At 39.8% G+C, this 123,810-nt stretch overlaps 4 protein-coding genes across 4 annotated transcripts; all 4 read right to left on the minus strand.

Annotated features, from left to right (window-relative positions):
* Positions 1 to 14,749: 14,749 nt before the first annotated feature.
* Znf431l9 (zinc finger protein 431 like 9) lies at positions 14,750 to 18,093 on the minus strand. Its single transcript, XM_006235662.5, has 3 exons — positions 17,926 to 18,093; positions 17,662 to 17,722; positions 14,750 to 16,721 (listed from the first exon to the last, which is right to left on the minus strand). The coding sequence occupies exons 1-3, from the start codon at positions 17,957 to 17,959 to the stop codon at positions 15,539 to 15,541; spliced, it is 1,278 nt and encodes a 425-aa protein (XP_006235724.3). The 5' UTR covers positions 17,960 to 18,093; the 3' UTR covers positions 14,750 to 15,538.
* Positions 18,094 to 44,481: 26,388 nt separating this feature from the next.
* Positions 44,482 to 68,372, minus strand: Zfp931l1 (zinc finger protein 931 like 1). The gene is made up of 5 exons (XM_039106596.2): positions 68,337 to 68,372; positions 46,993 to 47,119; positions 46,621 to 46,681; positions 45,611 to 45,655; positions 44,482 to 45,373 (listed from the first exon to the last, which is right to left on the minus strand). The coding sequence occupies exons 1-5, from the start codon at positions 68,370 to 68,372 to the stop codon at positions 44,578 to 44,580; spliced, it is 1,065 nt and encodes a 354-aa protein (XP_038962524.2). The 3' UTR covers positions 44,482 to 44,577.
* A 4,072-nt stretch (positions 68,373 to 72,444) lies between these two features.
* On the minus strand, positions 72,445 to 78,473 carry Zfp970l (zinc finger protein 970 like). The gene is made up of 5 exons (XM_063285221.1): positions 78,375 to 78,473; positions 77,150 to 77,284; positions 76,567 to 76,693; positions 76,187 to 76,247; positions 72,445 to 75,221 (listed from the first exon to the last, which is right to left on the minus strand). Exons 1-5 carry the CDS (start codon positions 78,471 to 78,473, stop codon positions 73,892 to 73,894), a joined length of 1,752 nt encoding a protein of 583 aa, XP_063141291.1. The 3' UTR covers positions 72,445 to 73,891.
* A 16,452-nt stretch (positions 78,474 to 94,925) lies between these two features.
* On the minus strand, positions 94,926 to 106,614 carry Zfp950l10 (zinc finger protein 950 like 10; the record flags this gene model as incomplete). Its single annotated transcript, XM_039106597.2, has 4 exons — positions 106,606 to 106,614; positions 97,608 to 97,734; positions 97,344 to 97,404; positions 94,926 to 96,378 (listed from the first exon to the last, which is right to left on the minus strand). Coding segments are annotated over exons 1-4 (1,650 nt in total), but the record flags the coding sequence as incomplete, so codon positions are not given.
* Between the last annotated feature and the right edge of the window lie 17,196 nt (positions 106,615 to 123,810).

Here is a 123,810-nt window from a genome sequence, read left to right on the forward strand (position 1 = left end):
TGACCTTGTACCTGGAAGAGCCACCTCCTCCCCTGACTGCTAACTCCCTCTTGAGGTGCTGCTTGGCTAGTGAATTTTGAGTGACATCAGCCTTATCCTTAGGGTTCCAGGGTTTTAAAGAGACACAGCATAGTGGTTCCAGCCTAGGCCAATGTTTTGCAATACCTGCAGATCAGAATTTCAGCAGCACAACTGCTTTTCTTCCAATAGCTTACCTGTCTTTCCTCCAGTCAATCTCCCTTGTTCCCTGTTCCTGGTTTTGTTCCCAGCAGTTAATCCATGCAAGCAGGAAGGAATGATTTGACCTCTCTCTACACTTAGAAGAGTGAGACCCCAGACAGATACCTCAGACTGCAAGTTGATTTAGGTCAACATGTACACAGATAAACTACTGTTTGAGTAATAGAAGCTGTTGTAGTTAGACGCTATGAGAAATTTTTATTCTGCTTGTCTATAAATGCAACTGGAGAATTAAAAAATGTATGCAGTGTTGCAAAGTTTATCTGCCTGCCCACGGTCCTGATTGCTGTGACCCTACCAAGGGACCCCAACACATTAGATGACGACAAAAGTGAGAAGGCAAGGGACATCTCCAGAAGGAATGAGAGGCTGCGGAAGGCCTTCTCTAGGATGTGCCAGGGACCTGGAATGGGGGATGCTCCTTGGAATGAGTGAGTGTGATGGTAGCTGAGACACTTCAAGGAGTGTGTGATATGGAGCCTGAAGTGACCACCTTCTGTAACCTGACAGGACTCCCAATGAAGGACTGATCATACTAACCCATCTACAAAACCTTCCTGCCTACAGGAGGTGCAGGGACAAAGAAGGAGTGGGGTCTGACGGAGTGGCCAACCAATGACTGGTCCAACTTCAGATGAATCTCATGAACAAGAACCAATCCCTGACAGCATTAATGATACTCTGCATCCTGACAGACAGGGGCCTAGCATATCTGTCCTTTTAGAGGCCCCAGGCTGCAGCTGTACAAAACGGTTAAATACTGGAGGGAGCTCCAGAAGTTTGTGATATATTTTTAGGTGATATTGAGGAATCTGGGGGTAATAAGAACTTCATACATAGATCAACAGAGTTAATTGTCCTCTATACTTAAGGGCTGTCAGAGAATTATCCACAAACCAAAAACCGTTCATGGGCTGTACTAGTGCTAACCCCTGAAAACATGCCTAGCTTATGTGCAGCTTGGAGCATTTTATTCAGGTAGGTTCCCCAACACCTGGAGCAGAGAGAGTCCCTGATTCTGTTGTCTCCCTGTGGAGTCTGTTCTAACGTCACTGCTTAGTCTCATGGACATGGTATTAACGAAAAATCATTTGCTATTTTACAAAATGTAAAGAAGACAATATTTTACCACTGTAATGTTTTAGCTAAATTTATTGGCACATCTGTGGAATAGAAATGTCTAAAATATACAGGGTAGTTAATCTGACTTGGAACACTATATAAAGAGGGCCAAGAAGGGTCGGTCTACAACTGTGTCACTCAGTCATCACATTTGATCCATGCCTTAAAATCCCATATAACATTAAAAACACACACATGCATGTGCACACACAAACACACAGACTCACCAACCTGGAACACACATACAATAAAATATTTATTAAAATAAAGCTCACCTGTTTTACATTATCTAGCATCTCCTTTTATGACATACTTGAAGATGAAATACCAAGTCCTGTGTAATGGGAAACTGAAGTAGCATAGAACCTCAAAAATATGTACCTATACATAACAATCAAGATATGCTGTGAGATACATATTTAGTTCCTGATAACCATATTTATTGACTTCTAAGGTATATATGAAAATGCCGTTTGGATACATATGAATTTTTAATCATTGTTGCATTCTTTTTAAACGTTTTAACTTTAACATTGTTAAAGTGTCTTGACAAAACAGGATAGATTGAAGTGTTTCTTCTATGTTATAACTTTTATTCAGTAGGCTGACACACAAAAATGAAGAGGCCAAAGGGTGCCTTGACTAATGACTGACATCCAAGCAAGCATATATAACAAATCACACTATCTGAAGGGAATTTTTAATACTTCTGTTGTCACATCACATGAGAACCTACACCCCTCTACAGCCATGGGTAAATTAAATTGTTATTTAAGTTGTTTTAATCATTGTTTTTTATCATATCAACAGAAAAGGCGCTAATACACATCCAATATATTTTATAATTGGTTAAGAAGTTTTATGTAATTGAAGAGAAATATTGTTATAATTTTAAGAAAGTAGGAGGACGATCATATCTTACAGCTTCAAAAGATTATGAATACATTTTTTCTCATGAAAACTAATCTTCTGTAACAGAATTTCATAGATTCCCTGCAGTGTCCTTTTAGACTACTGAGATTAATTATACACTGAACATTTTATTCTCGTATAAAGAATTCTTAAAGTGCAAAACTCTACCACACTGACTATAACTATGGATTTATCTCCAGGATGACTTTTCTGATGGATTTTGAGAATAATGCTGCATGCAGTGATTTACCAATTGCTTATTGATGGGTATCCAAGCCAGTAAGTGTCATGTATTTGTGGATAACTGTGTTGTAAAAAGCCTTTTACTCATTAATTACATTGGTAGTGTTGCTTTCCAATGTGGTTATTTTCCTATTTATTGAAAAATTCCTGATAAAAATATTGGGTGTAATGGAATTTGTTTAGTACCCGCTTCACCCTGGAATCAGCTGCACAATTTTACCAATCAGAACCAGCTGACGATAGGCATTCTCAGTGTCTCAAATGCAGGAGTCTTGTGCAATTTGGGGAATGATTTAACACAAGCAGCGTTAGAACCAATGTACATTTCGCACATTTTGTCCATTAAATAGGCCTTTTATCTCAGACACACATTGAACATTGTTGTAATAGTTATATCTATAAGGTATGATATACACTAACCACATCCAGTTCATCAGTTTTGTCAATAGAGTTGGGACACTATTCTGGCATCTATCCTCACCTAAAGAGTTTACAATTTTATGCCTGAATTTTGTTTTTATATTAATTTACATTACCTTGTGAAAACCATCCTTGCAAATCTACATCATCTTTCTTCAGTGTCTGCTCTACACTTTTCCACCTTATCCACTCCTATGGCTATTTTTGTTCCCCTTTTAAAGAATTAGTGTAGCATCCCAACTTGGGTCATCCTTCTTCTAGAGATTCATGTGTTTCATGGATTGCATCTTGTGGTATTTGAGCTTAGGGACGAATATCCACTTATCATTGAGTGCATACGATATGTTTCTCTTTCTGTGATTGGGCTACCTCTTTCAGGATGCTATTTTCTAGTTCAATACATTTGCCTATGAATTTCATGAAATCATTGTTTTTAATAGCTGAGTAGTACTCCACTGTGTAGATGTACTTTATTTTCTGTTTCCATTCCTCTGTTCAAGTGTATCTGGGTTTTTTCCAGCTTCTGCCTATTATAATTAAGGCTGCTATGAACATAGTGCAGCATATGTTTTTGTTGTACATTAGAGCACTTTTCGGTATATGCCCAGGAGAGGTATAGCTGGGTCCTCAGGTAGTACAATGTCCAATTTTCTGAGGAATTTACAGACTGATTTCCCGACAGGTTGTACCAGTTTGCAATCCTACCAAAAATGGAGGAGTTTTTCTCTTTCTCCATATCCTTGCCAGTATCTGCTGTCATCTGAATTTTTATTTTATCTTAGATATTCTGACTGTTGTGTGGTGGAATCTCAGGGTTGTTTTGATTTGCATTTCCATCATGACTAAGGTTGATGACCATTTCTTTAGGTTCTTCTCTGACATTCAATATTCCTCAGCTGTGAATTCATGTTGAGCTCTGTACCCCTGTTTTATTAGGGTTATTTGGCTCTCTAGAGTCTAACTTCTTGACTTCCTTGTATATTTTGGATAGTGGCCCTCAATACTCTACGTAGGATTGTAAAAGACCTTTTCCCAATCTGTTGCTTGTTGATTTTGCTAATGATGGTGACCTTTAACGTACAGAATCATAGCAGTTTTATGATGTGCCATTTGTCACTTCTTGATCTTCGAGCAAAAGCCATTGGTTTTCTGTACAGGAAATCTCCCCAGGGCCAATGTGTACAAAAATCTTCACCACTTTTCTTCTATTAGTTTGAGTGTATCTGGTTTGATGTGAAGATCCTTGATCCGCTTAGATTTAAGCTTTGTAGAGGGTGGTAAGTATAGATGGATTTGTATTCTTCTACATGGTGACCTCCAGATGAACCACCATCATTGAGAAAATGCTGTCATTTTTGAATTGGATGGTTTTACCTCCTTTGGCGGAGTTCAAGAGACCATAAGTGTGTGGCTTCATTTCTGGGTCTTCAATTCTATTCCACCAATTTATCTGCCTGTCTCTGTACCAATACCATACAGGTTCTATCACTATTGTTCTGTAATAATTCCTGGGGTCAGGAATGGTGATTTCCCAAGAAGTTCTTTTATTGTTGAGAATAATTTTAGCTATTCTGGGTTTTTTTTTGCTATTCCAATTGTATTTGCAAATACTCCATCTATCTATATCAAGAATTGAGTGGGAATTTTGTTTGGGGGTGGCATTTAAACTCCAGACTGCTGTTTGCAAAATATCTCTTCATATTATGTTAATCCTGCCAATCGTCGGCATGAGAGGTCTTTCCATCTTCTGAGATCTTCTTCAGAGACTGAAGTGCTTGTCATAGAGATCTTTCACTTGCTTGTTTAAAGTCACGACGAGGTGTTTTATATTATTTGGGACTATTATGGAGAGTGTAATTTCAGTAATTTTTTTCTCAGTCTGTTTATCCTTTGAGTAGAGGAAAGCTACTGATTTGTTAGAATTAATTTTATACCCAGCCACTTTGCTGAAGTTTTACACTTGATCTTAGCCAAAAGGCCGAGAAGCGATGCTGAAGTTTTTTTATCAGGCTTAGTAGTTCTCTGGTGGAACTTTTGGGTCACTTAAGTATACTATCATATTATCTGCAAATAGTGATATTTTAACATCTTCCTTTCCGATTTGTATTCATTTGAAGTCCTTTTGTTTTCTGACTGCACTGGCTATGACTTTGAGAACTATATTGAATAAGTAGGGAGAAATTCGACAGTTTTGTATAGTCCCTGGGTTTAGTGTGATCATGTGTTTTTTATCTTTGAGTTTTTTTTCTATAGTGGATTATGTTCATGGATTTCCATATTTTGAACCACTGCTGCATCCCTGAGATGAAGCCTACTTGATCACGGTGGATGATGGTTTTGATGTGTTCTTGGATTCGGTTTGCAAGAATTATATTGAGTACTTTTGCGTCAATATTCATTAGGGAAATTGGTCTGAAATTCTCTTTCTTTGTTGGGTCTTTGTGTGGTTTAAGTACAAGAGTAATTGTGGCTTCATAGAAGTAATTTGGTTGTGCTCATCTGTTTCCGTTTTGTGAAATAGTTTGGGCAGTATTGTCCATTTCCTCCAGATTTTCAAGTTTTTTTAATGTAGGCTTTTGTAGTAGGATCTGAAGACTTTTTGAATTTTCACAGATTCTGTTCGTATGACTCCTTTTCATTTTGATTTTCATAATTTGTACATGCTCCCTGTACCATCTGGTTATTCTGGCTAAGGATTTATCTATCCTGTTGAGGGGATTGACAGACCCACAGAAATGAGGACACTTCTGAGAAATTGGTGGAGACTACTCTCTGTCCACATTGCCAAACCAAGAGGAAAATGCCTAGTGCCACCAGTGCCCCTTTAACACAGGGACCTAGGAGCAATCAGGGGTAGGACCATTCAGGTTATTGCCCTTGCTGAGACCTGAAAGCCAGATGCCCGGACTGTCTACATGCCTCAGTGAAGAGGTAAGACCAAGTTTTCTACAACAAGTGACTTGCCTGGTTGACTAAGTACACAGAAAGGCAGAAGTGCTCTGGAACAAGACACTTCTGATTTCTGGCTGTATCTGGAAATGATCTGATCCTATTCAACTGCTCCCTGCTCTCAATTCCTTTGGGGGATAGAGATGCACACCCAGAATTTTAGATAATCTTGAGACTGCAGGACACTTCTGCCCACCTCTAAAATATTTCTGGCCCACGAGGAAACTGCATAATGCCTCTGGACACCGGAATATAGGAGCAGTCAGGTGTGTGAACCCACACTCCAGGTCTGCATCTGGAACTGAACTGAACTGGTCAAACAGCTCCATACACACACAAAAATCGTGAGGGTTGGGGACGGAGCTGAACCCTCAGAACTGTGGACTCTCCTAAGAAATCAGAGGAGACTACTCTCTGCCGAAATTTCCGACATTAGAGGAAAATGCCTAGTGCCATCTGTGCCCCTGCACCCAGGGAATTAGGAGAATCAGGGTCAGGACATATTGGGTTCCTGTTCTCTCAGGTGGTTGATAGCCAACCGCTGAAGATGCATCTAACGATGTGTAAACTACCTATCACTATCTATAAAGAATCAGCAAACTACCTGTCACTATTGTTCATGTGTGAAAGGCATAGCCAGAGTTACTAATAAGCTTGTACAACTCATTTGGGTCCCAGGACAGTAGTAGCTCCTCTACTGGGGGAATCACAGAGCGAATGACTCAAACATCTGAGTCCTCCAAGCTCTGCAGTTCCATCATGAGTACAGACAGAGCCCCAGTCCATGACGTTGGCATTTAATAGAATGTTCCAGTCTCCCAGAGCACTTATGACCCTTTTCCATGGCACAGTGTGCATTCTTTGCACATTCAATTATACATGCACTGTATAAAATAAAAGACATCACTGCTCCTAGGCATGTTGCATTAGAGAGTTTATTATACACAAAAGAGAGAACACAGATAGATCTTTGGGTTTTTGGGAGAACCAAGAAAATACATGACCTTGAAACTTGTGGAGAGTGGAAGGAGGGGAGAAGCAAGTGCCAGCCAAAGAGGTTAGAATAATAATTATAAATGAAAAAGACCACTTATCAAATGGTTGGAAATGTAAGGGAGAGAATGGCACCCCTACTCTTGGGTTAGAGGATGAGGTATGCCAGGAATATGTTGTGACACTTAGGGACTGAGTTCTGATGAGAAAATCAGAAGGCCAGATTTGCTTTGTTTTGATCAATAGCTCCCTCCTCCCTAGCCACTATTCCCAGGCTTTCAGACTTAACACCAGAAAGAAAGGAAAAGAAAGAAATGATTTAATTTTACTCTCAAACTTTGTTTTTAAAACTTAAAACACACTGTATGGTCCAATATTTTTCAGGGACTAAAGTATGTACTAGAACACAACAAGTATTGTAACTTTTCTCGTATATTTTGTATTTTCAAGAGGAATAATAATTTTTCTGTTAGGCACAGCCACAACAGTTTGTCTTGATCTATTTTTGAACTAGAGAAAACACAGAAATTTGGTTTGTATATATCAGTTCAGTTCCTCATTCAGGTTCATCGTTGGCCTGCTCTGTAGAATGGCCCCAAGCTGGCCGGTATGGAAATTTACTGATTTTCTAAAATGGATTTCTTGCCTTCTCATGGTTAATGCCAACAACTACCAAAACAGAAAGGCTTCACCTTCCTTCTTCCTCCTCTTTTTCTGGGCTGTGATTATACCTGCTTGAAAGTTGGTCAGTAAATTCAATTCTTACACAGCTTCCTCTTAATTTATACTCCCGTCAATCCTAATATAGGGACGTAGGACTACACATATTCACATGGTCTTTTTCTCCTTACTGTCCAGACAGAGCCCAGCTTGAAAGGAATTGCATGACAGTCCTCTGACCACTGGTCAGCAGACACAGGTTAGGTGTTCACATAAATCTTGATTATGATATTAGGAAAGCCTGAGCTGATATCTTAAATCCTATTTTAATTGGGAAGATACATTGTAATGATTATACCAAGAATCTCCTCTTTCAAGTTTGTAAGTTGTGTACACAATTCTTATCACATATTCTCTGTCTAGTAATGTTGATCAAGGAATCCTGAATAAGTGAATGGGCAGAATAAGAGACCAGGATGGGCATTCCAGTAGGAAGAGGAAGGAAAGATGGGGAGCAGATGTGCTGTGTGGAAAAATGAAATTGATATATGAAAAATGGTCAGAAGAGTCAAGTCAATAATTTTAAATAAGTACCACAGGATAGGGTTTGGAGTTAGCCAGGTCAGCATAGAAGGTCAGCATAGGTCCTTTGATTGCTTAGCAGTCCAGGAGCACTTATAAGTAAATCTAAGTTTTGTTATGCAGGGACTGGGAACAAACAAAAGGTAAAAAAATAATTCTGCCAGATTAATACACTGTTTACATTTATGTTACAATTAATTCATGATCACATATATGTATTTATGTCTCTAGAGAAAACCTGTGTTTGTGAACATGATTGAGTGTGTTTTCATGTGTTTGCACATGTCTGCTCCCACAGAGGACATACAATCACAGGAGAAGCATGGGACTGGAATTACAGCAAAACCAATTTGTAGGGATGGAACATTAATCTTTGGCAACAACATTAATTACTCTTAGCTCTAACTTAGCCCACTAGCCATCTTTTAATTCAAAATTATTTTTATCCTTCTTAATGAATGTGTGCTACATCAGTTGTCCCATTTATTCCTAGGACCATCATGTCCCAAAACTTTTCCCATCAATTTCTGATTACTTTTAACTATGTGTGAAAAAGTATGTTCACATGCATGAATAAAGCATGATGAGTCCATTTCAGTTGATGTGTGCATATGGTTTCAGGACTGACCAAACTGCATTGATTGCATTGAATGGCTACAGAGGGAAGTCAAGCTTTTCTGAGTCGAATTGTCCCACCTACACGAGAGTTGTACTCTTTATTGAGCAGCAATTTATTTATTGAGTGGTTCAAAAAATTCTCTGTGTAGCTCATGCCATGCAGATCACAAACCCAGCCTTTCATTTTACATATCAAGCCAGTCATTTACTCAAAGTGTGCTTGTGATTATCTTAAGAATGAGCATCCCATGACCACAGGCCCTTAATTTTTTAGTAGACAACAAGGATATATTTTCTGTTAATATTGCAAAAGTACTTAACAGAGATCTGTCTCTGTTAAGCAGAGGTGTTAAGAAAGCTTGGTGAGAATGTCCTGAAATTACCATTTCAAAAATTCCTGGGTCCTGGCCTTAAAATGCTATGTCCTACAAGCGAACCTAAAAATATTCCTTGTTAATTACTGTCTTCTCACACTAACTTCAATCTTTTGAATTAATAATGCAAGGTATATTCTCTCTCTCTCTCTCTCTATATATATATATATATATATATGTATATATATATAAAATATCTCTACATCTATCTATTTATCTTTCTTTCTGTAATTAAGGTCTAACTTTATTCAGTCAGTAGGATGATTGCAAACTTAGATTGTAGCCAGGTAAAGGGGGTCTTTCACTGGGAATTTAAAAGAGATATTTCAAACAACCAGGAAGGTAAATTACTTTGTAAACTTATATTTCATCATTTTTTACAGTCCAGTCCTTCCCTCCCTCCTTTCTGCCCTCCAACAATTTCTCATCTCATTCCTCCTACCCCGTCTCCAAGAGGATGTCCCCAAACAGATACAAACACAATATCCCACCAGCTTTTCCCACTCCCATGGATATCAAGGCTCTCAAGGGTTAGGTTTGTCTTTTTTTCACAGAGTCCAGACCATACAGTCTTTGTTGTACTTATGTTGGGAGTCCCAGGCCAGCCAGTAGTCACAACTAAGGAATGCCAAATGGCTGAGAAACACCTAAACAAATGTTCAACATCTTTAGCCATAAGGGAAATGCACATCAAAAGAACCCTGAGATTCAACCCCACACCAGTCAGAATGGCTAAGATATAAAACTCAGGTGACAGCAGATGCTGGTGAGGATGTGGAGAAAGAGAAACTTTCCTCCATTGTTGGTGGGATTACAGACTGGTACACCCATTCAGGAAATGAGTCTGGAGGTGCCTCAGAAAAGTGGACATTGTACTACCTGAGGATCCAGCTATACCTCTCTTGGGCATATACCCAAAAGATGCTCCAACATATAACAAGACACATGCTCCACTATGTTCCTAGAAGCCTTATTTATAATAGCCAGAAGCTGGAAAGAACCCAGATGTCCTTCAACAAAGGAATGGATAAAGGAAATGTGGTACATCTACACAATGGAATACTACTCTGCTATCAAAAACAATGACTCTATGAAATTCATAAGCAAATGGATGGCACTGAAAAATATCATCCTGAGTGAGGTAATCCAATCACAGAAAAACACAAATGTATGCATTCATTGATAAGTGTATATTAGCTCAAATGCTCTAATTACCCTAGATGCACAGAACACATGAAACTCAAGAAGTATGACCAAAATGTGAATGCTTCTGTCCGTTTTTAAAAGGGGAACAAGAATACCCTTGGGAGGGCATAGGAAGGCATAGTTTAGAACAGAGGCTGAAGGAACGCCCATTCAGATCCTGACCAACATGTATCCCATATGTATACAGCCACCAAACTTGATAAGACGGATGAAGCACAGAAGTGCAGGCTGACAGGTACCGGATGTAGATCACTCCTGAGAGATATAGCCAGAAAATGGCAAATACATAGGCAAATGCCAGCTTCAAACTACTGAACTGAAAATGGGATCCCTGTTGAAGGAATCAGAGTAAGGACTGAAAGAGTGGAATTTCAAAGATGAGGGATACCAGGGCTGCCAGGACAGAGAAGTTGGGTTGATGGACATTAGGAGGCATCTCTAACTTTGCTCCATCTGGTGAAATACTAGCCTCTAAATCACCAGAAGGACCATGGTGAGTGAGGGGCCGAAAACTTGCTCCACACAGAGAAGGCACAGATGCCCAGAGGGTACAACAGCTTGTGATGAATCCCTGGTCCTTTCTGTCTGAGAAAGTGTGCAAAGCTTCATAAATTGTACCTCTTGTGCAGAATGCTCTTTTGTCAATAGTTATTCCACTGAGTCCGGCTTTAAATAGCTCAGATAATAAAGAATTTACCTTGTGTTGTTGTGTACATGCTTGTCCAAGGGGGTGGAATTGTTAGGTGTGTACCATTGGAGCAGGTATATCACTGTGGTTGGGGTCATTATGATCCCTTTCCTAGCTGCCTGGAAGCCAGTATTCTGCTAGCAGCCTTCAGATAATGATGTAGAACTCTGAGATCCTCCTGTACTATGCCTACCAAGATGCTGCCATGTTCCTCTCTTAATGATGGTGGGCTGAAACTCTGAACCTGTAAGCCAATCCCATCTATATGATGTCCTTTGTTAGATTTGATTTTTTCACCGTGTGTATTATGAGATTTGCCTTGTTCACAGTGTCTATTATAAGCAGTTAAACTTTGGAAGGTAACATGCAAGCATGAAGGTTTGAGCTGACCCCTAGCCACACTCAGAACACTATGACTCCAGACAGACATCTCAAACTGCAAATTGATTTAGGTTAGCTTGTACCCAGATGAACAACCATTTGTGTAGTAAAGGCTGTTTCGATTTAGAAGCTGTGAGAAATTTTTATATTGCTGGCCTATAAATGATACTGAGAAAGAGCAAATTGTATGTAGTGTTGCACAGTTTCTCTGCCTTCCCACTGTCCTGATTTCTGTGACCCTACCAAGGGACCCCAACACACTAGATGATGACAGACGTGAGGAGGTAGGGGACAATTCCAGAAGGAATAATATGATTGGGACATGATTGTCTAGGGTGTGCCACAGATCTGTTTAGGGGATGCTCCATGGAATGTATTAGTGTGATGGTAGCTGAGACTCACTCCAAGGAGCTTGTGAGGTAGAACCTGAAGTGACCACCTTATGTAACCTCCCTGGAGTCCCAGTGAAGGAATCATCATACTAACCCATCTACAAAGCCTTCCTGCCTACAGGAGGTGCAGGGACAAAGAAGGAGTGGGGTCTGAGGGAATGGGCTACCAATGACTGGTCCAACTTCAGACCCATCTCATGGCTAAGAACCAATCCCTGACAGCATTAATGATACTCTGCATCCTCACAGACAGGAGCCTAGCATATCTGTCCTCTTGGAGGCTCCAGGTAGTAGCTTTCCAAAATGGCCAAACACTGGAGGGAGCTCCCAGAACTGGTGGAATATTTTCCAGGAGGAATTTAGGAATCTGGAAGTAATAAGAACTTCACAAGTAGAACAACAGAGTTCATTGACCTCAGTACTTAAGGGGTCCCAGAGAATTATCCAAAAACCAAAGAGCATTCATGGCCTCACCTGTGCCCACACCCGAAAACATGTATACCCTATGTGCAGCTTGAAGGTTGTTATTTATATGTGTTCCCAAACAATTGAAAGAGAGATGGTCCCTCAGCATGTTGGCTGCTTGTCCTGTCTGTTTTCTTAACTTCACTGACTATTCTCATGGACATGGCAATAATGAAAAAACACTTGTTATTTTACAATATGTACAAAAGACAATTTTTTACTACTATGTTTTAGCTAATCTTATTTGCATGTCTTTGCAATAGGAAATGTCTACAGTATCTAATACTCACAACGTCAGTTTGAACACTGTATAAATAGGATCTAAAATTTTGTCTCCCAATCTGCACATCTTACATGCCTTAATAACCCATATCACAGTAAACACACACACAAACACACACACACACACACACTAAATATTTTCTTAAAAATACATCTCATTTCTTTTACGTTATCTAGCATCTTTAGATAATCTCCTTCGATGACATCCTTGAAGTGGAAGTACCAAATGGGACCTATTTGGTACCTGAAGAACCTCAGAACTTTAAAAAATATGTACACATCCACAACAATCAATGGTATGGATGTTCAAATGAAGGATACACACACACACACACACACACACACACACACACACACACACAAACCACCCCCCACAAGCACACATGCACACAGAGAGCTGTATTTAATATGCATAAATAATCTCATTGCCTGGGCCACTCCCAAACTTCCACATTGCTAACGCCCACCCCCCAATCCCTGTGACAGTTCTGAATGATTGCTTAATAAAATCTTTATCACATCTTTGCTACTCAAAACCGACTTGGGGCGACACCGCTGAGGCTCCTCTTCCCTGGCACTTACATGGAGGGTACTCTGTCTTTCTCAGCTCTCAAGCCTGTATCCAATTCGTTTCCTGGTTTGGTGATCCTCCTTGCTCTTGAATTCAAAAGTGATTCCTCTGTCTCTGCCTAGACACTGGCCTCTTGTAATTTTACCAATAAGAACGTGCTGGGGATAGGGACTCTCAGGTCTCAAATGCAGGATTCTCATGTAATTTGGGAACCAATTTAGCATTAGACGACTTTACAACCAATCCACACCAATTGGGAAGAAGCAACAAAGAAACAGTCCCCAGCCCGAAAAATACCCCCTGCCTTTTTCATCACCCTCCAATTCATCATCTGGTAAAACTAAGTTCACGTTCCCAGGCAGACAGGAGTTCTGGACTTCCCATTGGTGGCCACCTTCCTTTAATCATCTTTTTGTTTTTGAAAACATAATGATGGTCTCTAATAATGCCCCAGCTATTTATCTCATGCTCCTCAAAACACAACACTTGCACTCTAACACCAAAGAACAAACGAATATCATTGAATAAACTGTAACACCCAATCTTAAAACAGTTGACATTTTAATCTACATAAGCATCTACCCCTAAATTCTGGACAGTGAGAAAATGTATCTGAAATTGGCCCAGATGTGTTTCCTCTTTATTTCTTAATTGATTGTTCAATTTTTTTTCCATTCCAGTTTTATCCCCCTCCCGGTCTACCCTGACTGTTCCACATCCCACACCTCCTCCCTATAACAACCAAGAAGTTGTCCCTACCCCACCATCCCACATTGTGGTGCCCTAAGTCTCCTGAAGATATGTGTATCTTCTCCGAATGGGTCCAGACCTAAATGTCCTCTATTGTATGTGTTGGGGGTTCCTATGATCATGTATATGCTGCCTGGCTGGTTGCTCAGTGTCTGAGACATCCCAGGGGCCCAGGTTAATTGACACTGCTGGTATTCATATAGGATCACTCTTCAGGTTCTTCCAGGCTTTTCCTAATTGAACCACAGGGGTCCCCAGTTTCTGCCCATTGGTTGGGTGTAAATATCTCCATCTGACTTTCAGCTGCTTCTAGGGTCTTTCGGAAGGCAGTCATGATAGGTCCCTGTGTGTAAGCATACCATAGCCTGAATCATAGTGTCAGATCTTGGTGCCTCCCACTGAGCTGGAACTCAATTTGGACCTCCTTTTGCTCAGGCTCTTCTCCATTTTTGTTCGTCCAGTTCTTTTACACAGGGACCATTCTGGTCAGAGATTTTGATTGTGGGATGGCAGCTCTATGACATTCTGCGTCACAGTGATTACTCTTACTTGTCACAGTTTAGGCTTTGAGTTCATCTTCTGTTCATGATCCAGGAGCACCTTTATTACAATAAATCCCTGCCATTTTCATCACCTGTGTTTGAGTTGTGTTGTATTTGGGAGAACCCTATTGCACAAAGGCTTTTCCACATTGTTTACACTCATATCTTTACAGCATGATGATATATGAGAATTGAAAAGACCTCCCCATATTAAACCTATTCACATAGTTACTATCTGGTACGGATCGTTTCATGTTGGTGAAGTCTATTGAAATACATGAAGGTTTCACCAGGCTAAATGCACTCACAGGGTTTTATTAAATACACTCAAAGGATTTTTCTAAATTATGGTTTATTTTGTGCATTTGAATATGACTGATATGCGAAGGTGTTACCACTTTGCTTACACTTTTAGGGTGTCCCTCCTGTTTGTCTTCTTTTATGTATTTGGAAGATGATTGCTAGTTCAAATACAGAGGCATAATCACACGGATTATATTCATAAGGTGTCTATTGAATGTGTCTTCTTTTATTTACTTGCAAAGTACTACCATTTGCAAAAGGTTTGCCACATTTCTTACATTCATAGGAATCCTATGCAGTGTGTATTATTTTATGGGCTAGGAGATGACTATTTTGTGAAAGGTTTTACCACAGTAGTTACAGTCCAAGCATTTTTCTCTAGTAACTATTCAGTTATGCAGTTGCAGAAGCTTGTGATATATAAGGCTTAAGAACATTTAAGACATTTATTGGGTTTCTCTGCTATGATTGTTTATGTTATAAAACCACACTGGTTGCGTTCAAAAAAGTTTCTCTCCTGCATGTGTACTTTTAAGATTTTAGAGACCACTGCTTTGTGAAAAAGTTCTGGCACATTGGTTACAGTTAAAGGTTTTCTCTCCTGCATGGTTTCTATTGTCTTTGTAGATGACTCTTTTGTGCAAAGGCTGTAGCATATTTGTTACATTCACAGGTTTTCTCTCCAGTACGTCTTCATTTTTGTTCTTAGAGATTACTACTTTTTTTTAGGCTTTCCCACATTGGTTACATTCATAGGGTTTTCTCCTGTATGCATTCTTTTATCTTTTTGGTGATCACCACTTTTTACAAAGGGTTTACAACATTGGTTAATTCATAAGGTTTTTTCAATTATATGTTTCATTATGTCTTTTGAGATGACTCCTTTGTGCAAAGGCTTTGCCACATTGGTTACACTCATAGGGCTTCTCTTCTGTGTGTGTTCTTATATGACTTTGGAGAGTACTGCTGTCTGCAAAGGCTTTGCTACATTGGTTACATTCATAGGGTTTCTCGCCTGTATGTGTTCTTATATGACGTTGGAGATGACTATTTCGTGTAAAGGCTTTACAACATTGGTGACAGTCATAGGTCTTCTCGCCTGTATATGTTCTTACATGACGATGGAGATGACTGTTTTGTGTAAAGGCTTTACAACATTGATTACATTCGTAGGGTTTCTCTCCTGTGTGTGTTCTTTTATGTTGTTGGAGAGTACCACTGTCTGCAAAGGCTTTGCCACATTGGTTACATTCATAGGGTTTCTCTCCTGTATGAGTTCTTATATGTCTTTGGAGATGACTGCTCTGTGCAAAGGCTTTCCCACATTGGTGACATTCATAGGGCTTCTCGCCTGTATGTGTTCTTATATGCCTATGGAGATGACTTTTTTGTGTAAAGGCTTTACAACATTGATTACATTCATAGGGTTTCTCTCCTGTGTGTGTTCTTTTATGTGTTTGGAGATTACTGCTTTCTGCAAAGGCTTTGCCACATTGGTTACATTCATAGGGTTTCTCTCCTGTGTGTGTTCTTTTATGTGTTTGGAGAGTACTGCTGCATGCAAAGGCTTTCCCACATTGGTTACATTCATAGGGTTTCTGTACTTTATGGGTCCTTTTATATTTTTGGAGATTATGGTTTTGTACAAAGGCTTTACAACATTGGTTACAGTTATAACATTTTTTTCCATTACATGATCTTTTATGTCTTTTGAGACTACTCCTTGGTGCAAAGGCTTTACCACATTGATTACATTCACAGAGTTTCTCTCCTGTGTGTGTTCCTTTATGATTTTGGAGAGCACTGCTTCTTACAATGTCTTTACAACATTGGATACATTCAGGTTTTTCTCCATTATGTGTTCTTTTATGTGCTTTGAGACTACTCCTTCGTGCAAAAGCTTTATCACAATGGTTACATTCATAGGGCTTCTCTCCATTATACCTTTGGGTATGACTCTGAACTGCAAAGCCATTACAGTACTGAATAAAATCAAAGGTTTGCTTTCCAGTAAAACTTCTTTCATACCTGCAAATACAATTGGCACATGTAAATTTTTTCTAACATTGATTATATTCATGAATCTTTTTCTATCTATGAATTCATTTCAAATTTGGTTTAAGTGTAAAGAGCAAAATGATCTTAATATAATATCAATTCGTTTACATTCAAAGGTGTTGCCTTTTATTTTGGGTTGTCTTGAATGTTTGAAGACACATGGAATAGGAAGAGAATTGATTACATGACTCATATTTATTCCATAATTTATCTATTAAGTGTATTAACATATTTAAAGAGAACTCAATGAACTCAGAGTGTTTGTAGACTGACTGCAAACATAAATTTTGTTATCTTTTGAGGACTACTACATTTGCAACATGAGCCAATGCAAAGAGGATAATTTCTATAACCCTGATCTCCTGAAGTGATTCAGCACTTTGAATGTGTAAATGTCCCAAATCATAGTCAAAAACTAAATATTTATCAACGTTCCCCATATTAAGAAACTCTCCTCAAAGTGGTATATACTGTGCATCTTCTAATTGTTCTGGAAAAGAGAGAGGTATGTTGCTTCTTTCAGTATCACTAAGCTCTCCTGGCTTGCATTCATAGGGACATATGACATCCACAGCAAAAGAAGAATAACACATTACATTCAACACATTACAAAAGAAAACTTCTACATTACATTTACACAATTTCAATTTGTTTTCCTCACAGAGATGTGGTACAATGTTTACGGTTTCTCCACAAACTGTCCATATCATTAAATTTTGCCATGCAGTTAAAGAATACAGGTCACCACAATTTACTATGGAATATGTGCTTATTAAAAGGGTGTAGACATATAATGATGACCTGATCAATATGGGGTGCAGTGTGTATTTTACCCTGTTGCATTCTTTAAAACTTGCTGCAAACATGAAACTTTCTTGGGAGGTATTATCATCTTTCACATGAAAATTACCTTCCATGTCTTCCTGAACTTTTACAATATTTTTCAGTAGTATGGTCTTCCCAAATGTAGCCTAAAAATGGTATCAGAGAAAGTATGTTAAATTATTGGAATTAGGGAACATCTAAGTTACTATCTTTAGTGAACATTAGAACCATGACTCATTTATTCACTACATTCTTCCTTATTTTTAAGTAAAATTAAAAAAAAACAAATATTAAACAAAACCAGATGTGCCTAAATTTTACAAAGTGAATGATAAGTTCATTGAATTACCTATAGCACTGAGATTCCTACAGGTCTCCAGCATTACACCTTGGTAGAGACTCTTCTGAGAAGGATTCAGCAATGCCCACTCTTCCTCAGTGAAGTTCACATGCACATCATCATAGGTCAGGAAAGCCTAAAAGATACAATACATGTGTACCCAACACAGCATGATACTGCCTTCCAGGCTCCATTTGCAACCAAAGGTGGGGCTGTCCCAAGGTCCTCCATACTCAAAACCGGTCTTCAGAGGTGGTCTATCAGGAGCACTCTCACTCCTAAGTCCTCAGGTGAAACCCCACTTTCTCTCCACTGACTGTCCAAGGGAGATTCACCAGGAGCTCACAAGGCACAGGAATGTCTGAGCAACCTGAGATGGGACCCTTCTGGTCTCCATCTGCTCCCAGAGCTGGAGCTGTTTTATTGCTCTCTAGACCAAAAACCTCCGCACAGAGAGATGGTCTCTTAGGAGTGCTCTCATTGCGAATCACACAGGTTGGAACACACATTTGCTGCACAGTTGTTAAAGGAGATACAAACTGGGAACATTCCTGGCAATGGAATGGTGGGGAGGCATGGGAGAGGAAACACCTGGTCTCTATCAGAGCCCAGAGCTAAGGGTGTGTCATAGCCCTCCAGACCCTAAACTAGGCCAGAGAGAACTGGTCTCCCAGGAGCATTCCATTCCTAAGATCAGACGTATATGAGATTCCAGGAGGAACAAGCTAAAGTCAGAAAAAACAAGACCAATTAACATTAGCAATAACTGGATGGCAATAGGCAAGCCCAAGAAGCAAATCATCAGAAACCAACACTAATTGTCATCATCACGACACAGTACCATGGGGTGGTGAGAAGAAGGTATATCCTTTTGTTTTAGGATAGAATGTAATATAAATATCTGTTAAGTCCATTTGGATCACGATTTCTCTTAGTCTGTCTATGTCTCTGTTTAATTGTTTCAATGATCTGTCCATTGATGAGAGTGTGGTGTTGAAATCTCCTATTATTATTGCGTGAGGAGCAATGTGTGCTTTGAGCTTTAGTAAGGTTTCTTTTATGTATGGAGTTACCCTTGTATTTGGAGCATAGATATTTAGGACTGAGATTTCATCTTGGTGAATTTTGCCTCAGATGAATGAATATGAAGTGTCCTTCTTTATCTTTTTCGATGACTTTTAGTTGAAAATCGATTTTATTTGATATTAGAATGGCTACTCCAGCTTGCTTCTTCAGACCATTTGCTTGGAACGTTGTTTTGCAGCCTTTCACTCTGAGGTAGTGTCTGTCTCTGAGGTGTGTTACCTGTAGGCAGCAGAATGCAGGGTCTTCATCGCGTACCCAGTTTCTTAATCTATTTCTTTTATTAGGGAGTTGAGACCATTGATGTTGAGAGATATTAAGGAATAGTGATTATTGCTTCCTGTTGTATTCATATTTGGCTGTGAGATTATGTTTGTGTGCTTTTCTTCTCTTTTATTTTGCTGCCAAGACGATTAGTTTCTTGCTTTTTCTAGGGTGTAGCTTGCCTCCTTTATGATGGGCTTTACCATTTATTATCTTTTGTAGTGCTGTATTTGTGTCCTTTCTTTAATGCTTCTATTTCCACTTTTAACTCCTTCACCTGTTTGATTATGTTTTCCTGGAATTCTTTCAGGGATTTTTGTGACTCCTCTCTATAGGCTTCTACATGTTTATTTATGTTTTCCTGCATTTCTCTAAGAGAGATCTTCCTGTCTTGCTTGAAGTCCCCCAGCATCATGATCAAATGTGATTTTATATCTAGACCATGGTTTTCTTGTGTGTTTGGATATTCATTGTTTGCTTTGGTGGGAGAATTGGGCTCCGAGGATGCCATGTAGTCTTGGTTTCCGTTGCTTGGGTTCCTGTGCTTGCTTGCCTCTCGCCATCAGGTTTTCTCTGGTGTTACCTTGTCCTGCTATTTCTGACAGTGGCTAGACGGTCCTATAGCCCTGTGTGTCAGGAGTGCTGTAGACCTGTTTTCCTGTTTTCTTTCAGCCAGTTATGGGAACAGAGTGTTCTGGTTTTGGGCGAGTAGTCTTTCCTGTCTACTGGTCTTCAGCTGTTTCTGTGCACCTGTGTCCTGAGTCCACCAGGCAGGTCGCTTGGAAAAGAAATGTTGGTCTTTCCTGTGCTCCCGGGGCTCAAGTTGCTCATGGGGGGGCTGCTTTTGAGCTCTGGGTGAGGGAGGCAACCAGGAGGCTCTGCGCCGCCTTTTCCTGGAACCCCAGGACACCGGGGTCCCAGATGGCATTAGGTGTTTTCCTCTGGAGTCAGAAATGTGGGAAGAGTGTAGTCTCTTCTGGCTTCCCAGGCGTGTCTGCGCCTCTGAAGGTTTAGCTCGCCCTCCCACGGGATTTGGGTACAGAGAACTGTTGACCTATTCCCTTCAGGTCCGGGTGGTGTCTCGACTGCGGGGGGGTCTGGACTGCGAGCGGGTCTCAAAAAGCATCAGACACAAACACTAATTGTCATCATCACAACACAGTTCTCTCACCACAAATAATGGGCATAACAACATACCAGCAAATCAAGATTTGGACTGAAAATAACATCTCATGGTCATGATAGAGGATTTTAAGCAGGACATAAATAACTCCTTTAAAGCAATGCAGAACACGTGTAAATAAGTAGTTGCCTTAAAGAGGAAACAAAAAAATCCCCTAAGACTTAAAGAATAGCACTAAGAAAGTGGGGAAGAAATTGAACAAAAACCATCTAGGATCTAAAAATGTAAATAGGAGCAATAAGGAGACCACAAAGAGAGACAAACCTGAAGATAGTAAACATAGGAAAGAGATCAGGAGTAATAGACATAAGCATCACCAACAAAATATAAGGGATTGAAGTGAGATCTCAGGGGCAGAAGATTCCATAGAAAACATTGATACAATAGTCAAAGAAAACGAAAAAAAAAAAAGTACAAATCTTCTAAGCCAAAACATCCAGGAAATCCAGAGCACAACAATGTTGTGAGAAGAGCAAACATGAGAGACCGGATAAACAGTTCTCTGCACCCAAATCCCGTGGGAGGGAGAGCTAAACCTTCAGAGAGGCAGACAAGCCTGGGAAACCAGAAGAGACTGCTCTCTGTACATACATCTCGGACGCCAGAGGAAAACACCAAAGGCCATCTGGAACCCTGGTGCACTGAAGCTCCCGGAAGGGGCGGCACAGGTCTTCCTGGTCGCTGCCGCTACAGAGAGCCCGTGGGCAGCACCCCACGAGCGAACTTGAGCCTCGGGACCACAGGTAAGACCAACTTTTCTGCTGCAAGAAAGCTGCCTGGTGAACTCAAGACACAGGCCCACAGGAACAGCTGAAGACCTGTAGAGAGGAAAAACTACACGCCCGAAAGCACAACACTCTGTCCCCATAACTGACTGAAAGAGAGGAAAACAGGTCTACAGCACTCCTGACACACAGGCTTATAGGACAGTCTAGCCACTGTCAGAAATAGAAGAACAAAGTAACACTAGAGATAATCTGATGGCAAGAGGCAAGCGCAGGAACCCAAGCAACAGAAACCAAGACTACATGCCATCATCGGAGCCCAATTCTCCCACCAAAACAAACATGGAATATCCAAACACACCAGAAAAGCAAGATCTAGTTTCAAAATCATATTTGAACATGATGCTGGAGGACTTCAAGAAAGACGTGAAGAACTCCCTTAGGGAAACACAGGAAAACATTAATAAATAAGTAGAAGCCTACAGAGAGGAATCGCAAAAATCCCTGAAAGAATTCCAGGAAAACAGAATCAAACAGTTGAAGGAATTAAAAATGGAAATAGAAGCAATCAAGAAAGAACACATGGAAACAACCCTGGATATAGAAAACCAAAAGAAGAGACAAGGAGCTGTAGATACAAGCTTCACCAACAGAATACAAGAGATGGAAGAGAGAATCTCAGGAGCAGAAGATTCCATAGAAATCATTGACTCAACTGTCAAAGATAATGTAAAGCGGAAAAAGAATTTCTGGGGGAATCACTATCCCTGAACTCAAACAGTATTACAGCGCAAAAGTTATAAAAACTGTATGGTATTTGTAAAGAGACAGGCAGATAGACAAGTGGAATAGAATTGAAGACCCAGAAATGAATCCACACACCTATTGTCACTTGATTTTTGACAATGGAGCCAAAACTATCCATTGGAAAAAAAAAAAAGATAGCCTTTTCAGCATACAGTGCTGGTTCAACTGGAGGTCAACTTGTAGAAGAATACAGATCGACCCATACTTATCACCCTGTACAAAGCTTAAGTCCAAGTCTATCAAGGACCACCACATCAAACCAGATACACTCAAACTGATAGAAGAAAAAGTGGGGAACAATCTCGAACACATGTGCACAGGATAAAATTTCTTGAAGGAAACACCAATGGCTTATGCTCTAATATCAAGAATCGACAAATGGGATCGCATAAAACTGCAAAACTTTTGTAAGGCAAAGGTCACTGTTTTTAGGACAAATTGGCAACCAACAGAGTGGGAAAAGATCTTTACTAATCCTACAACTGATAGAGGGCTTATATCCAAAATATACAAAGAACACCTGAAGTTAGACTGCAGGGAGACAAATAACCCTATTAAAAATGGGGTTCAGAGCTAAAAAAAGTATTCACAGTTGAAGAATGCCCAATGGCTGACAAGCACCTAAAGAAATGTTCAACATCTTTAGTCATAAGGGAAATGCAAATCAAAACAACCCTAAGTTTCCACCTCACTCCTGTCAGAATGGCTAAGATCAAAAACTCAGGCGACAGCAGATGCTGGTGAGGATGTGGAGAAAGAGGAACACTCCTCCATTGTTGGTGGGTTTGCAGACTGGTAGACCACTCTGGAAATCAAATTAATCTGGAAGGATCAAAATCAAGAGACTCTGCTCTAATTACCGCATGGACAACAGAACCAGAGTCTGACCCACAGTGCATCTTAGTACCTGCAGATCACAGTTGGGTATGTCACCAGACTTGCTACTCTTGCCCTGGCAATGGAGATTCCCCACAGTCATCAAGGAATGTCTTGTGGTCTTCCTCACAGTTTGCTACAGACACATCTGAGGAGAATACTATAAAGAACTCTAAAGACACCTTTCTCTACTATCTCTGAATGATAGGCTTGCCAGAGTCACTCATTAGAATGGAAAGCTCATTTGTGCCTCATATGAGTAGTAGCTCCTCTACTGGGGGATGACAGAGCAAATGACTCAGACCGCTGAGGCCTTCAAGCTCTGCAGTTCCATATTAGGTACAGACAAAGCCCTAGGCTTGGAAGTTTGCATTTAATAGAATGTTCCAGTCTCCAAGATTCATTCCCCTTTGCGAAGGCAGTGTCCCTTCTTTGCATATTCAATTATACATACAATGTACAAAGTAAAGGACATCCCTGCTCCTATGCATGGTGGAGTAGAAAGTTTATTATACGCAGAAGAGAGAACACAGAGAGATGTAGGCTTATCTGTGACAGCCAACAGTAGACATGACCTTGAAACTTGTTGAGACAGGAAGCAGGGAAGAAGCAAGAGCCACACCAAGGAAGGGGTTGATAATGAGAAACGAGAAAGATCAGAAACTGAATGGTTGGATTCCATAAGGAATTGCAGCTGGGAGAATGGCATCCTTATTCTTGGGCTAGAGGAGGAGGTATGCCAGCAATATGCTGTCATAGGTTAGGACTGAGTTCTGGTGAGAGAATCAGAAGGCCAGGTTCGCTTTGATGTGATAAACAGGGCCCCCCAGTCATTTGTCCCATGGATTCATACTTATCACTATGGAAAAGGAGAAGAAATTAATTAATTATATTCTCAAATACTATTTGTAAAATTCGAAACACACTGGATGGTCCGATATTTTTCAAGGACTGAAGTGTGTACTAGAGCGCACCAAATATTATATCTTTTCTCTTACATTGTGTATTTTCAAACAGGAATAATAACTTTCCTGGTTAGGAAAAGCCACACTTTGTCTAGATCTTCTTTTTTTCAAACTAGTGGAAATACAGAAATTTGGTTTATACATATAAGTTCAGCTCCTTTTTGCTCTGATCTGGAAAACGCCCCAAGATGGCCAGTGTGGAAATTTACTGATTGTCTAAAATTACTTGCCTACTCACGGTTAACGGGAACCACTTCCAAAGCAGAAATGCCTCACATTCTTTATTCCTCCTCCTTCTTTTGGGCTGTGATTACACCAGCTCCAAAGTTGGAAAGAGAACTCAATTCTTAACCACACAGGTTCCTCGTAATTTGTAGTTCTTGCATCCCTAACACAGGGTGGTTAGACAACACTCATTCATGTGTTCTTTTTCTCCTTACTGACAAGAGAGACGAGATCTTGAAAAGAGTTGCAGGACAGTCTTCTGACCACTGGTCAGTAGAGGCAGGATTAGGTGTTCAAATCAATCTTAACTGTATGACATTAAGAAAGCCTGAGCTACAGACATGTTGTTCGAAAAAGGAAGATATAAATTCTCTTTAGAAGAAAGAATGAAATTCTTTTTTTTTATCTTTATTAACTTGAGTATTTCTCATTTACATTTCGATTGTTATTCCCTTTCCCGGGTTCCAGGCCAACATCCCCTAACCCCTCCCCATCCCCTTATATATTGATGTTCCCCTCCCCATCCTCTCCCCATTACGGCCCTCCCCACAACAATCATGTTCACTGGGGGGTTCAGTCTTGGCAGGACCAAAGTCTTCCCCTTCCACTGGTGCTCTTACTAGGCTAAAGAAGGAAATTCTTAATTTCTGGGAAACATTGGAGAATAGAAACAAGTACAGGAATATAGCATCTGTGCATAAATAATGAAATTTATAAAGCAATAATCAAAATTCACTTTATGCAAAGAAAACTACAAGTGACTTTGAAAAACAGCAGGTCCTTCTTCATAGAAGGAATGGCATTAATGAGATAGTTTTTATCCTTGTCCCTATGTGAAATGTTAACTGCTGAGATCTATATCATGACACACCAAGCTACAGACAGTGGCATGTGCTATACAATTTGGGGATGATTTAAGTTTGTAAACAAAGATTGCACATATCTCTATATTACGGGTCCCAAAATAGGAATTTATCATCCACTGTCTCAAGCTCATCTTCTAAAATTAAATATCCACCCATATACTTTTTTGTGGGGGCCGCACTGGATTTGGGCCTGGTCTCCTTGTGACTGAGATTGTAGATCAAAAGCCTCTCCCTGTAATTTACAGCACAAGAAGTTTGAATTCCCAGAATGTTTCCAGCCAGAACAAGAGCCTTCTGGGTCTCCAGCAAGGTTTGACCCCTGCTGAGCCCTGCCCTTGCACTTGGAAGCTTTTTGTTCCCAACTCTGAACAGTCTGGCCAGGTACTTCTCACCTGAGTCAAAGAATTAGGCTGGCCTTCCTGGTTATTTCCCTAATTTACTCAGGTCAGATAGTAGGTCCTTTGTTACCACAGTCTCAGCCAGGGTTCCCCACTGTGCTTGGCAGATACCTGCTAAGTGGTGTACTTTGGATATATAGTTTGGTCAATAAAGAAACCAGGGCTCTCTTCCTCTTCTGGCTTGACACGAAAAACCTGTGTGTGTTTCTTTCATCCCACAGGATTTCGCCCGATTCTCGGTACTGTGTCGGTGCAGGCGCCGACACTTTTTAATTACATGTATTACTTAGTATGTGATGTGAAATTACAAATTTTTCACCCTGCCTGAATCAGGTACTTCTCCAGAACGGCGACTGCTATAGCAGACTCCCTTCAACTTTGGTCTTTGACCTAGCTATTTCCCGCCCTCTTTCATCTGACAGTGAACAGAATAGACAATTCCCCTGGTTCTCATGCGAACAGAAGAAATGGACTGTTCATTATACGACTCAAATGAGCAAGTATAAAACACCGTTTTGCTTCATTCCTTTAACTCAAGAATTTAGGCATTTCCAGCAAAAGAATGCAAGGTCATTGCTCTGGGGAGCAACTGACCAAGATCAAGGCTACCTGAGTCTTAGGCTAGTCTAAGACTACATTGTCTGAGAATCATTTCTATAAAGAGCAGAAGATATAGCTCTCTCAGAGTTAATATGTCCCAGAGAGAAATCACTTCCCATATAATTAAAATATCAACTAGCAAAAGTCTTTTTAATGATACCATGGACTCCGTTCTGTGTAATGCTAAAAGAGGAGCCAGCCAAAAAACAGTGTTTTGGATTCCACATATGCTGGGATGGATAATTTTTTATCCAGAAAAGGCCTCATGTTGCTGAAATACAGTGTAAATAAGGACTGCAAGTCCTACCTAGGCAGCTAGCAGATTTACACAGCAAAGATCCCCAGAATCATTTCTTAAGTGCATGAGAGTCCTGAAATAGTAGTTCCTTTTCCAGTGATGGGGTCCTGATTTGGAGGTGCAGAGGATGGCAATGCTAGGAAAGGTAGAAGGTAGAATCTGCAGCAGCTGTGGTGGGTAGATCATGCACAAGCTGTGTCTTATACCAACTAAGCTTCTGAAGAGTAGCGTCTTTTACACTATTTACAGGGGATAAGGAGAACCTAGTGGAAATTTCTATGAAGCAATCAGTAACTCTCATACAGTGGTACAAACTCAGGAGAAGTCTAATAAAACAGTGCTGCACAAAGGGAACCCTACCTATCCAAAAAACGTTCCTACCTAAGTCCATAGTTTACTAGGAACTGATAATCATATCCATATGGCAGACCAGGCCTCAATGTTCTTTGTGACCCTATAATCCCACCTTGAGCATTTTGTTAGGGTCCTGTTCTTTGATACCATCATTTGCCTTATCGCTGAGTGTAAACAAGATTTGTCCCCTTTTTTATGGTTTGGAGACAAATATCTGGACAATCCTGCTAAACAAACATATATACTACTATCCTAATCTTAAACAGGACTGCTTAGCATACTCCATACCTTTGAGGTGTGTATAATTAGTCCTACCTCAGCTACATTTCACTTAGTGTCACGTATTATAGTCTAAACGTTCGTAATTTATTACATCATCAATTCTACTCATGTACTACACAGCTTATAATTAGAGTACTACACATCACACGAGATATTTCACAGCCTACAAAAATCAACTCAACTGGACCTTATAACTAACTGTTAACTACAAAGATCAGACCTTTTAGAAGATAGTTTAAATCCCGGGGTTTGGGCTGGAGAGATGGCTCAGCGGTTAAGAGCACCCGACTGCTCTTCCAGAAGTCCTGAGTTCAATTCCCAGCAACCACATGGTGGCTCACAACCATCTGTAAAGAGATCCTATGCCCTCTTCTGGTGTATCTGAAGACAGCTACAGTATACTTATATATAATAAATGAATTGTAAAAAAAAAACCGTTAAATCCCGGGGTTTAAGGGTTGATATCCTGCCAAGTATATTTCTCAACACAAGCGGCCGCCATAACGATTTCGGAAAAATGCAGGTTCCATAATAAAGTAATTCAGTATCCACCCTCTGGTACAAGGAAGGACTGCCACAGACCTCATAAGTGGCTGCATTAGTTCTGGCTGCCGCTTTCCCTGCAGCCACTGGGAGGACGCATTACACATGTATCCTTTGCTAAGCAGCTTGCTCCTCCTGTTTGAGGACTTGATCTTGCACTTACCATGTCAGGCGTTCTGAGCTCCTCTCACAGCACCATGAAGAGTGACTCAGAAAGTACTACACGGAAGCACTCAGAGGGGCTGAGTTCCCAAAGGAAGTTGCTGACCTTGTACCTGGAAGAGCCACCTCCTCCCCTGACTGCTAACTCCCTCTCGAGGTGCTGATTGGCTAGTGAATTTTGAGTGACATCAGCCTTATCCTTAGGGTTCAAGGGTTTTAAAGAGACACAGCATAGCGGTTCCAGCCTAGGCCAATGTTTTGCAATACCTGCAGGTCAGAATTTCAGCAGCACCAACGCTTTTCTTCCAATAGCTTACCTGTCTGTCCTCCAGTCAATCTCCCTTGTTCCCTTGTTCCTGGTTTTGTTCCCAGCAGTTAATCCACGCAAGCAGGAAGGAATGATTTGACCTCTCTCTACACTTAGAAGAGTGAGACCCCAGACAGATATCTCAGACTGCAAGTTGATTTAGGTCAACATGTACCCAGATAAACTACTGTTTGAGTAATAGAAGCTGTTGTGAGTTAGAAGCTATGAGAAATTTTTATTCTGCTTGTGTATAAATGCCACAGGAGAATTCAAAAATGTATGCAGTGTTGCAAAGTTTCTCTGCCTCCCCACTGTCCTGATTGCTGTGACCCTACCAAGGGACGCCAACACATTAGATTATGACAGAAGTGAGAAGGCGGGGCATCTCCAGAAGGAATGAGAGGCTGCGGAAGGACTTCTCTAGAGACCTGGAATGGGGGATGATCCATGGAATGAGTGAGTGTGATGGTAGCTGAGGCTCACTCCAAGGAGTGTGTGATATGGAGCCTGAAGTGACCACCTTCTGTTACCTGACCGGACTACCAATGAAGGACTGATCATACTAACCCATCTACAAAACCTTCCTGACTACAGGAGGTGCAGGGACAAAGAAGGAGTGGGGTCTCAGGGAGTGGCCAACCAATGACTGGTCCAACTTCAGATGAATCCCATGGACAAGAACCAATCCCTGACAGTATTAATGATACTCTGCATCCTGACAGACAGGGGCCTAGCATATCTGTCCTTTTAGAGGCTTCAGGCTGCAGCTGTACAAAATGGCTAAACACTGGAGAGAGCTCCAGAAGTTTGTGATATATTTTTAGGAGAAATTGAGGAATCTGGGGGTAATAAGAACTTCATACATAGACCAACAGAGTTAATTGACCTCTATACTTAAGGGTTGTCAGAGAATTTTCCACAAACCAAAAAGCATTCATGGACTGGACCCGTGCTACCCTCTGAAAACATGCATAGCATATGTGCAGCTTGGAGCTTCGTATTCAGGTAGGTTCCCCAACACCTGGAGCAGTGAGAGTCCCTGATTCTGTTGTCTCCCTGTGTGGTCTGTTCTAACTTCAGTGCTTAGTCTCATGGACGTAGTATTAATGAAAAATCATTTGCTATTTTACAAAATATAAAGAAGACAATATTTTACTAGTGTAATGTTTTAGCTAAATTTATTGGCACATCTGTGCAATACGAAAGGTCTAGAGTATACAAGGTAGTCAACCTGACTTTGAACACTATATAAAGAGGGCCCAGAAGGGTCTACAATTGTGTCACTCAGTCACCACATATGATCCATGCCTTAAAAACCCATATAACACATTTAAAACACACACATACATGGGCACACACAAACACACAGAAACACCAAACTAGAACACACATATAATAAAGTATTTATTAAAATAAATCACATTTCTTTTACATTATGTAGCATCTCTAGATAAACTCCTTTGATGACATACTTGAAGATGAAGGACAAAGTCCTGTGCAATGGGAATCTAAAGAAGCGTAGAACATCAAAAATATGTACCTATACATAACAATCAAGGTATGCTGTGAGATACAGAGTTAGTTACTGATTATCATATTTATTTACTTCTAAGATATATGTGAAAACGCTGTTTGGATACATATGAATTATTTAATCATTGTTGCATTCTTTTAAACATTTAACTTTAACATTGTTAAAATGTGTTGACAAAACAGGATAGATTGAAGTGTATCTTCTATGTTAAAACATGTATGCAGCAGGCTGACACATAAAAATCAAGAGGCAAAAGGTTCCCTTGACTAATGACTGACATCCAAGCAAACATATATAACAAATCACAATATCTGAAAGGAATTTTTAATACTTCTGTTGTCACCTCACATGGGAACCTACACCCCTCTAAAGCCATGGGTAAATTAAATTGTTATTTAAGTTTTTTTAGACATTGTTTTTATCATATACATAAAAGGCAGTAATACACGTCCAAAATGTTTTATACCTGGTTGAGAAATTTTTGTAATCGAAGAAAAATATTATTATAATTTTAAGAAAGTAGGAGGTCGATCATATCTTACAGCTTCAAAAGATTATGAACACATTGTTTCTCCTGAAATCTAATCTTCTGTAACAGAATGTCATAGATTCCCTTCAGTCCTTTTAGACTAGTGAGATTAATTATACACTGAACATTTTATTCTTGTATAAAGAAATCGTACAGTGTAAAATGCTACCGAACCCAGGGCCTTGTGCTTGCTAGGCAAGCGCACTACCACTGAGCTAAATCCCCAACCCTTTGTACCCGTTTTTTTAATAGGGTTATTTGGCTCTCTGGAGTCTAACTTCTTGACTTCCTTGTATATTTTGGATATTAGCCCTCAATCCTTTGTGTAGGATTGTAAAAGACCTTTTCCCAATCTGTTGGTTGATGATTTTGCTAAGGACATTGACCTTTAACTTACAGAATCATCACACTTTTATGAGGTCTCACTTCTCAGTTCTTGATCTTTGAGCATAAGCCATTGGTTTTCTGTACAGGAAACCTCCCCAGTGCCAATGTGTACAAAAATCTTCTCCACTTTTCTATTGGTTTGAGTGCATCTGCTTTTATTTGAAGGTCTTTGATCCTGTTGGATTTAAGCTTTGTACAGGGTATAAGAATAGATTGATTTGTATTCTTCTACATGGTGACCTCCAGATGAACCACCATCATTGTTTGAAAATGCTATCTATTCTCCATTGGATGGTTTTAGCTCATTGGCAGAGATCAAGAGACCACAGGTGTGTTGCTTAATTTCTGATACTTCAATTCTACTCCACCAATTTATATGCGTGTCTCTGTACCAATACCATACAGGTTCTATCACTATTGCTCTGTAATACTTCCTGAGGTCAGGAATGGTGATTTCCAAGAATTTCTTTTATTGTTGAGAATTATTTTAGCTCTCCTGTTTTTTTTGTTGTTATTCCAAATTAATTTGCAAATTGCTCCTTCTATCTCTATCTAGAATTGAGTGGGAATTTTGTTCGGGATTGCATTTAATCTGTAGATTGCTTTTTGCAAAATGTGTATTTTTATTATGTTAATCCTGCCAATCATTGGCATGAGAGGTCTTTCCATCTTCTGAGATCTTCTTCCATTTCTTTCTTCAGAGACTGAAATACTTATTATACAGATCTTTCACTTGCTTGATTAAAGTAACAACGAGGTGTTTTATGTCCTTTGGGACTATTATGTAGGGTGTAATTTCCGTAATTTCTTTCTAAGTCTGTTTATCCTTTGAGTAGAGGAAGGCGACTGATTTGTTTGAGTTAATTATATACCCAGCCATTTTGTTGAAGTGTTTTATCAGGCTTAGTAGTTCTCTGGTGGATCTTTTGGGGTCACTTAAGTATACTATCATATTATCTGCAAATAGTGATATTTTAACATCTTCCTTTCCAATTTGTATTCATTTGACCTCCTTTTGTTTTCTGACTGCACTGGCTATGACTTTGAGAATTATACTGAATAAGTAGGGAGAGATTGGACAGCTTTGTATAGTCCCTGGGTTTAGTGTGATCATGTGGTTTTTATCTTTGAGTTTGTTTCTATAGTGGATTATGTTCATGGATTTCCATATTTTGAACCATTGCTGCATACCTGGGATGAAGCCTACTTGATCATGGTGGATGATAGTTTTGATGTGTTCTTGGATTCGGTTTGCAAGAATTGTATTGAGTACTTTTGCGTCAATATTCATAAGGGAAATTGGTCTGAAGTTCTCTTTCTTTGTTGGGTCTTTGTGTGGTTTAAGTACAAGAGTAATTGTGGCTTCATAGCAGTAATTTGGATGTGCTCATCTGTTTTCATTCTGTGAAATAGTTTGGACAGTATTGTCCATTTCCTCCAGATTTTCAAGTTTTTTTTGAATGTATGCTTTTGTAGTAGTATCTGATGACTTTTTTGAATTTTCACCGATTCTGTTTTTATGATTCCCTTTTCATTTCTGATTTTCATAATTTGCACAGGCTCTCTGTAACATCTGGTTATTCTGGCTAAGGGTTTATCTATCTTGTTGGGGGGGATTGCCAGACCCACAGAACTGAGGACACTCCTGAGAAATTGGTGGAGACTACTCTATGCCCACATTGCCAAACCAAGAGGAAAATGCCTAGTGCCATCAGTGCCCCCTTCACCCAGGGACCTAGGAGGAATCAGGGGTAGGACCCTTCAGGTTATTGCCCTTGCTGAGACCTGAATGCCAGACAACAGGTCTGCCTACATGCCTCAATGTAGAGGTAAGACCAACTTTTCTACAACAAGTGACCTGCCTGGTTGACTCAGGACACAGAAAGGCAGAAGTGCTCTGGAACAGGGCACTTCTGGTTTCTGGCTGTGTCTGGAAATAATCTGATCCAATTCAATTGCTCCCTGCTCCCAAATGTTTTGGGGGATAGAACTGAAAACCCAGAAGTGCAGATAATCTTGAGACTGCAGGACAGATTGCCCCTTCTGCCCACCTCTACAATATTTCTGGCCCACAAGGAAACTGCATAATGCCTCTGGACATAGGAATATAGGAGCAGCCAGGTGTGTGAACCCACAGTGAAGGTCTGCATCTGGAACTGAACTGAACTGGTCAAACAGCTCCACAAACACAAAACTCATGAAGTGTGGATACGGAGCTCAACCCTCAGAATTGTGGACGCTCCTAAGAAATTAGAGGAGACTACTCTCTGCTTAAATTTCCGACATAAGAGGAAAATGCCTAGTGCCATCTGTGCCCCTGCACCCAGCGACTAGGAAAATCACGGTCCGGACATATTGAGTTCCTGTCCTCTTAGGGCTTTGATACCCAATCGCTACAGATGCATTTAAGGAGACCCCTATAATGAACCTTCAAACTATATGTCGTTGTTCATGTTTGAAAGGCATAGCCAGAGTTACTAATAAGCTTGTACAACTCATTTGGGTCCCAGGACAGTAGTAGCTCCTCTACTGGGGGAATCACAGAGCGAATGACTCAAACATCTGAGTCCTCCAAGCTCTGCAGTTCCATCATGAGTACAGACAGAGCCCCAGTCCATGACGTTGGCATTTAATAGAATGTTCCAGTCTCCCAGAGCACTTGTTACCCTTTTCACTGGCACAGTGTCCAATCTTTGCATATTCAATTATACATGCACTGTATAAAATAAAAGACATCACTGCTCCTAGGCATGTTGCATTAGAGAGTTTATTATACACAAAAGAAAGAACACAGATAGATCTTTGGGTTTCTGGGACAGCCAAGAATAGACATGACCTTGAAACTTGTGGAGAGTGGAAGGAGGGGAGAAGCAAGAGCCAGACAAAGAGGTCAGAATAATAATTATGAATAAAAATGACCAGTTATCAAATGGTTGGAAATGTAAGTGAGAGAATGGCATCCCTACTCTTGGGCTAGAGGATGAGGTATGCCAGGAATATGCTGTGACAGTTAGGGACTGAGTTCTGATGAGAAAATAAGAAGGCCAGGCTTGCTTTGTTTTGATTATTAGCTCCCTCCCGGCTAGCCACTTTTCCCAGGCTTTCAGACTTAACAACAAGAAGAAAGGAAAAGAAAGAAATGATTTAATTTTACTCTCAAATGTTATTTTTAAAAGTTAAAACACACTGTATGGTCCAATATTTTTCAGGGACTAAAGTATGTACTAGAGCACACCAAGTATTGTATCTTTTCTCTTATATTCTTTATTTTCAAAGAGGAATAATAATTTTTCTGTTAGGTACAGCCACACCAGTTTGTCTTGATCTATTTTTGGACTAGGGAAAACACAGAAATTTGGTTTCTATATATCAGTTCAGTTCCTCATTCAGGTTTGTCATTGGCATGCTCTGTAGAATGCCCCAAGCTGGCCGGTATGGAAATTTACTGATTTTCTAAAATGAATTTCTTGCCTACTCATGGTTAATGCCAACAACTACCAAAGCAGAAAGGCTTCACCTTCCTTCTTCCGCCTCTTTTTCTGGTCTTGAAAGTTGGTCAGTGAATTCAATTCTTACACAGGTTCCTCTTAATTCATACTCCCATCAATCCTATTATAGGGACATAAAACAACACTCATTCACCTGGTCTTTTTCTCTTACTATCCAGACAGAGCCCAGCTTGAAAGGAATTGCATGACAGTCCTCTGACCACTGGTCAGCAGAGGCAGGATTAGGTGTTCAAATAAATCGTGATTATGATCTTAGGAAACCCTGAGCTGATATTTTAAATCCTATTTAAATTGGAAAGACACATTGTAATGATTATACAAAGAATCGCCTCTTTCAAGTTTGTAAGTTGTGTACACAATTCTTATCACATATTCTCTGTCTTGTAATGCTGATCAAGGAATCCTGAATAAGAGATTGGGCAGAATCAGAGATCAGGGTGGGAATTCCACTAGGAAGGGTGAGGATAGGTGGGGAGCAGGTGTGCTGTGTGGAAAAATGAAATTGACGCATGAAAAGATGGTCAGAAGAGTCAAGTCAATAAATATAAATAAGTACCACAGGATAGGGTTTGGAGGTAGCCAGGTCAGCATCGAAGGTCAGCATAGGTCTTTGATTGCTTAGCAGTCGAGGAGCACTTTTAAGTAAATCTAAGTTTTGTTGTGCAGGGACTGGGAACAAACTAAAGGTAAAGAAATACCTCTGCCAGATTACATTTATGTTACATTACATTTACATTTATGTTACAATTAATTCATGATCACATATATGTATGTATGTCTCTAGAGAAAACCTGTGCTTGTGAACATGATTGAGTGGGTTTTCATGTGTTTGCACGTGTCTGCTCCCACTGAGGACATATAATCACAGGAGAAGCATGGGACTGGAATTACAGCAAAACCAATTTATAGGGATGGAACAATAATCTTTGGCAACAACATAAATTATTCTTAGCTCTAACTTTGCCCACTAGCCATTTTGTAATTCAAAATTATTTTTATCCTTCTTAATGAATGTGTGCTACATCAGTTATCCCATTTATTCCTAGGACCATCATGTCCCAAAACTTTTCCCATCAATTTCTGATTACTTTTAACTATGTGTGAAAAAGTATGTTCACATACATGAATAACGCATGATGAGTCCATTTCAGTTGATGTGTGCATATCATATTTCAGGACTGACCAAACTGCATTGATTGCCCTGAATGGCTACAGAGGGAAGTCAGGTTTTTCTGAGTCTAATTGTCCCAACTGCAGGAGAGTTCTACTCTTTATTGAGCAGCAATTCATTTATTTATTGAGCGGTTCAAAAAAAAATTCTCTGTGTAGCTCATGGCATGCAGATAACAAACCCAGCCTTTCATTTTACATATCAACCCAATCATTTACTCAAAGTTTCCTTGTGATTATCTTAAGAATGAGTGGCCCATGACTACAGGCCCTTATTTTTTAGTAGACAACAAGGACATATTTTCTGTCAACATTGCAAAAGTACTTAACAGAGATCTGTCTCTGTTAAGCAGAGATGTTAAGAGAGCTTGGTGGGAATGTCCTGAAATTACCATTTCAAAAACTCCTGGGTCCTGGCCTTAAATTGCTGTGTCCTACACGGGAACCTGAAAATATTCTTTGTTAATTACTGTCTTGTGAGAGTAACGTCTATCTTTTGAATTAATAATGCAAGGTATATTCTTTCTCCCTCTCTCTCTCTCTCTCTCTCTCTCTCTCTCTCTCTCTCTCTCTCTTTCTCTCTCTTTCTCTCTCTCTTTCTCTTTCTCTCTTTATATATATATATATCAATATATATAAAACATTATATATATATTATATCTCTACATCTAGCTATCTATTTATCTATCTTTCTGTAATTAAGGTATAACTTTATTCAGTTGGTAGGATGATTGCAAACTTAGGTTGTGGCCAGGCGAAGGGGGGTTTTTGCTGGGAATTTAAAAGAGATACTTCAAACAACCAGGAAGGTAAATCACTTTGTAAACTTATCTTTCACAATTTTTTATTGTCCAGTCCTTATCTCCCTCCTTTCTGCCCTCCAACAGATCGTCACCTCATTCCTCCTCCCCCCTCTCCAAGAGGATGTCTCCAAACAGACACATACACAATATCCCACCAGCTTGTCCCACTCCCATGGATATCAAGGCTCTCAAGGGTTTGGTGTGTCTTCTTTCACTGAGTCCAGACCATAGAGTCTTATGTTGGGAGTCCCAGGCCAGCCAGTAGTCACAACTAAGGAATGCCAAATGGCTGAGAAACACCTAAAGAAATGTTCAACATCTTTTGTCATAAGGGAAATGCACATCAAAAGAACCCTGAGATTCCACCACACAACAGTCAGAATGACTAAGATATAAAACTCAGGTGACAGCAGATGCTGGTGAGGATGTGGAGAAAGAGAAACATCCCTCCCTTGTTGGTAGGATTACAGACTGGAACAACCATTCAGGAAATGAGTCTGGAAGTGACTCAGAAAATTGGACATTGTACTACCTGACGATTCAGCTATACCTCTCTTGCGCATATACCAAAAAGATGCTCCAACATATAACAAAGACACATGCTCCACTATGTTCATAGCAGCCTTATTTATAATAGCCAGAAGCTGGAAAGAACCCAGATGCCCTTCAACAGAGGAATGGATACAGGAAATGTGGTACATCTACACAATGGAAAACTATGCTGCTATCAAAACAATGACTCTATGAAATTCATAGGCAAATGGATGGCACTGAAAAATATCATCCTGAGTGAGGTAATCCATCACAGAAAAACACAAATGTATGCATTCATTGATAAGTGTATATTAGCTCAAATGCTCTAATTACCCTAGATGCACAGAACACATGAAACTCAAGAAGTATGACCAAAATACGAATGCTTCAGTCCTTTTTAAAAGGGGAACAAGAATACGCTTGGGAGGGAATAGGAAGGCAAAGTTTAGAACAGAGGCTGAAGGATCGCCCATTCAGATCCTGACCCACATGTATCCCATATGTCTACAGCCACCAAACTTGATAAGATGGATGAAGCAAAGAAGTGCAGGCTGACAGGTACCGGATGTAGATGTCCTGAGAGACACAGCCAGAATATGGCAAATACATAGGTGAATGCCAGCTTCAAACCACTGAACTGAAAACGGGACCCTAGTTGAAGGTTGAAGGAATCAGAGAAAGGACTGAAAGAGCTTGAAGGGGCTTGAGACCCCACATGAACAACAATGCCCACCAACCAGAGCTTCCAGGGTCTAAGCAACTACCCATAGACTATACATGGACTGACCCTGGGCTCCAACTGCATAGGTAGCAATGAATAGCCTATTAAGAGCACCAGAGGAACGGGAAGCCCTTGGTCCTGCCAAAACTGAATCCCCAGTGAATGGGATTGTTGAAAGGAGGGCGGTTATGTGAGGAGGATGGTGAGGAGAACACCCATATAGAAGGGGAGTAGAAGGGGTTAGATGGATGTTTGCCTGGAAACAAGGAAAAGTACTAACAATTGAAATGTAAATAAGAAATACCCAATTGTAAGTAAGAAAGACCCAAATGCTGGATCTAGAGGGAGTAAAAGAACCCATTTTATATTTTATAATATTACAACAACATAATTAGTTAAGGAAGAAAGAAAAAAATTAAAGACTTTTTAAGAGTTTAATGCAAATGAAGGCACAACATACCTAAACTTATGGGACACAATGAAAGCAGACTTAAGAGGAGGACTCAAAGTTCTTAGATCCTCCAAAATCAAACTGGAGAGAGTACAGCAGCAGCTTGACAGCACGCTTGCAATCTCTAGAACAAAAAGGAAAAAATACACCCAAGAGGATTAGACAGCACGGCATACTGAACTCAGTGTTCTAATCAACCAAGTAGAAACAAACAACCAAAAAAAAAAAAAAAGAAAAACAAAATGAAAAATCAAACAAAACAAATACAAAGCAACAACAACAACAACAAAAAACAAACTCTATGTAGAATGAACAAAACCAGAAGCTAGTTCTTTGAGAAAATGTCCTAGGTAGAAAAACCTAGGTCAGAGTCAGCGGAGGGCACAGTGACAGTTTCGAAATTAATGAAATCAGAAATGAAAAGGGAGACAAAACAACAGAAACAGAAAATATTAAATAATTTTGAGATCCCATTCCATACACCTACATTCAACAAAACTTGAACATCAGGAGAAAGTGGACAATTTTCTATATAGATACTGTTGGACCCAAAGGAATACCACCAAAGATCCATTCGTACCCAAAGAGCACCAGAGCCGAGATTCGATGCAATCAGCAAGAGGTTTATTAATTCTGGGACATTGGGGTTCCTCAGCCTTCAAGCAGGAGAAGAAGGCTAAGAACTCTGTTCTACAGATACATGCTACGTTTAAGCACAAGAACCAAAAAAAAAAAAAAAAAAAAGGCACAGGAATGGCGATGGGTACATCAAGGCACACAAGGATTTCTTTTGCAGCCATAGTCAGATTATCCATGTTTCCTGGACCAATGCTCTGGATTTGGGTGGTGGAAAGTCTCTGCCAGTCCTGCTGGTCATGTGACTACTAAGAGGAGAGGATGTTACTAGGTAATAAAACCACAAATGGGGGGGGGGAGGTATAACTGTTTGAATTTCCCTGCAGGGTTGCACAAAAACACCTATCAAAGAGAACTCCAGATCAATTTTCCATAAGAATACCTATTACAAAATACTCAATAAATTTCTAGCAATCTAAATCCCATAACACATCAAAATAATCACCCATCCCAATCAAGTAGGTTTCATCCAAGGAATGCAGGGATGGTAAAGTATATGTAACTCCATAAATGTAATTCATTGTATAAACAAACTCAAAGAAAAAAACCCATGTTCATCTCGTTATATATAGTGATGGTTTGCATATGCTTGGTGCAGGGATTTGCACTATTAGCGGGGATGGCCTTGTTTAAGGTTGTGTGTAACTGTGTGATGACCTTTGAGACCCTCCTCCTACCTACTCCTCAGATGATTAGTCTGTTCCTGGCTTTCTTAGGGTGAAGATGTAGAACTCAGATCATTCTGCACCATGCCCCCCTGGATGCTGCCATGCTCCCTTCTTGATGATAATGGATTAAACCTCTATACTTGTAAGCCCGCCCCAACTAAATGTTGTGCTGCAAAACTTGCATTTACCATTGTGTGTGTTCACGGAAATAAAATCCTAAGTGAGTCAGAAACTGGTACCAGGGCCTGGGGTATTATTGTGATAGGTCTGTTCATCCTTTACTTTGAAAGAATGTGTACTTTGAGACTTTTGATTTGGATAGCAGAAGAATGCTTTAAATGGGACTTAATGTGTTATCTTATTAGGAATGGGGAAATCTTTGTTACTTAGAGTGATTTGAATTGTGCAGGCTTGGCCCAAGAAGGTTCAAAGGGGAAGGATTTCAGTATGTGCTGTATAGACTGCTTATGTGGTATTTTGTTGTAGAATGTCCCTACTTTATGCCTTGTCTGAAGAGTCTGCCTGAGGCTAAGGGGAAAACACTCAGATTAATTGTCTTGACAAAGGAAGTCTCAGAAATATCCATCATAGACTTTGTTTTTGGGTTAAGTCTCATGTAGAGCACTTTAATGAAAAACAGGAAGTTGAGAGATGAAAAGTACTACATACATGATTAGAGTATTAAAGTTATCCAGTGAAATGGAGCTGAATCCTGGGTTCAAGGTTATTAAATTGAATTAAGGAAGTAATGATCTTGTGCCAAGATTCCACCAAACTAAATTAGCTCCAGTCATTTAGAAAATACTTTTAATGCTAGGAGACAGGAATACATGTCTCTAAAAACATAAACTTGGAATTGTGTGGACTACCCCATCCAAGCCACATTCTCTTTAAGTTTCATTTTTAAAAAAATCCTTGAGGGGCTGGGGATTTAGCTCAGTGGTAGAGCGCTTACCTAGGAAGCGCAAGGCCCTGGGTTCGGTTCCCAGCTCCGAAAAAAGAACAAAAAAAAAAATCCTTGAAGTAGAAACGAATTGTTTAAATTTGTTTCTAAGGCTCATTGCTATTGTTAAAATAAAATATAGTAACAATAGCAACTTGGAAAAGAAAATATAATTTAAGATCACAGTTCCTGGCTATATCTCATTATTGGATGATGTCACAGGTTCAGGAGCTTGATACAAGAGTACACAGCTATCCAAAGACAAGAGCAGAGATTGCTTAAATTATGTGGGCTAATGAACTGTTCTCTTTCTGAATTCTTTCAAAACCAGGGTCCGTCCCTAGGAAATGGAAGCACTCACCTTAGTGAGTGTATTCACCTCAAGGAACATAATTATGACAATATCCCACAGATATAGTCACATGCTAACCTGATTCAAATGATCCCTGCTTGAGACTTTCCTTCCTGTGATTTCAGATTGTGCCAAGTTGACAATTATAAGGATCCATCACACCCTCTTCATTTCTATGGTCGGTGAGACAAACTGAAAAGTAAGTCTTCTGGGCTTTGAACAAACCAGAGCACTTGTGGTTGGTTGGGGGATTTTGAGAAGATCACACCCTATACAAAATGGGATGGTAGGGGTTGGGGATTTAGCTCAGTGTTAGAGTACTTGCCTAGCAAGCGCAAGGCCCTGGGTTCAGTCCCCAGCTCTGAAAAACAGAAAAAAGAAAAAACAAACAAAAAAATGGTATGGTGACAGCCTTAGGGTAACCAACCAAAGAATTAACAGGGAAGCCCATAATTCCACTTTCAGAAGAACTGAACACCAGGTGTCTTATAGGTTTCTACACACAGGTTCACCACACCCATATTTTCAAGACATGCGAGTTGAAACAGCCCGATTTCATTAGAGAGATGAAGAAGTAAGGAATGCAAGATTTATACAGAGAACATAGTATCAGTAAACACATCTGCCATAATATGGATGAACATTCAAATCCCTCAGTGGTTTTTCTATTATTTCAATAGGAAATGTCTACAGTATGTAATATTCACAACGTAAGTTCGAACACTGTATAAAGAGGATCTAAAATTTTGTCTCTCAGTCTCAACATCTTACATGCCTTAATAACCCATATCACAGTAAACACACACACACACAAACACACACAAAATATTTTATTAAAAATACATCTCATTTCTTTTACATTATCTAGCATCTTTAGATAATCTCCTTGGATGACATTCTTGAAGTATTCGGTACCTGAAGAACCACAGAACTTTAAAAAATATGTACAAATCCACAACAATCAATGGTATGGATTTTCAAATGAAGGATACACACACACACACACACACACACACACACACACACACACACTCACACACACACACTCACACACACATACACACACACACACATACAAACCAACCCCCACAAGCACACATGCACACACAGATCTGTATTTAATATGCATAAATCATCTCATTGCCTGGGCCACTCCCAAACTTGCACATTGCTAACGTACCCACCTGTGACAGTTCTGATTGATTGCTTAGTAAAATCTTTATCACATATTTGCTACTCAAAACCGACTTTGGGCAAAACCGCTGAGGCTCCTCTTCTGTGGCACTTACATGGAGGGTACTCTGTCTTTCTCAGCTCTCGAGCCTGCATCCAATTCGTTTCCTGGTTTGGTGATCCTCCTTGCTCTTGAATCCAAAAGTGATTCCTCTGTCTTTGCCTAGACATTGGCCTCTTGTAATTTCACCAATAAGAACGTGCTGGAGATAGGGAGTCTCAGGTCTCAAATGCAGGATTCTCATGTAATTTGGGAACCAATTTAGCACTAGAGGACATTACAACCAATCCACACCAATTGGGAAGAAGCAACAAAGAAACAAGCCCCAGCCCCAAGAATACACCCCTTTTTTAGTCAACCTCCTTTAATCATCTGGTGAAACTAAGTTCACGTTCCGAAGGAGACAGGAGTTGTGGACTTCCCTTTGGTGGCCACCTTCCTTTACTCATCTTTTTGATTTTGAAAACATAATGATGGTCTCTAATAATGCCCCGGGTATTTATCTTGTGCTACTCAAAACACAACATGTGTACTCCAATACCAAATAACAAACGAATATCATTGACTAAACTGTAGGCCTGTTCATCCTTTTCTTTGAAAGAATGTGGACTTTGGGGCTTTGGATTTGGATATCAATGGAATGCTTTAAATGGGACTTAATGTGTTTTCTTATTAGGAATGGGGCAATGATTGTTACTGAGAGTGATTTGTATTGTGCAGGCATGGCCCAAGAGGGTTCAAAGGAGAAGGATTTCAGTATGTGCTGTATAGACTGCTTATGTGGTATTTTGTTGCATAATGTCACTACTTTATGCCTTGTCTGAAGAGTCTGCCTGAGGCTAAGGTGAAAAGATTCAGATTAATTGTCTTGACAAAGGAAGTCTCAGAAATACCCATCATAGACTTTGTTTTTGGGTTAAGTCTCATGTAGAGCACTTTAATGAAAAACGGGAAGTTGAGAGAGGAAAAGTACAAAATATATGATTTGAGTATTAATGTTATCCAGTGAAATGGAGCTGAATCCTCCCTTGAAGGTTAGTAAATTGAATTAAGGAAGTAATGATCTTTTGCCAAGGTTCGACCAAACTAAATTAGCTCCAGCCATTTAGAAAAATCTTTTAATCCCAGGAGACAGGAATACATGTCTCTAAACCATAAACTCAGGTCTCAAATGCAGGATTCTCATGTAATTTGGGAACCAATTTAGCACTAGAGGACATTACAACCAATCAACACCAATTGGGAAGAAGCAACAAAGAAACAAGCTCCAGCCCCAAGAGTTCCTCCCTTTTTTAGTCACCCTCCTTTAATCATCTGGTGAAACTAAGTTCACGTTCCCAGGCGGACAGGAGTTGTGGACTTCCCATTGGTGGCCACCTTCCTTTACTCATCTTTACACGGGCTTTCCTAGCAAGCGCAAGGCCTTGGGTTCAGTCCCCAGCTCCGGAAAAAAAAAAGAAAGAAAAAAAAAACACAACACAGGCACTCTAACATCAAAGAACGAATGAATATCATTGGCTAAACTGTAACACCCATATCCTAAAACAGTTGACACTTTAATCTACATAAGGATCTACCCCTAAATTCTGGACAGTGGGAAAATGTATCTCAAATTGGCCCAGATGTGTTTCGTTATTTTTTAATAGATTGTTCAATTCTTTTTCATTCCAGTGTTATCCCCCTTCCGGTCTACCCTGACTGTTCCACATCCCACACCTCCTCCCTACCACACCCAAGAGGATGTCCCCATCCCACCATCCCACATTGTTTCGCCAAGTCTCCTGAAGATATGTGTATCTTCTCTGAATGGGTCCAGACCTAAATGTCCTCTATTGTATGTGTTGGGGGCTCCTATGCTCATGTATATGCTGCCTGGCTGGTTGCTCAGTGTTTGAGACATCCCAGGGGCCCAGGTTAATTGACATTGCTGGTATTCATATAGGATCACTCTTCAGGTTCTCCAGGCTTTTCCTAATTCAACCACAGGGGTCCCGAGTTTCTGCCCGTTGGTTGGGTGTAAATGTCTCCATCTGACTCTTTCAGCTGCTACTAGGGTCTTTCAGAAGGTTGTCATGATAGGCCCCTGTGTGTAAGCATACCATAACCTGAATCACAGTGTCAGATCTTGGTGCCTCCCACTGAGCTGGAACTCAATTTGGACCTCCTTTTGCTCAGGCTCTTCTCCATTTTTGTTCTTCCAGTTCTTTTACACAGGGACCATTCTGCTCAGAGATTTTGATTGTGGGATAGGAGCTCTATGACATTCTGCGTCACAGTGATTGGGGGATGTCTTACTTGTCACAGTTTAGGCTTTGAGTTCATTTTCTGTCCATGATCCAGGAGCAGCATTATTACAATAAATTCCTACCATTTTCATCACCTGGGTTTGCGTTGTGCTGTATTTGAGAGAACCCTATTGCACAAAGGCTTTTCCACATTTTTTATACTCATATCTTTACAGCATGATTATTTTCATGATGATAAAGACTTTAGAAATGTGCAAAGACTTTACCATATTCAATGCTTTCATAGCTTTATTTTTTTGCCCTGATGATGATATGTGAGAATTGAAAAGACCTCCCCATATCATATCTATTCACATAGTTACTATCTGGTACAGATTGTTTCATGTTGATGAAGTCTATAGAAATACATGAAGGTTTGACCAGATTAAATGCACTCATAAGGTTTTATTAAATACACTCAAAGGATTTTTCTAAATTATGGTTTATTTTGTGCCTTTGAATATGACTGATATGCGAAGGCTTTAACACTTTGCTTACATTCATAGGGTGTCCCTCCTGTTTGTCTTCTTTTATGTATTTGAAAGGTGATTGCTCATTCAAATACACAGACATAATAACACTGATTATATTCATAGGGTTTCTATTGAGTATGTCTTCTTTTATTTACTTGGAACGTACTGTGATTTGCAAAAGGTTTGCCACATTATTTACATTCATAGGGTTCCTATTCAGTGTGTATTATTTTATGGGCTAGGAGATGACTGGTTTGGGAAAGGTTTTACCACATCAGTTAAAGTCCAAGCATTTTTCTCTAGGACCTATTCAGTCATGTAGTTGAAGATGCTTGTGATGTCTAAGGGTTTAAGAACATGTAACACATTCATTGGGTTTCTCTGCTGTATGTGATTGTTTATGTATTTGGAGGTCACTGCTTTGTATAAATGTTATAAAACCACAATGGATACATTCAAAAAAGTTTGGCTCCTGTACGTGTACTTTTAAGATTTTAGAGACCATTGCTTTGTGAGAAAGCTTTGGAACATTGCTTAAAGTTAAAGGGTTTCTCTCCTGTATGTGTTCTCATATGTCTTTGGAGATAACTGCTTTCTGCAAAGGCTTTGCCACATTGGTTACATTCATAGGGTTTCTCTCCTGTATGTGTTCTTATATGGCTTTGGAGATGACTGCTGCCTGCAAAGGCTTTACTACATTGATTACATTCATAGGGTTTCTCACCTGTTTGAGTTCTTTTATGTTGTTGGAGAGTACTGCTGTCTGCAAAGGCTTTGCCACCTTGGTTACATTCATGGCGTTTCTCTCCTGTATGAATTCTCATATGGCTTTGGAGATGACTGCTTTCTGCAAAGGCTTTGCCACATTGGTTACATTCATAGGGTTTCTCTCCTGTATGAGTTCTTATATGTCTTTGGAGATGACTCCTTTGTGCAAAGGCTTTCCCACATTGGTTACATTCATAGGGTTTATCTCCTGTGTGTGTTCTTTTATGTGTTTGGAGATTCCCGCTGTCTGCAAAGGCTTTGCCACATTGGTTACATTCATAGGGTTTCTCTCCTGTATGAGTTCTTATATGTATTTGGAGATGACTGCTCTGTGCAAAGGCTTTGCCACATTGGTGACATTCATAGGGTTTCTGTCCTGTATGGGTCCTTTTATGTTTTTGGAGAGCATGGTTTTGGACAAAGGCTTTACAACATTGATTACATTTATAACGTTTTTCTCCATTACATGTCCTTTCATGTCTTTTGAGACTACTCCTTTGTGCAAAGGCTTTACCACATTGACTACATTCACAGAGTTTCTTTCCTGTGTGTGTTCCTTCATGATTTTGGAGAGCACTGCTTCTCACAAAGTCTTTACAACATTGGTTACATTCAGAATGTTCTTCTCCATTATGTGTTCTCTTATGTGTTTTGAGATTATTCCTCTGTACAAAAGCTTTACCACATAGGTTACATTCATAGGGCTCCTCTGCATTATGCCTTTGGGTATGACTCTGAACTGCAAAGCCATTATCATACAGAATAAAATCAAAGGTTTGCTTTCCAGTAAAACTTCTTTCATACCTGCAAATACAATTGGCACATGTAAATGTTTTCTCACATTGATTATATTCATGAACCTTTTTATATCGATGAATTCATTTCAAATTTGGTTTAAGTGTAAAGAGCAAAATGATCTTAACATAATATCAGTTTGTTTACATTCAAAGGTGTTGCTTTTTATTATGGGTTGTCTTGAATGTTTGAAGACACATGGAATAGGAAGAAAATTGATTACATGACTCATATTTATTCCATAATTTTTCTATTAAGAGTGTTAACATATTTGAACAGAACTCAATGAACTCAGAGCGTTTGTAGACTGACTACGAAGATAAATTTTGCTATCTTTGAGGAATATTACAATTGCAACATGAGCCAATGCAAAGAGGATAATTTCTATAACCCTAGTCTCATAAAGTGATTCAGCACTTTGAATATGTAAATGTCACCAATCATAGTCAAAAACTAAATATTTATCAACTTTTCCTACATTAAGAAACTCTCCTCACAATGGTATATACTGTACATCTTCTAATTGTTCTGGAAAAGAGAGAGGTATGTTGCTTCTTTCAGTATCACTATGCTCTCCTGGCTTGCATTCATAGGGACATATGACATCCATATCAAAATAAGAATAACACATAACAGTCAACACATTATAAAAGAAAACTTCTACATTACATTTACACAATTTCACTTCGTTTTCCTCACAGAGTTGTGGTACAGGGTTTAATGTTTCTCCACAAAACCATTCTTGAATCTCATAAACTGTTCATATCATTAAATATAGTCATGCTCTTACAGAATACGGTTCACCACAATTTACTATGGACTATTTGCTTATTAAAAGGGTGTAGACATATAATGATGACCTAATCAATATTTGATGCAGTGTGTATTTTACCTTGTTGCTTTTCTTTAAAACTTGCTGCACACATGAAATTTTTGTGGGAGGCATTATCTTATCATCTTTACGTGAAAATTACCTTCCATGTCTTCCAGAACTTTTACAATATTCTTCAGTAGTATTGTCTTCCCAAATGTATCCTAAAAATGGTATCGGAGAAATTATGTTAGATGATTGGAATTAGGCCACATTTAAGTTACTATCTTTAGTGAACTTTAGAACCATGTCTGATTTACTCACTTCATTCTTCCTCATTTTTAAGTGAAATAAAAAAAAATTGAATCAGGGTTGGGGATTTAGCTCAGTGGTAGAGCGCTTGCCTAGCAAGCACAAGTGTCCCTGGGTTCGGTTCCCAGCTCCGAAAAAAAACAAAAAAAGATACAAATTAAATATTAAACAAAACCAGATGTGCCTATATTTTACAAAGTGAATGATACATTCATTGAATTACCTATAGCACTGAGATTCCTACAGGTCTCCAGCATTACACCTTGGTAGAGACTCTTCTGAGAAGGATTCAGCAATGCCCACTCTTCCTCAGTGAAGTTCACATGCACATCATCATAGGTCAGGACATCCTAAAAGATACAATACATGTGTACATGATACATCATGATACCGCCTTCCAGTCTCCATTTGCGCCAAAAGCTGGAGCTTTCCCAAGGACCTGCACACCCAAAACCGGTCTTCAGGGGTGGTCTATCAGGAGCACTCTCACTCCTATGCCCACAGGTGAAACTGCACTTTCTCTCCACTGACTATCCAAAGGGAGATACACCAGGAGCTTTCAAGGCACAGGAATGTCTGAGTAACCTGGGATGCGACCCTTATGGTCTGCATCTGCTCTCAGAGCTGAGGCGGTCCTATTGCTCTCTAGATCAAAAACTTTGCCACATTGAGATGGTCTCTTAGGAGTGCTCTCATTGCAAATCATACAGGTTGGAACACACATTTGCTCCACAGTTGTTAAAGGAGAGGTGAGCTTGGAACAATCTTGGCAATGGAGTGGTGGGTAGGCCTGGCAGAGGACAGACCTGATCTCTATCTGTACCCAGTGCTAAGGGTGTGTCATAGCCCTCCAGACCAAAAACAAGGCCAGAGAGTACTGGTCTCCCAGGAGCATTCTCATTCCTAGGATCAGAGGCATATGAGTCTGCAGGAGGAACAAGCTATTGTCAGAAGCAGCAAGATCAACTAACATTAGCAATAACTGGATGGCAGTAGGCAAGCATATGAAGTGAAGCATCAGAAATCAACACTAATTGTCATCATCACAACGCAGTTCTCTCACCACAACAAGTAATGGGTATATCAACATACCAGCAAAGCAAGATTTGGATTGAAAATCACATCTCATGGTCATGATAGAGGATTTTAAGCAGGACATATACCTCCTTTAAAGCAATACAGAACACATGTAAATAAGTAGTTGCCTTAGGGAGGAAACAATAAAATCCACTAAAGATTTACATAAAAAAACTAATAAAGAGGGGAAGAAACTGAACAGAGTCATCTAGGATCTAAAATTGTAAATAGGAACAATAAGGAAACCACAAGGAGAGACAAACCTGAAGATAGGAAACATCGGAAACGGATCAGGAGTAGTACGTAAGCATCACCAAAAAATTATAAGGGTTTGAGAGAGAATCTCAGGGGCAGAAGATCCCATAGAAAACATTGACACAACAGTTAAAGAGAATGCAAAAAACCCCACAAAACTTCTAAGTCAAAACATCCAGGAAATCCAGACAGTAAAATGTTGTGAGAAAAGCAAACTTACGGTTAGTAGTTATAGAAGATAATAAAGATGCCGAAGATAAAAAGCAAATATCTTCAAATTTTTTGTGAAGTAAACTTCCCTAACTTAACGAAAGAGATGCCCAAGAACATAAAAGAAGCCCACAGATTCAAAATAGACTGGACCATAATAAAATCTCCTCCCATCACACACATCTTTTAATGTCTGCTTCCTGCTATATGGATTATGTTACAAGATGTGGAATTTGTACTATTTACAGACCCAGCAGTATGAGCACATGAGAAACTTTTGCATCTCAGAGCCTCCTTTTGTAAGTAAGAATTGAATTTCAGTGAATCATTCCATTGGCTGGAGGTAATAGAAAGGTAAAAGGATTGTAATGAACTACTTCTGAAGGAACCCTATTACCTCTTTTCTACTAATTTCTAAACAATTGACAAAATTAGTCAAACAAAACTGAATGTAGAACATTCAGAAATTCAAGATCTCACAAAATGACATGAGAAAGAGAGTTCATCACAGAGGCTTGTGGGCTCTCCTGAGACTGCAGGGCAGTAGAGACCGACAACTCTCCCTACCATTGCCCACATCCCTGGTCTAAGAGGAAACTGTATAGGGCCTCTGGGAACAGGAAGATAGGCACAATCAAGCTGCAGTAAACTGCAGTCCAGACTGTGTCCTGAACTGAAAACACCTGGTTAAGCAGCTCCCTGTACCCAAATCCTGTGGGAGGGAGAGCTATACCATCAGAGGGGCAGACACACCTGGGAAACCAGAGGAGACTACTCTCTGCCCACATTTCTTACTCTAGAGGAATTTGCTTAGTCCCATCTGGGTGCCCTGTGCACAGAGATCCTGGAGGAGGTGGAGGCCCTGCTGGCTGATGCCCTCACTGAGAGCTTAAACACAGCCCCGAGGAACACTTCAGAACCGAGACTAGAGGTAAGAATAACTTTTCTGTTCCAAGAAACTTGCCTGGTGGACTCATGACACATGCCCACAGGAACAGCTGAAAGCCAGTGGACAGGAAAGACTACACTCCTCAAAGCAGAACACTCTGTTACCATAACTGGCTGAAAGAAAACAGGAAAACAGGACTCTTGACACGCAGGCCTATAGGACGGGTCAAGTCACTCTCAGAAATAGCAGAACAACTGAACACCAGAGACAACTGGATGTTGACAGGTAACTGAAGGAACCCAAACAAGAGGAATCAAGAATACATGGCATCATGGGAGACCAATCCTCCCACCAAAGAAAACACTGGATATCCAAACACACCAGAAAAGGATGATCTAGATTTAAAATCACATTTGATCACGATGATGGAGGACTTCAAGAAAGACATAAAGAACTGCCTTAGAGAAATGCAGGAAAACACAAATAAACAAGTAGAAGCCCTTAGAGAGGAAAAACAAAAATCCATGAAAGAATTACAGGAAAACAAAATCAAACAGGTGAAGGAACTGAAAATGGAAATAGAAAAAAAATGAAGAAAGCACAAAGGGATACAACCCTGGATATAAAAAAACAAACAAAAAAAAAAAAAACAAAGAAAGAGACAAGGAGCTGTAGATACAAGCATAAAACAGAAAACTAGAAAAAGAAGAGAGCATTTCAGGAGCAGAAGATTTCATAGAAATCATTGACACAACAGTGAAAGATAATGTAAAAGGGAAAAAGCTACTCCCCAAAATATACTGGAAATCCAGGACACAATGAGAAGATCAAACCTAAGAATAAAAGGTATAGAAGAGAGTAAAGAATCCCAGCTCAAAGAACCAGTAAATATCTTGAACAAAATCATAGAAGAAAACTTCACTAACCTAAAGAAAGAGATGCCCATAAATATAAAAGAAGCCTACAGAACTCTAAACAGTTTGGGCTAGAAAAGAATCTCCTCCCGTTACATAATATTCAAAACACCAAATGCACAAAACAAAGAAAGAATATTAAAAGCAGTAAGGGAAACATGTCAAGTAACCTATAAATGCAGACCTATCAGAATTACACCAGTCTTCTACCAGAGACTATGAAACCCAGAAGATCCTGGAAAGATGTCATACAGACAATAACAGAACACAAGTGACAGTCCAGGTTACTGTACCCAGCAAAACTCTCAATTAACATGGATGGAGAAACCAAGATATTCCATGAGAAAATCAAATTCACACAATATCTTTTTACAAATTGAGCCATACAAAGGATAATAAATGGTAAAGCCCAACATAAAGGAGGCAGGCTACACCCTAGAAAAAGCAAGAAAGTAATTGTCTTGCAACAGAAAAAAGAGAAGACAAGTACACGGATATAATCTCACATCCAAATATGAATATATCAGGAAGCAACAATCACTATTCCTTAATATCTCTCAACATCAATGGACTCAATTCCCCAATAAAAAAACACACTAAGAAACTGGATATGTAATGAGGATCCAGCACTTTGCTGCCTACAGGAAACACACCTGAGAAACAAAGACAGATACTACCTCAGTGTGAAAGACTGGAAAACAACTTTCCAAGGAAATGGTCTGAAGAAGCAAGCAGAAGTAGCCTTTCTAATATCGAATGAAATCAATTTTCAAGAAAAAGTCATCAAAAAAGATAAGGAAGCGCAAGGCCCCGGGTTTGGTACCTAGCTCCGAAAAAAAAAATATCAAGTATTAAACAAAACCAGCTGTGCCTATGTTTTACAAAGTGAATAATAAATTCATTGAATTAACTATAGCGCTGAGATTCCTACAGGTCTCCAGCATAACACATTGGTAGAGACTCTTCTGAGAACGATCCAGCAATGCCCAATCTTCCTGAGTGAAGTTCACATGCACATCATCATAGGTCAGTACATCCTAAAAGATACAATACATGTGTACATGATACAGCATGATATCGCCTTCCAGTTTCCATTTGGTCTGCATCTGCTTCCAGAGCTGAGGTTGTCCTATTGCTCTCTAGACCAAAAACCTTACCACATTGAGATTTTCAATTTTCAAGCAAAAATCATCAAAAAAGATAAGGAAGGACACTTCATATTCACCAAAGAAAAAATCCACCATGATGAACTCTCAATCCTAAATATCTATGCTCCAAATACAAGGGGATCTATATACATAAAAGAAACCTTACCAAAGCTCAAAGCATAACTTGCACTTCACACAAGAATATTAGGAGATTTCAACATCCCACTCTCACCAATGGATAGATCATGGAAAAAGAAATTAAACAGAGACATAGTAGACTAAAAGAAGTCATGAACCAAATTGACTTAAACAGACATTTATACAACATTCTATCCTAAACAAAAAGATATACCTCCTTCTCACCACCTCATGCTACTTTCTCCAAAACTGACTGTATAATCGGGCACAAAACAGGCCTCAACAAATACAGAAAGGTAGAAATAATCCCAAATGTTCTATTAGAACACCATGTCTAAAGCTGGTCTTCAATAATAACAGGGAAAGAACTCCCACATATGCAGGGAAGTTGAACAAGGCTCTACTGAAAGATAACCTGGTCAAGGAAGAAATAAAGAAAGAAATTATAGATTTCTTAGAATTTAATGAAAATGAAGGTACAACATACCCAAACTCATACACAGGACACAATGAAAGCTGTGCTAAGAGAAAAACTCATAGCTCTGAGTGCCTGCAGAAAGAGAGAGGAGAGAGCATATGTCAGCAGCTTGACAGCACATCGAAAAGCTCTAGAAGAAAAAGAAGCAAATACACCCAGGAGGAGTAGAAGGCAGGAAATAATCAAACTCAGAGCTGAAATCAACCAAGTAGAAACAAAAAGGATTATACAAAGAAGCAACAGAACCAAAACCTGGTTCTTTGAGAAAATCAACAAGATAGATAAACCCATAGCAAGACTAACCAGAGAACACAGAGAGTGTGTCCAAATTCACAAAATCAGAAACGAAAAGGGAGACATAACAACAGAATCAGAGGAAATTCAAAAAATCATCAGATCCTACTACAAAAGCCTATATTCAACAAAACTGGAAAATCTGGACAATTTCCTAGACAGATATGAGGAAACGAAGTTAAATCAGGAACTGATAAACCATTTAAACAACCCCATAACCTGTCAAGTATTAGAAGCAGTCATTAGGGCTGGGGATTTAGCTCAGTGGTAGAGCGCTTACCTAGGAAGCGCAAGGCCCTGGGTTCGGTCCCCAGCTCCGAAAAAAAGAACCAAAAAAAAAAAAAAAAAAAGAGGATTCTAGAAGCAGTCATTAAAGTCTCCCAATGAAAAAAAGCCCAGGTCCAGATGTGTTCAGTGGAGAATTCTATCAGACCTTCCTAGAAGACATCATACCAATAATATCCAAACTACTCCACAACATTGAAATAGACGAAGTGCTACCCAATTCCTTCTATGAAAGCACAATTACTCTTATACCTAAACCACACAAAGACCAAAAGGAAAGAGAAATTCAGACCGATTTCTTTTATGAATATTGACGCAAAAATACTCAATGAAATTCTGGCAAACCGAACCCAAGAGCACATGAAAACACTCATCCATCATAATAAAGAAGGCTTAATGCCAGATATGCAGGTATGGTGTAATATACGGAAACCTATCAAAGTAGTCCACTATATAAACAAACTGTAAGATAAAAACTATATGATCGTTTTATCAGACGCTGAGAAAGCAGTTGACAAAATTCCACACCCCTTCATGATAAAAGTCCAGGAAAGAACAGGAATTTTGGGCCCATATAGAAACATAGTAAAACTATATAAAGCAAACCGGTAGCTACCATTAAACTAAAAGGAGAGAAACTTGAAGCAATACCACTAAAATTAGGGACTAGACAAGGCTGCCCACTCTGTTCCTACTTATTCAGTATGGTTCTCGAAATCCTAGACAGAGTATTCAGACAGTGAAAGGAGATCAATGTGATACAGATTGGAAAGGAAGAAGTCAAAATATCACTATTTGCAGATGATATGATAGTATATTTAAGTGATCCCAAAAGTTCCACCAGCGAACTACTAAAACTGATAAACACCTTCAGCAAAATGGCTGGGTACAAAATTTACTCAAATACATCCGAAGCCTTCCTCTACAGAAAAGAGAAACAAGTCGAGAAAGAAATTAGGGAAAAGACACCTTTCATAATAGTCCCAAATAATATAAAATGCTGCGGTGTGACTTTAACCAAGCAGGTGAAAGATCTGTATGATAAGAACTTCAAGCCTCTAAAGAAATTGAAGAAGATTTCAGAAGATGGAAAGATCTCCCATGCTCATGGATTGGCAGGATTAATATAGTAAAAATGGCTGATTTACCAAAAGCGATCTACAGATTCAGTGCAATTCCCATCAAAATTCCAATCCAATTCTTCAGAGGGTTAGAAAGAACAATTTGTAAATTCATCTAGAATAAGAAAAAACCCAGGACACCTAAAACTATCCTCAACAATAAAAGGAATTCTGGGGGAATCACTATCCCTGAACTCAAGCAGTATTACAGATCAGTAGTGATAAAAACTGTATGGGATTGATAAAGAGACAGGCAGATAGACCAGAAGAATATAATTGAAGTTACAGAAATGACCCCACACACCTATGGTTACTTGATGTTTGATAAGGGAGGCAAAACAATCCAATAGAAAAAAAGATAGCGCCACACCCGCGGATCCCGGCCCGCAGCAGCTCTCTGCTCCCAAACCCGTGGGAGAGAGACCTCACAGCCTGGTCAGGTGGGCACTCCTGAGGCTGCAGAGCGGAGGAGACCACCAACACTGCCCACCCCTGCCCACATCCCTGGCCCAAGAGGAAACTGTATAGGGCCTCTGGGTTCCCGTAGGGGAGGGCCAAGGAGCTGCAGGACCCCTGCGCCTGAGACACCGCCAGAACCTGAAGGAAACAGACCGGATGGGCAGTTCTCTGCACCCAAATCCCGGGGGAGGGAGAGCTAGACCTTCAGAGAGGCAGACATGCCTGGGAGGCCAGAGGAGACTGCACTCTGCGCACGTCCAGACACTGGAGGAAAACACCAGACGCCATCTGGAGCCCTGGTGCGCAGAGGCTCCCGGAGAGAGCGGCGCAGATCTACCTGGTTGCTGCCGCCGCGGAGAGGACTTGGGCAGTGCACCGCGGGCGGACTTGAGCCTTGGAACCACAGGTGGGACCAGCTTTTCCCCTGCAGGAGGCCTGCCTGGTGAACTCGGGACACACAGAGGCAAAATTCCTCTAGGACCGGGCACTTCCTGTGTTTACCGGAAGTCCCACACCCGCGGATCCCGGCCCGCAGCAGCTCTCTGCTCCCAAACCCGTGGGAGAGAGGCCTCACCGCCTGGTTGGGTGGGCACTCCTGAGGCTGCAGAGCGGAGGAGACCACCAACACTGCCCACCCCTGCCCACATCCCTGGCCCAAGAGGAAACTGTATAAGGCCTCTGGGTTTCCGTAGGGGAGGGCCCAGGAGCGGCAGGACCCCTGTGCCTGAGACACCGCCGGAACCTGAAGGAAACAGACCGGATAAACAGTTCTCTGCACCCAAATCCCGTGGGAGGGAGAGCTAAACCTTCAGAGAGGCAGACACGCCTGGGATACCAGAGGAGACTGCACTCTGCGCACATCCAGACGCCAGAGGAAAACACCAAACGCCATCTGGAACCCTGGTGCACAGAGGCTCCCGGAAAGAGCGGCGCACATCTTCCCGGTTGATGCCGCCGCGGAGAGGACTTAGGCTGTACCCCATGAGCAAACTTGAGCCTCCGGACCACAGTTAGGACCAACTTTTCTGCTGCAAGTGACCTGCCTGGTGAACTCCAGACACAGGCCCAGAGGAACAGCTGAAGACCTGTAGATAGGAAAAACTACATGCCCGAAAGCAGAACACTCTGTCCCCATAACTGGCTGAAAGAAAACAGGAAAACAGGTCTACAGCATCTCTGACACACAGGCTTATAGGACAGTCTAACCACTGTCAGAAATAGCAGAACAAGTAACACTAGAGATAATCTGATGGTGAGAGGCAAGCCCAGGAACCCAAGAAACAGAAACCAAGACTACATGGCATCATCTGAGCCCAATTCTCCCACCAAAATAAACATGGAATATCCAAACACACCAGAAAAGCAAGATCTAGTTTCAAAATCATATTTGATCATGATGCAGGAGGACTTCAAGAAAGACGTGAAGAACTCCCTTAGAGAACAAGTAGAAGCCTACAGAGAGGAATCGCAAAAATGCCTGAAAGAATTCCAGGAAAACATAAATAAACAAGTAGAAACCCATAGAGAGGAGACACAAAAATCCCTGAAAGAATTCCAGGAAAACACAATCAAACAGTTGAAGGAATTAAAAATGGAAATAGAAGCAATCAAGGAAGAACACATGGAAACAACCCTGGATATAGAAAATCAAAAGAAGAGACAAGGAGCTGTAGATACAAGCTTCACCAACAGAATACAAGAGATGGAAGAGAGAATCTCGGGAGCAGAAGATACCATAGAAATCATTGACTCAACTGTCAAAGATAATGTAAAGCAGAAAAAGCTACTGGTCCAAAACATAAAAGAAATCCAGGACTCAATGAGAAGATCAAACCTAAGGATAATAGGTATAGAAGAGAGTGAAGACTCCCAGCTCAAAGGACCAGTAAATATCTTCAACAAAATCATAGAAGAAAACTTCCCTAACCTAAAAAAGAGATACCCATAGGCATACAAGAAGCCTACAGAACTCCAAATAGATTGGACCAGAAAAGAAACACCTCCCATCACATAATAGTCAAAACACCAAACGCACAAAATAAAGAAAGAATATTAAAAGCAGTAAGGGAAAAAGGTCAAGTAACATATAAAGGCAGACCTACCAGAATCACACCAGACATTTCACCAGAAACTATGAAGGCCAGAAGATCCTGGACAGATGTCATACAGACCCTAAGAGAACACATATGCCAGCCCAGGTTACTGTATCCTGCAAAACTCTCAATTAACATAGATGGAGAAACCAAGATATTCCATGACAAAACCAAATTTACACAATATCTTTCTACAAATCCAGCACTACAAAGGATAATAAATGGTAAAGCCCAACATAAGGAGGCAAGCTATACCCTAGAAGAAGAAAGAAACTAATCGTCTTGGCAACAAAACAAAGAGAAGAAAAGCACACAAACATAACCTCACATCCAAATATGAATATAACAGGAAGCAATAATCACTATTCCTTAATATCTCTCAACATCAATGGCCTCAACTCCCCAATAAAAAGACATAGATTAACAAACTGGATATGCAACGAGGACCCTGCATTCTGCTGCCTACAGGAAACACACCTCAGAGACCAAGACAGACACTACCTCAGAGTGAAAGGCTGGAAAACAACTTTCCAAGCAAATGGTCAGAAGAAGCAAGCTGGAGTAGCCATTCTAATATCAAATAAAATCAATTTTCAATTAAAAGTCATCAAAAAAGATAAGGAAGGACACTTCATATTCATCACAGGAAAAATTCACCAAGATGAACTCTCAATCCTAAATATCTATGCCCCAAATACAAGGGCACCTACATACGGAAAAGAAACCTTACTAAAGCTCAAAACACACATTGCACCTCACACAATAATAGTGGGAGATTTCAACACCCCACTCTCATCAATGGACAGATCATGGAAACAGACATTAAACAGAGACGTAGACAGACTAAGAGAAGTCATGAGCCAAATGGACTTAACGGATATTTATAGAACATTCTATCCTAAAGCAAAAGGATATACCTTCTTCTCAGCTCCTCATGGTACTTTCTACAAAATTGACCATATAGTTGGTCAAAAAATGGGCCTCAACAGGTACAGAAAGATAGAAATAATCCCATGCGTGCTATCAGACCACCACGGCCTAAAACTGGTCGTCAATAACAATAAGGGAAGAATGCCCACATTTACATGGAAATTGAACAATGCTCTACTCAATGATAACCAAGTCAAAGAAGAAATAAAGAAAGAAATTAAAAACTTTTTAGAATTGAATGAAAATGAAGGTACAACATACCCAAACTTATGGGACACAATGAAAGCTGTGCTAAGAGGAAAAATCATAGCGCTGTGTGCCTGCAGAAAGAAACAGGAAAGAGCATATGTCAGCAGCTTGACAGCACACCTAAAAGCTCTAGAGCAAAAAGAAGCAAATACACCCAGGAGGAGTAGAAGGCAGGAAATACTCAAACGCAGAGCTGAAATCAACCAACTAGAAACAAAAAGGACCATAGAAAGAATCAACAGAACCAAAAGTTGGTTCTTTGAGAAAATCTACAAGATAGATAATCCCTTAGCCAGACTAACGAGAGGACCCAGAGAGTGTGTCCAAATTAACAAAATCAGAAATGAAAAGGGAGACATAACTACAGATTGAGAGGAAATTCAAAAAATTATCAGATCTTACTATAAAAGCCTATATTCAACAAATCTTGAAAATCTACAAGAAATGGAAAATTTCCTAGACACATACCAGGTACCGAAGTTAAATCAGGAACAGATAAACCAGTTAAACAACCCCATAACTCCTAAGGAAATAGAAGCAGTCATTAAACGTCTCCCAACCAAAAAGAGCCCAGGTCCAGACGGGTTTAGTGCAGAATTCTATCAAACCTTCATAGAAGACCTGGTACCAATATTATCCAAACTATTCCACAAAATTGAAACAGATGGATCACTGCCGAATTCCTTCTATGAAGCCACAATTACTCTTATACCTAAACCACACAAAGACCCAACAAAGAAAGAGAACTTCAGACCAATTTCCCTTATGAATATCGACGCAAAAATACTCAATAAAATTCTGGCAAACCGAATCCAAGAGCACATCAAAACAATCATCCACCATGATCAAGTAGGCTTCATCCCAGGCATGCAGGGATGGTTTAATATACGGAAAACCATCAACGTGATCCATTATATAAACAAACGGAAAGAACTAAACCACATGATCATTTCATTAGATGCCGAGAAAGCATTTGACAAAATTCAACACTCCTTCATGATAAAAGTCCTGGAAAGAATAGGAATTCAAGGCCCATACCTAAACATAGTAAAAGCCATATACAGCAAACCAGTTGCTAACATTAAACTAAATGGAGAGAAACTTGAAGCAATCCCACTAAAATCAGGGACTAGACAAGGCTGCCCACTCTCTCCCTACTTATTCAACATAGTTCTTGAAGTTCTAGCCAGAGCAATCAGACAACAAAAGGAGGTCAAGGGGATACAGATCGGAAAAGAAGAAGTCAAAATATCACTATTTGCAGATGATATGATAGTTTATTTAAGTGATCCCAAAAGTTCCACTACTAAAGCTGATAAACAACTTTAGCAAAGTGGCTGGGTATAAAATTCACGCAAATAAATCAGTAGCCTTCCTCTACACAAAAGAGAAACAAGCCGAGAAAGAAATTAGGGAAACGACACCCTTCATAATAGACACAAATAATATAAAGTACCTCGGAGTGACTTTAACCAAGCAAGTAAAAGATCTGTACAATAAGAAGTTCAAGACACTGAAGAAGGAAATTGAAGAAGACCTCAGAAGATGGAAAGATCTCCCATGCTCATGGATTGGCAGGATTAATATAGTAAAAATGGCCATCTTACCAAAAGCAATCTACAGATTCAATGCAATCCCCATCAAAATACCAATCCAATTCTTCAAAGAGTTAGACAGAACAATTTGCAAATTCATCTGGAATAACAAAAAACCCAGGATAGCTAAAGCTATCCTCAACAATAAAAGGACTTCAGGGGGGAATCACTATCCCTGAACTCAAGCAGTATTACAGAGCAATAGTGATAAAAACTGCATGGTATTGGTACAGAGACAGACAGATAGACCAATGGAATAGAATTGAAGACCCAGAAATGAACCCACATACCTATGGTCACTTGATTTTTGACAAAGGAGCCAAAACCATCCAATGGAAAAAGATAGCATTTTCAGCAAATGGTGCTGGTTCAACTGGAGGTCAACATGTAGAAGAATGCAGATCAATCCATGCTTATCACCCTGTACAAAGCTTAAGTCCAAGTGGATCAAGGACCTCCACATCAAACCAGATACACTCAAACTAATAGAAGAAAAACTAGGGAAGCATCTGGAACACATGGGCACTGGAAAAAATTTCCTGAACAAAACACCAATGGCTTATGCTCTAAGATCAAGAATCGTCAAATGGGATCTCATAAAACTGCAAAGCTTCTGTAATGCAAAGGACACTGTGGTTAGGACAAATTGGCAACCAACAGATTGGGAAATGATCTTTACCAATCCTACAACAGATAGAGGCCTTATATCCAAAATATACAAAGAACTCAAGAAGTTAGACCCCAGGGAGACAAATAACCCTATTAAAAACTGGGGTTCAGAGGTAAACAAAGAATTCACAGCTGAGGAATGCCGAATGGCTGAGAAACACCTAAAGAAATGTTCAACATCTTTAGTCATAAGGGAAATGCAAATCAAAACAACCCTGAGATTTCACCTCACACCAGTGAGAATGGCTAAGACCAAAAACTCAGGTGACAGCAGATGCTGGCAAGGATGCGGATAAAGAGGAACACTCCTCCATTGTTGGTGGGATTGCAGACTGGTACAACCATTCTGGAAATCAGTCTGGAGGTTCCTCAGAAAATTGGACATTGAACTGCCTGAGGATCCAGCTATACCTCTCTTGGGCATATACCCAAAAGATGCCCCAACATATAAAAAAGACACGTGCTCCACTATGTTCATCGCAGCCTTACTCATAATAGCCAGAAGCTGGAAAGAACCCAGATGCCCTTCAACAGAGGAATGGATACAGAAAATGTGGTACATCTACACAATGGAATATTACTCAGCTATCAAAAACAACGGCTTTATGTAATTCGTAGGCAAATGGTTGGAACTGGAAAATATCATCCCGAGTGAGCTAACCCAATCACAGAAAGACATACATGGTATGCACTCACTGATAAGTGGCTATTATCCCAAATGCTTGAATTACCCTAGATGCCTAGAACAAATGAAACTCAAGACGGAGGATCAAAATATGAATGCTTCACTCCTTCTCTAAAAGGGGAACAAGAATACACTTGGCAGGGAAGTGAGAGGCAAAGATTAAAACAGAGACTGAAGGAACTCCCATTCAGAGCCTGCCCCACATGTGGCCCATGCATATACAGCCATCCAATTAGACAAGATGGATGAAGCAAAGAAGTGCAGACCGACAGGAGCCGGATGTAGATCGCTCCTGAGAGACACAGCCAGAATACAGCAAATACAGAGGCGAATGCCACCAGCAAACCACTGAACTCAGAATAGGACCCCCGTTGAAGGAATCAGAGAAAGAACTGGAAGAGCTTGAAGGGGCTCGAGACCCCATATGTACAACAATGCCAAGCAACCAGAGCTTCCAGGGACTAAGCCACTACCTAAAGACTATACATGGACTGACCCGGGACTCTGACCTCATAGGTAGCAATGAATATCCTAGTAAGAGCACCAGTGGAAGGTGAAGCCCTGGGTCCTGCTAAGACTGAACACCCAGTGAACTAGACTGGTGGGGGGAGGGCGGCAATGGGGGGAGGGTTGGGAGGGGAACACCCATAAGGAAGGGGAGGGGGGAGGGGGATGTTTGCCCGGAAACCAAAGAATTATTATTAAGTATTAAATAAATTAAAAAAAAAAACCGCAAACCTTTCAGTGGGACATACACAGCTTTCATGTAAGAAACAGAGGCAGACTCCTGCAGCAACCGACTCTAGTCATTCATACATGAATTAAATCACGGGCAAATGTATTTGTAAGTCAATGTCTATGTGAATAAAATTTTACCTTTAACAAAAAAAAAGAAAAGAAAAAAAGATAGCCTTTTCAGCACACGGTGCTTGTTTAACTGGAGGTCAGCCTGTAGAAGAATGCAGATTGATCCATTCTTCTCACCCTCTTGAAAACATAAGTCCAAGTGGATCAAGGACCTCCACATCAAACCAGATACACTCAAACTAACAGAGATAAAAGTGGGGAAGAGCCTCTAACACGTGGGCACCGGAGAAAATTTCCTGAACAAAACACCAATGGCTTATGCTCTAAGATCAAGAATCGACAAATGGGATCGCATAAAACTGTAAAACTTCTCTAAGGCAAAAAACACTGCTGTTAGGACAAAACAGCAATCAACAGATTGGGAAAAGATCTTTACCAATCCTACAACAGATAGAGGCCTTATATCCAAAACATACAAAGAACTCAAGAAGTTAAACTGCAGGGAGACAAATAACCCTATTAAAAATGGGGTTCAGAGCTAAACAAAGAATTCACAGTTGAGGAATGCTGAATGGCTGAGAAGCACCTAAAGAAATGTTGAACATCTCTAGTCATAAGAGAAATGCCAATCAAAACAACCTTAAGATTCCACCTTGAACCTGTCAAAATGGCTAAGATGAAAAACTCCAGAGACAGCAAATGTTGGCGAGTATGTGGAGAAAGAGGAACACTCCTCCATTGATGGTGGGATTGAAGACTGGTACAACCACTCTGGAAATCAGTCTGGAGGTTCCTCAGAAAATTGGACACTGCACTACCTGAGGAACCAGCTATACCTTTCTTGGGCATATACACAAAAATGCCCCAACATATAACAAAGAAACATGCTCCACTATGTTCATAGCAACCTTATTTATAATAGTCAAAATCTGGAAAGGACCCAGATGCCCTTGAAGAGAGGAATGGATACAGAAAATGTGGTACATCTACACAATAGAATATTACTCAGCTCTCAAAAACAATGACTTTATGAGATTCATAGGCAAATGGATGGCACTGGAAAATATCACCGTGAGTGAGGTAACCCAATCACAGAAAAACACACATGGTATGCACTCATTGATAAGTGGTTACTAGCCCATAGTCTCGAACTACCATAGATCCATAGAACACATGAAAATCAGAAGGATGATCAAAATGCATTTGCTTCAGGATTATCTGTGAAAGCCTAGAATAAACATGAACTTGAAACTTGTTGAGACAGGAAGCAGGAAAGAAACAAGAGCCACACCAAGGAAGGGGTCAGAATGATAATGATAAAAGAGAAAGATCAGTTACCAAATGCTTGGATTACATAAGGAATTGAAGCTGGGAGATTGGCATCCTAACCCTTGGGGTAGAGGAGGAGGTATGTCAGCAATATTCTGTGACTGTTAGGGAGTGAGTTATGATTAGAGAATCAGAAGGTCAGTTTAGCATTGATTTGATAAATAGGGCTCCCATGCCATTGGTCCCAGGGATTCAGACTTAACACTACTGAAAAGGAGAAGAACGAAATGAATTAATTATATTCTCAAATACTATTTGTCAAATTCAAAACACTGGATGGTCCGATATTTTCCAAAGACTGATGTGTGTACTAGAGCACACCAAGTATTATATCTTTTCTCTAACATTTTGTATTTTCAAAGAGGAATAATAACTTTCCTGGTTAGGCACAGCCACACTTTGTCTAGATCTTCTTTTTTTTGAACTAGTGGAAATACAGAAATTTGGTTCATACATATAAGTTCAGTTTCTCTTTTAAGTTCACCTTTGCTCCGATCTGGAAAACACTCCAAGATGACCAGTCTGGAAATTTACTGATTGTCTAAAATTACTTGCCTACTCATGGTTAATGAGAACAAGTTCCAAAGCAGAAATGCCTCGCCTTATGTATTCCTCCGGCTTTTTTTGGGCTGTGATTATTCCAGCTCCAAAGTTGTCAGAGAAGTAAATTCTTAACTACACAGGTTCCTTGTAATTTGTAGTTCTCGCATCCCTAACACAGAGAGGTTAGACAACACTCATTCATGTCTTCTTTTTCTCCTTAATGACAAGATAAACTTGAGTGAGAAAAGAGTTGAGGACATTGTTCTGACCACTGGTCAGTAGAGGCAGGATTAGGTGGTCAAATCAATCTTAACTGGATGACTTCAAGAAAGCCTGAGCTACAGAGATGTTGCTCGAAAAAGGAAGATATAAATTCTCTTTATAAGAAGAAATGAAATTCTTAATTCCTGGGAAACATTAGAGAATAGAACCAGTACTGGAATATAGCATGTGTGCATAAATAATGAAATTTATAAAGTAATAACCAAAATTGACATTAAGCAAAGATAAATACAAGTGACTTTGAAAAACAGCAGGTACTTCTTCATAGAAGGAATGGCATTAATAAGATAGTTTTTATCCTTGTCCCTATGTGAAATGTTAACTTCTGAGTTCCATATCATGACACACCAAGCTACAGAAGATGGCATCTTCTATAAAATTTGGGGATGATTTAATTTGGTAAACAAAGATTGCACATATCTCTATATTACGGGTCCTATAATAGGAATTTATCATCCACTGTCTCACGCTCATCTTCAAAAATTAAGGATCCACTAATTTACTTTTTTATTACATGTATTATTTAATATGTGATGTGAAATTAGAAATTTTTCACCCTGCCTGAATCAGGTACTTCTCCAGATTGGTGACTGCTACAGCAGACTCCCTTCAACTTTGGTTGTTGATCTAGCTATTGCCCGCCCTTTTTCATCTGACAGTTAAGAGAGTACACAATTCCCCTGGTTCTCATGTGAAGGTAGAAAAAATGGACAGTTCATTATATGAGTCAAAAAAGCAAGTATAAAACATCATTTTGCTTCATTCCTTTATCTCAAAAATTTAGGGATTTCCAGTAAAAGAATGCAAGGTCATCGCCCTGGGGAGCAACTGACCAAGATCAAGGCTACCTGAGTCTTAGGCTAGTCTAAGACTACATTGTCTGAGAATCATTTCAATACAGACCAGAAGATACAGCTCTCTCAGAGTTAATATATACCAGAAAGAAATCACTTCCCATACAATTAAAATATCAACAAGCAAAAGTCTTTTTAATGATACCATGGGCTCCGTTTTGTGTAATGCTAAAAGAGGAGCTAGCCAAAAAACAGTGTTTTGGATTCCACATATGCTGGGATGGATGATTTTCTATCCAGAAAAGGCCTCAGGTTGTTGAAATACAGTTTAAATAAGGATTACAAGTGCTACGTAGGCAGCTAGCAGATTTACACAGCAAAGATCCCCAGAATCATTTCTTAAGTGCATGAGAGTCCTGAAATAGTAGTTTCTTTTCCAGTGATGGGGTCCTGATTTGGAGGTCCAGAGGATGACAATGCTAGGAAAGGTAGAAGGTAGAATCTACAGCAGCTGTGGTGGGTAGATCATGCACAAGCTGTGTCTTTTATGAAGTGAGGTTCTGAAGAGTAGCGTGTTTTATACTATTTACAGGGGATAGGTAGAACCAAGTGGAAATTTCTATGAAGCCGTCAGTAACTCTCATAAAATGGTACAAACTCAGGAGAAGTCTAATAAAACAGTGCTGTACAAAGGGAACCCTAAGTATCCAAAAAACATTCCTATCCAAGTCCACATTTGACTTGGAACTGATAATGTATCCATATGGAAGACCAGGCCTCAATGTTGTTTGTGACACTCTAATCTCATCTTGAGCATTTTGTTAGGGTCCTGTTTTTGATACCATCATGGGCCTTATCGCTGAGTTTAAACAAGATTTGTCCCCTTTTTTTATGGTTTGGAGACAAATATCTGGACAATCCTGCTAAACAAACATATATACTACTATCCTAATCTTAAACACGACTGCTTAGCATACTCCATGCCCATACAGAAGGAGAGGGGAAGGGGTTAGGTGGATGTTTCCCTGGAAACCAGTAAATGTAATAATAATTGAAATGTAAATAAGAAATACCCAACTGTAAGTAATAAAGACCCAAATGCTGGATCTAGAGGGAGTAAAAGACAACCATTATATATTTAATAATTATACAACAACATAATTAGTTAAGGAAGAAAGAAAAAAAATTAAAGACTTTTAAGAGTTTAATGCAAATGAAGGGACAACATACCCAAACTCATGGGACACAATGAAAGCACACTTAACAGGAGAACTCAAAGTTCTGAGTTTCTCCAAAATCAAACTGGAGAGAGTACAGCAGCAGCTTGACAACACACTTGCAAGCTCTAGAATAAAATGGAACAACTATACACAAAGACAGCATGGCATACTGAAACTCAGTGCTGACAACAACCAAGTGGAAACAAAGAAAGAAACAAAAAAGAAAAACAAAAAGAAAAATCAAACAAAACAAATACGAAGCAACAACAACAACAACAACAGCAACAACAACAACAACAACAAAACAAACTCTATGTAGAATGAAAAAAACCAGAAGCTAGTTCTTTGAGAAAATGGCCAAGGTAGAAAAACCTTTGCCAAACTCAGGGGAGGGTACCTTGATTGTTTCGAAATTAACGAAATCAGAAATGAAAAGGGAGAAAAAACAACAGAAACAGAAAATACTAAATAATTATGAGATCCCATTCCAAACACCTATACTCAACAAAACTTGAACATCAGGAGAAAGTGGAAAATTTTCTACACAGATACTCTTGGACCCGAAGGAATACCACCGAAGATCCACAGGTAACCAAAGACCACCAGAGCCTAGATTCGATGCAATCAGCAAGAGGTTTATTAATTCTGGGGCATCGGGGTTCCTCAGCCTTCAAGCAGGAGAAGATGGCTAAGAACCCCATTCTACAGATATATGCTATATTTAAGGACAACAACCAAAAAAAAAAAAAAGCCACAGGAATGGGGAAGGGGCTATCAAGGCCCACAAGGATTTTTTTGGAGCTACAGTCAGGTTGTCCTTGGTTCCTGGAACAATGCTGTGGTTTTGGGTGGTGGAAAGTCTGTGCCATTCCTACCGGTCATGTGACTACCAAGAGGAGAGGATGTAACTAGGTAATAAAACCACAAATGAGTGGGGGAGGTATAACTGGTGGAATTTCCCGGCAGGGGAGCACACAAACACCCATCAAAGAGAACTCCAGATCAATTTCCCATAAGAATACCAATTACAAAATACTCAATAAATTTCTAGCAATCTAAATCCCAGAACACATCAAAATAATCACCCATCCCGATCAAGAAGGTTTCATCCAAGGAATGCAGGGATGGTAAAGTATATGTAACTCCATAAATGTAATTCATTGTATAAACAAACTCAAAGAAAAAAAACATGTTCATCTCATTATAAATTGTGATGGTTTGCATATGCTTGGCCCAGGGATTTGCACTATTAGCAGGGATGGCCTTGTTTGAGGTTGTGTGTCACTGTGTGATGGCCTTTGAGATCCTCCTCCTACCTACTCCTCAGATGATTAGTCTGTTCCTGGCTTTCTTTGGGTGAAGATGTAGAACTCAGATCATTCTGCACCATGCCCCCCTGGATGCTGCCATGCTCTCTTCTTGATAATGGATTAAACCTCTATACTTGTATGCCTGCCCCAATTAAATATTGTGCTGCAAAAACTTGCATTGACCATTGTGTGTGTTCATGGAAATAAAACCCTAAGTGAGAAAGAAACTGGTACCAGGGCCTGGGGTATTGCTGTGATAGGCCTGTTCATCCTTTTCTTTGAAAGAATGTGGACTTTGGGACTTTGGGTTTGGATAGCAATGGAATGCTTTAAATGGGACTTAATGTGTTATCTTATTAGGAATGGGGCAATCTTTGTTACTGAGAGTGATTTGTATTGTGCAGGCTTGGCCCAAGAGGGTTCAAAGGAGAACGATTTCAGTATGTGCTGTATAGACTGCTTATGTGGTATTTTGTTGCATAATGTCACTACTTTATGCCTTGTCTGAAGAGTCTGCTCAAGGCTAAGGTGAAAAGATTCAGATTAATTGTCTTGACAAAGAAGTCTCAGAAATACCCATCATAGACTTTGTTTTCAGGTTAAGTCTCATGTAGAGCACTTTAATGAAAAAACGGGAAGTTGAGAGAGGAAAAGTACAAAATATATGATTTGAGTATTAATGTTATCCAGTGAAATGGAGCTGAATCCTCCCTTGAAGGTTAGTAAATTGAATTAAGGAAGAAATGATCTTTTGTCAAGGTTCCACCAAACTAAATTAGCTCCAGCCATTTAGAAAAATCTTTTAATCCCAGGAGACAGGAATACATGTCTCTAAAACCATAAACTTAGTATTCTGTAGACTACCCCATCCAAGCCACATTCTCTTTAAGTTTCATTTTTAAAAAATCCTACAAGTAGAAATGAAATGTTTAAATTTATTTCTAAGGCTCATTGCTATTGTTAAAATAAAATATAGTAACAATACCAACTTGGGAAACAAAATATAATTTGAGATCAGAATTCCTGGCTATATCTCATTATTGGATGATGTCACAGGGTCAGGAGCTTGATACGAGAGTACGCAGCTGTCCACTGACAAGAGCAGAGATTGCTTAGATTATGTGGGCTAATGAACAGTTCACTTTCTGAATTCTTCCACAACCAGGGTCCGTCCCTAGGAAATGGAAGCACTCACCTTAGTGAGTATATTCACCTCAAAAAACATAATTATGACAGTATCCCACACATATAGTCACATGCTAACCTCATTCAAATGATCCCTGCTTGAGACTTTCCTTCCTGTGATTCCAGATTGTGCCAAGTTAACAATTATAAGGATCCATCACATCCTCTTCATTTCTATGGTCGTTGAGACAAACTGAAAAGTAAGTCTTCTGGGCTTTGAACAAGCCAGAGCACTTGTGCATGGTTGGGTGATTATGACAAGATCCCATTCTATACAAAATGGTATGGTGACAGCCTTAGGGCAACCAACCAAAGAATTAGCAGGGAAGCCCATGATTCCACTTACAGAACAACTGAACACCAGGTGTCATATAGGTTTCCACACAGGTTGATCACACCCATATTCTCAAGACATGCAAGTTGAAACATCCAGACTTCATTAGAGAGATGAAGAAGTAAGGAATGCATGATTTATACAGAGAACAGAGTATCAGTCAACACATCTGCCATAATATGGATGAACATTCAAGTCCCTTAGTAGTTTTTCTATTGTTCTGATAAAATACCATAACAAAGGAAACACATAGAAAAGCTCACTGAGGACTTACAGTTTCATAGTAAGTACAGTAAGATTTTGCAGCCATTTTTGCAAGGCATTTATTCTTATTGTGAGCTCCAAGTTTGTGAATTTGAAAAACCTGTTGCTTGGTGAGCCATTGCTCAGCTCTAAGGCATAACATTGAAACTGAGATATTTCTATAAACAGGATTAAATGAACTTAACCATAAATCAAAATTAATACAATGTGACAATTGAGAGTGAATGAACACAGGATGTGGAAAGGGAGGCAATGAGCTAAGGAGTATTTAAGGTAGCTTGGAGAAAGAGAAAGACCCTTTATTTTTGGGTAGTCAGTTTAGGAATAAGGTCAGCTGGGTTCTCACTTTGCCTTTGGATCTAGAAGACTTTCACCAAAACATTGGCCTCCTGAGTCTTCAGTGGTAAAACTGAATGTTTGGAATATCACACACACACACACACACACACACACACACACACACACACACACACACAAAAGAATGTATCATCATGGCACTGAAAGTGGCAATCAGCAAGTGTCATCATGTTGCCACAATAGGTAAGACATTACACCTTGAATCCTGATCCACAAGGATGAGGCAGAAAAGAGACACTCAGTATTGCTTGGGCTTTAGACACGTCAAAGTCTGCCTGTTCCTTCCCTGGGAAACACAAGTCCGTTAGTAAGTCCTACCAACTAATCTTTTCCCGAATTGTCCCACCAACCAGGGACAGAATATGCATACATATGAGAGTATCGTCAGTGTTCTCTTTCAAACCACCAGGAGGTCCTCAGGCAAAGTGAAATGAGCCACCTTCACAATGACCAACAAACACTTCATGTTCCTTAGAGCTTTCAAACATACAGAGGTAGTATTTAGTCAGAGCCAATATGTGGGTGAGAAAAGTGAAAATTAATGTTTCAATAGACACATTACAGGTTTGGAATATGAAAGATACTCTGTATATGTTCTTGGCGATTGGTACATCATCTTCTTAACATGCTGAATTGGATACTTGTATGTAGAAGGATGTTAGATCACAGATACTTAGTACATTACTGCAAGTAAAAGGAAAAACAAGCAATGAAAATAAGAGGAGGAGGGGGTGCAGGAAGATGTGCAGGAGAAGAATGAAAAGAATAGGAAGATGAGGAAGAAGAGGTGGAGTCAAGCAGGTGGGGTTGGAGTGGAATTGAAAAGGTGAGGAGAAGCAGGGCAGCCGTGACACAGAAGTTAGGTTGATGCACATTAGGAGGCATCCCTAACTTTGCTCCATCTAAATCACCAGAAGCACCAAGCTGAGTGAGGGGCTGAAAGTTTGCTCCACACAGAGAGGGCACAGATGCCCAGAGGGTACAACAGCTTGTGATGAATCCCTGGTCCTTTCAGTCTGAGAAAGTGTGCACAGCTTCATAAATTGTACCTCTTGTGCAGAATGCTCTTTTGTCAATAGTTACTCCACTGAGTCAGGCTGTAAATAGCTCAGATAATAAAGAACTTACCTTGTGTTGTTTTGTACATGCTTGGCCAAGTGGGTGGAGTTGTTAGGTGTGGACCATTGGAGCAGGTATATCACTGTGGTTGTGGTAATTATGATCCCTTTCCTAGCTGCCTGGAAGCCAGTATTCTGCTAGCAGCCTTCAGATAATGATGTAGAACTCTGAGATCCTGCTGTACTATGCCCACAAGGATGCTGCCATGTTCCTCTCTTGATGATAGTGGGCTGAAACTCTGAACCTGTACGCCAATCCTATCTAAATGATGTCCTTTATGAGATTTGCCTTGTTCACCGTGTCTATTGTAAGCAGTTAAACCATGGAAGGTAACATGCAAGGATGAATGTGTGAGCTGACCCCTAGCCACACTCAGAACACTATGACCCCAGAGCGACATCTCAAACTGCAAATTGATTTAGGTTTGCTTGTACCCAGATGAACTACCGTTTGTGTAGTAAAGGCTGTTTCGATTTAGAAGCTGTGAGAAATTTTTATATTGCTTTCCTATAAATGGTACTGAGAAATAACAAATTGTATGTAGCGTTGTACAGTTTCTCTGCCTGCTCACTCTCCCGATTGCTGTGACCCTACCAAGGGACCCCAACACTAAATGATGACAGATATGAGGAGGTAAGGGGCAATTCCAGAAGGAATAATATGATTGGGACATGATTGTCTAGGATTTGCCAGAGATCTGGTTGGGTGATGCTTCATGGAATGTATTAGTGTGATGGTAGCTGAGACGCACTCCAAGGAGCGCGTGAGGTAGAACCTGAAGTGACCACCTTATGTAACCTCCCTGGAGTCCCAGTGAAGGAATCATCATACTAACCCATCTACAAAACCTTCCTGCCTACAGGAGGTGCAGAGACAAAGAAGGAGTGGGGTCTGAGGGAATGGGCTACCAATGACTGGTCCAACTTCAGAGCCATCTCATAGATAAGAACCATTCCCAGACAGCATTAATGATACTCTGCATCCTTACAGACAGGAGCCTAGCATATCTGTCCTCTTGGAGGCTCCAGGTAGTAGCTTTCCAAAATGTCCAAACACTGGAGGGAGCTCCAGGAACTGGTGGAATATTTTCCTAGAGGAATTGAGGAATCTGGAAGTAATAAGAACTTCACAAGTAGAACAACAGAGTTCATTGACCTCAGTACTTAAGGGGGCCCAGAGAATTATCCAAAAACCAAAGAGCATTCATGGCCTGGACCTGGGCCCACACCCAAAAACATGTACAGCCTATGTGCAGCTTGAAGATTGTTATGTATGTGTTCCCAAACAACTGAAAAAATGATGGTCCCCCAGCCTGTTGGCTGCTTGTCCTGTCTGTTCTCTTAACTTCGCTGCCTATTCTTGTGGACATGGCAATAATTAAAAAACACTTGTTATTTTACAATATGTACAGAAGACAAGTTTTACGACTATAATGTTTTAGCTAATTTTATTTACATAACTTTGGAATAGGAAATGTCTACATTATGTAATACTCACAACGCAAGTTCGAACACTGTATAAATAGGATTTAAAATTTTGCCACCCACCACAAGCACACATACACACACAGATCTGCCTTTAATATGCATAAATCATCTCATTGCCTGGCCCACTCCCAAACTTCTACATTGCTAATGCCCCCCCCTCCCCCCGTGAAAGTTCTGACTGATTGCTTAGTAAAATCTTTATCACATCTTTGCTACTCAAAACCGACTTGGGGAGATACCACTGAGGCCCCTCTTCCCTGAATCTTACATGGAGGGTACTCTGTCTTTCTCAGCTCCCAAGCCTGCATCCAATTTGTTTCCTGGTTTGGTGATCATCGTTGCTCTTGAATTCAAAAGTGATTCCTCTGTCTTTGCCTAGACATTGGCCTCTTGTAATTTCACCAATAAGAACATGCTGGGGATAGGAAGTCTCACGTCTCAAATGCAGGATTCTCATATAATTTGGGAACCAATTTGGCACTAGAGGACATTACAACCAATCCACACCAATTGGGAAGAAGGAACAAATAAACAAGCTCCAGCCCCAAGAATTCCCCCCTTTTTCAGTCACCCTCCTTTAATCATCTGGTGAAACTAAGTTCACATTCCCAGGCAGACAGGAGTTGTGGACTTCCCATTCGTGGCCACCTTCCTTTACTCATCTTTTTGTTTTTGAAAACATAATGAAGGTCTCTAATAATGCCCCAGCTATTTATCTCATGCTCCTAAAAACACAACAAGGGCTTTCCTAGCAAGCGCAAGGCCCTGGGGTCGGTCCCCAGCTCCAGGAAAAAAAAAAAAAAAACAACAAAAAAACACAACATGGGTACTCTTACACCAAAGAACAAATGAATATCATTGGCTAGACTGTAACACCCACATCAGAAAACAGTTGACACTTTAATCTATATAAGCATCTACCCCTAAATTCTGGACAGAGGGAAAGTGTATCTGAAATTGGCCCAGATGTGTTTCCTTGTTATTTTTTAATTGCTTGTTCAATTCTTTTTCATTCCAGTGTTATCCCCCTTCTGGTCTACCCTAACTGTTCCACATCCCACACCTCCTCCCTACCCCACCCAAGAGGATGTCCCCATCCCACCATCCCACATTGTGTCGCCCTAAGTCTCCTGAAGATATGTGTATCTTCTCTGAATGGGTCCAGACCTAAATGTCCTCTATTGTATTTCTTGGGGGCTCCTATGCTCATGTATATGCTGCCTGGCTGGTTGCTCAGTGTTTGAGACATCCCAGGGGCCCAGGTTAATTGACACTGCTGCTATTCATATAGGATCACTCTTCAGGTTCTTCCAGGCTTTTCCTAATTCAACCACAGGGGTCCCCAGTTTCTGCCCATTGGTTGGGTGTAAATGTCTCCATCTGACTCTTTCAGCTGCTTCTAGGATCTATCAGAAGCTTGTCACTATAGGCCACTGTGTGTAAGCATACCATAGCCTGAATCATAGTGTCAGATCTTGGTGCCTCCCACTGAGCTGGAACTCAATTTGGACCTCCTTTCGCTCAGGCTCTTCTCCATTTTTGTTCTTCCAGTTCTTTTACACAGGGACCATTCTGGTCAGAGATTTTGATTGTGGGATGGCAGCTCTATGACATTCTGCATCACAGTGATTAGGGGATGTCTAACTTGTCACAGTTTAGGCTTTGAGTTCATTTTCTGTCCATGATCCAGGAGCAGAATTATTACAATAAATTCATACCATTTTCATCACCTGGGTTTGCGTTGTGCTGTATTTGAGAGAACCCTATTGCACAAAGGCTTTTCCACATTTTTTATACTCATATCTTTACAGCATGATTATTTTCATGATGATAAAGACTTTAGAAATGTGCAAAGACTTTACCATATTCAATGCCTTCATAGCTTTATTTTTTGCCCCGATGATGATATGGGAGAATTGAAAAGACCTCCCCATATTAAATCTATTCACATAGTTATTATCTGGTACGGATTGTTTCATGTTGATGAAGTCTATAGAAATACATGAAGGTTTGACCAGGTTAAATGTACTCATAAGGTTTTATTAAATACACTCAAAGGATTTTTCTAAATTATGGTTTATTTTGTGCCTTTGAATATGACTGATATGCGAAGGCTTTAACACTTTGCTTACATTCATAGGGTGTCCCTCCTGTTTATCTTCTTTTATGTATTTGAAAGATGATTGCTCGTTCACATACTCAGGCATAATCACACTGATTATATTCTATAGGGTTTCTATTGAGTATGTCTTCTTTTATTTTCTTGGAACGTACTGCAATTTGCAAAAGGTTTGCCACATTTCTTACATTCATAGGGTTCCTATGCAGTGTGTATTATTTTATGGGCTAGGAGATGACTGTTTTGGGAAAGGTTTTACCACATCAGTTACAGTCCAAGCATTTTTCCCTAGGACCTATTCAGTCATGCAGTTGAAGATGCTTGTGATGTCTAAGGGTTTAAGAACATGTAACACATTCATTGGGTTTCTCTGCTGTATGTGATTGTTTATGTATTTGGAGGTCATTGCTTTGTATAAATGTTATAAGACCACAATGGATACATTCAAAAAAGTTTTGCTCCTGTACGTGTACTTTTAAGATTTTAGAGACTACTGCTTTGTGAGAAAGCTTTGGAACATTGGTAAAAGTTAAAGGGTTTCTCTCCTGTATGTGTTCTTATATGTCTTTGGAGATGACTGCTCTGTGCAAAGGCTTTGCCACATTGGTGACATTCATAGGGTTTCTCTCCTGTATGTGTTCTTATATGGCTTTGGAGATGACTGCTTCCTGCAAAGGCTTTACAACATTGATTACATTCATAGGGTTTCTCTCCTGTATGAATTCTTATATGTCTTTGGAAAGTACTTCTATGGGAAAAGGCTTTGCCACATTGGTTACATTCGTAGGGTTTCTCTCCTGTATGAGTTCTTATATGGCTTTGGATATGACTCCTTTGTGCAAAGGATTTGCCACATTGGTTACATTCGTAGGGTTTCTCTCCTGTATGAGTTCTTATATGGCTTTGGAGCTGACTCCTTCCTGCAAAGACTTTGCCACATTGGTGACATTCGTAGGGTTTCTCTGCTGTATGAGTTCTTACATGTTTTTGCAGAGTACCGCTTTCTGCAAAGGCTTTGCCACACTGGTGACATTCGTAGGGTTTCTCTCCTGTATGAGTTCTTATATGTCTTTGGAGATGACTCCTTTGTGCAAAGGCTTTCCCACATTGGTTACATTCATAGGGTTTCTCTCCTATATGTGTTCTTTTATGTGTTTGGAGATTACCGCTGTCTGCAAAGGCTTTGCCACATTGGTTACATTCATAGGGTTTCTCTCCTGTATGAGTTCTTATATGTATTTGGAGATGACTGCTCTGTGCAAAGGCTTTGCCACATTGGTGACATTCATAGGGTTTCTGTCCTGTATGGGTCCTTTTATGTATTTGGAGATGACTGGTCTGTGCAAAGGCTTTGCCACATTGGTGACATTCATAGGGTGTCTGTCCTTTATGGGTCCTTTTATGTTTTTGGAGAAAGCGGTTTTGGACAAAGGCTTTACAACATTGGTTACATTTATAACGTTTTTCTCCATTACATGTCCTTTTATGTCTTTTGAGACTACCCCTTTCTGCAAACGCTTTACCACATGGACTACATTCACAGAGTTTCTCTCCTGTCTGTGTTCCTTCATGATTTTGCAGAGCACTGCTTCTTACAAAGTCTTTACAACATTGGTTACATTCAGAAGTTTCTTCTCCATTATGTGTCCTCTTATTTGTTTTGAGATTATTCCTCTGTACAAAAGCTTTACCACAAAGGTTACCTTCATAGGGCTCCTCTGCATTATGCCTTTGGGTATGACTCTGAACTGCAAAGCCATTACCATACAGAATAAAATCAAAGGTTTGCTTTCCAGTAAAACTTCTTTCATACCTGCAAATACAATTGGCACATGTAAATGTTTTCTCACATTGATTATATTCATGAATCTTTTTATATCTATGAATTCATTTCAAATTTGGTTTAAGTATAAAGAGCAAAATGATCTTAACATAATATCAGTTTTTTTATATTCAAAGGTGTTGCCTTTTATTATGGGTTGTCTTGAATGTTTGAAGGCACATGGAATATGCAGAGAATTGATTACATGACTCATATTTATTCCATAATTTTTCTATTAAGAGTATTAACACATTTGAAGAAAACTCAATGAACTCGGAGCGTTTGTAGACTGACTGCGAAGATAAATTTTGCTATCTTGAGGAGTACTACAATAGCAACATGAGCCAATGCAAAGAGGATAATTTCTATAACCCTAATCTCATAAAGTGATTCGGCACTTTGAATGTGTAAATGTCACCAATCATAGTCAAAAACTAAATATTTATCAACTTTTCCCACATTAAAAAACTCTCCTCAAAGTGGTATCTACTGTACATCTTCTAATTTTTCTGGAAAAGACAGAGGTATGTTGCTTCTTTCAGTATCACTATGCTCTCCTGGCTTGCATTCATAGGGACATATGACATCTATATCAAAAGAAGAATAACACATAACAGTCAACACATTACAAAAGAAAACTTCTATATTACATTTACACAATTTCCCTTTGTTTTCCTCACAGAGTTGTGGTACAGGGTTTAATGTTTCTCCACAAAACCATTCTTGAATCTCATAAACTGTCCATATCATTAAATTTAGTCATGCTGTTACAGAATAAGCTTCACCACAATTTACTATGGACTATTTGCTTATTAAAAGGGTGTAGACATATAATGATGACCTAATCAATATTTGATGCAGTGTGTATTTTACCCTGTTGCTTTTCTTTAAAACTTGCTGCACACATGAAATTTTCGTGGGAGGCATTATCTTATCATCTTTCATGTGAAAATTACCTTCCATGTCTTCCAGATCTTTTACAATATTCTTCAGTAGTATTGTCTTCCCAAATGTATCCTAAAATGGTATCAGAGAAATTATGTTAAATAATTGGAATTGGGCAACATTTAAGATACTATCTTTAGTGAACTTTAGAACCATGTCTGATTTACTCATTTCATTCTCCCTCATTTTTAAGTGAAATAAAAAAAAATTGAATCAGGGTTGGGGATTTAGCTCAGTGGTAGAGCGCTTGCCTAGCAAGCCCAAGTGTCCCTGGGTTCGGTTCCCAGCTCCGAAAAAAAAACAAAAAAAAAAAAAAAGAAAAACAAATTAAATATTAAACAAAACCAGCTGTGCCTATTTTACAAAGTGAATGATAAATTCATTGAATTACCTATAGCACTGAGATTCCTACAGGTCTCCAGCATTACACCTTGGTAGAGACTCTTCTGAGAAGGATTCAGCAATGCCCACTCTTCCTGAGTGAAGTTCACATGCACATCATCATAGGTCAGGACATCCTAAAAGATACAATACATGTGTACATGATACATCATGATACCGCCTTCCAGTCACCATTTGCGCCAAAAGCTGGAGCTTTCCCAAGGACCTGCACACCCAAAACCGGTCTTCAGGGGTGGTCTATCAGGAGCACTCTCACTCCTATGCCCACAGGTGAAACTGCACTTTCTCTCCACTGACTGTCCAAAGGGAGAAACACCAGGAGCCCGCAAGGCACAGGAATGTCTGAGTAATCTGGGATGTGACCCTTATGGTCTACATCTGCTCCCAGAGCTGAGATGGTCCTATTGCTCTCTAGATCAAAAACTTTGCCACATTGAGATGGTCTCGTAGGAGTGCTCTCATTGCAAATCACACAGGTTGGAACACACATTTGCTCCACAGTTGTTAAAAGAGAGATGAGCTTGGAATAATCTTGGCAATGGTGTGGTGGGGAGGCCTGGCAGAGGACTGACCTGGTCTCTATCTGTGTCCAGTGCTAAGGGTATGTCATAGCCCTCCAGACCAAAAACAAGGCCAGAGAGTACTGGTCTCCCAGGAGCATTCTCATTCCTAAGATCAGAGGCATATGAGTCTACAGGAGGAACAAGCTATAATCAGAAACAGCAAGATCAACTATCATTAGCAATAACTGGATGGCAGTAGGCAAGCATAAGAACCGAAGCATCAAAAACCAACAATAATTGTCATCATCACAACGCAGTTCTCTCACCACAACAAGTAATGGGTATATCAACATACCAGCAAAGCAAGATTTGGATTGAAAATCACATCTCATGGTCATGATAGAGGATTTTAAGAAGGACATAATTACCTCCTTTAAAGCAATACAGAACACATGTAAATAAGTAGTTGCCTTAGGGAGGAAACAATAAAATTCCCTAAAGATTTACATAAAAAAAAAAACTAAGAAAGAGGGGAAGAAATTGAACAAAGTCATCTAGGATCTAAAATTGTAAATAGGAACAACAAGGAAACCACAAGGAGAGACAAACCTGAAGATAGGAAACATAGGAAAGAGATCAGGAGTAATACATAAGCATCACCAACAAAATATAAGGGATTGAGAGAGAATCTCAGGGGCAGAAGATACCATACAAACATTGACACAACAGTCAAAGAGAATGCATAAAACCCCCACAAAACTTCTAAGTCAAAACATCTAGGAAATCCAGAACACAGCAATGTTGTGAGAAGAGCAAACTTAAGGTTAGTAGTTATAGAGGATAATAAAGATGCCAAACTTAAAGAGACAGCAAAGATCTTCAAATTTTCTCAGAAGTAAACTTCCCTAACTTAACTAAAGAGATGCCCATGAACATAAAAGAATCCCACAGACTGAAAATAGACTGGATCATAATAAAATTTCCTCCCATCACACACATCGTTTAATGTCTGCTTCCTGCTATATGGATTATGTTACAAGATGTGTGATTTGTACTATTTACAGAACCAGCAGTATGAGCGCATGAGAAACTTGCATCTCAGAAGCTCCGTTTGTAACTAAGAATTGAATTTCTGTGAATCATGCCATTGACTGGAGGTAATAGAAAGGTAAAAGGATTCTAATGAAATACTTCTGAAGGAACCCTATTACCTCTTTTCTACTAATTTCTAAACAATTGACAAAATTAGTCACACAAAACTGAATGTAGAACATTCAGAAATTCAAGAACTCACAAAACGACATAGGAAAGAGAGTTCATCGCCCAGACTTGTGGACACTCCTGAGACTGCAGGGCAGTAGAGACTGCCAACTCTCCCTACAATTGCCCACATCCCTGGCCTACGAGGAAACTGTATAGGGCCTGTGGGAACAGGAAGATAGGCACAATCAAGCTGCTATAAACTGCAGTTCAGACTGTGCCCTGATCTGAAGTGACCCAGTCAAACAGCTCCCTGCGCCCAAATCCCGTGGGAGGGAGAGCTATAGCTTCAGAGTGGCAGACACACCTGAGAAAGCAGAGGAGATTACTCTCTGCCCACATTTCTGACTCTAGAGGAATTTGCTTAGTCCCATCTGGGTGCTCGGTGCACAGAGATCTTGGAGGAGGGGGAGGCCTTACTGGCTGATGCCCTCACTGAGAGCTTAAACCCAAACCTGAGGAACACTTCAGACCCCAGAGTAGAGGTAAGAACAACTTTTCTACTCCAAGTAACCTGCCTGGTGGACTCATGACACACACCCACAGGAACAGCTGAAAGCCAGTGAAGAGGAATAACTACACTCCTGAAAGCAGAACACACTGTTCTCATAACTGGCTGAAAGAAAACAGGACAACAGCACTCTTGACACACAGGCCTATAGGACGTGTCAAGTCACTCTCAGAAATAGCAGAACAACGTAACACCAGAGACAAGCGGATGTTGACAGGCCACTGCAGGAACCCAAGCAACAGAAATCAAGAATACATGGCATCATGGGAGCCAAATCCTCCCACTGAAGAAATCACTGGGTATCCAAACACACCAGAAAAGCAAGATCTAGATTTAAAATCACATTTGATCACGATGATGGAGGACTTCAAGAAAGACATAAAGAACTGCCTTAGAGAAATGCAGGAAAACAAAAATAAACAAGAAGAAGCCCTTAGAGAGGAAAAACAAAAATCCATGAAAGAATTACAGGAAAACACAATCAAACAGGTGAAGGAACTGAAAATGGAAATAGAAAAAAATGAAGAAAGCGCAAAGGGAGACAACCCTGGCTATTAAAAAAAAAAAAAGAAAAAACAAACAAACAAACAAAAAAAAAAAAAAACAAAGGAAGAGACAAGGAGCTGTAGATACAAGCATAAAACAGAAAACTAGAGAAAGAAGAGAGCATTTCAGGAGCAGAAGATTCCATAGAAATCATTGATACAACAGTGAAAGATAATGTAAAAGGGAAAAAGCTACTGGCCCAAAATATACTGGAAATCCAGGACACAATGAGAAGATCAAACCTAAGCATAATATGTATAGAAGAGAGTGAAGACTCCCAGCTCACAGCACCAGTAAACATCTTGAACAAAATCATAGAAGAAAACTTCACTAACCTAAAGAAAGAGATGCCCATAAACATAAAATAAATGTATAGAACTCCAAACAGTTTGGAACAGAAAAGAAACTCCTCCCGTTACATAATAGTCAAAACACCGAAAACACAAAACAAAGAAAGAATATTAAAAGCAGTAAGGGAAACAGGTCAAGTAACGTATAAAGGCAGACCTATCAGAATTACACCAGACTTCTACCAGAGACTATGAAACGCAGAAGATCCTGGAAAGATGTCATACATACCCTAACAGAACACAAGTGACAATCCAGGTTACTGTACCCAGCAAAACTCTCAATTAACATGGATGGAGAAACCAAGAGATTATATGAGAAAACCAAGGCTGCCCACTCTGTTCCTAATTATTCATTATAGTTCTCGAAGTCCTAGCCAGAGCAATCAGACAAGGAAAGGAGATCAATGTGATACAGATTGGAAAAGAAGAAGTCAAAATATCACTATTTGTAGATGATATGATAGTAGATTTAAGTGTTCCCACAAGTTCCACCAGAGAACTACTAAAACTGATAAACACCTAGAGCAAAATGGCTGGGTACAAAATTTACTCAAATAAATCATAAGCCTTCCTCTACACAAAAGAGAAACAAGGCGAGAAAGAAATTAGGGAAAGGACACCTTTCATAATATTCCCAAATAATATAAAATGCCTTGGTGTGACTTTAAACAAGCAGGTGAAAGATCTGTATGATAAGAACTTCAAGCCTCTGAAGAAATTGAAGAAGATCTCAGAAGATGGAAAGATCTCCCATGCTCATGGATTGGCAGGATTAATATAGTAAAAATGGCCATTTTGCCAAAAGCGATCTACAGATTCAATGCAATTCCCATCAAAATTCCAATCCAATTCTTCAGAGAGTTAGACAGAACAATTTGTAAATTCATCTGGAATAAGAAAAAACCCAGGACACCTAAAACTATCCTCAACAATAAAAGGACTTCTGGGGGAATCCCTATCCCTGAACTCAAGCAGTATTACAGAGCAGTAGCGATAAAAACTGTATGGTATTAGTAAAGAGACAGGCAGATAAACCAGTAAAATAGAATTGAAGACCCAGAAATGAACCCACACACATATGGTCACTTGATTTTTGATAAAGGAGGTAAAACAATCCAATGGAAAAAAAGATAGCCTTTTCAGCACACGGTGCTGGTTCAAGTGGAGGTCAGCCTGTAGAAGAATTCAGATCGATCCATTCTTCTCACCCTGTAGAAAACTTAAGTCCAAAGGATCAAGGACCTCCACAGCAAATCAGATACACTCAAACTAATAGAAGAAAAGGTGGGGAAGATTCTCTAACATATGGGCACTGGAGAAAATTTCCTGAACAAACACCAATGGCTTATGCTCTAAGATCAAGAATTGACAAATGGGATCGCATAAAATTGCAAAATCTGTAAGGCAAAGGAAACTGCTGTTAGGACAAAACAGCAATCATCAGAGTGGGAAAATATCTTTACCAATCCTACAACAGAAAGAGGGCTTATATCCAAAATGTGCAAAGAACTCATGAAGTTAAACTGCAGGGAGACAAATAACCCTATTAAAAATGGGGTTCAGAGCTAAACAAAGAATTCACAGTTGAGGAATGCTGAATGGCTGAAAAGCACCTAAAGAAATGTTCAACATGTTTAGTCATAAGGGAAATGCAAATCAAAACAACCCTGAGATTCCACCTTGCACCTGTCAGAATGGCTAAGAGCAAAAACTCCGGAGACAGTAGATGTTGGCGAGGATGTGGAGAAAGAGGAACACTCCTCCATTGTTGGTGGGATTGCAGACTGGTATACAGTCTGCAGAGTGGTTACACTCTGGAAATCAGTCTGGAGGTTCCTTGGTAAATCGAACACTGCTGTACCTGAGGACCCCGCTTTAACTCTCTGGGGCATATACTAAAAAATGCCTCAACATATAACAAAGAAACATGCTACACTATGTTCATAGCAGCCTTATTTATAATAGCCAGAAGCTGGAAAGAACCCAGATGCCCTTCAACAGAGGAATGGATACAGAAAATGTGCTCCATCTACACAATGGAATATTACTCAGCTATCAAAAACAATGCCTCTATGAGATTCGTAGGCAAATGGATGGCACTGGAAAATACCACCCTGAGTGAGGTAACCCAATCACAGAAAAACACACATGGTATGTACTCATTGACAAGTGTTTACTAGCCCAAATTCTCAAGCTACCACAGATGCATAGAACACATGAAACTCAGAAGGATGATCAAAATGCGGATGCTTCAGGATTATCTGTGACAGCCAAGAATAGTCATGACCTTGAAACTTGTTGAGACAGGAAGCAGGGAAGAAACAAGAGCCACACTAAGGAAGGGGTCAGAATGATAATGATAAAACAGAAAGATCAGTTACCAAATGCTTGGATTACATAAGGAATTGAAGCTGGGAGAATGGCATCCTGACCCTTGGGGTAGAGGAGGAGGTATGCCAGCAATATGCTGTGACAGTTAGGAAGTGAGATCTGATTAGAGAATCCGAAGGTCAGGTTTGCATTGACTTGATAAATAGGGCTGCCAAGCCATTTGTCACAGGGATTCAGAATTAACACTACGAAAAAGGAGAAGAATGAAAGGAATTAATTATATTCTCAAATACTATTTGTCAAATTCAAAACACACTGGATGGTCCGATATTTTTCAAGGACTGATGTGTGTACTGGAGCGCACCAAGTATTATATCTTTTCTCTAACATTGTGTATTTTCAAAGAGGAATAATAACTTTCCTGGTGAGGCACAGCCACACTTTGTCTAGATCTTCTTTTTTCGAACTAGTGGAAATACAGAAATTTGGTTCATACATATAAATTCAGTTTCTCTTTTAAGTTCACCTTTGCTCTGAACTGGAAAACACCCCAAGATGACCAGTCCGGAAATTTACTGATTGTCTAAAATTACTTGCCTACTCATGGTTAATGAGAACAAGTTCCAAAGCAGAAATGCCTTGCCTTCTTTATTCCTCCTCCTTTTTTTGGGCTACCAGCCCCAAAGTTGTTAGAGAAGTAAATTCTGAACTACACAGGTTCCTCATAATTTATAGTTCTCGCATCCCTAACACAGGAAGGTTAGACAACACTCATTCATGTCTTCTTTTTCTCCTTAATGACAAGATAAACGAGAGCGTGAAAAGAGTTAAGGACAGTGTTCTGACCACTGGTTAGTAGAGGCAGGATTAGGTGTTCAAATCAATCTTAACTCTAAGACATCCTGAAAGCCTGAGCTACAGAGATGTTGCTCGAAAAAGGAAGATATAAATTCTCTTTAGAAGAAAGAATGAAATTCTTAATTCCTGGGAAACATTAGAGAATAAAACCAAGTACTGGAATATAGCCAGTGCATAAATAATGAAATTTATGAAGTCATAATCAAAATTGACTTTATGCAAAGAAAACTACAAGTGACTTTGAAAAACAGCAGGTCCTTCTTCATAGAAGGAATGGCATTAATGAGATTGGTTTTATCCTTGTCCCTATGTGAAATGTTAACTGATGAGATCTATATCATGACACACCAAGCTACAGACGGTGGCATCTGTTACACAATTTGGGGATGATTTAAGTTTGTAAACAAAGATTGTACATATCTCTATAATACAGTTCCTAAAATAGGAATTTATTATCCACTGTCTCAAGCTGATCTTCCAAAATTAAATATCCACCAATCTACTTTTTTATTACATGTATTATTTAATATGTGATGTGAAATTACAAATTTTTCACCCTTCCTGAATCAGATACTTCTCCAGAATGGCGACTGCTACAGCAGTCTCCCTTCAACTTTGGTCTTTGATCTAGCTATTTCCCACCCTTTTTCATGTGACAGTGAACAGAGTACACAATTCCCCTGGTTCTCACGTGAAGGTAGAAGAAATTAACAGTTCATTATATGACTCAAATGAGCAAGTATAAAACACCATTTTACTTCATTCCTTTTACTCAAGAATTTAGGCATTTCCAGCAAAAGAATGCAAGGTCATTGCCCTGGGGAGGAACTGACCAAGATCAAGGCTACCTGAGTCTGAGGCTAGTCTGAGACTACACAGTCTGAGAATCATTTCTATAAAGAGCAGAAGATACAGCGCTCTTAGAGTTAATATATCCGAGAAAGAAATCCCTTCCCATATAATTAAAATATTAACAAGCAAAAGTCTTTTTAATGATACCATGAGCTCCGTTTTGTGTAATGTTAAAAGAGGAGCCAGCCAAACACCAGTGTTTTGGATTCCACATATGCTGGGAGGGATAATTTTCTATCCAGAAAAGGCCTCAGGTTGTTGAAATACAGTTTAAATAAGGACTGCAAGTCCTACCTAGGCAGCTAGCAGATTTACACAGCAAAGATCCCCAGAATCATTTCTTAAGTGTATGAGAGTCCTGAAATAGTAGTTCCTTTTCCAATGATGGGGTCCTGATTTGGAGGTCCAGAGGATGACAAAACTAGAAATGGTAGAAGGTAGAATCTACAGCAGCTGTGGTGGGTAGATCATGCACAAGCTGTGTCTTATACCAAGTAAGCTTCTGAAGAATAGCGTCTTTACACTATTTACAGGGGATAAGTAGAACCAAGTGGAAATTTCTATGAAGCAATCAGTAACTCTCATACAATGGTATAAACTCAGGAGAAGTCTAATAAAACAGTGCTGTACAAAGGGAACCCTAAGTATCGAAAAAACCTTCCCAGCCAAGTCCATCCTTGACTTGGAACTGATAATCATATCCATATGGCAGACCTGGCCTCAATGTTCTTTGTGACCCTATAATCTCACCTGGAGCATTTTGTTAGGGTCCTGTTCTTTGATACCATCATTTGCCTTATCGCTGAGTGTAAACAAGATTTGTCCCCTTTTTTATGGTTTGGAGACAAATATCTGGATAATCCTGCTAAACAAACATATATACTACTATCCTAATCTTTTTTTTTTTTTTTTTTTGGTTCTTTTTTTCAGAGCTGGGGAGTGAACCCAGGGCCTTGCCCTTCCTAGGCAAGCGCTCTACCACTGAGCTAAATCCCCAACCCCTACTATCCTAATCTTAAAAGAGGACTGCTTAGCCTACACCATACCTGTGAGGTGTTTATAAGCAGTCCTACCTCAGCTACATTCTACGTATTGTCACTTATTATAGTAAGCATTGGTAAATCATTACATACTCAATTGTACTCATGTAATACACAGCTTAGAATTAGAGGACTAAACAACACACGAGATATTTCACAGCCTACAAAAATCAACTCAAATGGACCTTATAATTAACTGTTAACTACGAAGGTCAGAACTTTTAGAAGATAGTTTAAAACCCGGGGTTTCAGGGTTGATATCCTGCCAAGTATATTTCTCAATACAAGCGGCCGCCATAACGATTTCGGAAAAATGCAGGTTCCATAATAAAGTAATTCAGTCTCCACCCTCTGGTACAAGGAAACACTGCAAGAGACCTCACAAGTGGCTGCATTAATTCTGGCTGCCGCTTTCTGTCCAGCCACTGGGAGGAACCATTACACATGTATCCTTTGCTAAGCAGCTTGCTCCTCCTGTTTGTGGACATGATCTTGCACTTACCATGTCGGGCGTTCGGAGCTCCTCTCATGGCACCCTGAAGAGTGACTCAGCATGTACCACCCGGAAGCACTCAGAGGGGCTGAGTTCCCAAAGGAAGTTGCTGACCTTGTACCTGGAAGAGCCACCTCCTCCCCTGACTGCTAACTCCCTCTCGAGGTGCTGATTGGCTAGTGAATTTTGAGTGACATCAGCCTTATCCTTAGGGTTCGAGGGTTTTAAAGAGACACAACATAATGCTTCCAGCCTAGGCCAATGTTTTGCAATACCTGCAGATCAGAATTTCAGCAGCACCACCGCTTTTCTTCCAATAGCTTACCTGTCTGTCCTCCAGTCAACCTCCCTTGTTCCCTTGTTCATGGTTTTGTTCCCAGCAGTTAATCCATGCAACACTGCAAGCAGGAAGGAAGGATTTGACCTCTATCTACACTTAGAAGAGTGAGACCCCAGACAGATATATCAGACTGCAAGTGATTTAGGTCAACATGTACCCAGATAAACTCCTGTTTGAGTAATAGAAGCTGTTGTGAGTTAGAAGCTCTGAGAAATCTTTATTCTGCTTGCCTATAAATGCCACTGCAGAATTAAAAAATGTATGCAGTGTTGTAAAGTTTCTCTGCCTCCCCACTGTCCTGATTGCTGTGACCCTACCAAGGGACCCCAACACATTAGATGATGACAGAAGTGAGAAGGCAGGGCCATCTCCAGAAGGAATGAGAGGCTGTGGAAGGGCTTCTCTAGGATGTGCCAGAGACCTGGAATGGGGGATGATCCATGGAATGAGTGAGTGTGATGGTAGCTGAGATTCTTCAAGGAGTATGTGATATGGAGCCTGAAGTGACCACCTCCTGTAACATGACAGGACTCCCAATGAAGGAATGATCATACTAACCCATCTACAAAACCTTCCTGCCTACAGGAGGTACAGGGACAAAGAAGGAGTGGGGTCTGAGGGAGTGGCCAACTAATGACTGGTCCAATTTCAGATGAATCCCATGGATAAGAACCAATCCCTGACAGCATTAATGATACTCTGCATCCTGACAGACAGGGGCCTAGCATATCTGTCCTTTTAGAGGCTCCAGGCTACAGCTGTACAAAATGGCTAAACACTGGATAGAGCTCCAGAAGTTTGTAATATATTTTTAGGAGAAATTGAGGAATCTGAGGGTAATAAGAACTTTATACATAGACAACAGAGTTAATTGACCTCTATACTTAACTATTGTCAGAGAACTATCCACAAACCAAAAAGAATTCATGAACTGGACCTGTGCTACCCCCTGAAAACGTGCCTAGCATATGTGCAGCTTGGAGCTTTGTATTCAGGTAGGTTCCCCAATACCTGGAGCAGAGAGAGTCCCTGACACTGTTGGATGCCTGTGCTGTCTGTTCTCCCACCATCACTGCTTATTCTCAGGGAAATGGTATTAATGAAAAATCATTTGCTATTTTACAAAATGTAAACAAAACAATATTTTACTAGTGTAATGTTTTAGCTAAATTTATTGGCACATCTGTGCAATGAGAACAGGCTACAGTATACAAGGTAGTTAACCTGACTTTGAACCCTATATAAAGAGGACCAAGAAGGATCTACAATTGTGTCACACAGTCACCACATATGATCCATGCCTTGAAAACCCATATAACATTAAAAACACACACATGCATGTGCACACCCAAACACACAGACACACCAAACTGGAATATGCATACCATAAAGTATTTATTAAAATAAAGCTCACTTCTTTTACATTGTCTATCATCTCTAGATAATCTCTTTTGATGGCAAAATTGAAGATGAAGTACCAAGTCCTGTGTAATGGGAATCTGAAGAAGCATAGAACATCAAAAAAAAAATGTACCTATACAAAACAATCAAGATATGCTGTGAGAAACACAGTTAGTTACTGATTTTTATATTTATTGACTTCTAAGGTATACATGAAAATGCTGTTTGGATACATATGAATTACTTAATCATTGTTACATTCTTTTTAAACATTTTAACTTTAACATTGTTAAAATGTGTTGACAAAACAGGACAGAATGAAGTGTTTCTTCTATGTTATCACTTGTATTCTGTAGGCTGACACATAAAAATCAAGAGGCAAAAGGTTGCCTTGACCAATGACTGACATCCAAGCAAGCATATATAACAAATCACAATATCTGAAGGGAATTTTTAATACTTCTGTTGTCACATCACATGGGAACCTCCACCCCTCTAAAGCCATGGGTAAATTAAATTGTTCTTTAAGTTGTTTTAGACACTGTTTTTTATCATATCAACAGAAAAGGCGCTAATACACATCCAAAATGTTTTATACCTGGTTGAGAAATTTTATGTAATTGAAGCGAAATATTAGTATAATTTTAAGAATGTAGGATGATGATCATATCTTACAGCTTCAAAAGATTATGATCACATTGTTTCTCCTGAAAACTAATCTTCTGTAACAGAATGTCATAGATTCCCTTCAGTGTCCTTTTAGAATAATGAGATTAATTATACACTGAACATTTTATTCTTCTATAAAGAATTCGTAAAGTGCAAAATGCTACCACACTGAATATAAGTATGGATTTATCTACCAGATGACTTTTCTGATTTTTTTTGAGAATAATGCTGCATGCAATGATTTACCAATTGCTTATTGATAGGAATCCAGTCCAGTAATTGTCATGTATTTGTGGATAACTGTGTTGTAAAAAGCCTTTTACTCATTAATTACATGAGTAATTAATGTGGTTATTTTCTTATTTATTGAAAAATTCCTGATAAACAAATATTGGGTGTAATGGAATTTGGTTAATACCCACTTCTCCCTGGCAACAGCTGCACAAGTTTACCAATCATAACCAGCTGAGGATAGGCATTCTCAGTGTCTCAAATGCAGGAATCTTGTGCAGTCTAGGGACTGATTTAACACAAGCAGCATTAGAACTAATGCACATTTCGCTCATTTTGTCCATTAAATAGGCCTTTTATCTCAGAAATACATTGAACATTGTTGTAATAGTTATATCTATAAGGTATGATATACACTAACAACATCCAGTTCCTCAGTTTTGTCAATAGAATTGGGACACTATTCTGGCATCTATACTTGCCTAAAGAGTTTACAATTTTATTCCTGAATTTTGTTTTTATATTAATTTGCATTACCATGTGAAAACGATACTTGCAAATCTACATCATCTTCCTTCACTGTCTGCTCTACACTTTTCCACCTTATCCACTCCTATGGCTATTTTTTCCCCTTTTAAAGAATTAGTGTAGCATCCCAACTTGGGTTATCCTTCTTCTAGAGTTTCATGTGGTTCATGGATTGCATCTTGGGTTATTTGAGCTTTGAGCCGAATATCAACTTATCATTGAATGCATACAATACTGCCCACCTCTACAATATTTCTGGCCCATGAGATAACTGCATAATGCCTCTGGACATCGGAATATAGGCACAGCCAGATGTGTGAACCCAGAGTCCATGTCTGCATCTGGAACTGAATGGAACTGGTCAAACAGCTCCACACACACAAAACACGAGAGGGGTTGTGACTAAGCTGGACCCTCAGAATTGTGGACACTCCTAAGAAATCAGAGGAGACTACCCTCTGCCGAAATATCTGACATCAGGGGAAAATGCTTAGTGCCATCTCTGCACCAGCACCCAGGGAATTAGGAGAATCAGGGTCAGGACATATCCGGTTCCTGTCCTCTCAGGGGATTGATAGCCAACCGCTACAGATGCATCTAAGGAGAACACAATAAAGAACCTTCAAACTACCTGTCACTATTGTTGATGTGTGAAAGGCATAGCCAGAGTTACTAATAAGCTTGTACAACTCATTTGGGTCCCAGGACAGTAGTAGCTCCTCTACTGGGGGAATCACAGAGCGAATGACTCACACATCTGAGTCCTCCAAGCTCTGCAGTTCCATCATGAGTACAGACAGAGCCCCAGTCCATGACGTTGGCATTTAATAGAATGTTCCAGTCTCCCAGAGCACTTATTACCCTTTTCACTGGCACAGTGTGCATTCTTTGCACATTCAATTATACGTGCACTGAGTAAAATAAAAGACATCACTGCTCCTAGGCATGTTGGATTAGAGAGTTTATTATACACAAAAGAGAGAACACAGATAGATCTTTGGGTTTCTGGGACAGCCAAGAAAAGACATGACCTTGAAACTTGTGGAGAACGGAAGGAGGGGAGAAGCAAGAGCCAGACAAAGAGGTCAGAATAATAAGTATAAATGAAAAAGCCCAGTTATCAAATGGTTGGAAGTGTAAGTGAGAGAATGCTATCCCTACTCTTGGGCTAGAGGATGAGGTATGTTAGCAATATGCTGTGACAGTTAGGGACTGAGTTCCAATGAGAAAATCAGACGGCCAGGTTTGCTTTGTTTTGATCAATAGCTCCCTCCTCCCTAGCCACTATTCCCAGGCTTTCAGACTTAACACCAGGAAGAAAGGAAAAGAAGAAATGATTTAATTTTACTCTTAAATGCTATTTTTAAATCTTAAAACACACTGTATGGTCCAATATTTTTCACGGAGTAAAATATGTACTAGAGCACACGAAGTATTGTAACTTTTCTCTTATTTTCTGTATTTTCAAAGAGGAATAATAATTTTTCTGTTAGGCACAGACACACCAGTTAGTCTAGATCTCTTTTTGAACTAGGGACAACACAGAAATTTGGTTTCTACATATCAGTTCAGGTCCTCATTCAGGATCATCATTGGCCTGCTCTGTAGAATGCCCCAAGCTGGCCGGTATGGAAATTTACTGATTTTCTAAAATGGATTTCTTGCCTGCTCATGCCAACAAATACCAAAGCAGAAAGGCTTCACCTTCCTTCTTCCTCCTCTTTTTCTGGGCTGTGATTATACCTCCTTGAACGTTGTTCAGTAAATTAAATTCTTTCACAGTTTCCTCCTAATTCATACTCCCGTCAATCCTAATATAGGGAGGTAGAGCAACACTCATTCACATGGTCTTTTTCTCCTTACTGAGCAGAGAGAGCCCAGCCTGAAAGGAATTGCATGGCAGTCCTCTGACCACTGGTCAGCAGAGGCAGGATGAAGTGTTCAAATAAATCTTGATTATGATCTTAAGAAAGCCTGAGCTGATATTTTAAATCCTATTTATATTGGAAAGACACACTGTAATGATTATACCAAGAATCTCCTCTTTCAAGTTTGTAAGTTGTGTACACAATTCTTATCACATATTCTCTGTCTTGTAATGCTGATCAAGGAATTCTGAATAAGAGATTGGGCAGAAACAGCGATAAGGGTGGGAATTCCACTAGGAAGAGCAAGTGAAAGACACCCGGAGAGGACCTTTCCCTCAGGAGGAGTCTCAAGCGCCCAATGACCGAGCCGAGTCCACTCGGATGCAATCAGCAAGAGGGTTTATTGGAAAACACATGTACCTGCGGGCACACAGTCTCTTCGGAGGACTTGCACGCCCAGCAGCTCCAGCATTGGGCTTTTATAGGGATTGGGGAAGCAGAAGCGGGCGTACAGAAGCAGATGCATAGTTACGGGGACTGGTGGATTCAAATGAGGCACATAGACATGTTCACATATGATTGGCTATTTCACATGATGAGGTAATAAGGTATAGCTACACACATAGGCAGGTTTGGGGCGTCCTGGATGTCGGGGGCTGGGGGCTTATCTCTTCCTGCCAGGTGGCCTGTGAGTCAGATCAGGTACTCCTGGTCTGTTCTGCATTCCTTTCCTTTTATGGTCTGTTAGTTCTAGCGGCAGGGCGGGGCTGCCTGGACTTGCTTTTCACAGTGTTTAGCCCTGAGTCTGAATTTAAAACTTATTCTTTTAACTTCATATTTTTAAACCTCAAATCTGTATAATTTTCCTTTCAGAAGGAGAGGTAGGGAGCAGATGTGCTGTGTGTACAAATGAAACTGACCCATGAAAAAATGGTCAGAATTGTCAAGTCAATAAATATAAATAAGTACCACAGGATAGGGTTTGGAAGTAGCCTGGTTAGCATCGAAGGTCAGCATAGGTCCTTTGATTGCTTGGCAGTCCAGGAGCACTTTTAAGCAAATCTAAGTTTTGTTGTGCAGGGACTGGGAACAAACAAAAGGTAAAGAAATAACTCTGCCAGATTAATACACTGTTTACCTTTATGTTACAATTAATTCATGATCATATGCATGTATGTATGTCTCTAGAGAAAACCTGTGTTTCTGAACATGATTGAGTGTGTTTTCATGTGTTTGCACGTGTCTGCTCCCACAGAGGACATACAATCACAGGAGAAGCATGGGACTGGAATTACAGCAAAACCAATTTGTAGGGATGGAACATTAATCTTTGGCAACAACATAAATTACTCTTAGCTCTAACTTAGCCCACTAGCCATTTTTTAATTTAAATTATTTTTATCCTTCTTAAGGAATGTGTGCTACATCAGTTGTCCCATTTATTCCTAGGACCATCATGTCCCAAAACTTTTCCCATCAATTTCTGATTACTTTTAACTGTGTGTGAAAAAGTATGTTCACATACATGAATAAAGCATGGTGAGTCCATTTCAGGTGCTGTGTTCACATGGTTTCAGGACTGACCAAACTGCACTGATTGCACTGAATGGCCACAGAGGGAAGTCATATGTTTCTGAGTCTAATTGTCCCACCTTCAGGAGAGTTCTACTCTTTATTGAGCACCAATTTATTTATTTATTGAGCGGTTCAAAAAAAAATTCTCTGTGTAGCTCACGCCATGCAGATCACAAACCCAACCTTTTATTTTACATATCAATCCAGTCATTTACTCAAAGTTTCCTTGTGATTATCTTAAGAATGAGCATCCCATGACCACAGGCCCTTAATTTTTTAGTAGACAACAAGGACACGTTTTCTGTTAACATTGCAAAACGACTTAACTGAGATCTGTCTCTGTTAAGCACAGATGTTAAGAGAGCTTGGTGGGAATGTCCTGAAATTACCATTTCAAAAACTCCTGGGTCCTGGCCTTAAAATGCTGTGTCCTACAAGGGAACTTGAAAATATTCTTTGTTAATTACTGTGTTCAGACAGTAACTGCAATCTTTTGAATTAATAATGCACGGTATATTTTCTCTCTCTCTCTCTCTCTCTCTCTCTCTCTCTCTCTCTCCATATATATATATTATATATTATATATATTATGTGTTATATATATACATATTATATCTCTACATCTATCAATCTATTTATCTATATTTTTGTAATTAAGGTCTAACTTTATTCAGTCGGTAGGATGGTTGCAAACTTAGATTGTGGCCAGGCGAAGGGGGTCTTTCAATGGGAATTTAAAAGAGATATTTCTAACAACCAGGAAGGTAAGTCACTTTGTAAACTTATCTTTAATCATTTTTTACAGTCCAGTCCTTATCTCCCTCCTTTATGCCCTCCAACAGTTCCTCATCTCATTCCTCCTACCCCGTCTCCAAGAGGATGTCCCCAAACAGATACATACACAATATCCCACCACATGGTCCCACTCCCATGGATATCAATGTTCTCAAGGGTTAGGAGTGTCTTCTTTGACTGAGTCCAGACCATACAGTCCTTTGCTGTACTTATGTTGGGAGTCCCAGGCCAGCCAGTAGACACTGCCTCTTTGGTGGTTTAGAGCTAGGGAGATCTCAGGGTCCAGGTTTGTTGAGACTCCTGGTCTTCCTCTGATCACACTTCCCAAAGCTCCTCCCTACAATATCCAAGAGGATGTCCCCATCGCACCATCCCACATTGTGTCACCCTAAGTCTCCTGAAGATATGTGTATCTTCTCTGAATGGGTCCAGACCTAAATGTCCTCTATTGTATATGTTGAGGGCTCCTATGATCATGTATATGCTGCCTGGCTGGTTGCTCAGTGTCTGAGACATACCAGGGGCCCAGGTTAATTGACACTGCTGGTATTCATATAGGATCACTCTTCAGGTTTTTCTAGGTTTTTCCTAATTCAAGCACAGCGGTCCCCAGTTTCTGCCCATTGGTTGGGTGTAAATGTCTCCATCTCTCTTTCAGCTGCTTCTAGATTCTTCAGAAGGCAGTCATGATAGGCCCCTGTGTGTAAGCATACCATAGCCTGAATCATAGTGTCAGATCTTGGTGTCTCCCACTGATCTGGAACCCAATTTGGACCTCCTTTTGCTCAGGCTCTTCTCCACTTTTGTTCTTCCAGTTCTTTTACACAAGGACAATTCTGGTCAGAGATGTTGATTGTGGGATGGCAGCTCTATGACATTCTCCATCACAGTGATTAGGGGATGTCTTACTTGTCACAGTTTAGGCTTTGAGTTCATTTTCTGTCCATGATCCAGGAGCAGCTTTATTACAATAAATCCCTGCCATTTTCATCACCTGTGTTTGAGTTGTGTTGTATTTGAGAGAACCCTATTGCACAAAGGCTTTTCCACATTGTTTACACTCATATCTTTACAGCATGATTATTTTCATGATGATAAACACTTTAGAAATGTGCAAGGGATTTACCATATTCAATGCCTTCATAGCTTTTTTTTTGACCTGATGATGATATGTGAGAAATGAAAAGACCTCCCCATATTAAATCTATTCACATAGTTACTATCTGGTACGGATTGTTTCATATTGGTGAAGGCTATAGAAATATATGAAGGTTTCACCAGGCTAAATGCACTCACAAGGTTGTATTAAATACACTCAAAGGATTTTTCTAAATTATGGTTTATTTTGTGCCTTTGAATATGACTGATATGCGAAGGTGTTACCACTTTGCTTACATTTTTAGGGTGTCCCTCCTGTTTGTCTTTTTTTATGTATTTGAAAGATGATTCCTAGTTCAAATACAAAGGCATAATCACACTGCTAATATTCATAGGGTGTCTATTGAGTGTGTCTTCTTTTATTTACTTGCAAAGTACTACCATTTGCAAAAGGTTTGCTACATTTCTTACATTCATAGGGTTCCTATGCAGTTTGTATTATGTTATGGGCTAGGAGATGATTGTTTTGGGAAAGGTTTTACTACATTAGTTACAGTCCAAGCATTTTTCTCTAGTACCTATTCAGTTATGCAGTTGCACATGCTTGTGATGTCTCAGGCTTCAGAACATTTAAGACATTTATTGGGTTTTTCTCCTGTGATTGTTTATGTTATAAAACCACACTGGTTGCTTTCAAAAAAGTTTCTCTTGTATGTGTACTTTTAAGATTTTAGAGACCACTGCTTTGTGAAAAAGCTCTGGCACATTGGTTACAGTTAAAGGGTTTCTCTCCTGCATAACTTCTATTGTCTTTGTAGATGACTCTTTTGTGCAAAGGCTGTAGCATACATTCACAGGTTTTCTCTCCAGTATGTCTTCGTTTATGTTCTTAGAGATTACTACTTCCTGCAAATGATTTCACACATTGATTACATTCATAGGGTTTTCTCCTGTATGCATTCTTTTATATATTTGGTGATCACCACTTTTTACAAAGGGTTTACAACATTGGTTAATTCATAAGGTTTTTTCAATTATATGTTCTTTTATAACTTTTGAGACTACTCCTTTTTGCAAAGGCTTTGCCACATTGGTTACACTCATAGGGTTTCTCTTCTGTGTGTGTTCTTATATGTCTTTGGAGAGTACTGCTGCGTGCAATGGCTTTGCCACATTTGTTACACTCAAAGGGCTTCTCTTCTGTGTGTGTTCTTATATGTCTTTGGAGAGTACTGCTGTCTGCAAAGGCTTTGCCACATTGCTTACATTCATAGGGTTTCTCTCCTGTGTGTGTTCTTTTATGTTTTTGGAGAGTACTGCTGTCTGCATAGGCTTTGCCACATTGGTTACATTCATAGGGTTTCTCGCCTGTATGTGTTCTCATATGACGTTGGAGATGACTGTTTCGTGTAAAGGCTTTACAACATTGATTACATTCATAGGGTTTCTCTTCTGTGTGTGTTCTTTTATGTTGTTGTAGAGTACGGCTGTCTGCAAAGGCTTTGCTACATTGCTTACATTCATAGGGTTTCTCTCCTGTATGAGTTCTTATATGGCTTTGGAGATGACTGCTATATGCAAAGGCTTTGCCACATTGGTGACATTCATAAGGCTTCTCACCTGTATGTGTTCTTATATGATGTTGGAGATGACTGTTTCGTGTAAAGGCTTTACAACATTGATTGCATTCATAGGGTCTCTCTCCTGTGTGTGTTCTTTTATGTTTTTGGAGAGTACTGCTGTCTGTAAAGGCTTTGCCACATTGCTTACATTCATAGGGTTTCTCTCCTGTGTGTGTTCTTTTATGTTTTTGGAGAGTACTGCTGTGTGCAAAGGCTTTGCCACATTGCTTACATTCATAGGGTTTCTCTCCTGTATGAGTTCTTATATGTCTTTGGAGAGTACTGCTGTCTGCAAAAGCTTTGCCACATTGGTTACATTCATAGGGTTTCTCTCCTGTATGAGTTCTTATATGGCTTTGGAGAGTACTGCTCTGTGCAAAGGCTTTGCCACATTGGTGACATTCATAGGGCTTCTCGCCTGTGTGTGTTCTTTTATAATTTTGAAGAGTACTGCTGTGTGCAAAGGCTTTGCCACATTGGTTACATTCATAGGGTTTCTGTAATGTATGGGTCCTTTTATATTTTTGGAGATTATGGTTTTGTACAAAGGCTTTACAACATTGGTTACAGTTATAACGTTTTTCTGCATTACATGATCTTTTATGTCTTTTGAGACAACTCCTTTGTGCAAAGGCTTTCCCACATTGATTACATTCACAGCGTTTCTCTCCTGTGTGTGTTCCTTTATGATTTTGGAGAGCACTGCTTCTTACAATGTCTTTACAACATTGGTTACATTGAGAAGGTTCTTCTCCATTATGTGTCCTTTTATGTGTTTTGAGATTATTCCTCTGTACAAAAGCTTTGCCACATAGGTTACCTTCATAGGTCTTCTCCCCATTATGCCTTTGGGTATGACTCTGAACTGCAAAGCCATTACCATTCTGAATAAAATCAAAGGTTTGCTTTCCAGTAAAACTTCTTTCATACCTGCAAATACAATTGGCACATGTAAATTTTTCTGACATTGATTATATTCATGAATCTTTTTATATCTGTGAATTTATTTCAAATTTGGTTTAAATGTAAAGAGCAAAATGATCTTAACATAATATCAGTTTGCTTACATTCAAAGGTGTTGCCTTTTATTATGGGTTGTCATGAATGTTTGAAGACACATGGAGTAGGAAGAGAATTGATTACATGACTCATATTTATTCCATAATTTATCTATTAAGAGTGTTAAAATATTTGAAGAGAACTCAATAAACTCAGAGCATTTGTAGACTGACTGCGAACATAAATTTTGTTATCTTTTGAGGAATAGTACATTTGCAACATGAGCCAATGCAAAGAGGATAATTTCTATAACCCTAATCTCCTGAAGTGATTCAGCACTTTGACTGTGTAAATGTCCCAAATCATAGTCAAAAACTAAATATTTATCAACTTTCCCCATATTAAGAAACTCTCCTCAAAGTGGTATATACTCTACATCTTCTAATTTTTCTGGAAAAGAGAGAGGTATGTTGCTTCTTTCAGTATCACTATGCTCTCCTGGCTTGCATTATTAGGGACATATGACATCCATATCAAAAGAAGAATAACACATTACATTCAACACATTACAAAAGAAAACTTCTACATTACATTTTCACACTTTCAATTTGTTTTCCTCACAAAGATGTGGTATAGGGTTTAAGGTTTCTCCACAAAACCATTCTTGAATCTCATAAACTGTCCATATCATTAAATTTAGCCATGCTGTTACAGAATATGGTTCACCACAATTTACTATGGACTATTTGATTATTAAAAGTGTTTAGACATATAATGATGACCTAATAAATATGTGCTGCAGTGTGTATTTTACCCTGTTGCTTTCTTTAAAACTTGCTGCACACATGAAACTTTCTTGGGAGGTATTATCTTATCATCTTTCACGTGAAAATTACCTTCCATGTCTTCCAGAATGTTTACAATATTCTTCAGTAGTATGGTCTTCCCAAATGTAGCCTAAAAATGGTATCAGAGAAAGTATGTTAAATTATTGGAATTAGGCAAAATCTAAGTTACTATCTTTAGTGAACATTAGAACCATGACTGATTTATTCAATAAATTCTTCCTTATTTTTAAGTGAAATTAAAAAACAGCAAATATTAAAGAAAATCAGCTGTGCCTAAATTTTACAAAGTGAATGATAAGTTCATTGAATTACCTATAGCACTGAGATTCCTACAGGTCTCCAGCATTACACATTGGTAGAGACTCTTCTGAGAAGGATTCAGCAATGCCCACTCTTCCTCAGTGAAGTTCACATGCACATCATCATAGGTCAGGACATCCTAAAAGATACAATACATGTGTACACAATAAAGCATGATACTGCCTTCCAGCCTCGATTTGCACCCAAAGGTGGGGCTGTCCCCCAGTCCTCCATAATCAAAACCGGTCTTCAGAGGCGGTATATCAGGAGCACTCTCACTCCTAAGCCCACAGGTGAAACCCCACTTTCTCTCCACTGACTGTCCAAGGGAGATACACCAGGAGCTAACACGGCACAGGAATGTCTGAGCAACCTGAGATGGGACCCTTCTGGTCTCCATCTGCTCACAGAGCTGGAGCTGTCCTATTGCTCTCTAGACCAAAAACCTTCCCACAGAGAGATGGTCTCTTAGGAGTGCTCTCATTGCGAATCACACAGGTGGGAACACACATTTGCTCCACAGTTGTTAAAGGAGAGACAAACTGGGAACATTCCTGGCAATGGAGTGGTGGGGAGGCATGGGAGAGGAAACACCTGGTCTCTATGAGAGCCCAGAGCTAAGGGTGTGTCATAGCCCTCCAGACCCAAAACAAGGCCAGAGAGTACTGGTCTCCCAGGAGCATTCCATTCCTAAGATCAGACGTATATGAGATTCCAGGAGGCACAAGCTAAAGTCAAAAAAACCAGACCAATTAACATTAGCAATAACTGGATGGCAATAGGCAGGCCCAAGAAGTGAAGAATCAGAAACCAACATTAATTGTCATCATCACGACACAGTACCATGGGGTGGTGAGAAGAAGGTATATCCTTCTGTTTTAGGATAGAATGTAATATAAATATCTGTTAAGTCCATTTGTATCATGATTTCTCTTAATCCGTCTATGTCTCTGTTTAATTTCTGTTTCAATGATCTGTCCATTGGTGAGAGTGCAGTGTTGAAATCTCCTACTATTATTGTGTGAGGAGCAATGTGTGCTTTGAGCTTTAGTAAGGCTTCTTTTATGTATGTAGTTACCCTTGTATTTGGAGCATAGATATTTTGGACTGAGAGTTCATCTTGGTAGATTTTTCCTCAGATGAAAGAATATGAAGTGTCCGTCTTTATCTTTTTTGATGACTTTTCATTGAAAATTGATTTTATTCGATATTAGAATGGCTACTCCAGCTTGCTTCTTCAGACCATTTGCTTGGAAAGTTGTTTTCCAGCCTTTCATTCTGAGGTAGTGTCTGTCTTTGTCTCTGAAGTGTGTTACCTGTAGGCAGCAGAATGCAGGGTCCTCCTCACGTACCCAGTTTCTTAATCTATGTCTTTTATTGGGGAGTTGAGACCATTGATGTTGAGAGATATTAAGGAATAGTGATTATTGTTTCCTGCTGTATTCATATTTGGCTGTGAGATTATGTTTATGTGCTTTTCTTCTCTTTGTTTTGCTGCCAAGACAATTACTTTCTTGCTTTTTCTAGGGTGTAGCTTGCCTCATTTACGTTGGGCTTTACCATTTATTATCCTTTGTAGCGCTGTTTTTGTGTCCTTTCTTTATTGCTTCTATTTCCATTTTTAACTCCTTCACCTGTTTGATTATGTTTTCCTGGAATTCTTTCAGGGATTTTTGTGACTCCGCTTTATTGGCTTCTACATGTTTATTTATGTTTTCCTGCGTTTCTCTAAGAGAGATCTTCCTGTCTTGCTTGAAGTCCCCCAGCATCATGATCAAATGTGATTTTATATCTAGGTCATGGTTTTCTTGTGTGTCTGGATATTCAGTGTTTGCTTTGGTAGGAGAATTGGGCTCAAAGGATGCCATGTAGCCTTGGTTTCTGTTGGGTTCCTGCACTTGCCTCTCGCCATCAGGTTTTCTCTGGTATTACCTTGTCCTGCTATTTCTGACAGTGGCTAGACCGTCCTATAGCCCTGTGTGTCAGGAGTGCTGTAGACCTGTTTTCCTGTTTTCATACAGCCAGTTATGGAAACAGAGTGTTCTGGTTTCGGGCGTGTAGTCTTTCCTGTCTACTGGTCTTCAGCTGTTTCTGTTCACCTGTGTCCTGAGTCCACCAGGTAGGTCACTTGGAGAAGAAAAGTTGGTCTTACCTGTGCTCCTGCAGCTCAAGTTGCTCATGGGGGGCTGCTTTTGAGCTCGTGGTGAGGGAGGCTACCAGGAGGCTCTGCGCCGCCTTTTCCTGGAACCCCAGTACACCGGGGTCCCAGATGGCATTAGGTGTTTTCTTCTGGAGTCAGAAATGTGGGAAGAGTGTAGTCTCTTCTGGCTTCCCAGGCGTGTCTGCGCCTCTGAAGGTTTACCTCTCCCTCCCACGGGATTTGGGTACAGAGAACTGTTGACCTATTCCCTTCAGGTCTGGGTGGTGTCTGGCCTGCGGAGGGGGGGTCTGGACTGCGAGGGGGTCTTGCGAAGCATCAGAAACAAACACTAAGTGTCATCATTACAACACAGTTCTCTCACCACAACAAATAATGGGTATAATAACATAGCAGCAAATCAAGATTTGGACTGAAAATCACACCTCATGGTCATGATAGAGGATTTTAAGCAGGACATAAATAACTCCTTTAAAGCAATACAGAACACATGTAAATAAGTAGTTACCTTAAAGAAACAAAAAAATCCCCTAAGATTTAAAGAATAGCACTAAGAAAGTAGGGAAGAAATTGAACAAAAACCATCTAGGATCTAAAAATGTAAATAGGAGCAATAAGGAGACCACAAAGAGAGACAAACCTGAAGATAGTAAACATAGGAAAGAGATCAGGAGTAATAGACGTAAGCATCACCAACAAAATATAAGGGATTGAAGTGAGAATCTCAGGGGCAGAAGATTCCATAGAAAACATTGATACAATAGTCAAAGAAAATGAAAAAAAAAAGTACAAATCTTCTAAGCCAAAACATCCAGGAAATCCAGAACACAACAATGTTGTGAGAAGAGCAAACTTAAGGTTAGTAGTCATAGAGGATAATAAAGATGCCAAACTTAAAGGGACAGTAAATATCTTCAAAGTTTTTCTGAGGAAAACTTCCCTAACTTAACGAAAGAGATGCCCGTGAACATGAAAAAAGCCCACAGAATCAAAATAGACTGGACCATAATAAAATGTCCTCCCATCACACACATAATTTAATGTCTGCTTCCTGCTATATGGATTATGTTACAAGATGTGGGATTTGTACTATTGACAGACTCAGCAGTATAAGCACATGAGAAACTTTTGCATCTCAGAAGCTCCTTTTGTAACTAAGAATTGAATTTCTGTAAATCATGCCATTGTCTGGAGGTATAGAAAAATAAAAGGATTCTAATGAAATACTTCTGAAGGAACCCTATTACCTCTTTTCTACTAATTTCTAAACAATTGATAAAATCAGTCATACAAAACTGAATATAGAACATTCAGAAATTCAAGATCTCATCAAACCCCATGGGAGAGAGAATTCATCGCCCAGACGTGTGGGCACTCCTGAGACTGCAAGGCAGGAGCGACCGCCAACTCTTCCTACCATTGCCCACATCCCTGGCTCAAGAGGAAACTGTATAGGGCCTCTGGGGACAGGAAGATAGGCACAGTCAAGCTGCAGTAAACTGCAGTCCAGACTGTGCCCTGATCTGAAGAGACCCGGTCAAACAGCTCCCTGTACCTAAATCCCATTGGAGGGAGAGATAGACCTTCAGAGGGGTAGACATGCCTGGGAAAGCAGAGGAGACTACTCTCTGCCCACATTTCTGACTCTAGAGGAATGTGCATAGTCCCTTCTGGGAGCTCTGTGCACAGGGATCCCGGAGGAGGTGGAGGGCCTGCTGGCTGCTGACCTATTTGAGAACTGAAACCCAGGCCCGAGGAGCAACTTCAGACCTGAAACCAGAGATAGTACCAACTTTTCTTCTCCAAGTGACCTGCCTGGTGGACTCAGGACACATGCCCACAGGAACAGCTGAAAGCCAGTGGATTGGAAGGACTACACTAATGAAAGCAGAACACTCTGTTCCCATAACCGGCTGAAAGAAAACAGGAAAACAGGTCTACAGCACGCCTGACACACAGGTCTATCGGACCGGTCAAGTCACTCTCAGAAATAGCAGAACAATGTAACACCAGAGACAACTTGATGGCGAGAGACAAGCGAAAGAAGCCCAGCAACAGAAATCAATACTACATGGCATCAGTGGAGCCCAATTCTCCCAACAAAGCAAACACTGAATATCCAAACACAGCAGAAAAGCTAAATCTAGATATAAAATCACATTTGACCATGATGATGGAGGACTTTAAGAAAGACATAAACAAATCCCTTCAAGAAATGCAGGAAAACACAAATAAACAAGTAGAAGCCCTTAGAGAGGAAAGACAAAAATCCATAAAAGAATTACAGGAAAGCACAATCAAACAGGTGAAGGAACTGAAAATGGAAATAGAAAAAAAGTGAAGAAAGCACAAAGGGAGACAAGCCAGGATATGGAAAACCAAAGGAAGAAACAAGGAGCTGTGGATAGAAGCATGAAACAGAACTCAAGAGAAAGAAGAGAGCATTTCAGGAGCAGAAGATTCCATAGAAATCATTGACACAACGGTCAAAAATAATGTAAAAGGTAAAAAGCTACAAAACATACAGGAATCCCGGATACAATAAGAAGATCAAACCTAAGGATAAAAGGAATAGAAGAGAGTGAAGACTCCCAACTCAAAGGACCAGTAAGTATCTTCAACAAAATCATAGAAGAAAACTTCCCTAACCTAAAGAAAGAGATGTCCATGAACATACAAGAAGCCTACAGAACTGCAAATAGATTGGACCAGAAAAGAAACTCCTCCCGTCACATAATAGTCAAAACACCCAATGCAGAAAACAAAAAAAGAATATTAAAAGTACTAAGGGAAAAAGGTCAAGTAACGTCCAGAGGCAGACCTATCAGAATTACACCAGCCTTCTCACCAGATACTATGAAAGCCAGATATCCCAGACAGATATGATACAGACTCTAAAAGAACAAAAATGCCAGCCCATGTTACTGTATCCAGCAAAACTCTCAATTAATATAGATGGAGAAACCAAGATATTCCATGTCAAAATCAAACTCACGCAATATCTTTCTACAAATCCAGTCATACAAAAGATAATAAATGGTAAAGCCCAATACAAGGATGCAAGCTACACCCTAGAAAAAGCAAGAAACTAATCGTCTCGCAACAAAACAAAGTGAAGAAAAGCACACAAACATAATCTCACATCCAAATACAAATATAACAGGAAGCAACAATCACTATTCCTTAATACCTCTCAACACCAATGGATTCAATTCCCCAATAAAAAGACACAGACTAACAAACTGGATACGTAATTAGTATCCAGCATTTACTGCCTACAGGAAACACGCCTCAGAAACAAAGACAGCACTACCTCTGAGTAAAAGGCTAGAAAACAACTTTCCAAGCAAATGGTCTGAAGAAGGAATCTGGAGTAGCCATTCTCATGTCAAATAAAATCAATTTTCAAGCAAAAGTCATCAAAAAAGATAAGGAAGGACACTTCATATTCACAAAAGGAAAAATCCACCAAGATGAACTCTCGTTCATCAATATCTATGCTCCAAATACAAGGGCACCTACATACATAAAAGAAACCTTACTAAAGCTCAAAGCACACCTTGCTCCTCACATAATAATACTAGGAGATTTCAACACCCCACTCTCACCAATAGAGAGATCACGGAAATAGAAATTAAACAGAGACATAGTCAGACTAAAAGAAGTCATCAACCAAATGGACTTAAACACATATTTATACAACATTCTATCCTATAACAAAAAGATATACCTCCTTCTCATCACCTCATGCTACTTTCTCCAAAATTGACCATATAAACGGGCACAAAACAGACCTCAACACATATAGAAAGAGAGGAATAATCCCATGCGTCCTATCAAACCACTACACTTAAAGCTGGTCTTCAATAACAGCCAGGAAAGAACGCCCACATATACATGGAAGTTGAACAATGATCTACTCAATGATAACCTGGTCAAGGAAGAAATAAAGAAAGAAATGAAAGACTTCTTAGAATTTAATGAAAAAGAAGGTCCAACATAACCAAACTTATGGGACACAATGAAAGCTGTGCTAAGAGGAAAACTCACAGCTCTGAGTGCCTGCAGAAAGAAACAGGAGCGAGCATATGTCAGCAGCTTGACAGCACACCTAAAAGCTCTAGAAGAAAAAGAAGCAAATACCCCCAGGAGTAAAAGACAGGAAATAATCAAATCAGAGCTGATATCAACCTAGTAGAAAGAAAAAGGCTATACAAAGAATAAACAGAACCAAAAGATGATTCTTTGAGAAAATCAACAAGATAGATAAACCCATATCCAGACTAACAAGAAGACACAGAGAGTGTGTCCAAATAAAGAAAGTCAGATAAGAAACGGGAGACATAACTACAGAATCAGAGGAAATTCAAAAAAACATCAGATCCGACTACAAAAGCCCATATTCAACAAAACTTGAAAATCTGGAGGAAATGGACAATTTCCTAGACAGATATCAGGCACCGAAGTTAAATCGGGAACCAAAAAACTATTTAAACAACCCCATACCTCCTAAAGAAATAGAAGAAGTCAATAAAGTCTCCCAACCAAAAAGAGCTCAGGTACAGATGGGTTCAGTGGAGAATTCTATCAGACCTTCATAGAAGACCTCATACCAATACTATCCAAACTATTCCACAAAATAGAAATAGACAGAGCGATACCGAATTCCTTCTATGAAGCCACAATTACTCTTATACCTAAACCACACAAAGACAAAAAGGAAAGAGAACTTCAGACTGATTTCTGTTATGAATATCGATGCAAAAATTCCCAATGAAATTCTTGCAAACCAAATCCAAGAGCATATCAGAACAATAATCCATCATGATCAAGCAGGATTCATCCCAGATATGTAGGGATGCTTTACCATACGGAATACCATCAACGTAATGCACCATATAAACAAACTGAAAGATAAAAACCACATGATCGTTTCATCAGATGTTGAGAAAGCATTTGACAAAATTCGACACCCCTTCATTCTAAAAGTCCTGGAAGGAACAGGAATTTAAGGCACATACCGAAACATAGTAAAAGATATATACAGCAAATCAGTAGCTACCATTACACTAAATGGAGAGAAACCTGAAGCAATCCCACTAAAATCAGGGACTAGACAAGGCTTCCCACTCTCTCCCTACTTATTCAATATAGTTCTCAAAGTCCTAGCCAGAGGAATCAGACAACAAAAGGAGATGAAAGGGATAGAGATTGGAAAGGAAGAAGTCAAAATATCACTATTTGCAGATGATATGATAGTATATTTAAGTCATTCCAAAAGTTCAACCAGAGAAATACTAAAACTGATAAACATCTTCAGCAAAGTGGCTTGGTACAAAATCAGCTCAAATAAATCAATAGCCTTCCTCTACACAAAAGAGAAACAAGCCGAGAAAGAAATTAGCGAAATGACACCTTTCATAATAGTCCCAAATAATATACACTACCTTGGTGTGACTTTAACCAAGCAGGGGAAAGATCTGTATGATAAGAACTTCAAGCCTCTGAAGAAAGAAATTGAAGAAAATCTCAGAAGATGGAAAGATCTCCCACGCTCATGGATTTACAGGATTAATATAGAAAAAAATGGCCATTTTACCAAAAGCAATCTACAGATTCAATGCAATCCCTATCAAAATTACAATCCATTTCTTCATAGAGTTAGACAGAATAATTTGAAAATTCATCTGGACTATGAAAAAACCCAGAATAGCTAAAACTTTCCTCAACAGTAAAAGGATTTCTGGGGGAATCACTATCCCTGAACTCAAACAGTATTACAGCGCAGAAGTGATAAAAACTGTATGGTATTGGTAAAGAGACAGGCACATAGACATGTGGCATAGAACAATGAATCCACACACCTATGGTCACTTGATTTTTGACAATGGAGCCAAAACCATCCATTGGAAAAAAAAAAAAAGATAGCCCTTTCAGCATACAGTGCTGGTTCAACTCGAGGTCAGCTTGTAGAAGAATACAGATTGATCCATACTCATCACCCTGTACAAAGCTTAAGTCCAAGTCTATCAAGGACCACCACATCAAACCAGATACACTCAAACGGATAGAAGAAAAAGTGGGGAGCAATCTCGAACATATGGGCACAGGATAAAATTTCCTGAACAAAACACCAATGGCTTATGCTCTAAGATCAAGAATCGACAAATGGGATCTCATAAAACTGGAAAATTTCTGTATGGCAAAGGACACTGCTGTTAGGACAAATTGGCAACCAGCAGAGTGGGAAAAGATCTTTACTAGTCCTACAACTGATAGAGGGCTTATATCCAAAATAAACAAAGAACACCTGAAGTTAGACTGCAGGGAGACAAATAACCCTATTAAAAAATGGGGTTCTGAGGTAAACAAAGAATTCACAGTTGAGGAATGCCAAATGGCTGACAAGCATCTAAAGAAATGTTCAACATCTTTAGTCATAAGGGAACTGCAAATCAAAACAACCCTAAGTTTCCACCTCCAGTGATGGGGTCCTGATTTGGAGGTCCAGAGGATGAGAATGCTAGGAAAGGTAGAAGGTAGAATCTGCAGGAGCTGTGGTGGGTAGATCGTGCACAAGCTGTGTCTTATACCAAGTAAGCTTCTAAAGAGTAGCGTCTTTTATATTATTTACAGGGGATAAGTAGAACCAATTGGAAATTTCTATGAAGCAATCAGTAACTCTCATACAATGGTACAAACGCAGGAGAAGTCTAATAAAACAGTGCTGTACAAGGGAACCCTAAGTATCCAAAAAACGTTCCTAGCGAAGTCCACAGTTGACGTGGAACTGATAATCATATCTATAGGGCAGACCAGGCCTCAATGTTCTTTGTGACCCTATAATCTCACCTTGGGCATTTTGTTAGGGTCCTGTTCTTTGAGACCATCATGGGTCTTATCGCTGAGTTTAAGCAAGATTTGTCCCCTTTTTATGGTTTGGAGACAAATATCTGGACAATCCTGCAAAACAAACATATATACTACTATCCTAATCTTAAACAGGACTGCTTAGCATACTCCATACCTGTGAGGTGTTTATAAGCAGTCCTACCTCAGCTACATTCTACTTAGTGTAACTTATTATAATCTAAACGTTGGTAAATCAATCCATTCTCAATTCTACTCATTAACTACACAGCTTATAATTAGAGTACTACACAACACACGAGATATTTCACAGCATCCAAAAATCAAGCCAAATGGACCTTATAACTAACTGTTAACTACCAAGTTCAGAACTTTTAGAAGATAGTTTAAATCCCGGGGTTTCAGGGTTGATATCCTGCCAAGTATATTTCTCAACACAAGCGGCCGCCATAACGATTTCGGAGAAATGCAGGTTTCATAATAAAGTAATTCAGTATCCACCCTCTGGTACTGCATTGGACCTCACAAGTGGCTGCATTAGTTCTGGCTGCCGCTTTCCGTCCAGCCACTGGGATGTATCCTTTCCTAAGCAGCTTGCTCCTCCTGTTTGTGGACATGATCTTGCACTTACCATGTTGGGTGTTCTGAGCTCCTCTCACAGCAACCTGAAGAGTGACTCAGAATGTAACATCCGGAAGCACTCAGAGGGGCTGAGTTCCCAAAGGAAGTCCTGACCTTGTACGTGGAAGAGCCACCTCCTCCCCTGACTGCTAACTCCCTCTCGAGGTGCTGATTGGCTAGTGAATTTTGAGTGACATCAGCCTTATCCTTAGGGTTCAAGGGTTTTAAAAAGACACAGCATAGTGGTTCCAGCCTAGGCCAATGTTTTGCAATACCTGCAGATCAGAATTTCAGCAGCACAACCGCTTTTCTTCCAATAGCTTACCTGTCTGTCCTCCAGTCAATCTCCCTTTTTCCCTTGTTCCTGGTTTTGTTCCCCCCAGTTAATCCATGGAAGCAGGAAGGAATGATTTGACCTCTATCTACACTTAGAAGAGTGAGACCCCAGACATATATCTCAGACTGCAAGTTGATTTAGGTCCACATGTACCCAGATAAACTACTGTTTGAGTAATAGAAGCTGTTGTGAGTTAGAAGTGTGAGAAATTTTTATTCTGCTTGTGTATAAATGCCACTGGAGAATTCAATAATGCATGCCGTGTTGCAAAGCTTCTCTACCTCCCCACTGTCCTGATTGCTGTGACCCTACCAAGGGACCCCAACACATTAGATTATGACAGAAGTGAGAAGGAAGGAGCATCTCCAGAAGAAATGAGAGGCTGCGGAAGGGCTTCTCTAGAGACCTGGAATGGGGGATGCTCCTTGGAATGAATGAGTGTGATGGTAGCTTAGACACTTCAAGGAGTGTGTGATATGAAGCCTGAAGTGACCACCTCCTGTAACCTGACAGGACTCCCAACGAAGGACTGATCATACTAACCCATCTACAAAACCTTCCTGCCTACAGGAGGTGCAGGGACAAAGAAGGAGTGGGGTCTGAGGGAGTGGCCAACCAATGACTGGTCCAACTTCAGAAGAATCCCATGGACAAGAAGCAATCCCTGACAGTATTAATGATACTCTGCATCCTTACAGACAGGGGCCTAGCCTATCTGTCCTCTTGGAGGCTCCAGGCAGCAGCTGTACAAAATGGCTAAACACTGGAGAGAGCACCAGAAGTTTGTGATATGTTTTAGGAGAAATTGAGGAATCTGGGGGTAATAAGAACTTCATACATAGACCAACAGAGTTAATTGACCTCTATACTTCAGGGTTGTCAGAGAATTATCCACAACCCAAAACGCATTCATGGACTGGACCTGTGCTACCCCCTGAAAACATGCCTAGCATATGTGCAGCTTGGAGCTTTGTATTCAGGTAGGTTCCCCAATACCTGGAGCAGAGTGAGTCCCTGATTCTGTTGTCTCCCTGTGGGGTCTGTTCTAACATCACTGCTTAGTCTCATGGACATGGTATTAATGAAAAATCATTGGCTATTTTACAAAATGTAAAGAAGACAATATTTTACTAGTGTACTGTTTTAGGTAAATTTATTGGCACATCTGTGCAATAAGAACGGGCTACAGTACACAAGGTAGTTAACCTGACTTTGAACACTATATAAAGAGGGCCAAGAAGGTTCTACAATTGTGTCACTCACTCACTACATATCATCCATGCCTTGAAAACCCATATAACATTAAAAACACACACATGCATGTGCACACCCAAACACACAGACACACCAAACTGGAATACACATACCATAAAGTATTTATTAAAATAAAGCTCACTTCTTTTACATTATCTAGCATCTCTAGATTATCTCCTTTGATGACATACTTGAAGATGAAGTACCAAGTCCCATGTAGTGGGAATCTGAAGAAGCATAGAACATCAAAAAATATGTACCTACACATAACAATCAAGATATGCTGTGAGAAACACAGTTAGTTACTGATTTTTATATTTATTGACTTCTAAGGTATACATGAAAATGCTGTTTTGGATACATATGAATTATTTTATCACTGGTACATTCTTTTTAAACATTTTAACTTTAACATTGTTAAAATGTGTTAACAAAACAGGACAGAATGAAGTGTTTCTTCTATGTTATAACTTGTGTTCTGTAGGCTGACACATAAAAATCAAGACAAAAGGTTGCCTTGACTAATGACTGACATCCAAGCAGGCATATATAACAAATCACAATATCTGAAGGGAATTTTTAATACTTCTGTTGTCACATCACATGGGAACCTACACCCCTCTAAAGCCATGGGTAAATTAAATTGTTATTTAAGTTGTTTTAGACACTGTTTTTTACCATATCAACAGAAAAGGCGCTAATACACGTCCAAAATGTTTTATACCTGGTTGAGAAATTTTACGTAATTGAAGAGAGATATTATTATAATTTTAAGAAAGTAGGAGGATGATCATATCTTACAGCTTCAAAAGATTATGAACACATTGTTTCTCCTGAAAACTAATCTTCTGTAACAGAATGTCATAGATTCCCTTCACTGTCCTTTTAGACTAATGAGATTAATTATATACTGAACATTTTATTCTTGTATAGAGAATTTGTAAAGTGCAAAACGCTAGCACACTGCCTATAACTATGGATTTATCTACAGGATGACTTTTCTGATGTTGTTTGAGAATAATGCTGCATGCAATGATTTACCAATTGTTTATTGATAGGAATCCAGCCCAGTAAGTGTCATGTATTTGTGGATAACTTTTTTGTAAAAAGCCTTTTACTCATTAATTACATTGGTAGGGTTGCTCTCCAATGTGGTTATTTTCTTATTTATTGAAAAATTCCTGATAAACAAATATTGGGTGTATTGGAATTTGGTTAATACCCACTTCTCCCTGGCAACAGCTGCACAAGTTTACCAATCCGAACCAGCTGAGGATAGGCATTCTCAGTGTCTCAAATGCAGGAATCTTGTGCAATTTGGGGACTTATTTAACATAAGCAGCATTAGAACCAATACACATTTCTCTCATTTTGTCCACTTAAAAGGCCTTTTATCTCAGACATACATTGTACATTGTTGTAATAGTTATATCTATAAGGTATGATATACACTAACCACATCCAGTTCATCAGTTTTGACAATAGAGTTGGGACACTATTCTGGCATCTATCCTAGCTTAAAGAGTTTACAATTTTATGCCTGAATTTTGTTTTTATATTAATTTGGATTTCCATGTGAAAACCATCCTTGCAAATCTACATCATCTTACTTCAGTGTCTGCTCTACACTTTTCCACCTTATCCATTCCTATGGATATTTTTGTTCCCCTTTTAAAGAAGTAGTGTAGCATCCCAACTTGGGTCATCCTTCTTCTTGAGTTTCATGTGGTTCATGGATTGCATCTTGGGTTATTTGAGCTTAGGGACGAATATCCACTTATCATTGAGTGCATATGATGTGTTTCTTTTTCTGTGATTGAGCTACCTCTTTCAGGATGCTATTTTCTAGTTCATTCCATTTGCCTATGAATCTCATGAAATCATTGTTTTTAATAGCTGAGTAATACACCACTGTGTAGATGTACCTTATTTTCTGTTTCCATTCCTCTGTTCAAGTGCATCTGGGTTCTTTACAGCTTATGGCTCTTATAATTAAGGCTGCTATGAACATAGTGCAGCATGTGGTTTTGTTGTACGTTAGAGCACTTTTCGGTATATGCCCAGGAGAGGTATAGTTGGGTCCTCAGGTAGTACAATGTCTAATTTTCTGAGGAACCTACAGACTGATTTCCCAAGAGGTTATACCAGTTTGCAATCCTACCAACAATGGAGGAGTGTTTTTCTTTCTCCATATCCTTGCCAGTATCATCTGTCATCTGAATTCTTATTTTAACATAGATATTCTGACTGTTTTGTGGTGGAATCTCAGGGTTGTTTTGATTTGCATTTCAATCATGAATAAGGTTGATGAACATTTCTTTATGTTCTTCTTTGACATTCGATATTCCTCAGCTGTGAATTCATGTTGAGCTCTGTACCCCTTTTTTAATAGGGTTATTTGGCTCTCTGGAGTCTAACTTCTTGAGTTCCTTGTATATTTTGGATATTAGCCCTCAGTCTGCTACGTCAGATAGTAAAAGACCTTTTCCCAATCGGTTGCTTGATTACTTTGCTAATGACAGTGACCTTTAACTTACAGAATCATCACAGTTTTTTGAGGTGCCATTTGTCAGTTCTTGATCTTTGAGCATAAGCCATTGGTTTTCTGTACAGAAATTCTCCCCAGTGCCAATGTGTACAAAAGTCTTCTCCACTTTTCTTCTATTAGTTTGAGTGTATCTGGTTTGATGTGAAGGTCCTTGATCCTTTTGAATTTAAGCTTTGTACAGGGTGATATGAATAGATGGATTTGTATTCTTCTACATGGTGACCTCCAGATGAACCACCATCATTGGTTGAAAATGCTAACTTTTCTCCATTGGATGGTTTTTGCTCCTTTGGCAGAGATCAAGAGACCATAGGTGTGTTGCTTCATTCTGGGTCTTCAATTCTATTCTGCCAATTTATCTGCCTGTCTCTGTACCAATACCATACAGGTTCTATCACTATTGCTCTGTAACACTTCCTGAGGTCAGGAATGGTGATTTCCCAAGAATTTCTTTTATTATTGAGAATTATTTTAGCTATCCTGGTTTTTTTTTTTTTTTTGTTATTCCAAATGTATTTGCAAATTGTTCCATCTATCTCTATCTAAATTTGAGTGGGAATTTTGTTCAGGATTGCATTTAATCGGTAGATTGCTTTTTTCAAAATGTCTATCTTTATTATTTCAATCCTGCCAATGGTCGGCATGAGAGGTCTTTCCATCTTCTGAGATCTTCTTCCATTTCTTTCTTCAGAGACTGAAGTTCTTGTCATGCGAATCTTTCACTTGCTTGCTTAAAGTCACAACGAGGTGTTTTATATTATTTGAGACTATTATGTAGGGTGTAATTTTCGTAATTTCTTTCTCAGTATGTTTATCCTTTGAGTAGAGGAAGGCTGCTGATTTGTTTGAGTTAATTTTATACCCAGCCACATTGCTTAATTTTCTTATCAGGCTTAGTAGTTCTCTGGTGGAACTTTTGAAGTCACTTAAGTGTACTATCATATTATCTGAAAATAGTGATATTTTAACACCTTCCTTTCCAATTTGTATTCATTTGAAGTCCTTTTGTTTTCTGACTTCACTGGCTATGACTTTGAGAACTATATTGAAGAAGTAGGGAGAGATTGGACAGCTTTGTATAGCCCCTGGGTTTAGTGTGATCACTTGGTTTTTCCTTTGAGTTTGTTTCTATAGCGGATTATGTTCATGGATTTCCATATGTTGAACCATTGCTGCATCCCTGGGATGAAGCCTACTTGATCATCGTGGATGATGGTTTTGATGTGTTCTTGGATTAGGTTTGCAAGAATTGTATTGAGTACTTTTGAGTCAATATTCATAAGGGAAATTGGTCTGAAGTTCTCTTTCTTTGTTGGGTCTTTGTGTGGTTTCAGTACAACAGTAATTGTGACTTCATAGAAGTAATTTGGTTGTTCTCTTCTGTTTCCATTTTGTGAAATAGTTTGGACAGTATTGTCCATTTCCTCCTAATTTTCAAGTTTTTTTGAATTTAGGTTTTTGTAGTAGGATGTGATGACCTTTTTGCATTTTCACAGATTCTGTTCTTATGATTCCCGTTTCACTTCTGATTTTCAAAATTGCACATGCTCTCTGTACCATCTGGTTATTGTGGCTAAGGGTTTATCTATCCTGTTGGGGGGATTGCCAGACCCACATAACTGAGGACACTCCTGAGAAATTGTTGGAGACTACTCTCTGCCCACATCGCCAAACCAAGAGGAAAATGCCTAGTGCCACCAGTGCCCCCTTCACCCAGTGATCTAGGAGCAATCAGGGGTAGGACACTTCAGGTTATTGCTCTTGCTGAGACCTGAAAGCCAGATACCAGGACTGCCTACACTCCTCAATGCAGAGGTAAGACAAACTTTTCTACAAGTGACTTGCCTGGTTTACTAAGCACAGAGAAAGGCAGAAGTGCTCTGGAACAGGACACTCTGGTTTCTCGATGTGTCTGGAAATGCTCTGATCGCATTCAACTGCTCCCTGCTCCCAATCCTTTGGAGGATAGAGCTGAACACCTGAAGTGCAGACAATCTTGAGACCGCAAGACAGATTGCCAATTCTGCCCACCTCTACAATATTTCTGGCCCTTGAGGAAACTGCATAATGCCTCTGGACATCGGAATATAGGAGCAGCCAGGTGTGTGAACCCACAGTCCATGTCTGCATCTGGAACTGAATGGAACTGGTCAAACAGCTCCACACACACAAAACACGAGAGGGGTTGTGACTAAGCTGGACCCTCAGAATTGTGGACACTCCTAAGAAATCAGAGGAGACTACCCTCTGCCGAAATATCTGACATCAGAGGAAAATGCTTAGTGCCATCTCTGCACCAGCACCCAGGGAATTAGGAGAGTCATGGTCAGGACATATCCGGTTCCTGTCCTCTCAGGGGATTGATAGCCAACCACTACAGATGCATCTAAGGAGAACACAATAAAGAACCTTCAAACTACCTGTCACTATTGTTCATGTTTGAAAGGCATAGCCAGAGTTACTAATAAGCTTGTACAACTCATTTGGGTCCCAGGACAGTAGTTGCTCCTCTACTGGGGGAATCACAGAGCGAATGACTCAAACATCTGAGTCCTCCAAGCTCTGCAGTTCCATCATGAGTACAGACAGAGCCCCAGTCCATGACGTTGGCATTTAATAGAATGTTCCAGTCTCCCAGAGCACTTGTTACCCTTTTCCATGGCACAGTGTCCAATCTTTGCACATTCAATTATACATGCACTGTATAAAATAAAAGACATCACTGCTCCTAGGCATGTTGGATTAGAGAGTTTATTATACACAAAAGAGAGAACACAGATAGATCTTTGGGTTTCTGGGACAGCCAAGAAAAGCATGACCTTGAAACTTGTGGAGAGTGGAAGGAGGGGAGAAGCAAGTGCCAGACAAAGAGGTCAGAATAATAATTATAAATGAAAAAGCCCAGTTATCAAATGGTTGGAAGTGTAAGTGAGAGAATGCCATCCCTACTCTTGGGCAAGAGGATGAGGTATGCTAGCAATATGCTGTGACAGTTAGGGATTGAGTTCCAATGAGAAAATCCGAAGGCCAGATTTGCTTTGTTTTGATCAATAGCTCCCTCCTCCCTAGCCACTATTCCCAGGCTTTCAGACTTAACACCAGGAAGAAAGGAAAAGAAGACATGATTTAATTTTACTCTTAAATGTTTTTTTTTTAAATCTTAAAACACACTGTATGGTCCAATATTTTTCACGGAGTAAAATATGGTCTAGAGCACACGAAGTATTGTAACTTTTCTCTTATTTTCTTTATTTTCAAAGAGGAATAATAATTTTTCTGTTAGGCACAGCCACACCAGTTAGTCTAGATCTCTTTTTGAACTAGGGAAAACACAGAAATTTGGTTTCTATATATCAGTTCAGTTCATCATTCAGGATCATCATTGGCCTGCTCTGTAGAATGCCCCAAGCTGGCCGGTATAGAAATTTACTGATTTTCTAAAATGGATTTCTTGCCTACTCATGCCAACAACTACCAAAGCAGAAAGGCTTTACCTTCCTTCTTCCTCCTCTTTTTCTGGGCTGTGATTATACCTGCTTGAACGTTGGTCAGTGAATTAAATTGTTACACAGCTTCCTCCTAATTCATACTCCCGTCAATCCTAATATAGGGAGGTAGAGCAACAGTCATTCACATGGTCTTTTTCTCCTTAGTGAGCAGACAGAGCCCAGCCTGAAAGGAATTGCATGACAGTTCTCTGACCACTGGTCAGCAGAGGCAGGATTAGGTGTTCAAATAAATCGTGATTATGATCTTAGGAAAGCCTGAGCTGATACCTTAAATCCTATTTTAATTGGGAAGACACACTGTAATGATTATACCAAGAATCTCCTCTTTCAAGTTTGTAAGTTTGTGTACACAATTCTTATCACATATTCTCTGTCTTGTAATACTGATCAAGGAATCCTGAATCAGTGATTGGGCAGAATCAGAGACCAGGATGGGAATTCCACTGGGAAGAGGAAGGAGAGGTGGGGAGCAGATGTGCTGTGTGGACAAATGAAACTGACCCATGAAAAAATGGTCAGAAGAGTCAAGTCAATAATTTTAAATAAGTACCACAGGATAGGGTTTGGAGGTAGCCAGGTCAGCATAGAAGGTCAGCGTAGGTCCTTTGATTGCTGAGCAATCGAGGAGCACTTTTAAGTAAATCTAAGTTTTGTTGTGCAGGGAATGGGAACAACAAAAGGTAAAGAAATAACTCTGCCAGATTAATACACTGTTTACATTTATGTTACAATTAATTCATGATCATATGTATGTATGTATGTCTCTAGAGAAAACCTGTGCTTGTGAACATGATTGAGTGGGTTTTCATGTGTTTGCACATGTCTGCTCCCACAGAGGACATACAATCACAGGAGAAGCATGGGACTGGAATTACAGCAAAACCAATTTGTAGGGATGGAACATTAATCTTTGGCAACAACATAAATTATTCTTAGCTCTAACTTAGCCGACTAGCCATTTTGTAATTTAAAATTATTTTTATCCTTCTTAATGAACGTGTGCTACATCAGTTGTCCCATTTATTCCTAGGACCATCATGTCCCAAAACTTTTCCCATCAATTTCTGATTACTTTTAACTATGTGTGAAAAAGTATGTTAACATACATGAATAAAGCATGATGAGTCCATTTCAGGTGATGTGTGCATATGGATTCAGGACTGAACAAACTGCATTGATTGCATTGAATGGCTACAGAGGGAAGTCAAGTTTTTCTGAGTCTAATTGTCCTACCTACACGAGAGTTGTACTCTTTATTGAGCAGCAATTTATTTATTTATTGAGTGGTTCAAAAAAAATTCTCTGTGTAGCTCATGCCATGCAGATAACAATCCCAGCCTTTTATTTTACATATCAAGCCAGTCATTTACTCAAAGTTTCCTTGTGATTACCTTTAGAATGAGCATCCCATGACCCCAGGCCCTTAATTTTTTAGTAGACAACAAGGATATATTTTCTGTTAATATTGCAAAAGTACTTAACAGAGATCTGTCTCTGTTAAGCAGAGGTGTTAAGAGAGCTTGGTGGCAATGTCCTGAAATTACCATTTCAAAAATTATTGGTCCTGGCCTTATAATGCTGTGTCCTACAAGTGAACCTGAAAATATTCCATGTTAATTACTGTCTTCTCACACTAACTTCAATCTTTTGAATTAATAATGCAAGGTATATTCTCTCTCTCTCTCTCTCTATATATATATATATATACATATATATACATATATATAATATCTCTACATCTATCTACCTATTTATTTATCTATCTTTCTGTAATTAAGGTCTAACTTTATTCAGTCAGTAGGATGATTGCAAACTTAGATTGTGGCCAGGCGAAGGGGGTCTTTCACTGGGAATTTAAAAGAGATATTTCTAACAACCAGGAAGGTAAATTACTTTGTAAACTTATCTTTAATCATTTTTTACAGTCCAGTCCTTATCTCCCTCCTTTCTGCCCTCCAACAGTTCCTCATCTCATTCCTCCTACCCTGTCTCCAAAAGGATGTCCCCAAACAGATACAAACACAATATCCCACAAGCTTTTTCCCACTCCCATGGATATCAAGGCTCTCAAGGGTTAGGTGTGTATTCTTTCACAGAGTCCAGACCATACAGTCTTTGGTGTACTTATGTTGGGAGTCCCAGGTCAACCAGTAGTCACAACTAAGGAATGATGAATGACTGAGAAACACCTAAAGAAATGTTCAACATCTTTAGTCATAAGGGAAATGCACATCAAAAGAACCCTGAGATTCCACCCCACACCAGTGAGAATGGCTAAGATATAAAACTCAGGTGACAGCAGATGCTGGTGAGGATGTGGAGAAAGAGAAACATTCCTCCATTGTTGGTGGGATTACAGACTGGTACAACCATTCAGGAAATGAGTCTGGAGGTGCCTCAGAAAAGAGGACATTGTACTACCTGAAGATCCACCTATACCTCTCTTGGGCATATACCCAAAAGATGCTCCAACATATAACAAAGACATATGGTCCACTATGTTCATAGAAGCCTTATTTATAATAGCCAGAAGCTGGAAAGAACCCAGATGTCCTTCAACAAAGGAATGGATACAGGAAATGTGGTACATCTACACAATGGAATACTACTCTGCTATCAAAAACAATGACTCTATGAAATTCATAAGCAAATGGATGGCACTGAAAAATATCATCCTGAGTGAGGTAATCCAATCACAGAAAAACACAAATGTATGCATTCATTGAAAAGTGTATATTAGCTCAAATGCTCTAATTAACCTAGATGCACAGAACACATGAAACTCAAGAAGTATGACCAAAATGCGACTGCTTCAGTCCATTTTTAAAAGGGGAACAAGAATAACCTAGGGAGGGAATAGGAAGGCATAGTTTAGAACAGAGGCTGAAGGAACGCCCATTCAGATCCTGACCAACATGTATCCCATATGTATACAGCCACCAAACTTGATAAGATGGATGAAGCAAAGAAGTGCAGGCTGACAGGTACCGGATATAGATCTCTCCTGAGAGATATAGCAAGAATATGGCAAATACATAGACGAATGCCAGCTTCAAACCACTGAACTGAAAACGGGATCCCTGTTGAAGGAATCAGAGTAAGAACTGAAAGAGTGGAATTGCAAAGACGAGGGACACCAGGGCAGACAGGACACAGAAGTTGGGCTGATGGACATTAGGAGGCATCCCTAAATTTGCTCCATCTGGTGAAATACTAGCCTCTAAAGCAAGATGCTTAGTGAGGGGCTGAAACCTTGCTCTACACAGAGGGCACAGATGCCCAGAGGGTACAACATCTTTTGATGAATCCCTGGGCCTTTCTGTCTGAGAAAGTGTGCACAGCTTCATAAAGTGTACCTCTTGTGCAGAATGCTCCTTTGCCAATAGGTACTCCACTGAGTCAGGCTGTAAATAGCTCAGATAATAAAGAACTTACATTGTGTTGTTTTGTACATGCTTGGCCAAGTGGGTGGAGTTGTTAGGTGTGTACCATTGGAGAAGGTATATCACTGTGGTTGTGGTCATTATGATCCCTTTCCTAGCTGCCTGGAAGCCAGTATTCTGCTAGCAGCCTTCAGATAATGATGTAAAACTCTGAGATCCTCATGTACTATGCCTACCAGGATGCTGCCATGTTCCTCTCTTGATGATAGTGGGCTGAAACTCTGAACCTGTAAGCCAATCCCATCTATATGATGTCCTTTGTTAGATTTGATTTTTTCACCGTGTTTATTATGAGATTTGCCTTGTTCACAGTATCTATTATAAACAGTTAAACCTTGGAAGGTAACATGCAAGCATGAAGGTTTGAGCTGACCCCTAGCCACACTCAGAACACTATGACTCCAGACAGACATCTCAAACTGCAAATTGATTTAGGTTAGCTTGTACACAGATGAACAACCATTTGTGTAGTAAAGGCTGTTTAGATTTAGAAGTTGTGAGAAATTTTTATATTGCTTTCCTATAAATGGTACTGAGAGAGAGCAAATTGTATGTAGTGTTGCACAGTTTCTCTGCCTGCCCACTAACCTGATTGCTGTGACCCTACCAAGGGACCCCAACACACTAGAGGATGACAGATGTGAGGAGGTAGGGGGCATCTCCAGAAGGAATTATAGGATGGGGACATGATTGTCTAGGACGTGCCAGAGATCTGGTTGGGGGATGCTCCATGGAATGTATTAGTGTGATGGTAGCTGAGACTCACTCCAAGGAGCGTGTGAGATGGAGCCTGAAGTGACCACCTTCTGTAACCTGACAGGACTCCCAGTGAAGGAATCATCATACTAACCCATCTACAAAACCTTCTTGCCTACAGGAGATGCAGGGACAAAGAAGGAGTAGGGTCTGAGGGAATGGGCTACCAATGACTGGTCCAACTTCAGAGCCATCTCATGGATAACAACCAATCCCTGACAGCATTAATGATACTCTGCATCCTTACAGACAGGGGGTTAGCATATCTGTCCTCTTGGAGGACCCAGGTAGTAGCTTTCCAAAATGGGCAAACACTGGAGGGAGCTCCTGGAACTGGTGGAATATTTTCCAGGAGGAATTGAGGAATCTGGAAGGAATAAGAATTTCACAGGTAGAACAACAGAGTTCATTGACCTCAGTACTTAAAAAATCCCAGAGAATTATCCAAAAACCAAAGAGGATTCATGGCCTGGACCTGTGCCCACACCCGAAAACATGTATACCCCATGAGCAGCTTGAAGGTTGTTATTTATATGTGTTCCCAAACAACTGAAAGAGAGATGGTCCCTCAGCCCGTTGGCTGCTTGTCCTATCTGTTCTCTTAACTTCGCTGCCTATTCTCGTGCACATGGCAATATTGAAAAAACACTTGTTATTTTACAATATGTACAGAAGACAATTTTTGACTATGATATTTTAGCTAATTTTATTTGCATATCTTTGCAATAGGAAATTTCTACAGTATGTAATTATCACAACATAAGTTCGAACACTGTATAAAGAGGATCTAAAATTTTGTCTCCCAATCTCAACATCTTACATACCTTAATAACCCATATCACAGTAAACACACACACACACACACACACTACATATCTTAGTAAAATACATCTCATTTCTTTTACGTTATCTAGCATCTTTAGATAATCTCCTTTGATGACATCCTTGAAGTGGAAGTACCAAATGGGACCTATTTGGTACCTGAAGAACCACAGAACTTTAAAAAATATGTACATATCCACAACAATCAATGGTATGGATGTTCAAATGTAGGATAGACACACACACACACACATACACACACACACATTCACACACACACACACACACACACACACAAACCACCCACCATAAGCACACACAGATCTGTATTTAATATGCATAAATCATCTCATTCCCTGGGCCACTCCCAAACTTACACATTGCTAACGACCCTCCCTGTGACAGTTCTGATTGATAGCTTAGTAAAATCTTTATCACATCTTTGCTACTCACAACCGACTTGGGGCGACACCGCTGAGGCTCCTGTTCCATGCCACTTACATGGATGGTACTCTGTCTTTCTCAGCTCTCAAGCCTGCATCCAATTCCTTTCCTGGTCTGGTGATCCTCTTTGCTCTTGAATCCAAAAGTGATTCCTCTGTCTCTGCCTAGACATTGGTCTCTTGTAATTTTACCAATAAGAACGTGCTGGGGATAGGGAGTCTCAGGTCTCAAATGCAGGATTCTCATGTAATTTGGGAACCAATTTAGCATTAGAGGACACTAGAACCAATCCACACCAATTGGGAAGAAGCAACAAAGAAACAATCCCCAGCCCCAAAAATACCCCCTGCCTTTTTCATCACCCTCCAATTCATCATCTGGTTAAACTAAGTTCACATTCCCAGGCAGACAGGAGTTGTGGACTTCCCATTGGTGGCCACCTTCCTTTACTCATCTTTTTGTTTTTGAAAACATAATTACGGTCTCTAATAATGCCCTGGCTGTTTATCTTGTGCTCCTCAAAACACAACACTTGTACTCTAACACCAAAGATCAAACGAATATCATTGACTAAACTGTAACACCCACATCCTAAAACAGTTGACACTTTAATCTATACAAGCATCTACCCTTAAATTCTGGACAGTGGGAAAATGTAACTGAAATTGGCCCAGATGTGTTTCCTCTTTATTTCTTAATTGATTGTTCAATTTTTTTTCATTCCAGTGTTATCCCCCTCCCGGTCTACCCTCACTGTTCCACATTCCACACCTCTTCCCTACAACACCCACGAGGATGTCCGTATCCCACCATCCCACATTGTGTCGCCGTAAGTCTCCTGAAGATATGTGTATTTTCTCTGAATGGGTCCAGACCTAAATGTCCTCTATTGTATGTGTTGGGGGCTCCTATGCTCATGTACATGCTGCCTGGCTGGTTGAGATGGGACCCTTCTGGTCTCCATCTGCTCCCAGAGCTGGAGCTGTCTTATTGCTCTCTAGACCAAAAACCTTCCCACAGAGAGATGTTCTCTTAGGAGTGCTCTCATTGCGAATCACACAGGTTGGAACACACATTTGCTGCACAGTTGTTAAAGGAGAGACAAACTGGGAACATTCCTGGCAATGGAATTGTGGGGAGACATGGGAGAGGAAACACCTGGTCTCTATCAGAGCCCAGAGCTAAGGGTGTGTCATAGCCCTCCAGACCCAAAACAAGGCTAGAGAGAACTGGTCTCCCAGGAGCATTCCATTCCTAAGATCAGAGGTATATGAGATTCCAGGAGGAACAAGCTAAAGTCAGAAAAAACAAGACCAATTAACATTAGCAATAACTGGATGGCAATAGGCAAGCCCACAAGCGAAGCATCAGAAACCAACAGTAATTGTCATCATCATGACACAGTACCATGGGGTGATGAGAAGAAGGTATATCCTTCTGTTTTAGGATAGAATGTAATATAAATAAATATCTGTTAAGTCCATTTGGATCATGATTTCTCTTAGTCTGTCTATGTCTCTGTTTAATTTCTGTTTCAATGATCTGTCCATTGATGAGAGTGCAGTGTTGAAATCTCCTATTATTATTGCGTGAGGAGCAATGTGTGCTTTGAGCTTTAGTAAGGCTTCTTTTATGTATGTAGTTACCCTTGTATTTGGAGCATAGATATTTAGGACTGAGAGTTCATCTTGGTGGATTTTTCCTCAGATGAATGAATATGAAGTGTCCTTCTTTATCTTTTTGATGACTTTTAATTGAAAATCGATTATATTCGATATTAGAATGGCTACTCCAGCTTGCTTCTTCAGACCATTTGCTTGGAACGTTGTTTTCCAGCCTTTCATTCTGAGGTAGTGTCTGTCTTTTTCTCTGAGGTGTGTTACCTGTAGGCAGCAGAATGCAGGGTCCTCATTGCGTACCCAGTTTCTTAATCTATGTCTTTTATTGGGAAGTGGAGACCATTGACGTTGAGAGATATTAAGGAATAGTGATTATTGCTTCCTGTTGTATTCATATTTGGCTGTGAGATTATGTTTGTGTGCTTTTCTTCTCTTTGTTTTGTTGCCAAGACTATTAGTTTCTTGCTTTTTCTAGGGTGTAGCTTGCCTCCTTCATGTTGGGCTTTAGCATTTATTATCCTTTGTAGTGCTGTATTTGTGTCCTTTTTTATTGCTTCTATTTCAACTTTTAACTCCTTCACCTGTTTGATTATGTTTTCCTGGAATTCTTTCAGGACCCAGCTATACCTCTCTTGGGCACATACCCAAAAGATGCTCGAACATATAACAAACACATGCTCCACTATGTTCATAGCAGCCTCATTTATAATAGCCAGAAGCTGGATAGAATCCAGATTCCCTTGAAGAGAGGAAGGGATACAGAAAATGTGGTCCATCTACAGAATAGAATAATACTCAGCTATCAAAAACAATGACTTTATAAGATTCATAGGCAAATGGATGAAACTGGAAAATATCACCCTGAGTGAGGTAACCCAATCACAGAAAAACACACTTGGTATGCTCTCATTGATAAGTGGTTATTAGCCCAAATTCTTGAACTACTATAGATGCACAGGAAACATGAAACTCAAGAAGGATGACCAAAATGCGGATGCTTCAGTCCTTCTTTAAAAGGGACAGGATAAGGAGGCAAAGTTTAGAACAAAAGCTGAAGTAAAGCCCATTCAGAGTCTGCCCCACATGTGGCCCATGCATATACAGCCACCAAACTAGATAAGATGGATGAAGCTAAAAGTGCAGGCTGACAGGAAACAGATGTAGACATCTCCTGAGAGACACAGCTAGAATATGGCAAATACATAGGCGAATGCCAGTAGCAAAGCACTGAACTCAGAACAGGACCCGTGATGAAGGAATCAGAGAAAGGACTGAAAGAGCTGAAGGGGCTTGAGACCCCATATGAACAACAATGCCAACCAATCAGAGCTACCAGGGACTAAGCCACTACCCAAAGACTATACATGGACTGACCCTGGGCTCCAACTGCACAGATAGCAATGAAAAGCCTAGTAAGGACACGAGTGGAAGGGGAAGCCCATGGTCCTGCCATAGCTGGATCCCCAGTGAACGGGATTCTTGGGGAGGTGCGTGGTAATATGGGGAATTGGGAGGGGAACAACCATATAGAAAGGGAGGGACAGAGGCTAGGGGGATGTTGGCATGGAGACCGGGAAAGGGAACAGCATTTGAAATGTAAATAAGAAATACCCAATTTAGTACAGATTGAGAAAAAATGTAACATTTGTCAGATGTGTTCAAAATTGCCCTTAATCACTGTGCTCAAGAGGAAGTGGTGGGCAGATCTACGTGAGTTCTGGACAATCAGGACTGCACAGAGAGACCCTGTCTAAACACCCCCATCCATTAAAATCAAAGAAATTCAAGAAATCAAGCCTTCACTTTGCCAATCCTGTCCTACTGGAAACAAAAC

Source organism: Rattus norvegicus, chromosome 3 (genome assembly GCF_036323735.1).
Source record: "Rattus norvegicus strain BN/NHsdMcwi chromosome 3, GRCr8, whole genome shotgun sequence".
NCBI lineage: Eukaryota > Metazoa > Chordata > Mammalia > Rodentia > Muridae > Rattus > Rattus norvegicus.

Excerpts from the sequence above, each read along its gene's own strand:
- Znf431l9 (XM_006235662.5), bottom strand. The coding sequence starts at position 17,959 with ATGCTGGAGACCTGTAGGAATCTCAGTGCTATAG. Across the intron at positions 17,723-17,925 it reads TAGGAATCTCAGTGCTATAG|GCTACATTTGGGAAGACCAT; the intron begins GTAATTCAATGA and ends TACCATTTTTAG. Across the intron at positions 16,722-17,661 it reads AGTTCAGGAAGACATGGAAG|GTATGAAAGAAGTTTTACTG; the intron begins GTAATTTTCATG and ends TTGTATTTGCAG.
- Zfp931l1 (XM_039106596.2), bottom strand. The coding sequence starts at position 68,372 with ATGGCTGCAAAATCTTACTGTACTTACTATGAAACT. Across the intron at positions 47,120-68,336 it reads ACTGTACTTACTATGAAACT|GATGTCCTGACCTATGATGA; the intron begins GTAAGTCCTCAG and ends TGTATCTTTTAG. Across the intron at positions 45,374-45,610 it reads CAAACCTTTGATTTTATTCT|TCAATGTGGTAAAGCCTTTG; the intron begins GTATGATAATGG and ends CTGTGAATGTAG.
- Zfp970l (XM_063285221.1), bottom strand. The coding sequence starts at position 78,473 with ATGTGGGCAATTGTAGGGAGAGTTGGCAGTCTCTACTGCCCTGCAGTC. Across the intron at positions 76,694-77,149 it reads TGGACACAGATAGAGACCAG|GATGTCCTGACCTATGATGA; the intron begins GTCAGTCCTCTG and ends TGTATCTTTTAG. Across the intron at positions 75,222-76,186 it reads AGATCTGGAAGACATGGAAG|GTATGAAAGAAGTTTTACTG; the intron begins GTAATTTTCACA and ends TTGTATTTGCAG.